Here is a 104,724-nt window from a genome sequence, read left to right as displayed (position 1 = left end):
GGCTGAACTTGTTTTGTTTCAGTGTTTGTATTATACAGCTGTATTTAACTGATTTGTGAACAGGCCTGACCTTTCTTTATTCTTTACCATTCTTTTTGTTCAGTATTGCTGTCCTTGTCGTTAGGTATGTTTTACTACTGTGCAAGTACATTAATAACAGTGAAATTTTTACACATACAGTACTTGGCCAGTAAAGCTGATTCTCACTGTGGTGCTTTCATGCAGCTGATGTATTTGTCTCTGTCTCACCTAAGTAGCAACGTGTGACTCTTTAAGGTTGTCCCTCAAATGTGAAGTTGTTCAATAACCCCTTTTAAAAATAACTCATGCTGTTCATCTGCCAATTGTTTTTACTGAGAAATATCCCAGCAGCATTGAATCACTTAGAAAACTTCTGCTGTACTTGTATCGTCAATGTTTTATGATTTTATAGGCAACGTATGGATGTTTTTATATACGTTCTTTCTCCTACATATTAGGGGTCCCCTAATATATATAAAGGCACTTACTATGAAGGCACTTTTTTGAATCAGCATCATAAACATTCATTATTAAAATCAACAATTTGGTTAACCATTTTGCTGAGGTCATTGAACTTAATATTCCATTTAAGAAAAAAGTTAGTAGTTTTTAGTTTAACAGGCTAATTTTCATGTTCTCAGAAACGTTTCAAGGATTAGACCATTTCTGTCTGCTAAGTGTTATCCATGACTTCATAACTACTCAATTAGACCAGTGGTTTTCAAACTGGGCTCAAACAGTAGTCCCAGTCAAAATGAGGGATAGAATATTTTAATTTTATGATTTTTTTTTTTTGGAAGGTGAAATAACAAGGGAAGGAATTGGGTTAGCCACTTTGGTTGATTGCAATTTATGATCTTAATTTCACCAATGAAGACTTTATTGACTTCAAACCTAAGCATAAAAAATTACTCACAAGGGATTCCTTAAGACAAAATCCTCTCAAACTGGGGATCTGTGATGTAATCTATTGTGGGGGTCCTTGGCATGAAAAAGTTTGGGAACCACTACTGTCATTCCGTCTAGAATCAGTAAAAATAACTTTTACTCAGGTTTGGAAACATGATCACATTTTTGATCCTGGTTTTCTTAAACTGTCTACCTTTTGTTTTCCAAATTGATTTCTATTGATTGCTTGCAAATCCCCGAGAGGCTTTCTCAGATCTTTTTTGATTCCTTTCCCACTCCTTCAGACCCGTGGACGTGCTGTTTCTCGTTGTTCCAAGGTAAAGATTTATATACAAAAGTGATAGAGAGTTTGCAATCAGGGGTCCTAGATTTTGGAATGACCTGCATGAGGAGACCAGGGCTGCAAACTCTGTGTTATCGATAAACCATTGTCAAAAGAATACTTTTTGATGATTGCATTTATGTTTTATGATATTTTATCTTGGTTTACTATCTTTGTGTTTTATTATATCTTTGGTTTTAACTGCTTTAATTAACTCTATTTTGTTTTTGTTTAAAATGTTATATTTTTATTGTAAAACATTTTGTAAAATGTGTTTTAAAATGTTCTATATAAATAAAGTTTCTTCTTCTTCTATCATCATCATCCTATTATTATTATTGTCTTGAAATAATCCCCACGTTTCAGTTAGGTAAAGACTGGTAACGGTGGCAGCACTAAAGCTTATTATTATTATTAGCCACAACGCTTTGCCTTGTGGTTGAAACTTACCCCCTGAGGGGGTGCATTAATACCACTTAACCAAATAAGGTTCCTTTTTCATTGTGTTTTTCTTCTACAGAGATGTTGTCTCTAGAATATTTTAACTTGAGAGGAAGAGCACAGAAACAGCTGTCAGCTCCAGGTCAGCTCCGGCTGTGGATTTGCACCCCCTCCATCCACTGTTCCCTTTGTATGGACACGCATTCATGCTTTATCTGTCTCTTCATCTTTTCTCTTCTTCTCTGTTTTATGCACACACAATCAAAGGCTGACTCAATGCAAAATATTATTGTAGCCAGAGGTTGCTGTCAGATACCAACAGAAGTGTATATGCATGTATATAGTTGTAGTTTTATGGGAATATACAAAGTGATAAGAAGTGATAACAGAAAACTGCAGGGACTATTGGTCTGTCAGACCACCTACCTCCTTCTGTGTACTGTGCATTTATCAGTCTGTGTGGCAGTGGTTAATCAGTGGGTTGAGGTTCCAGAGCTGCAGTGGCTCCACAGTCATTTTGGACCATTAGCAACTCTGAGGTGGGTTCATAATTCATCTGAGATTGTGTTTGCACAGCTGGTCACAAACCTCCACCCTCCTAACCCCAACTTCTACCACCATCCACCATATCCATTTCAAACACACAAATATTTGTAATCATCCTGGATGACTTGTGTTTGTAAAGTTAGATTTTGTGATTGATGCAGTAAGTGTGAGTTGGCCTATGAGGGCACCTAAAAACAAGCAAACCAGCCTCAAATAAAGGGTATTAAAATACAAATTTTACTTGGATGAATTTTAACTATTAGACACCATCTATGTACCAAAGAAAATAACTGCAATGATAATTTGTATCCTCACAAGACATCTGTGAAAAGCCTACAGTATCCTAAAGCAGTGTCCTTAAGGAACCCCTTTTCTATCATTGACTAAACTGATGATTCCTGACTAAGTGACATGTTTAATAGATATTTCATATTGTACACAACAACTGATAAATTGCACAGCTGACCCAAATGGTGAACGTGATAACGGCAGGAAGTTATTGTGAGTAGATTATTTCCTGTGAATACTTCATCAGGGACCAGTTATTTTTTGATATTCTTAGTATCTTTTTATACAATTCCCTGTCTGTATCATGTATGTTTTCATTTTTTAACAGCCATACATACTCAGTTGGATTCTTTTTTCATAAATTCTGTTTTTCTTTTTAAATTTCTATAGGCTATATCTTAAATAATAACCTAAACCTTTTAAGAAAACAAGTTCATTTAGTTTTCTTCACAGAAGCTTTGGTGACACCTAGTGGGGTTCAGGACCCTCATGTTCAAAACAGTGTTTGTCTTATCTTAATTTAAGTTTCCAAGACAGGAAAAATCCTGTCTTTCTATTACAGCAGCAATTCCTAAACTCATGGCTGTGTCCTGTCCTATCTCAGACCCCATATCTTAGGAAATCTTAACTAGAGCTGTAAACTTTATATATGCTTTCGATTGATGACTCTAGCTTATCTTGTTTTTTGTACCGTAGTTCCTAGAGAGACAGTTATTTCTATAACTTTTTTAAAGGATGAAAATACAAAATAAACTTTCTGATCATTCAGCTTTTATCATAATGTTCAGAAAGTTATTAGCTGCTACACATTAACTGGAGCACAGCATGAGAGCTTACCACTCTGTGGAAGCCCATGTCCACCAGTGACCAAGTTATAATTTTTTTAAATATATATTTTTATATTTCATCTCATACTTTCAATTTTTATCTTATAATTAGGACCCTTTTCCTCATAATTTCGACTTTTTGATCACATAATTACCATGGAGATATATATATATATATATATATATATATATATATTTTTTTTTTTTTTTATTTAATTGGCAGGAATGGGCTTCCATACCTCTGTCACCGTTTCACCTTTGCATGGCGGGTTATTTGAGCTCCCAGTGTTGACACCGTCGCGCTGCTGCTGCTGTGCAAACTTCATCATTGCTAAAAACAACGGTATGTAGCATTTCGTTAGCAAACTAATCCTTCACCAGTCCCGTCCTCTCGTTTATGTCAAGCTTTTTCGAGGAATAATGTTTGTGCACCGTGTTTCGCAGTGTGTTTGTAGCTGCCATGTATCATGTGAGCAGCACAGGTGTCCTCCATGCGGGTTGGATCACACTCCTTCCTCCTTCCTGTTGAGATGTTAAAGATCAGCTGTTTCACTTCTCCAAGGTAAGAATTTGTTGCCTGTGAGTTAACATGTGCCTCTGCTCTGTCAGCTCGTGACAATATTTGTAATCCTTGATGCTGCTGATGTTGTTGGCTGTTTCATGCTCTGTGCACACTTGTTTGCTGATTTCTGCTTTTATACTGCTGCCTCCCTGCTGTATGTTCAGCGGTGGTGTTATTTATGGTGAATTAATTTCTTGTTTGTTTTTTTTTTTTTACTGTGGTTGTTGTTTGGCAACTGTATGATGCTTTCATGCTGTTTACAGAGTGGTGAACCCCTTATACCCTGAGACCTCAAAAATCTTTGCTTCCTGCATTCTGGTGACTTTTAATGATTGAACGTAACAAAATAGTATGTACACTGCAACAGCATTAATTTTACTTTAAATTCTCAGTGAAGAATGCATAATAATTTGTCCCTCTAGTGTGAACTTGTGTTGATATCAGTTTTCTTTTATTTATTTTTTGCCATGAAACTTGAAACATTTCTTAAGAAAGGAATTTATCTTGGGAAGTCTAGTTTGCTGTAGCTGTATTGTTGTCTGGGTGGAAACAGTAGGCTTTCAAAATCGTGTACGACTCATACACGCTGTACAGTGTCAGAAACAGGTTGTGGTAATGGAAAAAGGAAAAACAAGTGTGAAAATTTGTTGGACATCTGGAGAAATGCAGGAGAACTGTGATCCCGGGAAGAAATGGGGAGAGGGCAGTGAAAAACAGTCTCACGTGGAAATGGGAGGGTTGGCAGGTATTCTGAATCCACATATGAGCGTATGCAGGACTCTGAATAGGATAAGTTGTTCTCAGAAGATATGTTTTGTGGCATATTTCCTTTTTTTGGGGGGGGTTACCTGCTGTCTCATAGCAAACCTGGGTTTTCTTTTCAGTCAGGTGTTTTTTTATGAATGTGGAATCAGATTTTTCTTGCACAAAATCCATTCACAGAATTATTTCCCCTAATAGTGGGTTCTGTGTGGCCTGTGTCACACACTGGATGACTATACACACTGCATATATTCAGCCTTTTCTTCTGTTACACTGCTGCTGCATTCAACCACATTCATCTCCATATTCATGTACTGATGGTGCTGCTCACCAGCATGTTGTAGCCTTCTTCTGATGTGAGTTTAAGCGTGCATGTTCTGAATTATTTGCTGCTTGTATGTTTTGGCTTGTTGCTGCACATTCGAGTTTATTATTGTTTTGCTGTGCTTTGCTGCTGCTGCTGCACTGCTCATCTGCACACACTGCTGTAACATTAACACTGATGTTAACACTTGTTGCTGCTGCTGCTCAGATTATGTTTCATCAGCAGACGCCTGTAGTCTTTGTGTACAAGTGCCCTTTAAGGTTATTTTAAAGTGCTACAGTGTATAAGTTTTTAACTTCTGTTGATGCATGAACAAATTGCAATATAAACATTTAAAAATCGCAATAATATCTTACTGTGACTTGTGTGTCCTGATAATATTGCACTGAGGAGCCTCTGGTGATTCCCACACCTGTTTTTTATTGTATTTTCATAATCATGCACCTCATGTGTAACTGTGCTGCCTCCTTGGCCAGGTCACTACTGATAGAGATTTTATCTTAACTCATGATACAAAATTAAATTGATTGTTTGAAAAATGATATTTGCTGATATCATAAAGTCTTGATGATATAAGATTTTGATTCATAATCTTAATCAATATCAGACAATATCACATCTAATTAACACATTCAGTTACTTTTATGCCAATTACCAAAAAATCATTCTAGCTATTTTGATAATTCATTAATTAATTTGATTATTTTTAAAGAAAAAAGTCATAATGCTCAGACTCCATGTTATTAAATATGACTGTTCTCTGTTTTTTGTTTTCGGTTACTCCTATATGACAGTAAACTAAATATCTTGTGGGCAAAACACCCAGCTTTGGAAAATGCTAGTCGACATTTTTCACCATTTTCTGACATTTGTAGATCAAACAACAACATCAACAATGAAAATAATCATTACTTGTAGCCTTAGTTTCAAGCCTAAAAGGCAGCAGCTGAGACTATGGTCTTAATTAACTGCTTTAGGTGCATGTTCTGGAACTGAGATGTCTTTGAAGCAAGAAAAAAATAGAAAACTGAGTGAAACTTAACCAAAATTATTCAGATATGAACAAGAACTTGTGATTACTCAGCAATGTGATGTGAATGTAATCACAAAGAGGTCTGCGGGTTCCTGGATTGGACCCTCAGGAGGAATCATCACAGGTCAGAAAACCTGACTCCCTTGTCTCATTAACAACATCAGTCTGTCCGCCTTCTTTCTCATTAAGCTCAGTAGGCTGGAGCGGCCTGTCACTGCTTATATTGTCTGGCTGACATTTTGTTTTTTAGCACGTCATTTTTTCTAGTTAACGCTGTGGAAATTGGATTGGACAGTGGTCAGGACTGGAAGCCCAGTTGTTGTCTTATGCTGGTGCCAGCACAGTCTCTTCCACCAAACACCACAGTACTAAACTCAGGCACTGTCTAGTTGTACCGACTGTTAACTCCGAGTCAGCATCATTCTTTCTTTCTCTCATTTATACACACACGTAGTTACAGGCACACACAGCAGAGTGCAAGTTTCATAAGAGTGTATTTCAATGGGAATTTCCCATCTATATCATACTTTCCAACGAGGCTAGTGGCTCTAAAATGGACACATAAAAAGATAAAAAGGATTCTGTATATTTAACCAAATTACATAAAAGCTTAAATGGATTTGTGATGAAACCCTGAGCTCAAAAACCATGTCTGTGAAATCCATCATGGTTTTCACAAGCTTTCCCTGGTGATTAGCATTGGCCGGAGCGTTGGCGTGCACTGCAAATCAAAACCATATCCATTCTGGCCTGACACGCTTGTGTGCTTGCAGAAAGTGTCTCAGTCACTAACCCCGTGATTTATAAACGTTTATCTCACCGCAGCGGCCAAATCAAAGGCCTGGGAAAAAGGAACAAATTAACAGAAAGGTATTTAGCTTTTCTAAGAGACCTAATTTTGAAAACCGCACTATTCATAAAGCCACGGTGCATAATTATGTTTTTATAGCTGTATAAACCATAATGTTACCTTGTAATTTCATGGTTACAGACGTAGCAATTTGGAGACCCCAGTTTTGCTTTGGCTTTGTTTGTTTGCGTTTTTGTGTAAGAAGTTGTGCATGTTTTTTAAATCTGAGCTCTAATTTTCACAGGATGTGGGATTTTTGTAGATGTCACATTTGTGTCTAAAAAGCGCATGAATGTGGAGAGGCAGGTGTGCAGTGGATGTTGGCAGGAGGTTTGATGACTCATAAGCCTGAAACTATTGATCATACACTGCTGGCTGTATAATGATCTGAGCTAGGGCTGCATTTAGACTGTGCCAAAGCAAAAGGTCTCAGTCTAACAAGCACCATAAATGCATGTCCTGCTGTTTGAGGGAGAAAAACTTCAGCCACTCTTATAACAGCTCTGCATGCTCTGACTGAGGCCTGTTGTGTACAGTTAAGATCTGACAATATGATGATATAGACTTGGTGGTTACTTTAGGTACACCTGTACAGTCTGATGCAGTTCAAAACAACTGTTCTCTCTTAACATCTTTGTTTACGACACACATGATGTTCAGTTTTCAGTGACATTGGAAAGTAGTTCTGGTAGATTCAAAAGAAGCTCAGGTAGATTCTACTGCAGAAAGAAAGTAGTTCCTAAATAAAAGTGCTCATAATAAGGTCTGTGGATTATTTTGAGCCACTGGTCATGATTTTTGGACAGTGACACTTTTTTTTGGTGCTTGAAGCAACAAGACTTGTGCCATTTAGTCCCATTATATTTGAGAGGAGGCAGAAATGTCTACAGCCAATATCTTCACAACTCACACCAAAACAGACAGATAGCACTACAGGCCAGAGAAAAAATGTGTATTTTTGATTTTTGGGTGAACTGTCCTTTTAAATGATAAAATATGCACACAACGCACAGCTCAGTATAATATACTTCAGTACAACACCACCATGAACATTGACCTCAATAAAGCTACAGTGTCAATGAAAATGCATAATAGTAGATTTTATGGCAGAAGGGATTTATGGGAATTTTAAGACCTGTGTGTGTGTTCCCTCACCCTCTGCTTTCCAGCTTGTAGGACAATGAAAAAAGGCTATATCCAGTGTTTGGTTTGTCCATTCTTCAGAGACATGGTGGCATGGAAGAGGTCCTGTGCCTCTATAGAGAGCAACAGCACATTCTGACGTAAAGAAAAGACAAATATTCTTATTTTCTTATACACTAATAAAAACATCGTATGAATATCATATTAAATTCCTGCCAATAAATCATCCTAAAAAATTACATACTGGTTCTTTAATTAGATTGCATGGATATGACTAACAGTATTAAAGCATCAATAATTGTCAATTAATCAGTTGCATAATCATTTCAGCTCTAGTCAAGTGTCTGTCTTATTGTGACTCAGCTCAAGTTAGGCCTGCGAAAATTGTCAATTAATCAGTTGGTTGATTTTAATGAAAATCATTCGGCAACTATTTTGATGACTGAGTAAACATTTGAAGTAACTTTTTTTCTACTATTGTCTGTTTAATTTCATTCTGAATAACTTAATATATTTGGGTTTTGGACTGTTGGTTGGATGGAACAAAACATTAAGAAGACACAATCTTGGACTTTGGTTCACTATTTATTATTTATTATTTTTTTTTATTATTTGATTGAGAAAAGAATTTACATTAATCATTAATTAAAATAAACATTTGCAGTTGTAGTATGACATGATGGTGTGTGTCTGTAGCCTGCTATGTCAATGTGGTGTTATATGATTTGTTGTTTTAAAGACACTTTTAGTATGTCCAACCTCATGTTACAGTGGAGATTCTGCAACAGATGAAAGGCAAAGACTTGTGAGCAAGAGGATGACTCACATGATGTGGCAGTTGTTTTCCACAGGTGCAGGTACATTTTTCTCAAACATAGAGTACATTACTGGAAAGGTGAATGAAAACAACAGCTCTTTTATTTTGTTGTATCTTTTTACCTTTCACGTGTCCAAATCTGAGTGACTTTCTTTGACATTTGCTGCATCAAAAGCCCTCTCTAAAGATCAATTTTGCCTGTAGTTAGTGAGATTGTGTGGATGTCATTTTTTATCCAAACTTTTGGCAGAAGTTTGAATTTAGTCTATTTCTCGGTCTGCTTCACAGACCGCAGGTGCTTTCACGCTTCAAACTTTTAAACTGATGCTGTTATCCAGACAAAGCATCACATAATCAGCACAACAACAGGACAAGCTTTTGTTCCCGCTTTGCCAAATTTAGAGCCAAACAATTAAGTATAAGTACATTTGCCAAGGCAATATTTCTTTTACAATATTCCCATGACCTCAGTATGATATTTTAAGAGCTGTGACAGACAGAGAAGGGGGAGTTTTATGGAAACTTTTGAGTGAAAAGCAGAGAGGTTCTGATTGTTTCAAGGTGACATGAGGTAATAGCTGAAAAGATGACTTTTAGGAAGGAAGCGACCGCTGTTCTGATCACAGTAGGACAGTTATTCCACCATCAGGGAGCCAAGAAGGAGCAGACACATTACAGCTGTGTAATAGTGGCATTAGACTCCAACAGTTCCCTGTTAGCCATAGGAGACCGATGCTCTAGTTTCAACTTGGCAGCCTGAGCTCTAACATAAATAATGGCCTTAAAGTGCAGTTCAATTGTTCTAATAATTTAGACAGTATACAGCAATTTTTTAAACAGGCATAATAGTAGAGTGCTAAAGGGCCTTCAAACCTGGGTAGGCGGTGTAGCTGCAGAGCAGAAGCATTCCTCAGATGGTTGATGCAACTGTCTGTGATATTAGACAATTTGTTTTCGTGGTACAGCAACAGACGCTGATCAGTAGAACACTGATGATCAGATGATCGCTCTGTCAGTCCACAAAAGTCAAGTGCGTGAGTGAGTGAAGGTGTGTGTTTGTGTTCCTGCCAGGTAGCTAAAAGGGGTTGAAACAATGGGAAGGAAAACAGACTCACAGAACATGACCAAACATTGTAGAAAGACAGACATGCGCACAACCATAGCTTTCTACCTACAAGGCTGAAATTTGCCCTGGAGGTCAAGTGTTGCATGGATGTATGCACGTACATGGCTCTTGTGAATTTGCACTTAGTCAAAGAAAAATGCTAAAATGCTCTGGCTCCACTCTTTCAAATGTGAATATTTGAAATTGAGGTGGCTGTTTTTCACTTTTTAAAGATACATTTTATAGATTAAACAATTAAGTGAGAAAATTATCGACCGATTAAGTATTAATAAAAATAATTGTTAGTTGCAGCCCTACAGTTTGTAACATTTGAGGGGCAACTAAGAGTTATTTTCTTTATCTATTAATTTACCTATTTATCTTCTCAATTAAATGTTTACTTAATAAAATGTCGGAAAATTGTGAAAAACACAATCCCAATTTCCCAGAGCCCAAGGTAATGTCTTCAGATGTCTCGTTTTGCGTGCATACTGGTCAAATACCCAGATATTCACTTCATATCACAAGAGAAAAACAGGAAATATTTACATTTGCAAAACAGGTACCAGACAAGGCTTGGCTTTCTGGCTTGTCGAATGGCTTAAATGATGAACTGATTATCAAAATAATTGTTGACTATACATCTGTCAGTAATTGTTTAATTGAATCATTTCAGTTCCTGTTTTGACACAGAAAGCAGGACTATAAACTAAATTGGTCAGTTTATGAATCACTTACAGACCTAAATTTATCTTATTGTAGTTTTCAATAAATGTCTATACACTGGCAATAATAACAACAACCAACTAGAAGTTCTAACTAGACGTTTAACCAACCAGTCAACCAACAGACCAGTACCTTTTAGCTGATCATACTGTAAATGAAAAGGACAAACATATTGTGAAAACAATAGATAGAAAAAAAACATGCACTGATGAATAAAACAGCAATTATTGTTTCATTTAAACTATCAAGGGAAATGTAATTTATTTTCATTTAGATAAGTCTAACCCCATACCAGCAAGTGTCATAATTTCAATTTGTAACACATTTGCAGCTGGCAGTAATGAGTACAGCAGGGGGCGCCAGTTCACTGGCTGTCTGGGCTGTGACTGCCTCACCCTGAATCTAAAGCTCACGTTTCCCTTCTATCATTACATGAGAGAGGTAGTCATAGCAGAAGTTTGTCACCAGTATCAGAATTTAAACTAAATTCAGATTTATTTTCAAACCACACCTGCATTAGAAAAACAGAAAAAAGAAAGCAAATTACTGTAGTTTTACATTGTACAGATACATACCAGCCAAACAAAGCTTGAATCAGTACTTGTATGCATGATTTTTAATAATTGTATAAGACTACATTGTATTCTTGCCATGTATATGAGCCTCTATCAGATGTCTCTCTGGGCTGTCACCAGCAGATCGTGTTAAAGCAGCTGTGGGAAAGCAGAGGTGAGCTTGAGAGGTCGTAAATCTTCCTCCACTCACAACAGTGTTGGCTCACTGACCAAGTGACACTACTTCAAAGAGAACCCCTGTCTTCAAATGAACTTGTTGCCTTCACTGATAAAGGTTTAGTTTGGCCAGCTGTTTCCACTGTGTGTGTGTGTGTGTGTGTGTCGGTGTGTGTCTCTCTCTGTAGACTGACATCAGTGGGCCACCAACCAGGAGCCATGACTGACACTTTTTTGGATGAAGTCTTTCAAGAGGTGTGTTTGTGTCATTTTGAAATGTTAATTGTAAAAGACCATACCAGTGTTTTTGCACATTGTAGTCCATTTGCTACAAATTATGTTTACTTTACATTACTTTTGGTCATTTTCCCAAGGCTGCTAGTGTTTTAGATCCGTTAATGTGTTTTTATATCTTCAAGGAGCCATTCATGTCCTTTTAAAATCTCAAAATCAACTTATTTGAGAGTAGAGCTGCAGCGATTGGTCAATTATTTGATTAGTTGTAGGGCAGGTTGCTATAGCTGAAAAACGTATCACGATAAAATATTTTATTTCAGTCTGACGATAATTATTTATGATATGTAATGATTTAATCAAGACCAGGAGAAAAAAGGTTGAATATAACCACTTTAATTTTAATTTAACAACTATATTTTTCAAGACACACAGATAATGAGTTGAATCTTAACACAGTAATGTAAAACACATGTAAATAGAATTGCACAAATAAATTAATAAAAATAAGGATAAATCTAAAAAAAAGCAAAAAAATGTACTGATTCCACCTTTTCTAATGTGGAAATTCTTTGTGATATATGAAAGGAAACGGAATATCTTAAGTCAGTCATCACTCTAGACTGTGGGGAAATGTGGTGGGCATTTTTGAGACATTTTATAGACAATAGTTTGATTGATTACATGCAGATTAATCAATAAGGAAAAGAATCATTGGTTGCAGCTTGAGAATTACTTATTTCTGGTTAACAGGTGTGCATTTATTGTTGTCAAAGTGAGTATCTCAGCTTGTTGATGCAGTTGTAAAAGCTGTTGTTTTTTTTTAAAAAAAGATACAGAACACTTTGGTCACCAGCAATACAAAGTATACGTGATCTGAAATAAATGAGCAAAACAGGCAAAATACTGCTTGATTCTTATGTCTCAGACATGAACCAAGTTTGGAATCTTGTTACAGAACAGAACAGTAAAATCTATAAAATCATATCATAAAATGTGGGGATTGGAGCACGTTTTTGTACCATTTTATTTCCAAGTGAGTCACACCCACTGGAAAAACAAAATAATATCTAAAAAAGGCTGCAGACACGAGGTCTGCCTCTGATTGGCTGCTGAAGAGAAAAGCTTTAGTTATAAAACATAGAGGGGTTCTGATCTAATTTGAGAATCTGAATCATTCTGAAATGTTCACGTTTTGAAACATGCATCTTCTCAAAATTTGTGGAGAAAAAAGATGCTTCTGGGCAACTTTTCCACAGGATGCAGTTGCTGAATAAAATGGATCACTTTGGTTTTAAATACTGTCAAACGAATTTGGAAAACCATTTTTCTTTCCAAAACATGTAATATTGCAGTTTTCTGGGAATAGGACTGTCTTCTGCATTCTTTGGGATTTTTGTTGTATTTGCAAACAGGTTTATTTGTTTTTTCAAACACCTATTTGACCACATATTGTAATTAATAAAAGCAGCGGTTTAAGGTTTTGTCTAAAGGGACATTCCACTTGAGCAAGTGTCTGACTTCCACTTGTTGTGAAAGCAGTCCAGACTGATCATGTGTTGGGGGGCCTACAGGGTGTTCAAGTATTCCAGCAGCAACGTCCTTCCAATATCTTCCTGGAATCACTCTTTCTTTATGGGATCTCTTTTTGTGCTAACTTTGATCTCTCTACTTCAACATCAGTCTTTCTCCCACCCACTCTCTTCTCACCGCTCTCCTCACTTTTCTTCCCTTTCTTCATCTCCCTCTTTCTTCCCATCTCTCGTGTTGGTTGTCTTTCCGTGTCAGAGACTAAGCAAACAGAGTCGTGTGTGAGCAGCCTCATAACTCCACGTTCCTGAGAGACTGGGAGCTCTCAGACGAGCGCAGCTGTGTCTTCATTTGTCGGCCATGTTCGGCATTCTCCAGATATCTCCAGGAGGCTCCTGGGCTTTTTCTGTGTTCTGGTTTGACCCTGTGCCCCTGTGGAAGAGAAGGCTGTGTGGAGGAGAAGCAAAGTAGGACACAATTTCAGGTACAGTTGTGAAGTAGAAAGACACGAGATGACATGAGATACGTGACTCAAAAAAAGTTTGATAGATATACAGACAGTAGGGCTAAGTGATATGGTTGAAATCTATCATATTTTTCCACCATTAAAATCCAGTATTGTTATTTTGGCCAATATTCTGTATTTAGGCTGTGTAAAATAAAATTTTTTACTGGTATTTTTGATACTTACAAGACAAAAACACATATTAAACAACTTGAATTAAGAAAAAAGATCAAATGTTCATAAAATGCTACTGATAAAACTAATTAATTGTAAAAAATAAAAATAATCAGCATTATGTTCTGTAAAAAGATATCTGACAACATATATGCTGATACCAGTATGGATTGATATGGTTGTGTTACGCCAGTATAGCTCTAATCAACATATAGGTATATTATAGCATCTTAAATATCAATCTCTAGTTTAAAAAAATAAACTAAATCACATGTAACTTAATTAGGGGTGCAACTATTATTACTAACTAATTTTTTAACACAATTATTACAATTTTCATAATCAATTATTAATTGATTGTTGATCATCTGATCAACAAAATGTCAGAGAATAGTGAAAAAAAACAAAAAACAAACCTTTTAATGTCTGGCTTTTGTACTGTTGGCCCAACAAAAAAGATGTTTAATTTAAAACTACAATATTTCTGCATTAAAATGTTGGAAAAACAACAGACATGTTTTATTAAGTTGTTTACTTATATTATCCCAAATGTTGCCAATGCACAGAAAACTGACTAACCTGTCAGCCATTGCTAGCTAGTTGTTATTACTGCTGGGAAAACACAGGATATTACAGATAGATCAGAGATTGAGGAAGGAAGTTGGCAAATGTGACTAAACCTAACATGAATAAAACTTTAATATTACCTTGTCAGTGAAAATGATTTCTGCCTGAGTCATGTCAGCTAGATTTTCATCAGGTATGGTGGTTGTTGAAAAGTGAAGAAAGCTATTCCCATTATCTCACGCTACCTTACAATGTCATCAGACTACATCTTTTGTTATTTTAAATGTGAGAGAGACCCCTAGTGGCTCAATTTGCATATTGTGTGATTAAGGGGCCAGTGTGTAGCACCGTCTTAGGTTGTGGTGCAACATGGAGGCCTCATTCTAAGGTGATGAAAAAATACTCTGCCAGTAGATCCCCCTAAATCTTACACTGGACCTCACGAGGGACCAAAAAACCCCACAATTATAGTTAATTTTCTTTCAGTCTACTAATTAATTAATCGACCAGTCATTTCAGCTCCTCATTAATTGAATTATTGGCCAACTCCAGATAAGGTTGTAGCCCAAAAAGCATGAGAGCAAGAGAGAGAAAGTAGAGAGACCGAGTGGTTGCAACAGTATGGAGCAAACAATAGTGGAAAAAGAAAGGGGTGAAAATGTGAGGCGATAGAGCCGAGAGCAGATGGTGTGTGAGAATGAGAGTGTGAAGACACGCTAGTCAGGAAAGTGGGAGACCTGTCCAGGCTGGTCTCCTGGCTAACACAGATATCAGCAGGAGGCCAGCATGTGTTTTCTTCTGCTTGGCTAAAGGAGGTTTGCACTCACCCTCCCTTTTCCTCCCTTACTTGCAGTCCCCTTGACCCCTCCACTACTCCTTCACCTTGTAGGCGTGAATCATCAGACAATCGCACATCTCTGTCCACACTCGTCTCCCCTGTCCTCTCTTCTATCTATCACTTCTTTTACTCTTTTACTCCTCAGTGGTCCAGAATGTCTCTCTGTGTCTGTCTTTGTCTCTCATCTGTTTCTTGGTGCATCTGGCAAACATGAGCTGTGGAAAGACAACAGACAAGTAATGGGAGAAGTGTGTGGGTGGGTGTGTGTGTGTGTTGTGCGGGGGCGGCTTTGCACATCTGCATGTGTGCACATATGCACAGATGACAAAGGCAACTGTGCGCCTTCGTCAACTGAATCCCATCTGAAAGTATTTTCATAAGAGCTTTTGGTTCTGTACCGACACTGAACCAACACCCACAAAACCACTGACACTCGAGTCGCTAAGCTGTCCAACACGGACTGCTGAAATCTCTCATTGTGCACCAATATGTCATAATATCATGAACATGCTCTGCATGTCAAAAGCTGCCAACGAGGCCTGGTGGTTTGATGGTCAGTTCTGTAATGTGATGATCACAGATTTGATCTCCATGACAGCAAGTGTATCCATCTGTCTGGGTCTCGACAACTGGACAGAATCATACAGGAATATGTGTATTGGTTTATTTGTCAGGGTACTGTAACAAGTCCAATGTAGCAGCCCTCATAATTCAAACACCATGTCTGGCTTACATTACTTTTTGCATGTTTTGTAACAAAAGCTTATCAGATACAATTTGGTACGATTTCCAGTAGCCACTTCCATTTTGAAACCAGATTTGTTAAGCTCAGATGCGAATGAATGTCTTTATCAAACCATTTATCTTTTCTCAATCTTTTCCCCCATATTTCATATGGTATGCTGCTTGTTTTCAGGTTGCAGGTACACATGCTGTGAGCGTTAATCTGGCTTCTCCTAAATCTGTTGTTTGTCGTCTCTGCTTTCTGAGCCAACAAAAGGGCATAAGACATCTTAGTTGTTTTACCTTTAAAGGCCTACTTTGTGGGATTTTCCCAACAATGTATAGGGTCATACAAAAATAACCCATGTCAGTCATCACCTATGACCCACCAGAGGTATGTGGCAGTGCCTACATCTGCAGAGACCCTGCCCTCCTCCTGTACCTTCTTATTTTTTCATTATTTTGCTGTGTTTGTGGTGCATTACATACCCAAAATGTGAAACTCATTAATCAACTTCCTTTCTGGTGTCTTTACAGACAGCAACTTAAAAATCCTCTGTATTCAACCTTTAAATTACATGCAAATGTTGAAAGGTAAAGGCAATAAAATTTGATAATGGATTTCAAATGATTTTCAATAAGTGGATTGGATGCCAGATAGGAATTTATAAAATTCTATCAAACCTTATTTCATTCCATATGCACCTTACCAAAAAATGCATCCAAATGGTGAAAAAATGGGTTTTGGTTACGTTAATTATCATTTACTGAAATAAGTCAGCATTGTTTCACTTCTTTTTTCTCACATTATTTGTAGACAAGTGTTGATTCCCCATAATTTCCCCCAGTTGTTAAATTGCTGCCAGCTATACCTGTTGCTGTACAGTGTATGGACATACATACCAACGTGCAATATGCTCATCTCAGTTTGTCATGTTATCATGCATTTTTGTGTAATAGAAAGTTTACAAATGTTCAGATATGTTCAATGTTTAGAGTTCTCTTTCAATGTTTGGGTAACCCTTGTACATAGAAAACCACAAGTACCATCAGACTCCCACCAGATTATCAAGATGTAGAGGTGGATTATCTGACAAGCTGTTACAAGTACGAACAGCTGAGGCCATCATGAAATCTGCATGAAAATTTGTCCTCCTCATCTGTCTATCTATGTATCTGTCTGTCTGTAAATTGTATGTTTAGTACATTAATGTGTGAGAATAACTTGTGAAACAGATTCTTTTTACAGATTCTTTTCTTAATTAATTATCAGAAATGACAAGAAAATTGCCCATCATACTTTCAACAGCAGGAAAGCATAAGATATTCAGTTTACTATCATAGTCAACAAAATACAGCAAATATTTACATTTTAAAAATGAAACCAGTGGATTAACTTGATTAATAGACTAAACATTTCAGCTGTAGACACAACATTTAAAACAGAATTTCCATCCAATATTCCTTCAGTGAGCTATACTTAAATCATCTTTGAAGTCAGACTTTGGGTTCATGAGACCTCAAAACAGGCATATTTCTCCCCAACAGAATGATATATCAAGTACAAGTGAATAAATGTCAGTAGAAGTAAGTATTGACAGATGACATTTGGAAACAAATATGATTCGAAAGGTACATTTTGAAATCGATTCCTTCGTGTGTAGTACTGTGTGAGACTGATATTTAGTGAGTTTTGCTTGTTAAACTCATGTCAGTGTGACTTTTGAGCTGAAGCAGATGAAGTGCCAGGTTGCATAAGACAGTGTTCAACTTCTCCACGTTGCATATTAACCTTCCACGGGCATGTGCTGCTAATGAATGGTGGGTTTGTGGTTCAGACCAGCCTGATGCCAAGTTGTGGATGTGCAGAGCCTGCCAGTGACCATCGCTTACACACTGTGAGTAATATGACGACCTGATGGTCTAATTTGCTAAGAAGAAACATCTGTCAAGCTAAAACATAGTCTGAAGTGTAAACAGATGAAAGTTGTATTGGTTTCTGTTGGAGGCAGTCTGGTGGTTTGTACTTTCAGCACACCTACAAAACAGCGCAAGCCACCGACCACATCTCTTCCATCTCTGGCCTCACTTTGCCTGAGGTTTCCCCTTGAAGTACCTTTGCTAGCACCTTGCAAGCCGCAAAACACTAACTGACTTGGGGAAGTGACAAATTGAGGGGTTTTGGCAGTCTGCTGGCGGTAAAACATGCCTGTTTACATGGGAGGATCCCACAGAACCACAGACATGTCTCCGACAGCCAATAAGAGAGCTGGAGAGGAGGGAATGAAGAGAGAGCTGCAGAGAGAATGAAGGAGGGAGAAAGTAACAGAGAGAGAGAGAGGAGGAAAGTGCATCAGAAAGTTTTTCTGCCAAGATATTAATGCACAGATATGTAGGCAGGTCAAAACCAAATGCTCACATGTACGTGTGCACATGAATTTGTCAGTAATATACAATGTTTTAACAATATGTGAATGGTAGACATTCATTATTCTCTTTTTGAGTCACGTTAGTGCCATGACTCAAGGGATGGCAATGTCTGTCTTTTGGTCGACTGAAATATCTGGGCAGGGTTTGTCACTGCTCCTCTGCATCTCATACAGGTGCACAAGACAAGACAGTATGAGATGCTGCCAGACAGCCTTTTTAACACATAGTTAAGTTTGTGAAAATAACATTTTGGTTTGACATGGGACACAAACTCCAGTGTCCTGAGTGAAAGTCCTGAGTTAGTTTTGAGTCATCCACCCACCCCACCTCTTCCATGTTTGGACTTCTCCCAAAGACATTAAAGACCGACTTCTTTCATTGCTTGTTGGACTTGACATTGAACAGTATATTAACTGTTAATGGTTAACCCAACTACACTAACTTAACGCTAAACAAGTTAAAGTATTACTGAAAGAAAAATACATTTTGAGTTTGTGTCCTTTGGTTTTCTACAAACTCTTTTAGTTCAGCGATGTAACCGTGTTTAAGGTAGCTACTAAACTAGCTAACAGAAGGCTACCTGCTGCCAGAGCCATGTTTAGTTAGTGTTGCTCCAGAGGGCCACTATTTTAATCGAAAGTTCAGGTATGTGGCACCTAAATGAGGCACTGTAATCTGTGTTGTGGTTTGGTCTGATAGGTATTGGTCGTATAGGTGCCAACATGGCACCGTGTTCTGATACCCAACTCTTCTCTTTTATATTACGTTGAAAGCTCCGTGCTTCTTAAACAGCCTCAGATGGGTTTACCATCTAATCACTTGAAAGCCTGGTGCGTCTCTATCAGCTGAGTTGCAGTGGGACAGTGACGTAACGTTGGTATTTGATGAGTTGGGGATGAGAATGGGCAATTCAAACTTTTTGGTTTTGAATGAAATGTCTCAACAACCACCCCTTTCTTTTCTGATGAAATACATACAAAACTGACATTCCCATCAACCTCAGCAGTACTTTGTGTTAATGCTAATTAGCATGCTAAGATGGTGGTAACCATAGCTTTGACACCAGTGCGACACCAGTGCATGTTCACGTTGTTATTGTGTATACTAACATGTTGATGGTCACATTTAGCTCAGAGCACTGCTGTATAAAATCCTTACGGAGCCACTAGCATGGCCGTAGACTTTTTGTTTTGTTGTTTTGTTTTACTGATTAAATCCATGTTGGATGCTGCTGGCACCTAAAATATTCCAAATTCAAACATCAAATGTGGCTTTTACACCAGACCTCTTCAATAAATTACTGAAAGCCATTGTCTTCAGCTAGTGTGTTGAGCTGCCTGTGGAGCGCGGCTCAGATTTCCTGGCCAAGACAAAACTTTAAGACGCTCTGACAGAAACGTCTGAGAGAGGAGAAACCCTATCCAGCACATGTCATTGTAATTCAGGAATATTATATGATTTAGAGGGTGGAGAGCACAGGGCTATGGAAACACAGAACTCAGTGGCAGGGCACACAAAGGACGTCTGTTCCTTCACAATGGAAACCTTGTTGGCATTTTCTTAGTGCCTTGGAGACAACTAAAGAATAAACAACAGTTTGCTGTCCCCTGTCTCTGACGTGATTGTATCTCTGACAGCCCTTCCCAAATGGAAAAAGGGTGGATTTAAAATCATCCGAGGCAAATCTCAGCAGCATTATTTGACTTATTCAGTCAACGACTGTATGGTTTTATTGTAAAATTGAGGGGTAAAATCCACAAAAATCACCACAAGTGTTGACTAAGCTGGAGTGCAGCTATAAAAGACAACAGAGCGGTTGAAACTCAAATCTGTTTATGTGCTATCTAAATGTAATTTTCAGCAGGTCACTGCTCTTTCTTTACTTCCCATCCATCTTCTTTCAGTAACAGAAATCCCTTCGTCCTACAGTAAGGTGTTCAGGTCAGCAAGAAGGATAATAGGCCCTTTGTATGTCCTCAAAGTTGAATCGTGCCTCCAAGTTAAGGAGCTGTACTACTGTCCATTATTGCTGTTGCATGAAAATTTAGTCCTTGAGATTTCATCTCGTTAGCCAAAGCTGTTTATTTAGTGAAAGTTGCTCTAATCAATATTTTGATAGTAACAATAACTCTAATGTGAAATGATGAAACCACAGAGAATATTCACCAATCTCTGCAAAATCTCTGCAGAGATGAGACGATCCAATTCAACATTGGTATCGGGGCCTGATATTGTGGTTAGGCAGCCGTGGGATATTGGACTCACATTACCAGTCTGCAGGTCCATGTTCCAGTCTAAATTCCTCAAAGACACGTTCTCTATTATAAACACTGCATTAAGGATGCAAATTGAAAGTCGAATAGCACTTTTCACATATACTCTGCATTATCAAGTAATACAGGGGAAAGTTCTTAAAAAGTTCTTAAAAAAAACAGATTATCCTCCTGCTCCAGCAGCTCTACACCTACACCTGGTGATAACATGTCACTGTTAGGTTTATAGTTTTTTCCACTGCCCCCAAAGTGGCCAAAAAATGCAAGTTTAATAAAAAAAATTGAGTAAATTATGACATTTGGTATCTTGTGAGCCATTTTCATGAGATTTGCAGATTCTCATATTTGCTCATATTCCATTTCTTCATCTACTTTGTATTCAGATAAACTAAATGGAACTAACATAATTGCTGTTGTTGAATTTATTTATTTTTGACAATAGGCTTAATCACTAAAATCATGCATTTTGATATCTGAGTGGCTATAATTACCAAAATAACTGAATGCTACTGCTTATTGTGTTTGAAAGTTCTGTTACAGTTGCAGTCTGCAGTAGTAAACATTCACTTCTCCACATTAATCCCTCTGCCAGAGGCAAGTGAACAGTTTCATTTGAGTAAAGCTCCATAGGAAATGAATTAGATGAGAAAATGTAAGAAGGATGCACATGACATTCTCCAGGCTGATTTGCTGGGAATCAGGTCTGTTTCTGAGATAAGATAATCCTTTATTAATCTCACAGCAGGGAAATTTGCAGTGTTACAGCAGCAAAAAAGAGGAGAGCACAGTGGGAAGAAGCATCAGCAGGAAGCAATAAATAAGTAAACAAGAAATATAAATGACAGGAAATCTAAAAAATAGAAACAATATATATAATTTAAACAAAAAACAGGCTCAACGTTTTAATTAACAACAGTTGTACATAGGAAATGCTGATATTGCACCATTGAAGTGATAGTACACCTGGGTGAAACACTGATATTGCACAGCATGAAATGAAATGAATGAATTTTAGGAATACTAATACAGTACAAGTCCACTGCTCCACCATCTGATTTATCATAATTCGACTAGTTCAAAACAATACAAGAGTAACACTTAAATACCTAAAACAGCTGCACAAGCCAAACCTGCGTTAGTGAAGGCAACATGTTCATTTGAAGACATGGGTTCTCTTTGAAGAATTGTCACTAAGCAAACAAAAAGTGAACTGAGGAGGATTTATGACTTCTGCAGCTCACCTCTGCTTCCCCATAGCTGCCTTTACACACTCCGCTGGTGACACCCCAGCAGGAAGGCCAGGAAGAGCTGCCACACATAAACCAAACACTTCTAAAGTAAATAGCAGGCAGTAACTTCATGGCATCGAAGACATAACTGAAAAATGCAACTTTATGATGGAAGAACATTGAACATGTGTCCTTTTGCAGTTTCCATTCTAAACTGATCATGACAATGTTTCAAAGTGTTCTGCATATTAATATTATCCAACATAATAGTTTTCCTTAAATAAAATTTATTTCCAGTTGGTTTTTCAGATACTTTGGGTTTGATCAAAAGGTTTCAGCATAGAAAACCTCAATAAGTCAGAGCACATAAAATCTTGCCTTGATTGCTGGCTGTTAGTTTTAAAGATTTAATGCAATCATACAGTGCAATAAAACTACTGTGCCAGCTCTTTTCTGAAAGCTCCCGAAAGCTGAAATATTTGTATCGTTACATTCACATTCACATTTTGTTAAGTAATGCAACATTGCTCATGCATCATAGCCTATAAAAAATATTCAATACAATATTCACTCTTGGATAATGCAGTGAGGTTAAAATCCATTAAATCCACTCAGCTATTTGCCTTTCTTGTGTTGTTAGTTGAAAATGTGTCTATTTATATCCTCTGCTGTCACCAAATAGACCAAAAAGGTTTAAGTATACGACCATGACATGTATTTCTCATGAAACAATTGTGTTTCTCTCCTTATTGAAGATCTTTTTCCATGACAGAGTGGTTTTACTTGGAGAGAACAGGCCCTGATTCAAAGGACTGGCCAGGGTTTAATCAATTTGCTGCCATCTTGATTAGCCAACGATCCACCAATCTGCCTGGCAATCAGCAGCAATTACCCTGGCCTGGAATAAAATCTCCTCTTCAACCTCCAATGTGCATTTTGTCCAACTTATCAGTCTGGTCCTTGCACCAATGGCAGGGGCTTGTTCGAGTTCCTGTGATTACCTTTGGCGTCATCTGAGCCGCTATCTTCTCTTCTGTGTAGAGAGGCCAAAAATGTGCAGGCATTGAAGGGGGACTAATGGGCCAAATCGTGAATGGTCCAGATGGCTGCGGAAGAAATTGGTCTAAGCTGACAGTTTATCCAGGCATCCGACAATTACAGCCTCCTACTGAAATAAAAGGCAACGTTTGGATAGTTCATTTAGATCTTAACAATAGAGAGGAAATGTCAAAACACATTCCCACACACAAATGGAACCATATGGCAGCCATCTAACCTATGCTGTTTCAAAACCTGCTATTCAGACTATGGAAAAAGTAACATCTGCAGTACTTTACAGCCTATTTCCACATTAAGTTTTAACTTAAACTCTTACAATCTGCTATGTATAGTAATATACCAGACATACAGTGTAGCAATGAGTATTCACTATTTGTTTAACTGGAGAATTCATCAAGATAGCAAAATGTTTGTGGCCTAAGCTTCATAAAAATGTTAAGTCAGTGGTGATTAATGACCTTGATCAATTTTTAGCTTGCAGGTAGCATTTTATTAAGTTCATTATTATGCTAGTGGGATAGTTTTTACATCTTAACTATTCAGCTCTTTAAAAATATCATATCTGACATACAACTAGTGTATTTGGGAAAGGTAAATACGTACTTAATTTGTTACCCTCCACTACAAGAAATAAAACTTTATACTCTGACTCTTGTTTGAAATTCTGCCTTAGTGGAAATTCAGACCGAAACCAGAATTCAAACTATCCAGGGGCTGTGCTGCTGGGGCGGTATGTTGCAAAAGTTCAACCTGTTTTGCAGGACAATAATGGTATATGAAAATACTGATACACTTGAGTATTGTGATATTATGTTTTGTAATACTATATTGATTCTCAAAAACACTGTTGATTTTCAATAATAGTTTAACTGCAAAGATCTTGTAATGTTTCTTCAGCCATTTGACTTATCTAGTCTTAAGCACATATTGTTCCTTTGCTCAGCTTGAACAAAACATAGTACTATAATGTTGGATCTTTCATGGAGTGTGATGAATACAAATGCAGATGACACTGTTCTGATTGCATGACAAATTTCCTAAAATTATGTTTAAAAAATTACAATATATTGCCTTCCTTTCAATATGACAGTATACATCACAATATATTTAATTGCAATCCCTGTATCGTGATGCGTATCATTTCTTTCAAGCCCGCTGTGTTGGTATCTCTGCTGCAGTGGTTTCATGTTTGAGGAGGCTGCATTTTTTCACAGATTGCTAATATCTGTCTGATCACAATTTTAGTCCTTTCTGTGTGAAGCATTTTCTCCTTGTGACCTTCATCAGGTTTCCTCCCAACAGATAAGTCAGTAGAATGAATGATATTTAAGTGCCCATAAGTCTGAGAGTGTGTGTGGTTTACCTTGGCAACAGACTGCATCTTTGGCATTTCCATGACTTATACCTATTGCATGCCAACAAAGGCTTTCATGGATAAATTCAGGCTACTTCTTGAGTTTGATGATTCAGATCATTTGTCAGATGGTCCTGAATTATCAGAGTCAAATTGCAAAATGGCCACTTGTTTTCCCTCTGCACAATATCCGGCGAACAATGCTGGATGCTTAGGAAAGTTTTCCAAGTCTTGACTTGCCTGAAACATAAACGTCTAAAACAAGTCTTGGACATACATCCAGCATCTTAAAGAAAACAGCAGCCACTAGCTTCGGTTCGTATTAGCACAGAATCCAAATGCACTTGCAGACACTTGAAACTTGCTTGAGATATATAAAACTTCACATTGGACACCATAGATTCTTGTAATGTAGTCAGAGGTGTTGTTACTTGAATTTGCAAGGAGAGACTGCATAGAGAACTATTTGTGGTATATTCAAGTGCTTGTGAGAAGTTTGGAAGAAGAAAAGTATTGAACTTGTATAAAAATCGTATAGCTTGGGTTGGAAAACTCCTCATTTGTTTGGTGTGGTCTAACTTAAACTTTTTATGCTCCGAGCTCTATTATAGGGGTAGAAATCAACAGCATCAATTTATCCTGTTACAGTAGTTCAGCTTGATGACTCCATGTGTGTGTGTGTGTATATATATTTATATATATATATATATATATATATATTACACAAAAGTGTGTGGTTTAAGGCTTTAGTGCTCTGAAACATAAAACTGGGCAGAAAGCTTTCATATCCCTCATTAGTTTGGTCCACTGGCAAGTGATAAAAGATCCTGAACATTCATTCTGAGTGTTTTCAATTCATAGAAAACAAAACAAATAAAGAGTGAATGAATAACAGATGGTTTGGTGTATAATGCAGAATCAATTCCCAAACATCTGCTGCAAATAAGCTGGGGAGACATGGAGAGAAATAATAATTATGCGTGAAACTTGAATATAGACGTGACTACAGCTTGATCAAAGCTCTGCTTTTCTTTTGCAACATAATGTTACAATGATGATTTAGTATTCTGAATAGAACATAAAACTCTTCACTTAGTTAATAATGAAGGAAGAACAATGCCATATTTCAAAGCATAAAGTGGGGAGTGGTTGTGTGTGTCCAGAGAAATGGCTGCACAAACATGATTCAAAATTTCAAAATACTGCAGAGCACAATGTGCAAGCACAAATAATTGGATGTTATGACTAATTCCTACAGGTATGACAGCCGGTGCACTCATAATTCAACATTTTAGGATATAATTCTGGGATACAGCACGCATGGTTAGACTTGCTAGAAGTTTTCGGTTCAAACTATGAAGCTGTATGAGTCACCACTGAATCAATCATGTGCCTTTTTGCACATCAGTGAAAAGAAAAACCCTTGTTGTGAGCCAAAATAATCCTTGGAACCAAATGTAAGTATCTAAGTAATGAAATTCATGGATAATTTGATTCCAAGTACATGCTGATCCATAGCAAAAAGTGATTTTCATGGATGAACAATGCAACAACTGCGTGAGATAATCCCCTCCCAAAGTGATCCCTCTATCTGCACTGTGAGCTCTTCAAATCCTGGTAAACGGGACCCAGAGCGAGATGAGCCCTAAGATAGAACGACAGATTTATTGCACCCCAGATGTGCCTGATTTACGACCATTGTTTAATCTCCAGATTCCAACCACATGAAGGTCTTATATTTGGAGCCTTAATTTATAGAGCTCAGAGAATGCAGGCTTAATGTTTTCTCTCTCTGTAGAAGATGAGCCAGCACTGTGACTCCTGCAGATAAACAGATGCTTGGATTAACATTGATCTTATAAACAGATGTGGGGAAAGGTTATCTCTTAAACAGTCTACATTAGTTTTAGTCAAATACAGAAACCGTGGATATAAACTCCACCAATATACACTGTAAAAAAATCATACAGGAATTTAATGGAATCAAGTAATCTTTTGTTATTAACTTAACATAAATATACAAGTTTTATTTATTCAAGTTATCTTTTCAAATCAAAAAAAAAAAAAAAAAAATCTAAGGCAGCCCAGACACTAACTTTTTTAAGTTAACATAACTGGTTGATTTTTATAGTGTGAAAGTGTTTTTACTAATTTGTTGTTGCATAATAAAAGGTCAGAATATAGCTGTAGTGCACAGTATAATCGCAGACTCAGTCACTTGATCTTCAAAAGTCGGCTTTTGACTTAAAGTCCCAGTTGAGTTTTTAAGTCAAATTCTATTTTGAGAGGAGATTTAGGACTCCAAGGGGAGCCCACTCCAAAGCTCTCACTCCAAAGCTTGATCTTAGAGCTGGTAGGAGGCAACACTGTCACACAACTAATTATACATCATAATAACTCTCCTATTTTCTTATTCCCACCCCTTGGCGTCATAGGCAAGTTCTCATTACCAGATCGGCTGAGCCGAGAGCCCCAGGCGACTGGTTTTTCCCAGCGAGCTGGGGTTCCTCTGTTGTGGTGGGAGGGTCGGCGGAGGCGACACGGGCAAATGTTGCTGTTTATTTCCATTCTGTCATGTGTGTGAATCTGATTACAGGTCGCTAAGTCAATATTTAGCTTCTGCGGACGGCATCATCGTCGGCCAGTTTATTTTTTCTGGGCCCTGCCACATCTGCTGCCAATGTCATGCGCGGTAGCAGACGTGTGCCGCTACCAGGAAGGAAAGCAAACAATGAGTCTGCAGTCCTGCTCGAGTGAGTCAGGCAAAAGAGTGGTGAGCATGAAACCATGATTTGCAGCTAGAAGGCAGACTGGTTCGAGGATGGTGGTGCTTGGAGCAGTTTGAGGGACGCCTTAATGGGTCTGACGAGGGGTCAGGGAAGTTCATGGTGAAACACTAATTTCTCACATCAGCCTCATTCATATTTGAAAGCAAAACAAACCACAAGTAGCCGGGCGAAAAGCAAAAACATGCTCATAGATGATTTAAAAGTATGTTATGTTAAGTGCACAGTTCCAGTTCAGTTGTTTGCAAGAGTGAAATCAATGTACTTAACTTTTAGATCTTTCATATATATAGACTTCGCAGAGACTGCAGAGACAGTAATTGCATTTCATGCATTTTTTGGTTTGATTCCCCGTGTCTGAGAATCCGGCATGGGGGCTGCCACTTTATTATGAGCCAAGAGGAACACTAGGTCGAGGCTTCTTTTCATCTGGCCCTCCGGCAAGAAGGATTTGATATTTATTAAAAATAGAGGAGTATATTTCTTCCAGTCGTGACTTCATTACCTCAGGTTATTCCAGTGAGGCGGACCACACACAGTCACTAGATCTGAAACACCTCCTCTGCTTGTTTGCATGACCTACTATTTGAATTTGAGGGTTCACAGAATTGTGGACTTTCTGTGCCAAAGATGTGCAAGTCAGGACTTCATTAGACTTGGAAGAGTTTCTCTGCTGGCTGTTACTTGAACTGTGTTGGCAGTCTTTTAGTATGTGTGGACTTGCTCTTTCAGCTGTATCTGCTGCATATTCTGCTTTTGCATTTATTGTAAATGTAAATAATTTAGCTGGTTTCACAGCTGTATTGTGAGTTTTACTGCTTGTTTAAGACATTAAGGACAGAATGTCTCAGCACGACCTTGGAGTCCTGCCATGTGTAAGGGGCCTACGCTGCTTTTTAGGTAGGCGACATACATTATACATACTGTGCAAAAAAAAAAAGAACAACTCCCCCCAACTGCCAGCGCCCCTCCACCCCTTAAAATTCACTTTCGTCTGCAAAACATCTGGAATTCATTGAGAGGAGGAGGTTTGGGGGAAATGAACTCCGACAAGAGTCTGTAGATTTGGGTACGGCCCCTGCTTTAGGTTCCCTCAGATGGTTAAGATAGGCCTGCAGACAAAAACTTACTGGTTTGTCTCACACAGACTATTACCTATCCCACCCTGAAAACAAAATAACACTTTGTTGTGATAGCAGTGGAACCAATTTTAGTATAAAGAATACTTTTAGTAAAGCATAGCAACATCAATACTTAAAGCATTAACAAAAACAACAAGATGTAGTAACTATAGACATCTGGACAGAACCACACTGTTAAAACATTAAAAACATACATTAATAATGTCAAAATCCAGGCACATAGTAGTTTAAAAACCATACATACAGGTGATAAATTAAAGGAGAAACCAACATTAAGACTGGATTGCACCAAAATTTAATCTAACAATAGTTGTAATCACAGTTCAGCAAAACTATGTTTAAAATGAATAAATCCAGGTTTGAAATTAAGCAGAGCTCTGTTGCACAATTAAAAAGTAATCTGTTTTGTCGGTCCAAGTTTATTTATGTAAACCAAAATTAAATGGAATCTAATCAATATGGAGATGCTTGCAGAAATAATGAATAAATTGGAGTACTCTGCGGGACCTAGTAAGTATAAAAGAAATGTTAAGTTATTTGCTACCTAGCTAAAAGGCTAAAAAAAGGTTTGCTATCTAGCTAAAAAGCCTACTGGTGATGGCTTGGCAGAGAAGCTTTAATTTCTCCTTTGAGAGAAACGAATTATAATTATCTGGAGTGAAATACTGTAAAGAAAAGACGCATCATGAAGCTGAGTTTACTTAAGCCTGTACTTTCATTTTAAAATTAATTGTATTACATTGCATTATTTTTAGAGCTTAAAGTTTTGCTGCAACAAAATCAAATTTAATTTAACTTTGGAGTGAAGACTAAACTGAGGTTTAAAGAGCTTTTAATGTTCCTTAATTTTGAGATAGTTTAAGCCATGATTTAATCGGGCTTAAATATTAATCCTTATCGGTGCAACACAGTCTAAATGTCTTAGTAAGGTGTTGAACCACCTTAGTAAGATGAAATAAACCATACAGTATACAGTATATGGACATAGAACACTTCAATATATCTTTTTGTTTCCTGCCTCCTGTCCCTTCCCCTAAAATGTGTTGAAAAAAGTTAACACAAATGTTTTCCGTAATGATGTTGTTTCGTATAAAATCCTCTGCATGTAACCCCATAGAAACTGGTTTGTACAGGAGAATTTGTTTCGGTAACTCATGACTTTACAACAGTTTTCCCATTAAAAATAATTGTGAACCTCAAAGAGACCTGTTGTGTTTTCCTATTAAATGAGTCATCATGTTAGTCAGAGTGACCAAAAACAAAACGCTGGAAAGCTGGCTGGCCCCCTCGCAGATGCTGATGGACATTTTTGTGTTTTGGGAAATGCAGAGCTACAGTGTAATGTCAGGCCAACAACAGCATGCAGTGGCAAAAAAAAAAAAAAACTGATTGCAGGAGTTGATGTGTAATCTTTGAACATATTCATGTGCTCATAAAAGTAATTTAAAAACTGTTATACACTGGGGAAACTTGCATTTTTGTGTGTCTGGCTCCACGGTCTAATCTTTTTACTACCACTTTACTTCATAATGCCTTCATAGAGCTGTGCTTTATAACCTTTTTCTCTGGTTTTAATAGATAGTTGGGTATTAATGAGAGCCTAACAAAATGTAACATCACTCTACTTTGTTTGATAAACACTGAAAGTCCTAACTCAAGAATTCAAGAAGAAAAACTCCTGTCTCCGTCTGGTGCACATTGTGTTGTCACTTGCTGGTTCTTCTGTTTCACAAAGAGCTCTTTTATTGGTTTTCGAATTAAACACTTGGTTGTGTCGAATATGAGTGATCATGCATATGTGTCAAAGGTTTGTACTCATAATTACCTCTCCTTTCTCTCCCACTCTCACTTGCACATTTTTTTCACCTTTGGTTTTCCAAAGAAACGTGCCAGCGCCAAATTCAGCAAAATGATGTTGTGAATCTTGAAGGTCCAACTTTCCTTTCATACCCGTAGAGTCCCAGCTTCAAAGTAAATGTCACCTTCTTCATCGCTGGTCTAGTTTTCTCCTCGTTGTGTTTCACTGCTTCAATATGAGAGACTCATGAGCCTAGAAATCCTTGTTAAAAGAAAATAAGCATGTAGCAGTGCCTGGAGCAAATAGTTTCACAGTAATGCATTGGTAGAAGCTGCATGTTGGCCTCTTTATGAACAGAATTACATCTGTTTTTTGTTGGTCTGAGACATTAATTATATCCCTCTGGAGTTGTCTACACAGTGTGTTGGTGTAATTGATAGTAAGACAAAAAACTGCACAAAATGCCCACTTTTTCTTTTATGTTCTCTCTTTGTTGTATTCTTCCTGAAGATTTATGCTGCGTTTTTGTGTATTTCTCATGTTATGTTTGATGAAAACGTTACTGGATATCAGCTATGAGTACACCTCTGTGGTGTGATATTCTTAAAGTGAGACTATGTAACTTTTGCCGAACTTGCTGTTGTGGCCACAAGTTGAAGTTATGGCATAGTGACACACTGATTTCCACTTCATTTCTTAAGATTATCTTGAGTTAGTTGTTCTATATCTACAATAATGGATTTTTTTGGCCACTCAGGGGAGCAGAAACAAGCTTTGATCACATCATTGATGCTATGATCACTATTTAAGTTGGGAAAATGCTAGCAACAGCTGCCTATTTACTTATCCAAAAAAAAATACAGAGAAATGTTAGCATTCATTTGGAATGTTTGGACCTAATAAATGTACGTCTAATATAAATTCTCCTTTTAACTCTGATTTTGGTCTCCACTGACTCCGGAGGATACATCAGGCTCTTCAGCTGCTAAATTCTCCTTTTTACTCACCAGCTAGCTGCTAACTTTACCAGGTAGAGGATTTATAAGAGCTTTTCGCCTGAAAATATCTATCAGCTGCAGCAGACGATAACTAACAAGAGAGATGAAAGTGAACCAAAACAGTAAAGTCGCAGGCTGGAAAATGAAAACAATGTGCTAAAAGATGCTAAAAAACTTCACAGAGCTGCAGGGAACTGCAGAGTTGGTTAATAATTATCAATTAGCTCACCACAATGAGTAACCCCTTTCACATATGTACACGTAGTCATGTGCAGGAACATCATCCAAGCCAATATTTAGGTGGTTACAATCTATAAGCTCACCATTAGATGCTAATGAATCCTACACTGATCCTTTAAATGATTAATTTCAAAACTGGATGTAGAAAAAAACCCAAAATGATAACCTTTTCTGGCTGTTGCTTGGCCACAGTACTATTGAATTGTCTTTGAGGTTTTTATTATTGTGACTGTTAATTGTATTTCGTATTTCATATTGGTCCCGCTTCTTCCCCTGTACCGTAAAACTTCTGAGGAAGTTATAAAAATAACTTTACAAAACACAAAACAAACTGGGAGGAATAACCACTGCTCACATTTAAGAACAGAAAAAAAGAAAGAAAAAAGTTGATATAATAGCAATAGAAGTGAAAAGACCTTTATTTTGCTTTTGGAAAAACTTCTTATGCTAGCTTTGATTTTAAGTATTCCCAGCTGGTCTCTTCTTTTTACTTTAGACCTCTCACAGCGGGTCTGCTGCAGTAACAAGGGTGCCGTGCTGTCCCGGAGTCCTAAAACTTTATCATACACAGAACAGAGGATCAGCGTGCCAGCATAGGCCACTAAGATCCCTCCTTTAATAACCTCAAATATGTGGCAATTCATATGGATGTGGTTCCCCCTATTTCTGATTGAAAACTACACCCTGACGCAGGAACCAAAACACTGATTCCATCAGCGCATGCAGGGCAGGGCGCCCTGCCAAAACACTGTACTGATTTGAGGCTTGTTCCTGGTCACCAGTGAGCTGCTCAGGTCCTCAAATCCTCTCTGAAAGATCCTTTCAGACGACGGCAGCAGAAGTCATTTTCACGTTAGGTCAAACTGTGCAATGCTGTCCTTTCGAGTTAATTTATTACTTTAAAGAAGTGAAGGTTAATGCGAATGGAAGGAATGCTTCGTCAGCAGAGTTTAACACGGTTTGGAAAGCACAGGTGAGACCCTCGAGGCCAAAATAGACACCGACTTTCATCCATGATGCTAAAACACAGATGCATTGGCAAAAAACCTTTCCCTTTCGATCATGTGTTCAGTCCACTGTAAATAATAAACTATTTGTTTTAACCTATAATAGTTAGTATCCAGGCTGCCAGTACTTCAGAAAACATGTTAAATAAACTTAAGATATTAAATTGAACCACCACCTCTTCAGTAGTCAACCCTTAGTCAGTCACACTAATCAACAGTTAAAACATTTCACATTTATTATAATTTTACTTTTAATTCACTAATTCAATACTAACTTTTATCATGGTTTGCAGTGTTTCCATTATGATCTGATCGATACAGCATTTTTGGGGCTGATACTGATTTTAGGAGGTGAAAAAAAAGATACAATATATTGGTTGATAATCTTTGTACAGAATAAAATATACCCAATATAGCAGATATACATAAATTAACATTTATTAACAGCAGTAATCCCACAAAAGTGGTTAACACATGTAACTAAGATATATAATGGAGGCAGGATATTTCTACATTTTAACAATTATCATAAAGTTTCACTGGTATTTTTTATTATTTTAGATAATTCTAATAAAAAAACATGAATAGAGCAAAATATATGTATATATTAAACCCGAATTAAGACAAAGGATCGAATATACATATAATACTGCATGTAAGACTAACAAATAAAACAATCTGCATTCTATTCTTATCGCAGATCCAACAACATATATACTGATACCAGTATAGATCGATATAGCTCTGATAGGCCAATAATTGGCTGATAATATCGGTTGACTGAGATATCAGCTGGGCTCTTGTTTTCATTATTGTGCAAACAAGCAACCATGACTTATCTAGACATGTGCAATAAGTTTTCATTATATGTTTTCTTCAAACTATATAAAAAAGAAGGGTCTCAGGGTAGTAAAACTTGTATCCTTCAAACCAAACCAAACCATTGCAGGCTGACAAAACATCTCCATCCTCATGTTGTTTAATGGTTTTAAGTTTTCTTCCAGCCAGATTGTAACTTTTAAACACTTTTCTTGTGTTTGCTTCTGTTTCTGAAAGCAGCTGTTGCCTGAAGTTGTGAAGCGCATGAGCACTCGTCAGCGTTCAGTAGCTCAAAGGGCGGAACTCTTCGGATTATCATCTAAGCCCTCAAACAAAGCTGATAGCTGTGTAAACAAACTTGCCTTTTTTCACACTTGTTCCGTCTATTTGTTCTACTTTTTGGCCATGATACTAAAAACAAACAGCTCGGGTGACTGCAGTTGCTCTGCTAAGGATTTGTGATTTATCTATCCATAAACTTTTGGCCCTACTCAAAAATAGTAAACAAGGAGCAATTTTAGCCTGGTTGTCAGCCAAGGCAAATGGTTATATTATGATAACAGGCCTATTTCCTGTAGTTAAGATTTTTGTTTAACATTAGGCCCTATTCTCGGCCTGCAACTGGCAGGGAGCAGTGGCCCAGTTTCGACACTCTTAACCTCTGCCTCAGCCATCCGACCAGATGTGGGTTCCCTTAAGCAAATTATTAGCGGTTCCTAGTACACACAGGTTCCCTACTAAGTGTTTCCAGCTCAGATTTGGCAGGACATAGAGGAGACATTCCAATGGAGCAACATCATATTTTCCCTTCAGCATAGCCATAGCAACTAATTATTTATTGTGAAAAAAAACATTTCTAAGCACATCTAATGTGTTTTGGTCACTCATTATTTTCTGGATCAGAATAAAAAGTAGTGTTTTTTCACACCGCCACAGTTTTGGAGGATAAATAGCGCGAATGCGTGGAAAAAGAAAGGGAGAAGAGGAGAGGGACGGCCCTGGGATTAGTCATGCTTGTGTTTGCTTTTGTGAAATGAAATGCCACACAAGAAACAACTGATTTTGGGGACAATCACCCATCCCATTGTGGTACACTTAATTTGATCCAGTAAACCAGCTCCAGACCCCTTTACATGACTCTGTACTGAATGAATGTTTTAACTGCTATCATCACTTTTAAGAGAAAACCATGAGCCAATAATCTAGTAATGCATATCCTGAAGGTTTTTTTTTCTGTATTTTCCAGAACAGTTTTTTATAATGTCATCCCCCTCACAAGTCCGTATAAATCACTGTATAAAAGTTCTCATGTTCTTCCTACAAAACGTGGACACTCCAGTGAGAACTGTTTTATAGATGATGTTTGATGGTGTGTAAATAATATGAACTGTAGTATTTTGTGGCCGTTTATACTGTATATGGCAGCGAGGGAATGATTTTTTCATTGTATAAACATGTACTGGCAATGAATTCCTCAAAAGAGAAAAATCTTGATTGCTCAAATTTTCAATCCTGGAAAAAGACAAAACTTTTACGCAATGTCAACCAAACTACCATACTACCGTTAAACAATTTGGTGTGTATGTAAGTTCCCAGAGACTACTTGTTTTGTCCAAGACCCAAAGATATTCATACCATCATAGAGGTTCTAAAAAAGCACGCATTTTTACTTGAACAATTTATCAGTGATCAGAATGGTTTCATATTCATTTTCTATTTGACTAATTGATCAATTAACTAATTGTACAATATTCAACACTAAATCTAACTTAAATGAAAGGAGTCTGTCTGTATGTTTGTCCTTTGATTTTCTTGAGAACTGTTCATCAGATTGATGTCTCCTTGTATTTCTGAGGACCCAAAGAAGTGTATTGTCAAGCACGAGGTCTTGAGATCTACGGGACATACAGGGTGTCCATAAAGTCTCTTGACAATTTAACAAATTTATTACAAAAGCAAATGAATAGACTAATCTGTGGAAATTATTGCAAAATGAAAAGTAGATATTGAAGTTTTTTTTTTTTGCTTCATTTAATACACCTCTATATGGGCACCATTAGTTGCACGAAGCACATCAAGACGGTACTCGATTTCTTGCCATGTTCGTTGTAGCATCACCTCATCAGTGGTGGCAATGGCATCAGTGATCTTTTGCTTCATGTGTGAAACATGAATGTGATTAAAAACTTTGATAACCACTGAGTACATAGAACAAATCTGATTAACATATCTCATCAATTTCTTTTGCAATAATTTTTTTAAGTTGTAAAGAGACTTTGTGGACACCCTGTATTTATTAGTAGTGTGTTACTATCACCAGAAGTACACACTGCGTAGTGTATTGAGAGGGAGGCATGTATTAACTGTCACACTGCCCAGTGGCATGCTGGGCAGGCCTACGGCTTGCTCTTTGTTACTTGCTACAGGAGTTTTAAGAACAGATGAAGGAAGAGAGACCATGTAGCAAAGTTGTAAGGTTGCCACTTTGCTTCACTATAGTTTTACACCTGGAGGAGATGCAACAGTATTGCATTTGAAGATCTCCCATCTTGGTGATACTCAGTGTACTCTGGATGCAGTACGCCTTCTTGCTCCAGGGAACAACAGCACCTCAAGTTGCACTGTTGTGGTATGCTGCAAGACTGCAAGCATTAATACCAGAGGCTAGGGCTGGGATTAGTCTCTACCATCATAACATTGTGAATTTCAGGTAGATTGTACCCTCCAAGTTGCCAGAGTTGGCACAGAGTTGTTGTCCAATTTCCATTTTTTTTAACTGTGGGAGAGAAAATAAAAAGAAGCTGTTGTTGCTGGACAAAGCACTACGTCTCCATGTCATGTTTAGTATTTTCTTAGTGAACATGACTAAATTAAAGACATGAAGTGACACAGGCACAGCACTAGTGTCTCTAAATCATAATGAAAATCCAGAAGTCTCAAAACATGTTTGCAAGGTAAAGGGGAGTCATGTGTTTTTTGCACCAGCTTGCAGCTTCTTGTCAAAGCTGACTTTGGTCTGATGTACTTTTGCCTTGCTTTTTATGAACTTCTTTGGATATATAAAAACTATTCATGAAGTTTGCATCTTACTGTAGGTATCTAACGGCTAATTTGTTCTCATGATGACGGGAACACAAACATTAATCAATGCCCCTGTTTCTTTAGACTAACTTCTCCTCATGTAGAAAGCCATGTTTTCTGCTGAAAGAGCACTTACTCTAGCTGACAAGTTAAACCTGCACTGTCTAAATCTGTCCGAGCCCACACCTTTTTAAAATGTGAGCGCTGGCAGGGAGGGCAGCCGACAGCTAAGGAAATATTTACAGTAAGAGAACACTCACACATGGTGGTTGTGTCTCTCTTGCCTGAATTGATGTTGGTCGAAGGTGGTTGGTCTCCAGAATGAACATAAACAATCAGCTGGAGCAGGAGCCCGCCTGGTGCGAACGCCAACCTCCTCAACACGTAAACACACATCTTTCAGCTTTGTGAGTAAGCGGTCATGTAAAAGTCATCACAGTTGGAGACATCAACAGGCAGAGACTTGGAAAGTTGTTTTTAAAAATTGTGATCTGTTTCAGAATATTGGCTAGCAGCTCTAAAGTGTAACTATGAAACATAAGGGAATAGATTGGTGTAATTTGATGAAATGAGCTGATAACTTTCAGATGTTTTTGGATTACTTCACCTTCATCAATCAGTAATGTTGCAATCAAATAATACAACATTAAACTGTCAGCATGTTTCATTTTGGCCATAACTGACTAATTGACAATAATGTTTCAGAGACCCTTTCCCTTAAAACCTGGGAGCGCCTGAAGATTCAGATTCTCAGAGGTGATTATCATATTTGTAACTATACTGAAAACATTCTGTTCCCATCTATTCTCAGCTATCACTGGGAATCAAACCTAAGTATTCTTGAACACCAAGTACCAAAACTAAGTATTGAAAGATGGCAAATGCTTGAGACTGTCCAGGGTTTAACATTGAGCTTTGTCAGCCTCATACCACTCTGGTTAGTATTAAAAATAATAATAATAATGAAAAATAATAGGACAATTATTATTTTACCTTAGTAAGGTTTAGAATGCAGCATTTGTAGAGGCAGTGGAATATTTTCACAGTGGGGATGGTATTAGTGCTTCTGCTCAAGTAATGGATGTAAATACTTCCACCTCTGGTCAGCATACACACAGCCTAAGTGCACCTGTGTACTATTGGCCTTCATCTTTAAGAAAGATGGAACTGTGGGTAGCTTTTCTGTCGCTGTTTATGTGTGTAGCATTGGCCCAGACTGAACAGCAGGTAGCAGCTACGAGTCAGGCTACAGACAGTTAAAACAGTCTAAAACCAGAGGTCTCCCAGTTGCATTTTGGAACAGTGGAAGTGGAAAACAAGGCGGTTGTTTGTCATTCTGCTGCTATACAGAATAACGGCATACCACTCGCCCGAAGACAGTTTACCTGCTCGAAGCAAGCGTTGATGTCGAGCTGCGCTGTCTTGTAGGAATTATACATGTATGTACAGTATACCATTAATTTCTTTTGTCAAGTTCATTTTGATAAGAAATGCAGTTGCTTTCTGGATTATGTTCACTTGTAATGTTTCTAGTTTCTGGTCAAGTCTCCATCCAAATTTAGTTTAACCAAATTTCTAGAAAATCATCAAAAGAAAATGCTAGATAAGTACGCATTTCCATCCACTACTATTATGTTTAATATTAGGGATTGAGCATACAGAAATAAACAATTGGTGGTGCTAATTCTCTAGTTGGCTGCTATAAATCATGTAAAGCTATAAAATTGCAGAGGAAAAGGGCACAATGACATGACACAATTAAAAGAGTGCATCAGACCTCAGACCTCAGCCACAGACAAAAACTTAAGATCTTTGGAACAATGAGGATTTGTTTAGCTATTTTTCGTCCCTCTTCAGTGGACGTTTACGTCTCATACTTAATTAAACCAGGACCATGAACTTTTCCTAACCTTTATGAAGTGTGTCTGAGAGACTATTCTTGTCCACTTATTCTCTGATTAGATTTCCTGATTTGAATAAATTAGGATGTGGGCAAAGTTCTTATACAGATGTTGCATCTGAGGAGTTTTTTTTCCAAATAAAAACATTTTATAATCCTCAGTGTGAGGTATAAAAAAAACATAATTTTGGCATCACTGTCAAGATGTGTTGGCACTACGACTTGGTTATCTTCATGTTCACAGACCATGTAATGCACATTTTCCGCAGGACTCTCAGGACTACATGTCTGTTGTCTGAACAGCTTCATAACTGTTGTACAGCACATGTCACTGAATCAACCAGATATCATTTGAGATCCTCAGCCAAGTTAGAGATGCTAATGCTATCTTTTGGCCAGGAAGACTCACAGAGCAAAAACTGGGGCTTCCTCTCACTAATTGCACTCTTTGCGATGACTTCCTGTGGGGACTCCACGAGGGATGTTTGGTCTTGACTCTTCAGATGACCCCAAACCAGAAACCTCAGCACTCATTCTTCTAGCTCATGAAATATGTTCTGGACTGAAACCACTCCCCAGTGGATCATTAATACAGTGCTGTGTCTGTGCTGCCAGCATTTGCTTTCAACCCCCATCTCGTACAGAGAAAACAGGCTGGGGTTAATAGAATATAATCACAGTACAGGAGAATTTGTTCAGCTTGTTCTGCTTAGCCTCCATGTTTGACCAAATGTTTGCGCTCTATTCATGTTGTTTGAATTATCCGATCGGCGTATATGCTTTTGTTTGCATAAATGTGTGTCAAACTAAAGAGTTTGTGTGTGTGTTGCACACTTTTCCTGGTTTCCAGCCCAGGTTTTCAGGCTTGCACAACTTTCTCCAACTCCTATCTAGGTTTTTTAACTGGCTGCAGGAAGACTCCCTGTGCAGTCAATCATCTGACTCCGGCTCCCTGCCCTCGTTTGCTCTGAGAACACAATGAAGCCCCAAAGCTCAAAGATAGATTTTCATAGTCAGGTTGTATTTACATTTGAAATTGTTCAGAGCACAGCTTGTCTCTGAGGCTGCCAGGAGTGTACACTGTTTAATCTGGAGACATCAGATAAATCACAGGCCGTCTGGACAACCCCGCCGGACCGTCCTTGCAGGATCAAAATCAAATCTATCAAATGGACGGCCCAGGACTCACTAATAAAAGCCTGTTTATGCTCCTGTATAAGAAAAAGTCACACCATTGTCACAGAAAAACGATAAATTATTGAAAGGTCAGAAAGTGAGAGAGAACACAACCTGATAAACAGCTTTTAAGCTGGACCTTTGATAATAATATTTTTTAATGTTTTTCTTTGGAAAATCAGAACTAGAGGAACTCAAGTGTCAGTGATACACATTTTAAGGTTACATGTACCTGCTAAAATTAAAGGGTCACTTTATCCTACAATATGTAGACATGTTTGATTCTTTTGGTGTCATTTGTCCAGATTTTGAAATATCCACTTCTGAGATTTGCCCAATGCAGTTGAAGTATGTCTTTTGTGTTGCTCACAGCGATGAATAATGACATCCAACAACAACTTTTTCCTGGCTACTCTGAGTAATCTACAGATAACACTGTGAGCAGTTTTCTGTGGAAAATTGCCTCATTCAGTTCATATTCATATTGGCTTTTCACAAATGAACCGGGAGCTGTGAACTTTACAGACTGACAGGTAACTCATCCTGCATCATCAGGTGCCACACGGGCAAATTAAATTCTGGTTACCAACAGCTGCGTTTTAATGTGTATATTTATATTCTGTGTCACAAATACCTCACGATTATGAGCATCATTACTATTATTAGACTGCAAATCAACTGTGTGTTATGATTAATGAGAATTAAGCAGAGCTGGATAGTGAAAAATGTCTATTACAACCTCCTACAGCCCAATGTGCCAAACTTCAATAACTGCAAAGTTCCTCTTAGTCATTTTTAATTGAAAATAATGTTCATGATGCTTTTGCTTCCTTTAATTTTTTGCTGGCTTCAAAATTAAAACTGCAGACATTAATTTTTTTTTCTAGGGGGATCTAAATCAAGAGAATAACAAGAAATTGGGAGAGATGGGATGAAGAAGAGACATCTTATTAAAAGCTGTAACAGAGACCCTCTTTTTCAAGTCTTGGTCCAGTTCTTTGGTCCTTAGGATTTCATTTGCAGGTTTTCACACCAACCCAGGTAATGGATTAGGTGTGAAAGTCCCTCCATGAATAAACAGTTCTTGGGATATCGGTCTTTTTTTGTAATTTGGATGAGCAGACCCTTTGGCAGCTGACTGGGTTGTTATAAGACTGACACCACTTTGGTTAAGTTAGTTCAAATCAAGTTAGTAGAATGATTGACCTTAGTCACCAAATGTGGCTGTTCTGAAAACACGTTTTTGGGCTTCAAAGCTTCAGTGACAATTATCCACAAATATCTGAAGCTTTGGAAATATTGCATAACATCTGAGGCTTCAGTGGAGGGAACCAACACAAGCTATCAAACTTTCCTCACATGTATTTACCTGTATACCTTACTATTGTAATTATGAGTCTAATGAGAGAGGAGGACGGCCGGGGAGACATCAGCCTATGGAGAGTCAAGCTTGCGCATTTGTGCATGTGGAACAGAAATGATCCTTTCCAAGGATGTCTATCTGTGCACTTGTGTCATGTGCACATGCCTGTTTTTTTATGTGCAAGAGTTTTGAAACTAAATTTATTAAATGGTCAAACTATTCATTTGTTTAAATTCCATCTTCACTGATAACATGATTTGTCGTCACTTGAAAAATCTCAAGTGAAGACAAATCATTATACACTTCTTTCCCTTAATCAAAGACTTGGAGTCTGGGACATGGAAAATGGTGATAACATATCAGTAACAGTTTTGACTAACAGACCAGACCACCTCTTAGTGTTCAGTGTAACCAGGACATAAATGAGCTCCAAACTAACACAAGTGTTGCTGGACGCTCCAACAATCCAACACAGAGCTTTATTTAGACTGTTGCAGGTGGATTTGATGATAACGTTTCTAAATCTAGTGCATTGTTTGAGTTACTACAGAGATAACTTGTCTTCTGTGAATTTGAGTGGTCTGTTTCTGGAATCACTTCAAGGTCTACTGACTGTGTACTTATCTGCAGCGTGGCATGCTGTTCCTGCCTGTGTAACCTCTTTTGAGAACTTTGAAGCTGCGTCATTGCAGGCAAATGATCTTCAGACTTCTAATATCCTGTAGTTTACCAAATTTAAATGTTTTAGCTGACAATGTCAGATAAAGTACCTTGGTGACTTTCAAAGTGTTCTAGTTTGAGGTTTACGTTCACCTTCAAATTTGGATCTTGTGGCAGTTTTCTGTGTATTGAGCCAGAGACGTCCTCATATTCACACCTCAAGTAGCGCTGACACTGACACTCAGAAAAATTAAAAAAAAGATAATTCAATCATACAAGAATAAAACAAAAAAAAATTTGGAAAATATTCTGTCTTCATACCTTTTATGCATCCAGAATCTTCCTGTTTTGACTGACAGTCAGTGGGAAGTGAAGTGAGCAGCAGCTTTAATACTGCAATAAGTTTTGTTTTTTGGCGAGTTTCTGACAGCACAGAGTGCAAAATAATCATCTTACATGCTCTGCTGCACAGTGTCTGATGCTTCTGACTGTCTGCAGTTTATTCAGCTGTGTATGCAAATAAATCAAGGCAATCCACGTTTGTTCTCCCATTTTGTCTTTTCTTCTGGGAAACTCACATTATTTACACGATCCTCAAAATGTATTATTAATAATTGCCATAAATTGATCCGTGAATTCCATATGTTTGTCTGAAACAGGCCTCTTTCAGGGTGCAACACATGCCCTTATGCCTTCATTTTGTTATTTTGCAAACACTTCTAGCAACAGATTTTTGAGTTTTTAGCTCATCTCAAACTCTTTTGAGTTGAGTTTTTAACTAAAAAAACATTGTCCGACTTAAAATATTTAGTTGAGATTATTTAGTTCAACTAGTTTAACTAAATAAATGTGTTTTAAAAATTGGTCAGAGTGAGTTGTGAACATTATTTGTCATTGTTTGGGTGCCTGAAAATTAAATTATTTTAATTAAAAATATTAAAATATTACCATCATTCACTTTAACTTTATTGAGTTTACTGAGTAATTTTTGAAATACAATTTTTTGGGGGGTTTCTCAAGTTTCAAATTTATCTAAAAGCAAAACATTAATAGTAAAACTTCTTCAAAACTCAAATCTAACTCGGTCAAATCTATTTAATTAAGTTGTCTTGCAATTTTGAGTGTACACAACTTTTTCATTTTTACAGTGATTGACTAATTTTGTATTCCACAACGAGAATAATCATTTGCAACGCTAATTTTCATTCTGCGTAGCCAGCAGGGAGGGTCATGACCTCAACATAAATGCAGAAAATTCAACTGTCTGATAGCCAGAAAGTAATGTATAATTATTTCATCAAATTGGTTTTAACATCAACATGTGATTTTTTCAATTTTTGATTAATCTGTCACCTATTTTCTCTGTTAATTGCTTGTCTAATAACTGTCAAAATAGTGAAAAATGTTGATTATTATTGCCTGCAGCCCAATTTGCCAAACTTTGATTAAGTTCCTCTTAATCATTTTAATCAAGGCCAGCGATAAATAATGTTCATGATACTTTCCCTCCCTTGATTTTTTTTTTAAATACTTTTTTTTAAATTCCGGCTTCAAAATTACAACTGTGTCAACATTAATTGTTTTCAGGAGGGATCTAGACCAAGAGAAATGAGGGAAAATAATCAGGAATAACCCTACAATGAATCAGCATCATTTTCTTTTCCCATTTCCTGATGTTCCATCTGTGTCATCATCATCAAAGAACACAGTTAATGTCCCTTATTTTCCATGACTGCAGCCTTAATCTCCAGGGATCATTTATTTTTCATGTGCTCCCATGACCTTCAAGCAAAGCAATCACATCATATCTCACATTAAAATAAAAAAAATGAGGGTTCTGATTTGATTAAAAACACTACTGCTTGCTGCTTGAACATTTAGGTGAAGTTTTTCAGTTATGAAAGTGGTAATATTATCAAGGCTTCAGGAAAGGCCTCTTATTTATCTAACCTCTCTTTCCTGGCCTGCTTTTTTCTCTCCCTTTCTGACATTGTGGAGATACTGAATAACCCAAGACCACCCGAGCCTTAACTCCCACTCACAGGTGGGAATCTAGTGTTTCAGCTTAAGTTAAAAGTGATTATTGTGTCTCGAAACAACCCTGTCTACACACTAGCATGTCAAATAAAGCTCTGAAGAGGGTGAAAATAGCCAGCGATGTAGCAGTGCGGCGGATCCTGAGGCCACAGCCGCCTGGCTACCCGCCTGCCGCTTGATGTTTAACAAGCCGGTCATTTAAACACTGCTAATAAAACATCTCCTGCTGGGGGGATAGGCTCTTCATAAACCCTCGCTTCACAATGTGGAGTGTACGTTTTTCTCTGCAGCCCTCCTCTCTCCTCCTCCTCTCCCCTGACCAGTGAAAACTCAAACAGGCACTTATGCAGGCGTCATGTTTTTAAGTATAATTGGAGTGATAAAAGTGAAACAGCCACCACATTATAGCTGCTGTAACTCATGTCCAGACTGGGGCAACATATAGGAGGATTTACATGCTGTGGTGCAAGAGACTTATGTACTCGCATTAAGAAGTAAAGAAAGCGTTTATTGGCTCATATTCTTAATCATTAATGGAAGTAGGGGTGTTGCAGTATACCAGTATTGACGGGAACCATGATATTTAAAATATGAAATATTGATATCACGTTAATAATACACACATGATAGCATGAATAATCCAGTGCCTCTTAACTTACTTTATGCTCTTAAATAATTTCTAACAATTTTTAATAATTTTTTAATTGTAAAGAGAGCAATAAGACAATGTTATAATACTTCATTTTAATGAATAGTTTGACATTTTTAGAAATATGCTCATTAGCTTTACTGCTGAGTTTGATAGGGAAGATTGATGCCATTAAATGTGCATTGAATAGAAAGCTGCAGCTAATTATCTTAGCTTGGCATGAAGACTGGAAACGTGGAGGAAATAGTTAGCCTGGCTCAGCACCTCTTAAGATCACTAAATAACATGTCATATCTTTTTTGTTTAACCCAGACAAAAATCAAGATGTAAAAACAACATGTTTTGGCTTTATTGGGCACAGGCACGGGTGTTTTGTTGTCACTGCGAGGTTGCCAGGCAATCAGCATAGACTCGACAGTGTCAATGAGCGCAGATCTCCTGCTGCTTGATATTTAACTGACACACATGAGAGAGGTGTTACTATCTCATCTACCCCTTGGCAAGAGACCTTATTAATGCATTACCCAAAACGTTGAAATTTATTTTGTCTGAATTTAATTTTGAGAAATATAGTCATGTGCTTAAATGTCTCTTTAATATACATGAATTGGAGTTTGTAGTGTTCTTTAACTGAACTGTTAAGATAAAAGACAAGTCCCCATGAACTGTCAAACCAGTACTAAATATAAACTTGAATTGATAACAGTAAACAAAGAAAACCGGGCATACTGTTGCTGACCGCTTGTTGAGCTGACAGAAAACCTGATGTGAATTACTGATGTGAGATCAATCAATGACTAAATTATTAGGAATTATCATCTGCAAAGCTGCAGATGATGTGTCGTGTCAACTGAAATCCTGCAATATTTCACACTGGCTTATAGTGCAGTCATTGTTATTTTTCCCAGAGCTGTCATGCAAGACAAACATGAGAAAAAAAGACATGAGAAAAGTAGAGAAGTAATCAGACAGATTTGGCAGAAGACTGATGACATTCCTGTGAGTTTCTGGGGTCCCGGCCTCATGGGGTCGACCTCCTCGAGGGACAGCAGGTCCTGGTCTCACATCCAATGCAGCGAGGGAGCTTTCTCTCCTTTATCACTTTCAGCTTGTAATATTTATCTAAACTTACTAAGCCTCCAAAACCCACACTGTAGAGGGGGATGTGTGACCCTGTTAATGATATTGTGTGATTATATAAATGCATAAAATTTGAGTGCTTTTGCATTATGTCAGCATCCTGGCTACAGACTTAAGGAAAATCGCTTAAATGGAGCAAGAGATTTGAGTTTGGATTTATTGTGTTAGTAACAGTAAATTACATGCTTTGGGGCCTCTAGCCTCCATATTAAATATAAGTAAGTAAAACGAGATAAATAGCAACAAGGAATGGTCCAAAGCTTCATAAAGTGGTGCTGTTTTTGCAGTAAATGTTAAGTTGCCCAGAAAGTTTTTAATTTAGACAGTTTAGACATGTAAATATATCTATAGCCAAGCTGACCTGTCCTTTCTTATCTGCACTCATTTTGTCATTCCGAGCTGTTTCTAACGTGTTGATGGCGCAAACAAACAACACACTTATTAAATGACTGGCTGTTTGCATCTCACTCATAGCACCTAGATATATGAGCCAGGGAGGGAGCACACTTGGGTTTGTCTGTTAAATGACTGGCTGTTTGCGTGTCACTCGTAGTACAATTCATTATCATGGTAAATATGACATGCTGTTTACAAGCCGGGACATATTTGTTCCATCCTGCCATGGTGGTTTGGATTTAATGCATTTTATCAAGTACTTCCTTGTTGCTATTCATAACTTATCTATTGCAGATACATATTGCTGTCCCATGAAGAAAAGCCGTCAGTGTCATTCTTGGCTCTTCTATCAATTAAGAAATACTCTTCAATTCTGACATTACTGATGCTATCACAGTATCTGTGCCAATCTCTTCAGGACCCGGCATTGTTTTTTTTTTTTTAGGAGACTAGAGCGCTGATTGGCTGCACCGCTTTTTGTGTGGACACAAATGGATAACTTCTAGCAGGCAAGATGGATTCTTGCATGATCTTGTGAATTCAGCTGCCTCGCAAGATAAGTATAATGGAGCCCATAAAAATGAAAATTCCCATCAAATTGTCTTTTTACGAAAAGAAAGTTACTATTCAGGATTTACTTAACAGCAGATATTAATGATCAGGGAACAAAAATGTCAGTAATCAGAAGCTGATTGCCCTTCACAGACAGCCAACTGGCCTGGAGAAAATTTCATGTAATGTTCTTGTTGAACCAAAATTGCTGATATCATTAGAGTGAGGCCTCAGTGGGCTGTAGGCTAAAAGCCCTCCAGGCAGAGAGAGGGGGAGGGAGAAATGCTTTATGGGGGAGGCATTCCTAATATTAGGTTTCCTTCCGTTCAGATGCCAAAGTTCTTCAGTCACTTCAAACCCAAAGTTTTTGGACAAAGGCTGGATTCAAATCCTGCACTGCACGACTCCATAATCAGCTGATACCTGGAAGCTCAGTTTTCATTTATTACTTACCTTTTCATATGTCATAATGCAGCAGAGTCCTAAAGTTAAAACTGTTGACACTTTACAGGAAGCTGCTTTAAAGATTAACATGAGATAAAAAATTTAGATAAATAGGGGCTTTGAAAATGCAGCTTTTTCTTTGATTGTTAGGTTCAGTAACCTGGGTACAGAAAGTGATGTTATTTGTTTATTTTTTTTAAAAAACCATGTGGGTATTTCAAAATGGCTATCGTGTTGCAGTGCAGTCTGAAGCCCCCATCTGCTTCTGGACCCCTACCATCATATAGCCAGTCTGCAGCTGCATCCTCTACACACGGACACACACACACACACACATACACACACACACACACACACACACACACACACACACACACACACACACACACACACACACACACACACACACACACACACACTGACCAGCTGTCACGAGCAGAAGTGAAGGTATCCCATTTCCCTTCAAATATTTGGCTCTTACTTAGAAATCCTGAATGTGAAATAATAGATGCAGCAAATTCTTCTATCTTCTCACCTCCTTAAAGGCATACTGGCAGCAGATAAAGGGGAATATTAGGCTTGAGCGGTATCGATTTTTTCATACTTTCATACCTTCTTGATATTTCACCGGGGTATATGGTATATGTCGGTATTTGTGTTTTAAAAGCCTTCTGTGGTTGAGACAGTGCTGTTGCAAGGCAGGAGTTGTTGGTGAAATTCTGCTTTCTGACACGTGATTAAATGGAATAATAAAAGCATGAGAGTAAAATTAAAAAAGCACTGTTACTGCTGGTCATTGCACTGTTTATCTATGCCTCTTGATTATTTTACTATTAAGCCTGTTCAGTTACATTGTTGGCAGCGTTGTTTCTTTTCTGTGGACTGCTGTTAGTGTCTTTCTATCAATCGTCTTTATTTGCACTTTTGTTTCCTAAGCTTAGTTTCTTCAGTGTAGCTAGGTGGCTAACTTTGTTTCAAGCATCAGAAGGTGAACACAACTAAGTTATGGACATGTGGTGCGGAGGCAAAGACCCTTTTAAAGCCGGCACAGGGATGTATGTCGGATGCACACCTGGCAGGGTGAGAGTTGATCTTGTCTACTCCCTTTGCTCATGATGGGAGCCAGAGTTTTCATGGCTGAGCGAGGCAGTTTGACGTGCCGTCAAAGCGACAAAGGGAAGCAGCGGTGACTACAGCGGTGAGCTGGTGAGAATGCTAACAGCATCATAGTTTGAAACATAGAACTCTTGACAAAGCTGCCGTATTTGACCATTTGAGAGTGAGAACGTGTTGTGATGTGCTTAGTCAGCTAATAAGAATAGAGAAGTTATTATTCTAGCATTTTTTCTCACTATAAAATATAATTTTTTACAGCACTAGACCACAAACTGTTTGCTTTCAAAGTTTGTGATTGCTCTGATCAATATTTAGTGCAGGGTAATAGGATATAAGTTGTTTTAAACCATAGCTGAAAGTCGTCCCCAACAAATGCGTTGTTTACTCCTGTTTGAGTAGTGTTTGTCAAAAACTGCAATAACCAACTGTTTTATGAAATTGCTGTCTTTAAAAACTAAAATAATTCTAGTGATGTTTTTGTAAAGGTTTGATCCTTCAGTAGGAAGAGCATACCACTGACATAGCTGAGAGAAAGTCGATCTAAAACATTGTTGGTTTTGGTCTTTTCATGGGATTTGCTTACAATAAGAAAAATCAAGAAAAACACCAATGTTGTCGTGTAAAAAAAATAGCACTGTCTAACTGTGTAAAAGTGAGTGTCTCAGACCCTGACTGTTAGTGATCCTCTGTATCTCCTCTGATCAATATGTAAAACCAACCTGCACTTCTGCCACCCTGGACTCATCCTCAATCTCTCTGTCTGTCTGATGGATGCAGGCAGCGGATCTCTCATGGAGGCTGCTCCATGCGGGCGTACAGCTGCTGGTAGACTGAAGTTACAGGTTGAAAGAGTCACGGGCTGCGGGAGAAGAAGCTACAGAATGCTTCTTTAGCGTTAAAAGAAGAGGTCTCGTTTGTGGTGTATTGAAGTTGCATAAGAAAAAAGAGAGGCAGACACTTTGATTTGAGTCTGTCAAATTCAGCTGAGGTGAAGAAAATCCAGCTGGTTTTACCACTGCCATACTGTCTCTTTTCCACGTATTACATTTGTTGTAACATGTTATTTCTAAAAGAGGTTTTGGGCTTATTCAACTAAAATGTCATAAATGGCTGTTCTTGGGTAAAAATGTCATCATGGTGTCACTCATGATACTCAGCCCTAGATATGGCCTTAAAAAAAATCATATTTCAGGGAATTTTGCAGTAAAAATATTCTTGACAAAATGACGAAATACTGAAAAATGCTTTTGGTTTAGAACTCATAACAGTTCTTGAACGCTTCTCGCAGAATTTTTGTCTCTCCTCGTACTCAGCCGGGTGCTTCTGTTTGAAGTTTTAAAAGGAGCTTGTTTGTATTCCCCCCCTTTGCTGTTACAGTCTTTTTCCACTTCTTACAGATTTCCTTGGTTTATTGTACATCTTATCTTTCTCAACCAAACCACTTCCACACTACTGAAGTTGCTCACACTTTTGGAACTAACTCCTCCACCATGTAGCCGGTCGCAACATTACTTTTGCTTTCAGCCATGCATGATGTTCCTGTGTGTACTGATGTGAAGTCAGTCATCATGAAAAACATAATGATGTATCGTGAATGATACGATATGTTGCACATTTAGTGCTCAGTACATAACCTCATATGAACTTAAATACTCAAGCTTCACACTCATATTTACCAATACATATGAATCTGATATCAATTAATACAAAATGCATTGACAGGATAAAGGATCTCACACGGGTCAGTGCAGGTTTCTTAAAAGATAGCATCTTATATGTAGCTTTAATGTTTTTATTCATCAATTCAGTTATGAAGAAAAATGCACCATTTTAAATGTCTGTGTTGTCACTTTGTGATTTTTGGTGAGAAGGTTTTATTGACACTTTAGATGGTATAGACACCATTTCACTGCATCTGTAGACAGACTTCATCATTATTCATTGACTTGATCCATTTTTCAAGGATTCAAAGGCTTTGTTGTCATGCAGAAATAAAAATGTTATCAGTGCAATGAAAATTTTAGTTTGCCACGTCTCTACCTGGTACCATCAAGTTTAAAATATACTAGAAACTAAGTTTAACATATTAAAAAGAAAATCTAAAAACAAAAAGACAAAGGTAGCAAAAAACAGTTTTGCTAAAAAACTATAAAACACTAAGACTTAACCAAAACAGCGTTCAGGAGAGAGATATCATTTTATAAGCTTGGACACTCATCATCATCATCATCTAGGACACAATTCCTCAAACAAACTTCAGCGTTTCAGGTAAAGTTCAATTCATCAGTCTGAAGAAAAAGCACAAGATGAAACTGCTTGCCAAAATGGGGGGAGCTTTCCCTTTGTGTGCCAAGAAACCACTTACTGGAGCTTAAAGGTAGTCGTGGTGTGCTGAGGAATCCTGGACCAGTTGGAGGATCCGCTCAAAGGTTCCTTTGGCTTTAAATTGCCAGTGGATATTTGAGAATGGTACAGTACTTAATCTAGTTTTCCTCTCCAGTATCCTATGCCAGGACAGCATCGGTACCGTCAGAGGTGCCGGAGGTGAAAGTGCAAGCTACATAATGGTGCAGCATTTGGTATTTTGGTGCCACAATGTCTGCATGTTGCTGTATGTGTGTGTGTGTGTGCTTTGTTTTCCTTGTAATTTAGCAGACATCTAAAGCAAATGGTGTTCTCATAGCTGCTCAGATTGTAATCACAGCATGGCGAACATGGTGAGGGCATTACTGTGAAACACTCATGTTTCAATGGCAACACACCAGATCACAAGAAGCCAAATATGTTGTCTTGTTGTCAAAGAACAGTATTATATGAACCTGCTCTGTAATCAGCAGCAATTTCATGTACTTTAAGTTGTACATTTTGTTTTTGTAGGCAATGCATATTTATCTGTGGGAGCTGGATTGGGCAACCACTAAATTTGGCTGCTCTAGGGACCCATTCTCAACACTGTGCTTTTGTTTTCATCGTGAGAACATTGTTGAAAAATCACATGTACAAAAAACTGAGCATACAATGCCAGTCATATGTTGTTCTTTTATTCATTAATTCTTTTTCATGTATTAAGAGTTGGACAGAAAACAGCCTCCCTCTTGCCTACACTGTTCAAAACAGGGTTCCAAGAGGGTTCTATCTGAAGGGCTGTGGTTCTACCCAGAACCAATTGCTTTTATAGAACTATTTTTTGAGGACAGGATTAGTCAAGGGTTCTTTGTAAGATTAAATGTTCTGTTCAGAACCCTTTTCATCCAAAGAACTTTTTTGGAAGAAAGAGTTCTTCAAGGATTGTTGAAATCTTAAGTTTCCCCCTGGGTGGTTTGCAATGTAAAAGGGTTCTTGGTGGAATCCCTTGGGTAGGTTCTAGATAAAACTCTGGGTGAAACCTCTCTTAGATGGTTCTAGGTCTAATTATTTATGTTGGGTTCTAGGTAGAACTCTCTGAAAGGGTACCAAGTGGAACCCTTGTTAAAAGTTCTACCATGCCTCCCATGCAGACAAGCCAAAGAACCCTATGGTTCTAGTTAGTGCATTTATTTCTGAGAGTGTATTGCAGTCACATAGTTGAACTGTTACTTTGTGAACTCTCACAGATACTCAGTTGGCTTCTTGTCTCAGAGGTCACAGGTTAGTTCATCACAAGGTTCTTTGTTTTGGGAAGCTTCTTGCTCTCTACGTGCACTATATCTTTTCAAAAAATGTGATGTAACTGCATGAAAAACTGATGCAACAGCAGAGTTTTGGAGTTGAACCTTGTGTTGGTCCCTGCTGTAGCTTACGTTCTCCCTAAACAGGCCCCTCAACTAATTTGATCCAAGCAAGAGAGAAAAGCAGACACAAATCCGCCTGTTAAAGTTGAACTGAGGAACGTTCACTGTAACTTTATGGACACAATTGTTTTTACACTTTTTAAAACAGAATCCAATTACTGGAATATCTTACCATAAAAAGCTGAGCTTGAATTTCTAGACAAGAAATATTACTGACTGTTTTAACTTTTAACTGCTTTTTATGGACGTAGCATGGAGTTATTAGAAAATATGGAACGCACTAACTCTCTGTGTGTCTCTGTGGAAGTGTAGGGGGAAAAAAAAGAAATGAAAGTCATTTAAATGTGTGCATGGTTTAGGTTTGGAATTTTCCTCACTATTACAGTGACAGCGACACATTTATGTTGGAATAGTTTCATGTTGACCAAAATGTGTACCGTGCCTATCTGAACATCAAAACCAGGCCTGGGAATCGATGCCAGAAGTTCCCTCGCAAATGAGTCCCATATGGTTTCAACCAAAACAACTCCTTGGCCTTGTCTGAATTTATACAAAACTGCTGTATCTTTGTGGACTACACAGTAGTTTGACTACATGCTTGTTTAAATGTGTTTGTTTTAGAGTTAACACTCCTTAGCAAAGTCATCTTTCAGTAAATATCCTTATATGCAAAACATTTTCCGCAGTAATTCTTAATTCTCTACGGAGTCTGGCAGTCTGACTTTGTGCTGTCTGTTTACCTTTGTTTCCCATCCCAAGGTATCAATGTTCATATCAGCCCTGCTTAAATAATGGCAACTGACTTTGCTATATGGAGTTATTATGTGGTTTACCAAACACTAATTTAGACGTTCTGTTGCAGTGTCCCACGTTCCTCAAAAAATGATAATTGACTGAGTTGTGCTAACTTTCTCAGGCTCATGTTTTATGCATCAGTGCTTGCTGCCTGTCTGCTTTTGTCATTGATACTGAGCAAGGCCTGCTGTGCTCTGCCTGGAATGGCAAGAAGGCTTGAGTTTCCTTCCAGCACATCCCCAGTCCATTACCCAGAGGGCTGTGCAGCTCATTCCATGGCCTTAACAAGACCTTGGAGGGCCTGCATTGGGTTGTGTATGGCTGTGCATTGGATGTTGTATCTGAGCAAAGTGAGAATTACAACACCAATTTCTCTCCCAACATACATATATGTAAATAGCACAAATTCAGAGATAACTCATTTGTTTTGATTGTTTTGTGTGTGAGTGGCAGTAGAAGAAAAAATATATAGATTCTTTACTTATGTAAAAGTAGCATTACCACAATGTGAAAACAGTACAAGTAAAAGTCATGTATTCAAAACTTTACTGATCAAATATCTGTAATTGAGGCTGATACTAACATACCACATATTAATCTAAATTCTGTCGTCTTATGTTTTTATGACATACAACTACAACGTTATGTGATGTGCAGTTAGAAACAGACACGCCGGCCCTGACGCACTGCTGCAAATTACAGCTGGACTGATGAAACATACTAGTCACCCTGCTCATGGTTAAAATGATTAATTAACACAAAAATGACAATTGCAACCACGAACCACAATGTTCTGAACAAACACATCACAAATATTAGCCAAAACTAACATTCAAAGACTAACATTTGTATTTTGGAATATAAAATAGCAGACTTAACAAACTCTCAGAAATACGTCATTGAAAGGAGCAGCATCTCTCAGCACTATCTGAAGAACATACGAATATCAAAAGCCAAAATCCTATAATAATAATAATAATAATAATAATAATAATAATTAATCACCATCAAGAGCTCAGGTGTCAGTATCAGAAGATATCCAAATTCAGGCATCGGAATTGGATCAGAATTGAAAAAAATGGTTGTTGCATCTCTGAAAAATAGGTAAGTATTTTCAGCAAAATGTACTTATCAACCATCAACATTAAAAGTGCTCATTAAAGAGAATGAATGGACCCTGTGTGTTATATTTTACCTTTTAAATCACTGGATTATTATCTCAAATGCTAGGAGCATTTTAATATTGTAGCTGGACTAGAGATAATTTTTACAACTTTATATGCTTTTTATATAAAGCTGTACATCATATTTCAAAAGATCGCCTTAAATTTTGTATACAAAATAGGGCTGTGTATTGGCAAGAATCCAGTGATACAATACAGGGGTTATGATTAAACATTGCGATATTTGCGATGCCGTAAGCAAGGTGATATATTACTATCTTTTTAGTAAAAAAAAAACACACCACAGTCTGCAAAAAATCTCAGTTTAAAAAATTAGCTTTTTATGCAGTCACAATAGTGAAGATAGATAACAACAGTGCTGTCTAGCAGTAGAGGGTTTAAACTCAAAAACAAAACAATGATGATGCCTTGTTTATGAGATACGGTTGATACAGTATAACAAAACATATCACAATAGTCAAGTGTATCAATATTTTCTTACACCCCAAATATAAAACTTTTATCTTTAAATGTAGAGAGTAAAAAGTACAATATTCCCTCTGAATTGTAGTGGATCAGAAGTATAAAGTAGCATTAAATGCAAATGCTGAAGTAAAGTATGTTGTAGATGTTAGCAAAGAGTGTATCTATACAGCTGAGCTTATACACGAGTACGAGTGCACAGGCGTGCCAGGCTTGGTAAAATTAGAACGTCATATTGAGTGTTGACAGAAATGCTGAGAGCAGGGCAGTGCTGCAGGAATTTTGGAGATGACATGGCCGATCTGTCATGAGGTGCAGCTGCTCCTGTCGGGTAGGGGAGGGGGTGGGTGGAGGATGTGTAAATCAGGTCTCGCTTGTCCCCAAACTCCAACCAGAGACTTGAGCAGAGCCTGATGGAAAAATCAGGCCACTTAGAAGGAATCCTCTGGACTCTCAAGGCCTCATCCTGGAGAGTTTGTCCTCTGGATGCCCTAAACATGTACAACCAGAAAAACTAACGTGAAACTGGAATGAGTTTAAGGCTGAATGGAGCATTACAATCAAGAAAAATAGCATCATGATGTGGCAAATTGGATAATGTTTTTGTAGATTTTTCTACACGAGTGCGCTGATGTTTAACATCTGTAGCTGAACAATTTTAAATACTCTCTTCTTAATTGTGTTCCAAGGTGGCTGCATGAGAAAAACACTGAGGAAAAAGTGTACTCTGCTGATTCTAACATTCCAAATGTTCCTCATGCCTAATCTTACTTTGATGTGAAAATGCAAATGCATGCGCACACACACAAAAACACTTCCTTAACACACACCATGTGGAAACCATGTTATCTCAAGTTCAAAGCTTAGCTTGGGTGTCTTTCTTCCTCCTCTGTGAAGAGGCTTACTCAACCCGAGAAAATGCTTTAATGATAAGACCTGAGTGTGCTGGATAGTTTGATATTAAAGATTCAAAGACCAGGCGTGCTGACCTTTTTAGTATAAAGTGAAAACGTCTGTGCAGTTTAGCCTAAGTAAAGCGACAGTTGTTTAAACTTGATAATATTCACTGGCCAAGTTTTTGGCAGGTAGAACATGAGATGGATGAATCTTCTAAACAATTTTTACTAGAAAAATGTAGCCAAAACATTCTCAAAATTATTTTTTTTTAATTCAATTCTAACCCCTTGAAAGCTGGTGGACCAAAAAGTTAGCGTCATGCCCTGTAAGTATCCATTCATCAAATCCAATCAAAGTCAAACACCATGAACTCTAGAGAAAGACAAAGAAAGAGTGAAAAGTGACTTTTTACCACTGTTGCACCTAGTTTTTTTTTTAGTTGAGAGCTTGTTTCATCAAGAGATTACACTGATTAAGTTTTGACAGTTATCAGCGTCTGCATACTTTAAAAAAAACAAAACAAAACCTGTCTGCTCCATGCCAGATTTGTCAAAACATGTTTGAGGTTTGAGGTTGAAGGGATCTAGACGTTACATTACAACACCTCCAGAAAGAACATTTGATGCCAGTTACAGATAATATCACTTTATGTTTTTTATCATGTGTTTGTGGTCCTGAGCTGCGCTGACAGACAAGGAAAGCATTTATGCTTAATGTGATCAGCAGAGCTTCTTACTTGACAGGAGAGTAAAGAAGGCAAAAAGGCAACAAGGACTAACATAGACTGAGAGATGGCCCTTCATACCAATCGGTCTTTGTACAGACTGACAAGTGTGCTGCGGCACCAGATTCAACAAGACAAATTTCCACAGGCCTGCATTTGTTGTACTTGACAAGTTGATGGATTGATCTGACCGGAGGAGCGGTGGAGCTCAAGGTAGATATCAGTCTAGATTTACATCATGGATTAACTCAGTGAAAACCATTCAACATTAAAATTGAAGGTTGTTGTCATTCAAGATCAGTTAAGTCCCAATCACCAGATGGAAAGGACTGCTAAACCTCTGCAAAAAACTTCTTTCTTCTTAAAACTTTTTTTTTTTTATATATAGAATCATAAAATCACTCATGACTAATATTTAGATCTTTTAAAGTGTCATTTAATAGTTGAGGAAATGGTACTCTTGTATTGATTATGTTTTAATTTCTTCACAGCATATTTGTAACATTGAAGAATGTGTGTATAATGGTTTTGTCATTTTGGAGAATGTTTCAATGTCCCTGACATGTACTTATTCTAAGTTGATGAGTGATCCTCCAAAATAGAGATTCCAGTTGAGATGGCTGTTAGGCCATGGTTTCACAAAATTTTTAGGGCAGCAAATTGGTTTATATTAGGGGGCAAAGAGTAAGTTTTAGTCACACAAAAACAGACCCGCTAATCATAAAATTAAATCTCTTTAATCTTAAATTAAAAACCTTGAAAAAGGTGTGAAAGTATTTTGTGCAGGTTCAGTGGTTCAGTTGCGGTCGGTGGAGTTCAAAACAGAGCCAGAAAGACTGAACATTGGACTTATTTTGTTAGGTGGCCAGAAACTCTAAATAAAATTAAAAAAGAAATCTCCATGTTTGCTGAATGTGCATGTAGTAAACTGGTTTCTATCGGACTGTATGGCTCAAAACCTCAAAAATGACATGAATTTATAAGTTACTTTTATTATCTTATGAAACCGTATAACTGGCTTCAATGCCTTTGTCAAGGTATCTTTGAAGAAACACACTGACAAATAGCAGGTCTGTTTGAAACATCAGTAATACCTTTATTAGCTGGGAGAGCAGCTGTGTTTGTATCCCTTTCTAATTTTACCAGCTTGGCTTTGGAGGGTCTGATATTTTTCGACCTTAAAGGTCATCTAAGACACCTAATGAACTGAAACTACCCTCTTATATTTACAGTTATTATCATGACTTCTACTACATGCCTGGTTTAGCCTTGCTACTGTGATATCAAAATACACAGAACCCAGTATTTCAATCCTTGAGTTCTACCTTTTGAAACTGCAGGCTTATCATTAGAGCTCTTGAGTTTTCTCAGGAATATGTCTGGAGGAGGTAGATAAAAGAAATCAGCAGGGGGAGAGTAAGGTCTTCAAGTTGACATTATCCAGCAATCTGTGCAAGGGACTTTCAGATAGTTCAATGCTGACTGATAAATCAGGCTCTGGTGTTCTCCTTTATCTTCATTCGGGGCGGACAGATTGCGACAGCAAGTATGTCTGGACAGGGAAGGCCAGAAGAAGGAGCAGATTGTTCAGCTGCTGTCGCAGATGGATCAGAGGTCTGCTGTGTGCTGGATGGATGAGTGTGTTTGCTGTGTGTTTGCACTGTCTATATGGGCCCAGACTGCCAGACTCCATACATAGAGACAGCCAGGGTGCACGGCTGGGTCCAGGAAATGACTGTGATTATGCCAAATGTCCCCCTGCCTCAGTGTCCCTTGCGGTGATGGATTTGGTATGTAATAGACTGAAGATGTGCCCTCACTGATGTGCTCACAAACATCAGCTCATGAGTCTCCATTGTAAAATCTTTATAATTAGACACACATTTCTTTGCTGTCTGTCTGTATATGAATTCTCTTCTATAGGTATGTATTAGATTGCGGTCAGCATGCACCCAATTGGAGAGTTACAGAGGCGTACCAGTTTGGAAGCTAATGCACTGCAATGGACAGGGTCAATTTGAGTGTGTGCCATATTCAGAATATTTCAGTCCCTCCAGGATTTTGTGGGCTTTTTTTCAGTTTGTTGTGGTCTAAAATGCCTGAGTCCACGGCAGGTTTTCTAAAAAATTGTGATGCATTTGGCAGTGTTTTCAGGTGTCTTTTGCCAAGTGACAAGTGGAAAAAAGAGCTGTGGTTATTATTATTATTGACTGATTGATTGACCAATTTGTTCCAGGGAGAATAAAACCCCACACTGTTCTGAGTAATGTTACCAAAAAGGCTCAGAATTACAAAAAAAAAAATCTAACAAATCATTTTGGAGCTCAAACTCAGACAAAACGGCACAAGTATTCATTTTAAATTAGAAATTATAAAAAGAGCACGGAGCATTGATAAATGTCAATGACAATGACAAACCTTGAGTTCTTTCCAGTAGTCGTGACAAAACAGGAAAAAAATAAAACAAAAAAGTAGCATTATAGCAAAACAATGAGTTAATTCCTTGAGAGGTACATGCATGAGGCTGTCTGATGGCAAAGTAAAGCTGTGAAAATAATTTACTATTCTTGTTTTGCTGCCCACTTCAAAAAATCCAAATTATCCCTTTAATATCTACTCTGGCCTTTTAGTTTGTATAAATGCGGGAACTTCTTTCTACAAAATATTTTCCAGCGAGGTTTGAGAGGTGACTGGGGTAGCAGGCACCCAAGGGTCATAAAAGGCAAGCCACTGCACATCCACACTCACATTCCTGCCAGCTCACAGGACAACCAGAGGCTAACAGTGTGAGGTAAGAGAAAATGGCAGCACGCAGGGTCGTAAACTTTTGGCCACCACAGCGGGACACACCCGCCCTTTAACACAAAGAGACATGGGGAGGAATCATAGGTGCACACCTGGACTGGAAATGTAAGTGCAGCAACAAAACCAAGCAGCAAAAAGAGGCAACTTCAAGGCATTGAAACTGATCCACATAATTCTCACACTGTAATCATTTTGAATTTGCTTAACTTAGATTTATGATCCATAAATGAGATGTATTTATTTTTGGGTACACTGATTTTATCCAGTTAAATGTGTATGATATTCTTTGAAGTGTAAAGCCACAGTTGTGTGACATTATTTAACAGGTAACATGTTTTGAACCCAAGTCCCACAATGCACTGGGTGAAACACCAGTGAAGCTGAGTTGTTTACCATAGATAAATAGAAAAATCAACATTTTAAACCTTTTTTTGTGAAAAAAAAAGTTGTTTGGCTCTTGCAAACTGAAGCTCTGACATGATCACTTTCCTTACATTTAGTGAAATGCACTTTATGCATTTCATTACTTCACAAAAAGGGATGATTTTCACATTATTTGTGGTGCCTACTAGTGCCCTCTGCGCTCCTGTTTCAGTTAACAAGCCAGGACAGTTCTCCTTCACAGTTTCCAACTTTCTGAGGAAGACTAAACACATTCCACTACTCCTAATTTAGCTTTTATGTGGTGTTTGATTTACTTTTAATGGTCTTAATGGTTATTTTAAGAGCTCACTGACTTAATTTTAAGACTTGGTTTTGCCCCCCAGACACGGGCAACAGTTCACTTTTTTGGCATAAAAGGTATTGACTCCTTAATCAAACAAGGCTGGATTTCACTGAGGCTGAATAATCAAACCATTTGCAAAAGCATTCATACCTTCTCCAAAGCTGAACAATGCTGTAAATTCATAAATTACAAAAATTATCTGTCTAAACTAACAGTGTTAGGTTATTACGATTATGTGGATTTGCTGATTGTGGTAAGGATTTTTAAAGAATACAGTGCCCAAATCCAATCCAATAGACTTAATGCTAAATTGTGCAAAATTCAGACCATTGATTTATGGCAATTTAAACTGATCATATTGCTGTCAGAATAAGTGGGTTTTCTCAGAGTTGACCTTTCCGAGTCATGGAAATTTGGTTGCAGTGAGTCTTAGTGGTTTATATTGAACAGGCCACACCCAGCGTTCGTGCATTACAGGAAGCTGGTTTGGGTTATTAAAAACAAAAAAAACAAACAAACAAAAACAAATGAGCATTCTTGTCAAGCTTTTTCCAAATATGTGATGTAAAGATTTGATGAAATTTATAAAATGGCTGAAAGTCTGTTTAATCTATCTTGAATCAAGGATCCAGAGGCTGCCTCTGTGTGACATGGTGCATAGGGCGTTGGGTAGAGTTGGGTAATATGTTAAAAATTTCCAGTGGGCCAGTGTCAACCCATCATCAATTATTTGCCATGTCCAAATACACAAATTAAATTCACAAAGTGTCAAAAAAGGAAATAGTCTTACACCTATTTTCCTTTTTAAACAGAAAAATTTAACCACCCTCTGAGCACTTTGCTCTCCTTTACAAAACTAAGATGAGCTTATAATTGCCTTGTTAACTCATCCCAAAACACACTTCATTCAAACGTGACAGAAAAACAAATAATATTCTGGCTCTACAGGCTTGTTTTCCTCTCACTCGCCTGCCGGCTCAGTGGGTGCGTACTGTGCAGCTGAATGAGAGTTTCTCTCTGATTAGAGGCTCTCACTCTGCAGGCCGTTAAATTAGCAAAATAACATGACAAAAATTGCCCAGAAAAATCACCCAAAAGAACCAAACGATGATGGATTATATTCATGTAATTACCCTAATATATTAGCCAAAATTTCCTTGGCCCCTGGTTGAAGTTTCCACTAAATTTACTTGAATTGTTTTTATTTAGCCAATTCTGCTAACTAACAGATAAACAAAAAACCCCAGAACCTTTTTGGTGTGGGTAGTAAGGCACACAGAAACTGCAATCAGACTTTTGGAGACTTGAGAAATGCTGATTGCAGCTAAATAACTATGATATATGAATGACTTGGCCAATAAATATTTGTAATAACTAAGCTTCATGCATCACCATCCTGAGCTTCCCTTTCCTGTGGATCAGTGTTAAATTAGCTGTGAATTCCACTTGACTTATTGCTTGTTTATACAACATAAACCAAACAAACATAAACCATCGTAGCAACGATTCTAATGAGAATCTCGAAGCGATCCAATGTGGGAAATGAAGTCATTCATTTTCTCAGCCTACAGATGTTTGGTAGAAACTCCCACATGTTATGTTTATGTTATGTTTATGTGAAGATGGACTCCTAAGAAAATGTTTCCTCTTGGTAGTTTTGTTTGTTTTATTGACGTCCTCTTTTTTTTTGGTTTGGACTGATGCCTTATTCTTGGTAATGGTCTTGCTGTGTGATTTGTGTGTTAGCAGTTGCTGTGAGCTGCCATGTTGAGTGCTGAGTAATGAGGCCAGTGACTGGGTTTCTTTTGTCAGTAGCTGCTGTGATTTGAGTTGAACACCACATCATACCACACAGTCACTGAGTGAGAGGAGTTAATGGATGTAGGAGAATCAGGTCATCCTTTGTGCGTGTGTGAGTGTGTATAAACTCCTGTGAACACTGTACACTTCCACAGAAACCTTCAAGGTGAGAGTATTACAGATTTAGTGTTATATCAGAGTGCAACCTGCGTAACGATGCACTCAGAGCTGCACATGTGGAAGAAGCCATAAATTGTGTCAATGGAGTCGTAACCTTGATGTAAACCGAGCAGAGGAAAAAAAAAAGTTGTGCAGACTTATTTTGCTCCTACCTGACACTGCTGAATTAGCTCAGCGCCCTGATGGATTACCTGCGGCTGACCCGGGGTGTTAGTTGTGATGAATCTGTCCAAAACCATCTGGGGCCCCACTAGAGTTATTGGCTTGCTGTTATCAGCTGAAAGCAGACACTGATGGGGTATTTTGTGGCAAAACATCAGCACCAGGATGGCTTTTGTTTAACATTTGCCAGTTTGGATCCTTACTCATGAGGAAAATGTTAGCAATGCCCGTCTTCTTGCAAAAAAAGGATAAAACTATGAGTGAATCCTGAGAGCATAAAAAAAATGTGCTCTAAAAGTCAGACAGAGTCATCATGATGTTTTGGTTTTGTGTGGGTCTTATCATGGAAAATTTATTGTGCAATTATTATGATGAACTTGTGGTTGTGAAATTATTTAATGTGGTAATTTCAGACATTGGCAATACCAGACTGACACACATGTGAGCGGACCAAATGCATCAGTTTAAACCTCTGTTTGCCAAGAACATTACATTTTGTGGAAGGAATTTTACATGATGTCTTTAAAAAATATCATAATATCCTCCCTGCAAAATTCTGATAGTGAGATGTTGTTATGTTTTTTTTTTATTTGGCTTTTCTAATGAGTCTAAGATGGACATTCTGTAGACAGAGAGGCATCAAATTGTAAGAGTTTTATCATTATCATTATCATTTATTGTTATAGACCCTATTCATCAGATGCTTGATAAGAAAAACATCAAATTCATAAGGACTGCTGTGACACATTAAGTTAATGAATGTGTCAACCTTTTCATGAAATGGTCAATATTTTCACTTAAGAATTTCACTCAAAATGATTAAGCTAATCGCTGGCAAATTAATTTTTGCATCAGTGTTGGATAAGGAAAATAATTTAAATGATTTCTAGACTGTAACAGCAGTCCTCAATGTTAGTTGAAACCATTTTCTTCCTCATACATGGCTGTGATATAACATAATAATAATATAACACAGCCTAATGAACGTGAACAGCAGCAAGGAGGAAGCAGATATACATTTAACATGAAGGTGATAAAGAAACATTTAGAGAATGAATTTTAAGTGACTAATACTAACAGATGGTTCTGACAAAATCTGAACAGGACGCTGCCGTCTTGCTGCTGCTGCTTAATATTCTTTAAACTTAATATTCTTCTGAATTATTGTCTTGCAAGCTTCTGTTAACCTTGAGAAATGATTTGGAGAAGCATGTGGCACATTAAAAACATCACTTGTGGCTTCAGGCCTCTATTTGACTGGTTCAGTTAAGATTTTAGACCTGACGATATTTGTTAAAGTTTTTTCAGAATCTGATATATGACCCGTTAGTGAACACTAACTTGTACTGGAGATTCTGGCTCAGATCAACTTTTTGCCCTTTGGTTCAATGACGTGTATTCCTAATCCTGATCTCCTCCTCCCTCAGCTCTCGCCAACACACTTGTCAGTCACTTTGATTCGTTGTCTTCATTGAAACACCAAGTAGCCTGAGGCCAAGGTGATTGGCATCCATAGGAAGGAAGCTAAAGGTGAAGGCAGGGAATCCTTGTCCTCAGGATGTTTTTTTTTCTTAGCACTTCTTGTCTTTACATGTTTAGTGTTCATGTTTTACTGCTTTTTGATACTGTTGTTGTGTTGCTATGACTCCCTTCAGATAACCACAACTCAGCTTGGCAGTGACCATGGCAAAAACTATGCAACCAAAAGTGTATTGATCGTCCTTTAGAAGCCTGCTCTGTGCAAATGGATGACAGTGAGGACACAATTTTACAGACAGGAGGAGCACATCATTATTATTATTATTGTTGTAATTTTAAAAACATCTATATTCTACAAATGTGGTTTCACAGTAACTGAAGCTTACATACAATTTAGACACAGATAAATTGATTCATTATGTGCATGCATACAGTAACAATACTATCCTATATTAGAACACAAAAAGTGCCCCTAAGGAAGGGACTCCATCTTAAAAAGTAAATACAATCAACATTAAGACACTAAAACTGTCAAAGGGCATGTATTTGAAAAATACTTTCTGAAAGCTGACACTTCAAAATGGCGCCTGGGTTTCTTCAAAGTACGCAACATGTGGATTGGTCACATCATTCTTATCCACAGTAATCCCCTCGGAGTCAAGAGTTCATGGAGGATTGATGCATCTCTGGTGCTATGTTAGACATGTGCTTTTTATTTGGTCACCAGGCAGCCGCTCTGCCTTATCAGCATAGCTGAACCAGCTGGGAATGCACTCCTGCACTACTTTGCTGGGGACATTGGCAATAGTGGCTGAAATGTTTTAAAACACACATCAGCTTAAGTTTCATAAATAAATTTACTTATCTTGATCATATTTGCAGTAGTACTCAAGGTCATCATGTGTGTTTTTCTTTTATAGCTAAATTTCTACCCAAAATTCCAAAACAGAATAACCTCAGAAGGTTTTTGTCTTATTCCACTGAAGAAACCAGTTTCTTATTTAAAGTTTCTCTGTTGTACTCCCACAAAATGTCCCCACAACCGAGACCATAGCTTTCAAACTAGAACTGGATATTGCTTATTGTTCAAATGCAAGCTTTGTGTGTACACACCCACGGTTTTTAGAGGTTGGAAACCAGTTGATTGAAAACAGAAAGTGAGTGTTGTATCAAAATCAAGTGAAGCAAGTCCATTTAATTTACTGTATATAGACCTGAGTTCCAAATCACAATTTTGCCTTTTTGCCTGTCCAGCAAGTGTCTTTGTCTGTTTTTGTTGTCGTAGTGTTGACACAGGCTATGATGATGTCTGAAATGATCAATTCTTTCCCATTAGTTTCTCTTAATTCTGCCTGTCTCCTAGAAATTATGTTTGTACAATACTAAATTGTTTTCATAATCATATTGTGGTGAAATGCAATCGCTGTCTGGATTATGTTCAGAGACAACATTTCTCTGAGTGAATGAAACACTACATTTATGTACCACGCTGGAGTCGCAGGGAGGTGGTCGGGGGTGGATGGCAGTCATACAAACTGCAGGACTGTGACACCAGAATCCAGGGCTTGCCTCCAGACTCCTGTCTGTGGTTAAATTTAGGCAACAAAAGCGTTTTGGGTCTGTATTAGTGCCAGTGCCTAAAGGTAGTAACCATTAAAAAAACAGAATAATGCTGTAAACACTAAGAGTGGATAGAGTATTGCAAGATTGCCTATTTTGGTGGGGAATAGAAACTAAATATGTTGCCACTAACAACATTTTTGTGACTTGCCAGGTAGGCGACATTAATTAACAACATTTAGTCATTAAGGTAAGAGAAAATTTGATTTGGTCGGGTTACGTTTCCCTCATGTATAAATAGTTGTTTATAAAGGTAACTTTGGGAGGCATGGTTTCTTAATTTGACCAATCTTAATGGTTCTTGAGGTATGAAGGAAACTCCAGACTAAGGCTGCAACGGTATGGATTTTTTCTGACAGCGGTGACAACATATTTCTGCAGGATGGTGGTTTACTGTGTTACTAATTACGGTTTACTTTACTGTTAAGCCAACATGAGTGCTGTACATTTACGTTGTTGCATCCCTTTCAGAAGCTTTGTGATCCAACCTTGAGCTGCAGCTTCTTTTTGGACACAGGTTCTATTCTTTAGGTGGCAACAGTTTTTGCCTTATCTTGGTAGGAAGTTGTTCTTGCCATGGTGTTTTTGTTGTCCTTGGAGATCGCCTTAAATCAAACAGACTGGGAAATTAATTCCTTGGAATTTATATTAATAACATTTGAATTCTGTGGCAACTTGTGGTTTTTGTTAACTATTGAGGTAGTTATTTGTTTATTACAAACGAGCCACAACTGTTTCCTTTAATAACATGAAGCACATTTCTTTCTGATATAAGATGATTGGATATCTTTTTTAAATCAACGAAATGGGGAAAATATTGAAGCTTCAGTGAATAGACAGAAGTGAAAAATAGGTCACATATTATTACTTTAATTGTGAGTTAAGCTGCTTTTCATTAGCTATCCACAGATCTTATGAGTTATTATTATTTGGACCGGCCTCAGTCTTTTTGAAATACCACAGTGATCTTTCATTGAGAATTAGATTTGATAGGAGTCCAGTGCCAGCAGGATTGTGGTGAGTTCATTTCCTCCATGTGCAGCGTGGGAGGAGGAGGAGCAGGAGGAGGAGAGGGGGTGCTTCGGGGGGGCTGCAGAGGGGCAGTGGTCTTGGAGGAGTTAAGAATGACACGCAATTAATCAGCCCCGGCGGACGACCGATATCACTTCACTGTGGAAGCTGGAATAGAGGCCCGTCTGTAGTGAACAGCTGCGGGAGGAAGCCGGCCCTTTGCCTTTCTTAGACATGTGGACGGAGGGAGGAAGAGAGAGAGTGAAGTAGTGAGAGTGTGTGTATATATGTGTGTGTGTGAGGCCACTTACAGATGGGGTGGAGGAGGGGAGAAGGAGACGAAGAGGAAGAGAAAAAAAAATGAAGGTTTTAACAGCCTACCCACATCTGTTTATTTAGAAAAGAAACCATTGTGTCATTCAGTTATTCTAACAACCTACACCAGGGCCAATGTTAGTCCCACAATGACGGCTTTTTAAATACACAGTTTACACTCCTATGAAGTGGCCTCATAACTGCGTCGGAGCCTCAGGAACGTGCCAAATGGGGGAGCATGCTAGGGTTTCACATTCCCTGCCGCACTACTTGACGTCTCTATAGCAGACTGTGATGCGAGAGGTTGGCCGGGGTAGATCTAGTGGGGGCCATTTGTCTTGGTCTTGTGTGCTTTTTCTGGGTCTAATCTCTTAAATTGGTACTCGAGGTTTGGAGGCCTGCCAGAAGACCGCAGGGGGTTCTGGGACACAAGTTTGAAAGCAGTGGAGAGATGGTATTCTGCTGTGTGCTCTGTTGTTTACATATCCTATCAACTGTATACTCAAAGGCTGTGTAGTATAAATGTCACAGATACACAGACAAGTCCAGTAAAGTGTGCTTCTTTTATTCATTTCTAATATAGTCTCTTCAATTACAAAATCATAAAAGAGCCCTGCTGCCAGACAAGAATATTGATAAGTATGATTTCATTAGTGTGTAATAACCTGAAAATGAGAATTGCTGTGTTTTCTTTAGCTTAGCATGAGCCATTTATGGAGCCACAGAGGTTGCAGGTCTTTCTTCATGGAGGTCACCTTACATCCAACACACTGGTCCTTTAAGGTCTTTTTTTTTAAAAACATCTAATACCAAGATGTTTAAGACTTTCTACAGTATCAGGGCAGAGCAACTACAATGTGGTTAAAGTTAGGGAATGATTTATGCAAATAAAGTATTGTCATGGTTGGGGTTTGGCAAATAAAGCAGTTGCAGCAAGCTGAGTAAATCTCTTTATAATGATGTATGAAATGACAGTGGAAAACAATGTGACACTCACCAATCTCATCAGGATGCTGTTTTTAGTCAAAAAGCGCTAAAACAGCATTAAACTGCTGATACACGATTAAAGAAGCAAGATGTTTCCAGCATGAAAACCAAAAACCAGAGTGAAAAGAGAATGACTATTGTACTTACATTCATCATGTGGTCAGAAAACAAATGAATGCTAATGTAGTTTCATAAGTGCTGGATGTATAAATAAGCAACTGTTTTGCCATATGAGCTTAAAAGGTGATGATATGTAAGAGTTGTGTTTACAACTTTTTTCTGCTTCCTGTTATTGGAGGCTCGAGTTTATGGAATAATAACAGTTTCCGTTACTTTGGTACAGTGGTGTAAGCCTTAGCGTGCTCACAATCACAATGTAAACATGCTGATGTTTAGCATTTAAATTGTTTATGATGCTCACCATCTTAGTTTAGTGTGTTAGCATGCTAATAAAGTAAAGTTGATGATGGCAGGTAAGTACCATATGTATTGGATGAACAGAAATTTTGACCAGATAATGGAGCTAACTTTAATTGTGGGTCTGTGAAAGGAAACAAATGCTGGTCACCTACATGAAGTCAGTTGTGCTACATGCACACCCAACGCTCCAACCTCCAAACCCTTATGTTCTGCCTTGTTAAATCTAAGGCAAAACTTCTTGCAAGGGCACTGAATTTTAGCCTAAATCATGACCTGCCAAATCATCTAGTATGAACAAAATTTGTGGGTTACCGGGGCTGCCGTAAAGACATACCTAACATCACATGAAAACACAGGAAAAAAAAATATCATGTAGGGCTGAGTTTTAAAAAAACTAAAACTTTTGCAGTACCAATACTATCAAGTTTCAAGAAAGTTGCCAAGAATTTTAAGTTAAATGTTTTATCATATCTTTATTCTTGCTTAATTATTTTATTTATGAGATAGTTCTAGATGTAAATAAGAATTTACCTACTTTTTTATTTTATTTAGGCAAAGTTCTATTAAGGCGACATTAACACACAGAAAAGTTGTGAAATGAATTTTGTTTAATGGGAAAAGCCTTTTGTAGAATATATGTTTATATTTGGATACTGCATTGGCAGCAGTATTGAAATATTTCATATGGTACCCAGGCATACCATTAATATGCCATTAGTCAGGAAAATGACTAAACCACTTCAGGTTCTTGTAAATTGTCTGACAAAGTAGCCAAAAAGAAACTTTCCACTTTGCCTAGTTTGCATTAATTAACAGTGGACTGTCATAAGTCTCTGTCACCCTCTATAATGAAGCTGAGCCTTTCATCAGCAGCAGATCAGGAATGCTGAGCACTTGTGGTCAAAGTGATTATGAGTATGTTTGCTTTGTTGTGTTTTTATATTGTTAAATTCTTCCTTGCTGCGTTCCATGTTTGGGAGATTAAGGTCATATGTCTTTGTCGGGGGGGTTAGGCCTTTATTGGTTGGTCCATATGTGCTGGTGTTTGTGTGCAGTGATATGAAAGGCCTTCGGGTCTGTCTAAACAGCTTCTCATACGGGCTGATGGCTGAGCAGCATGTGTTGCAACAGCTGCTCATGTGATATGTGGTGTGTAAAGATTCATAGAGGTCTGTCAGGGTAAACACTGCACAAGTTACCTGGTTGTAATTGTTGCTCTTAAGGCACATGCTCCACCCCAAAATGGACTGTTAGTTTACCATGAGGACAGAGATGAGTACCTCTTAAGGTGGGCGCTTGAATATTTTTGGGTTGTGGGCAAAACAAGACATTGGAGGACTTCACCTTTGGGCTTTGGGAAACATTGATAAATATTTTTCACTATTTTCTGACAATTTATTGGCAAACAACTACTGATTGATTCATCAAGAGAATAATCGACAATTAATCAACTACAGAATTACATAAGATTTGAAATAACACAAACCCCCATTACTTTTTAATATAATTTTTTTAGGGCACCCCAAAATATTCTTTCATCTTATTGCTGAAATATTGACTCCTGTTTTTTCTTCTATACCACATTCATATATTTCGTAGTTTTAAGTAAAACTTTTGTAAGTTGTTGAATTGTTATATTGATCCAGAAGTTATTTCAGTGATCAGTTTTCTGGATAAAATGGTACCGTTTATTAGGTTTTACTAAGAGCAAATTACTGACAAACAAACTATGACTGGCTGCTCCCGACCAAACTGGCCAAACTTGTGATGACTGTTTTGTCAGAGTTTGTTTCCTCTTTTGATGGTGAATCAAACATGTAGATCAGATCATGTTGGATCCTGTAGAAATTACAGTGCAGTGGACTGTGCTAAAAGGGTCAGCAGGATCAGTGCCTCTTTGACATGATGGATGACTTTAATCTTACTGATTAAAGGAACATGCGGCCCATAACACTTCATTTAACATTTTACCCATTTAGCAGGATTTTGAAGTGGGGATCCAAACACTCTGTATGGTTACTTTTAAGTACAACAGGAGAGGAAGTTTGATTCTCTTACTCCCTAAAACCATGGATTTGTATCACTGGTTTTTGTGTTTATTCCCTGAAAGCTGCGTTATATCAATGTTTTTCATTGTTGTAAAAAAGGAACAGTTGTGTTGTTTTGTTGTTCAGTACTGCAGGGGATTTTCCCCTTAGTAGTGTCCCATATTTCTAGGGATTCATGTATTGCAGCTAAAGCACTCTAGAAATGGTAAAAAATAGGGTTTTATTTATGGCTTTCTGTCATTGTCTGTACAGTTGTAATCACTTGTGCGTCACAATTCCAAACTGAACAAATCAACACAAATCCCTGGAAGAGGACGGACGAAACAGAGGCAAGTTAATAGGCAGACACGCGGAAGGAAATGAATCCTTAATCTTTTTTGGTTCTGTTCCAAATAACTTATCACTTGCCATTATCGCTTCTCTGAAATCTCAAAGAGGAAGCAATTTGAATGGATAGTTCCTGCCAACTCATTTCCTGTATCCTGATATTTCCTTTTCCAGACGGTGCAGTGTAGGCCCACGGCCGCTGACCAGCTCTGCTGGGATTCTGCACACTCACTTATTGATGAAATCCTCACAACATATGCAACTCTCTTTACACTTCAACAACAAGAGTCCTGTGATTATTCTTGAGTTAAAAATTTTAAAAATGTGGAATCAAAATTTTCAGAATATGCAAAATAGGGCATCAGAAATGTCTTTAATGTCATTAATGTGGTTTTCTTGTAGAGAAATGATTAAGAATTGGAAACCATAATCTTGATTTCAAACCTTACTTCAAAGCTGTATTTCAACTACCAGATTTTTTCCTTTTCCTCTGCTCCACTGCACTGTGCTTTTAGAACAGCAGATATGAAGGGATAGTGCTCTTGATTCATCTGCACTTCGTCAATTGACCCCAGCTTGATTTTGCAGGCTGACATAACTGAATGACTTTAAAAATTGATTGATGGTAGCTCAACCATATAAAAATGCTGGACTTGTGCAGGACATCCCATGTCACATGGCAATCAGTAGTCTGCAGTGTTTTCACATCAACTTTTTGTTCTGGCTCAGTTCAAGTTTCATTGAGGTCACACCAAAAAAGCGGATATGGACAGATGTGTCAGATCATAAACTCTGGTTGTGAAAAAACCAAACAATCCTGTAAATTACTTGTAATAGCTTTAGTTAACATTTTTGTCCTCAGACCTTCATCAAGTAAAATACCAAAATGTAATTTAAAAAGGGAGTGCAAGTGCAAGATAGTGTTTTGAATGGATTGGCTAGTTCATATGAGGATTTTCACACATCAATTTTACAAACACATTTTAAAAGCTTGTCATTGTTTGTGCAAAAATGAAACTGTGAAACGTAAAATTAACAAAATGTTTAACAAAACATTGGATAGATTACATAACACCTATTGGCAATGCTTGGGCCATATTCCGGTCGACTGGACTTAATATCCTGGTACGATGTTCTTCACAAACTGTTACTGAACCTGGAAAGCTCTCAGTGTTCTGAACACCAGCAGGGGATGGTTTTAATATCATTATGTTTGTCCCTTAATTGGACTGTTGCGGCAAGAACTGAAGTTTAATTGAGCCCTCAAAGTAACGACACTCTGCTCTCAGTGCGGCACATCTGGTTTAAACGTACAGCTGTTGGCAAACACAAAAGTGTTGGATGGTTTGATCAGCTTTTTTTTCCACCTGTGAGTGTTTAGGCTGAAAGATTTTTTTATGTGGCTGATGAGTTTTTAAAGAGGCATTTTGTCCTAGAAGTCTTGACTTAATCCGTTTTTAAAAATATGCAAATTATTATGCACTCTGCTGCTTTATTAACACTATTATAAAATGATGAATGAATGAATGCTTCACTTGAATGGTGTTGCCTCTGTTTCATATTACAGTTGCGCTAAAAGCACTTGAAACAATGAAGATGGTGGTGTTTGGGGATCTTTTGTTGAAGCAGCACACAGTGTTTCCATTCTTTGTGCTGGAGGGAAGCAGGAGAGGACTCCTGAGGTATTGAGTTCCCTGTATCCATCATTTTCGACGAGTTAGGACCTTGGAGTAGCGCCAGCAGTGTCTGCGCTAGCCAGCCGTAACTGACATTGAGTGCATTGTTTGCAGTGGGAAGCTCACGGCTGTGGCCTAAAGGTACATTCCTGAGATCAGAATGCTGTTTGAAACACAAACAGCCTTTGTGCCCTCACTGCTCTCCTTCCCTGACTCCCTCATCCACATCAAGCCTCAAGAACTGAACTGCCTCCTCTCGCTCATGTGTCAACATGTGGGCTATCATTTTACTCACACACACACACACACACACACACACACACACACACTTGTGTCATTTTGATGATGATGTCCGGGCAGATATCTAATCTCTTGAAAAAAAAAGCTGTAAAGTCAAAGCTGTTTCTAAAACAAACAAGGTATTTAGATTTTTGCAGACCTTTTTGATGGTCAGTCAAAGAAAAAGTATCAGAAAAATAAAAACATACGTTACAATACATTCAGGGCTGCTTCAAGAGTCAAAATTTTGACTTTCCTCTGCAGCAACCAGGTCTGTGATTTTGTTTTTTCATATTATATTTATTGTGTTTTCATTGTGACAGATTAACATTGGAAACACTGATTAGGATCGGCAATTGTATATAGACCTTAAGTTCAACATGTCTCCATGAATGTGGACGTTCATATGAGATTAATTGTAGGGTTGACAGAATGAATAATTTCGATAATTTTTTAAAGAAGAATTGCAAAAACATCACTGATTTCAGCATCTCAAACAGGAAGATTTGTTGGTTTTCTTTAACAGTAATGTGAATAACTTTGAGTTTTTTGGCATTTGATCAAACAAAACAAACACATTTCAGTACAGTATGGCTGGCACTTCACACTTCACTCATGATTTTCTGACATTTTATACACCAATATTGCAATATTCTGGCTTGTTGATATAGTGATGTCATACTGTTATAGCAGCAACAACAGGTGTGGCTGAAAGTGAAAGTAGCATCACTGCTAGGTCCACAATGGAAGAGTTAGTTCCAAAAAGGGAAGCGACTTTAGTAATGTGGAAGTGGTTTGGTTACAAAAGATCAGATGTACAACAAAGAAGTTCAAGAAGATTATGACGACAAAAGGAGATAATATAGACAATAACAAACCATTTTCACCACCTAACCAACCAAAAATATTTTTCAGTTTTTTGTCTCATCATCAAGAAAATTGTTATCGCAGAGAGTCATATTGCCCAGCCAATTTTGCCTCAGATATCCCCATTTAACAAGATTGCTGTGGCTTCCCTTTCTGTCTGCACACATTAATTAACTACTGTCCAATGCAACATTTCATGTTATTTATCTGTTGATTAGTTAATACCGAGATGAAAAAAATCACTAACTGATGCAAAGCAGTTTGAGAAAAAGTTGGCAAAGCTAAAAAAAGTGCTTACTCAATTTCAAAAACTCCTGCAGTCCACTTAAAATCACAGGGTGATGATGGGTTGAAGTCACTCAGGTTTAACGGACATCAGTATGACTCCTCCAGGCAGGATTAATATCAGATCACATGTTAAGGCAAGACACTGCAGAGAAAAGTGCCTGTGCTCTGATTCACCGGCTTAACATTTGACAGCGTATGATGTAGTACAATAATATGAGGGAGGTTAGCCTTAATGAGTGATTATATTAAATGATGTTCACTGAGTGCCCTGTTACTGCACAATTAATTTGTACTCAACTGCTCTGCTGAGGAAGAGTTAATAGGATGTGGATGATTAAATTATCAGTGAGGATGCTGCTCAGATCATTAGCACTGCAGGCATGAAGTTGTGGAGTACAATTTATTATTATACAGTAGTGCAGTCAGTGTCATTATCAGTTATCTACAGGATATATACTGTATAAAAAAAGGTGTTAATTAGGGTGTCATTGTGGCTGAAACGCATACACCACATACTGTGATTGTGATGGCCCCAGTTTCTGGCTGGGAACCTCTATAGATTGCTGCCCCCCCTCTATCTCCCCGTGTTTTCTGTCGAAGACAAAAAAATGCCAAGATAATAGTGTGTGTGTGTGTGTGTGTGTGTGTGTGTGTGTGTGTGTGTGTGTGTGTGTGTGTGTCTTAAGACACTTATTTATATACCTCCTTACCTCCAGCTTTGTTTGTTTACATTGCTTATGTGTACAGTTGTGTATATTGTATACGTATTTTTTACACATTTTCCCTTTTTTTGCTGTTTCTGTTTGTCTTATTGCTCTGTGTATTTCTATTATTGAATGGGAGCAACTGTAACGTAGCACATTTTCCCTCCAGGGATCAAGTAAAGTATTTCTGATATTGAATTTCTATGATAATAAACAGGGAAGATTGATCATCTATGTGAAATCAACTCCCTAACACATTTTTCTGTGAATGGAAGAGCAACACTTTATCCAACTCTTCAAATAAAAAAAATATATACATGAGACACGTCATAAGCCATTTAAATAAACCTGTAGCCTTTATTATCCCACCTATCATAAGGCAAAAAGTAATGGGATTGTAGTGTAACTTAAAATTATGACCCAAATATGGTAATTTGACAAATATCAACAATATATTTTTATGGTAACCTTGTTTTTTCCCTTAAAAGGTTCTGTGAGCATGAAAATGTTTATGAAATAAGTCCATTAAGTTAAATAAGATAAAAAAAAAGAATCCTTTATTAATCCCACAACGGGGAAATCTGTAGTATCACAGCAGCCACGGGGGCAGCAAAAAAAAAAAAAAATCCATCCATTGTTCGTAGCCGCTTATCCTTGACGGGTCGAAAACAATCAAAAATAAGTTAACATCCAAAACAAACAACAGGAACGATACCAACAAGAAACGGATACAACAGCTGGATAAACACCACCATCGCATAGTTTGAATTGTTACACCTGAGTGAAATAATGTTATGCAAGATATGGGAAATGCTTTCTCCACTAAATCTGCACGTTGATCCCACCTCACCTTGGAGTATTTCTCAAGACCATCATCTTCCTCCCACCCAGAACTCCCGCCCATCGCTACGTAAAACCCACAACAAGTGGCCAACCAATGAGGAGCACCTCGCTAATGTGTTTAGAGGGGGCTAAGGAGCAGAAAGACAAATGCTCAAAGGGGAGAGAGTAGAGGACCACTTCGCGACCCACAAGGGTTGTTGTTTTTCTCCATGCACTATTTGTTTGCACTCCCGTGCGCACAAGGACTGCTAAATGACCCAGCGCGGTACTCCACACGGCTCTCGGGACTCGTCCGGCTTCGCTTTCTGGTGGAGATCCGCTAGCAGAGAGGGGATCGCTGCGATGGAATGAGCCGCTGCAGAAACTCTCCGAAACTTGTGGAGAAGTTTTCCTCTGGCGTCTCTCTTTGCTCCTGCGAGTTTGTGTTTTATCATGTATGGATAGCGGGAGGTTCGCTGAAGACTCCGGCTCAGATGGATCAGCGCTGACGGGTTTTTGGAGCCGGGATTACACCGCGCAGTGCCAGCCTGTTGAACGCCCACACACGGGCCTCTCACACACCATCTGCCTCGGAATAAATCTGACTCTCCAGTGAAGACGCTCTCCATGGAAGTTTCACATATGACTCTGCTGTGAGCTTTTCTTGCAGCCTGAACGATGGCAAGCTCCTGCGCACTGGCACGGAGCGTCTGCAGGGCTGTTTGGCCTCTCGGCTGCGTTTTGCTTTTGTTTTTTGGCTGCTTCTCCGTGGCCTCGCCGTCCCACGGTCGGCGGCTGATCTGCTGGCAAGCCATCATGAACTGCCAAGCCGAGCCCGAGTGCAATTACGCGTACGACCACTACACCCGCGCCTGTGGCCCGGTACTGACCGGGGAGAGGAAGAAGTGTCCGAGCCACTGCATTTCCTCTCTCGTCCAGCTCAACCTCACCAAAGCCGGCCCGGCGCTGGAGGACTGCAGCTGCGCACACGACCCGGTGTGCACCGGCACCAAGCGGGCCATCGAGCCGTGCCTGCCCAGGACTACCAGCACCGGCTGCACGGAGGCTCGGCGCCAGTGCGAGAGGGACCAGCAGTGCAGCTCCGCCATGCACGACTACCTGAACCACTGCGGGAAACTTTTCAGCGGGGCGATCTGCACCAACGCCTGCAGGAATGTGATCGCCAACATGCGTAAAATCCCAAAGGGTCAGCAGCTGGACACATGTATGTGTGACGGGACGGAGAGGGCCATCTGTGAGTTTGTCAAGAACAGCATGAAGGCGCTCTGCTTCGATTCTCCGGTCACGGACGAGGGCAGTGGCGACTACGGCCCGGATCCAGATGACGAAGACTACACCGAAATAGAGTTGGAAAGGGTGCAGGTGGGCCGAGGAGACGCCTCTGTCTTAGCAGCCCACTGTGTTTTGACCCTGTTGGCATCCATTTTGGCTCTATTGCCCCTCATTTAGTCCCCGGGTTCATAATCTGCCCCGACTATTGTCCGGATAAAAGGCAATCTAAACTTTTGTCACTCATTGACCTGCTCTTATTGTGAAAGGTTAGACCCTCAGAGACTTAAAGGAGAGGGTGATCTGGCGCAGGCCTTGTTTGTTTGATTTAAAGGGACAGTTCACCTCAAAATTAAAATTACATATTTTTATCCTTACCTGTAGAGCTCTCTATCCATCTAGATAGTTTTGTGGAGTTGCCGAGTTCTTTGGAAATCTGCCTTCATTATCATCATTTATTCAAAGGTAGAGTCAGTCTGAGGTGTTGGTAAACACACCAGAGAGATGCCAGGCCTTCAAATAACAAGTTTTTGGGTTGGTAAAGCATCCTAAGCACAGTAGAATGAGAATAATAAGTAAGTACAGGCAGAGTGCAGAATCTCTGCAGATGCAGCCACCTCCACGCACTTCTAGTTGGGCATAAGTGATGATTGAAAGGAATTATGTTTATAACAGGAACACTTAAAACTAAAATCATCATGAAAGCTTGGAGGTAGTTGTAAAGGAAGAATCCATGGCTAAAACAACGTAAAATTCTCTACCTAAAAATAATATAATGGAACTAGATGGCATTTGAAAAACCCAGCAATGTCTCTTTCTAGAAATCATGACCTGGTTACTCAAGATAATCCTCAGAGCTTGTTGTGAGCAGTTTAATGTAGGAACTACTTTCTGCAGTAGAATCTGTCAGACCTGCTCTCTTTTTGCTAGAAAAAAGTAGTCCCTACATGAAACTGCTTACAATAAGGAGTGTGGATTATCTTGAGTAGCCGGGTCACAATTTCTGGAAGAGACATTGTTGGTGAGTTTTTTATGAATTTATGTTTTATGCCCTTTGAGAAGCACAAGAAGAATGCCGTCTAGTTCCATTACACTGGAGAGAAGGCAGACATCTGTACGCCCAATATCTTCAAAACTCAGCAGCTTACAACTAAACTGTCAAGATGAATGAATAACACTCTGGGTAAGAGGAAAAATATCTCTTTCTGATTTTGAGGTGAACTGTCCCTTTTAAGAGTTTTAAATGCTGAAGGATCTCACACATCAGGATATTTTCTATGCAAATGAGACCAGAAAAATATTTTGAAACTGCCTGAGCTGCTCTCTTATCAAACCACACCACTTCTCGCCTCTCCAAATGCTTTGCTTATCTGATAAGCTAAATTAGATTCTCTCAGTCACAGACTCTGATAGTAAACTCATCACAATAGAGACATGGTTGGCTTGTTTTGGTAACAATGCAACGTTAAATCAGTACATGCTGTGCACTGCCAATCTTTTTGTTTTTTTAAAAAAAGATATGAACTATTTTTATATGACACTGTTGCCATTTATTTGGCACCAGGTTATCTGATTTACAAGTATTTAATGCTGGAATCTATGGACTTGTAAATAGACAAGGAGTTAAAGTGAAACAGTAATTTATTACATGCCACCTACTAGTTACATCCAAATGTTCATCATGTGAATAAAAGACTGAGAATTCCAGCTTTAAAGGGAAGTTATTTTGACTGTATTGTCTTCAAAGATAATGTGCATTGTATATATGTGTATAGCCTATATAGATTTTTTTTCAGAGAATCCTCTATGTTTGAGGCTATGAGATGATTTATTCACTGTGTACCCTAGAGAGAGAAATGTCTAAATCCACTGTATGATTGCCTTATTGATATACTTTTATAGAAGGCATAAAGGAAACTTGAAGATTTCATTCCTGACTGGGTTACTTTGTTGATTTTGCCACATCACCACCTTATTTCAGACAGATATTAAAAGGTCTGAACGAGTTTGAAACCTGTAATAATACATGTTTTGTCGCTCAGTTGGTTTTGGTTTTGTAAACAATATGAACAGCTGTTTTGCTATAATAAGCATGGTGGAAAATAAATGTTGGATTAGTTATTACAATCTAAGATAGTGGTAATATGTGCTAAAACTGTTATACTAATAGAAAAGCATCAGTTTATGCACTCTTTTAACATTTTCTCAGATGATCCTGTCCCCTCTTTAAATTGCATCAGTTTGTATGTATCTAATTAATTTAGGCAAGAAAATGATGTAAATCTGTATGAGTCTTTACACACACACTTAAGATGTGCATGAAAGCTACTTTGAGAGTAAAGGTGATACATGTTTGCTATGCTCTTTATTTAGCCTTTTCAGTAATAATATTTAACGAAAAATATGTAAATCTGATTACTGAGTGAATCTTAACTTTACACAAACTAATTATTAGTTCTGAAAAGCCTGTTAAACTTTGCAAAAAAAAAACTTAGGTCAGATGTGCATGAAATGAGCCACGTTAAGGTAAAAGCAACTTATTTTGATGCATAATAGAATGATTCAAAGTACTGTATGTTGGCTGTGCTCCATAGTTATCCTTTACAGTACTAATTACGGGGGCTATTTAACAAAAAATATGTAAATCTAATTAGTATCTGAATCCTTTCTGAGTCTCCTTTACACACCTATTTTTAGTTACTAAAACAGTCAGATGTGTATGATAATAAGCCACTTAATGGTCAAAGCAGCTTTTGATCCATAACAGACTGTTTTAAAATGCAACATGTTGACTGCGCTCCTTAGTTTGCTTTTACAGTAGTGATTAAGGGATTTTTCTTAGTTCATAATAGTCTATACTATATACAAATCCTGTTGCTTGTGAAAACAAATTCACTCATATAAAGGAGCATTTTTGTATTGAAGCGTGTGTGACATAATTATGGTATTTTACTATTCACTTCTATTTCTGTCACTGCTGTAGCCTACAGTAAACTGTATGGGCTCATTTAAAATGCAGGCCAGCTTCCACTGTTGACTGATAGCCTAATGACCTGCAATGTCTTGATTTAGCTGTCTGTTGTCAAAAGCAACTGGCACCATAAATCAACAAAACACCCTCTCCCCCCTCTCCACCACCAACACTCTCTGTGTTCAGCTATTAGAATTCACAATCTCTGCATGTTAAAGACATAATCTGTATTAACAAAAAAAAAAAAGTAAATATACATCTTTACAAATATTTTATTTTGGTATAGATTTCTAGTAATAGAGTGAAAATCAGGACTTTTGCTATTTACTCAATTTAGAATGATGAAAAATAAATAAATAATCCAGTTTTTTATAAACATTACTGATGTAAACAAACCTTTAACAGCACTAAACACATTCAAAATTCACCTGTTGTTAAATTTGATTATAGATCATTCATTTAATTGACTGGAATTACAAGATACAAGATGCATTTAATTAGGAATGTATTTAAATAATTTATCAAGTCATGTTGTGTCAGTTTTCTAAAAAAAAAAAATTACAGGAATGTTATGAATATTATTTTCATTATATATTGTAGATCATGCGACCCCTCTCCTTGGTCGGCTTCAGGGGCTTTAAATCAGTGATTTGCTGCAAAATGTTTTATTAGAGGGGGGACAAGGGCCCTCCAGCTGAATGGATGGAGGAGAAGTCGAGTGGCATCTTTGTCATGGAAATGTTAAGCACATAATAGTTGGGTAGCACAATAGGGAGGCACTTCATTCTTTCAGGCTGGCTTGACACCTCTGGAGAGCCGAGCGGCGGGGAAGCATGTGGGAACGATCTGCTGCCGCTTGGGTCTCAAGCCTCCACTGCAAGAAAAGAAGAAGAAAACACATGACAGGCCCTGAAGAGGGATGTTTTTTGTTAAATTATCATTTATACCTGAATTAAAAAAAATAAAAAATCAGTCCCTTTTTACCTCAAGAAATGACAAAAAATGTATTCAAACTTCTTACAAAAAGATACAAAAACATTTCTCATTTCTCATGTTTTAAGTGTTAAACATTACAGTAAAAAGTTACAGTAAACCAAAACTCTGTGCTGAAAAATCCCAAAATTCTCTCCATAAATGTGGCTCCTAAATAAAATACCTTGTCAGTTTCTTGCAGTGTTGGTATGTGGTCTGCCGTGCATGAAGCTTTCCAGCAGGAGAATAGCTCTGCAGCCCAGCCGCTTCTCCCCTCCTTCTCCTCCTCCTCCCTCTTCTTGTCTTTCTCTTTTGCCTCTCGCATTTGTTCAGGCAGTTTCAGCACGGAGAAAAAGCGCAGCGTGCGTTGATTAGGCTATAATAATGCACCGTGTGTGAATGGATGAATGAGGTGCAAAAAATCTCACAAATCTGGCCTGCGTGTCATAAAATAGAAATGGTGTACAAAGAGTGCTTGGTTATGTTTGTTGGTGCAGAGCTCACAAGGCAAATGTTAGTTTTTTTGAGGTTTTAAAGGATAAAGTAGATTTTTCTCAAAGTTTTATTCAAAATAAATGTATGAAGCAGTGACAAAAATGATTTTTGACAACATGCAGCCGTCCTGTCTTTCTCCACATACACAGTGGTGTGTGTGTGTGTGTGTGTGTGTGTGTGTGTGTGTGTGTGTGTGTGTGTGTGTGTGTTATGTGTGTGTTAGTGGGGGTGGTTCTGGGTTTAATTTACAAACTGTGGCTGTTTGTGTTCCAGCTCTTTGAGCGTGTGTAAGGTATCTCTGCCATCAACTTTGCTTCAGTGAGCTCAGTTCACTTCCAAGCTCTGTTTCTTTCTTTCTTCGGCCTCTGAACAAAACGGCCCACACTTCACCCCATGCAGATCACTTCACCCCTTCACCCCAAGCATATCACAGCACAATGTTTACAAAGGTGCAGCTCTCCTCACCACTAACGCTGGAGGTTCACTGTAGACTTGGTTGTAAGGGAATCTGCAATAATCCTTACAGTATTTTTTTTTAATTAATTAATTAATTTATTTTTTACAAAATTCATCCTCTCTTCCTTTTTTCTTTCTCTTTCCCTTCCTTCCACTACATTTATTCAACAGTGTTAGTTGTTTCTGGAATTTAAGTTGCCATATGTAGTTACATGACTTCCTTATTACGCTTCGGGATATTTGGCAACATGGAATATTTGACCTTAGGCCTACTTTTCCTTGCAGTGTTTTCAGTTAAGTTCTGGCATCAGCTAGGGTGCTGTTTTTTCCATGCAGAGGTAAATGGAAAACCTATATGGAACCTATTCAGCTGGAACTTGTTTCACTTAAAAAAAATCCTCAATCATAACAAAAAAACTCCAAAAAGCTTCAGTGTTTCGCTGTGTTCTCCAAGGACTTGAGGTTGGAACATGTATGTTGTTTAGTCTTTGTAAACAAGATATGTAAGGAGTTAAAAGTTTTTGTATTTGACTACTTTCCAACAATTTTCTGAATATACATAATACACATTATGTTCAACACTTCCACAAATTCCTGACTTTGATTTTGATAAAACCTACACTGTATTCTTCATACTCCACCTTCTCAGGCCCTGAAGTGCACTGTAAAAAGTATACAGTAATTTAGTGGAATTAACTAATTTTTTTTTGTTAAAAAGTTTAAGTTTTGTTAACTCAAAGCTGTTACAAGGAGTTTTTAACTGGTTATGAAATTTAATTTAATACTGATGCCTCTATATGACCTACATTGGCAAACAAGACCAGTTGTTCTTAATGGTTACCACAGGGTCAGACTCCATGAAATCAGATAAAACAGCCTGTGTTTACATTTTCCCAGACAAAGTTACAGTCAGAAGTACATAAGCCAGTTAAAAAGAAGCAGGAGGGTTTTTCTTGACATAATTTTATTTTCAATGTTATATTTTGAGGTTATTATGCAGGAAACACTACCACTTTTATCCACAAGGGCCTCCAAAATAAACACAATATGAAAGTTCTTTGTAGTAGCTTTAACGTAAATACACAAGTTTTATTTATTCAAGTTAATTAAACCTAAAATTTCTTATGTTTATTTTCATAACACTTCAGAATTCAAAAACAAGTCTTTTGACTTTAAATTTCTAAAGAAACATGATCAGCATATTAGCTGACTTCCCAGCATACACACTAGCATTATACGTTAAAACTCCTCTGAGACTATTCTTTTCATAGTGTGAAAAAAACACATGGTGAAAACTTGCCGTGTGTCTCTTTTACACTTTAAGATAAGTCATGGTTGTTTGTTTTCACAATAATGAAAACGCTGCAAGTCTTGATGATGATTTAGTGTTGAATTAGTTGATAATTAATAAACTGTAATAAATCAGAAATGGTATAACTGGTCAAAGGTGTGAGTTGTGGCTCTGTAAACTGTAATAGTTTACTTAGAAAAAGTTGGGAAACTGATTGCCTCAAAATTTCCAAGTAAAGTAGATCCTTAATTTTAACTTGCTAAAGCATAAAATAACTGTTTAGGCAACTCATGTCAGTCAGTAAAACTGAGAATAGTTAACTCCGAATCATTAAGTAAACTGACTATAAAATGTCTGTTCATACAACATTTACTGTAATTTATCATAAAATGCCATAAGAGATTAAGGAAACATGCTAAGCTGAAATACTCGCTTCATCAACAACGTTACAGCTGCACTGTCCTTTGGAATTCCTCTTCTGGGACAGAAAAATTGTTTTAGTTTGCACATTTAATGTTAATTAGAGTTTAAAATTTATGCAGAATGTTACCTCAACTTGTCCTTTCATGTTAATTCAACATAAAACCTGAAGGCAGTCTGGACGCTAACTTTTTCAAGTTAAAGCAAATAGTTTATTTTTGCAGTGCAAACACCTTACTCCTGATGTGTGCTGACCATATTTCTCACAGCCATTTGTTTTGGCCTTGGCTCCATACGAGCTTGTGCAGAAAGTGATGTAGAAATGGTTGGACAGTTGGAATGGCTGAGATGGAGGAGGAGGCACTGAGATGGAAAGTTCATTTGAAAGGATTTGGAAATAATCCCCTAAAGTTACCACAGGGTATTCGATGGAATGGGCTCCACCTCGACTCCCCTCTGTGTTCCTGCCATAGCTTAGGCACACATTTGTTACTTAAAAGGTAGTTATAAAAAGAGGTGTGTTGCTGTTAGTTGTTTCCTCGTGATTTCCACTTGGATTCTGTTTTGGTATTGTGAGTTATTTCAGTTCTCCAGATGATGCTCTCCTCCTCCTCGCCCTCGCTCTGGGGTTCGCTCTCTGAATTCATGCCATTGGAAAGGAGACGCCAGTGACACGGCGAAGCAAAGATCATTGATTTTGCATCTCTCTCATTAGCTGCTTGGCCGATGCCAGGAGACTTTCAAGAAACTCTTGTTGTTTTTCTCCCTTCTATTTCAGCTGCCACTTTGATTTCATCATGCAAGACCTCTGCTGAGTTCACAACCCTTTGAAATGAGAAAAAGGCCTGTAATCCACTTACTCAAGCTGCGGCCCGACTCCTCGGGTCCTGAGAGAAAACCTGCGGCACTAATCCCACTGTCACCAAGAGAACGCTTTGCTACCTGACTGTTTGTGGCAGCCATTTGATATATTCGCTGTTTAAAATGTTGCTGTTGAGTGTATCACAAAGGGGGTCACAAATTGTTGCACACTGGTTTTGTTAGTTGCTCTGCAGTGCTTATATAGCCAATGTAGTGCTGGAAAAATCAAAAAGAAGAAAAAAACCCCAAACCCATAGTAGTTTAGCTACAGAAGAATAGAAAACCACTGGTTTGCTTAGGAGAAAGGATTCCCATACAGATTCTCAGATGAAACTTTCATGATTCCTGCAGAGAAACTGGCTCATTGTGGCAATAAACAGAATGCTGTGAGAATGAACTGAAAAGAAATGAAAATGGAAGTAATGACTGTGGTTGTTACAGAAATATAGGTAAAAGAAAAAAAAATGGTAATGAGACTACCAAATATACAACACTGCAGTCTAAAACTATGAAGAACCCAATACATGTGTCACATTACCAGTAACTTAAAAATTGTGTAGACTATACACCACAAATCAGAAACGGTCACTGAGGAAATAGAGAATTTAATAGTTGCACCACCAGACAGATTTTTTTTTTTTTTTTTTTCTGCAAAAACTGTCTCTTGGGAGTAAGGGGTAGTGCGGAAAGAAGAATATCCCAAAAATGTAACTGTAGCTGTAAATGGAACATAAACAACTAAGTCCTTTAACCATATCGATTATTTCATTAGCAAAAGAGGAAGTAAGCTGATGAGCATCGAAGTTTGCACAGGGAGGAGGTCATTGTGGCTGGATGGGTCAGCAAAACATCAGATTGGAAAGTTAGAATCTTTAAATGTATGGGATTTTGAGAATTGTCCTTAATAATATTTAGTTTTTCTAAATACACATTATACATGTTAAAACATAGTTGCTGAAAATATGTGAAGAGACTGAGAACTATGTAGCACTGAATTCTGAAGTTAGACTGTTAGACTGTTGTTCATAATTTCTGTGTTCAGGATTTTTTGAATGGACCTGAAACATGGCTCGGTGACGTGCCAGAGCCATGGTCCCCCAACACTATATAAGCTCCACAAGTGAACACATGACTGACACCACCACCCCCCTTTCCTCACCCTCTCTAACAGTCAGTCACAAATGTACCTGAAGCAACTCTCTCAGTCCAAATCAGCTCCCTTCAGTTCCAACAACCCGACACAACAACAAAAACAAAATACTGTCCAGTCACCATGAATTGGCTCCGGTGGCTCAAACATATCTGGACATGTCCACTAAGGCTGCCACATGGAGCATCCGTGTTTCAGGTCATTTTCAGGTTGTGGTGGTGTTTGACACTGAGACAGTAGAATGGACACACCCCCAGCGTTTCAGAGCAGAGAAAACCTACTTTTAGATTCCTTTTTTTTAATCGTTCAAATTTGGCTGGGTGGTTAACACACGTTTCTGTGGCGTGACAAACTTAGAAAACATTTATTTTTGCATTACAGTATCTTTAAATGAACAACAGTCACAATCCCTTTCGATCGCACATGTGCTTACACTCACGAGCAAGTATCTTGGGCATCGGCCAGAACATTGATGTGACACAGGAGAGGCTGAATATGATTAACCAGCATCATGCTGATAGAGGAGGTGAGTAAAGTCAGGCTTGTGTTGTGGTGGGTGCTAATTGCAGACTCTATATCTAAGCTAACATTAGTTAGTGTTGCATGCTGTTGAGGTTGTTTAGGAGAGGAAGAGAGGCAAGATGTTAGGAAGTGCACATAAACGCCACATCCTTTTGGTTTGCCCAGACAAACTGTTGACACATATATGTCTGATAGGATAAAATGATGAAGTGATGACATTATATGTTGAAAAGGTGAAAGATCAACTCTACTGTGACATCATAATTTTCTGCAAAAATACTTGAAACTCTGCATCAATCCTCTGTACTCCTCTGTAAAATAGCCTCTAAGTGAACACAGCATGTTTCTCACTGGAAATTATTCTCTGAAATCACATGTCAATATAGTGATTAGGTCCATTTTGCCAAAAAAATACACTTAATGACTTTTATTAAATTCTTCATATACGAGTCTGAACAGACTTGGATATAAACTGCAACTTGACTGGTTGGCGGAGGCATACAACCGCAAGGCAGTAATTCTAGTTTATTGTAACCATGATGACAAAGCTTGCCAAATGTTAATGAAACTTGACTGAATGATCTTTTCCTAAACACAGCCAAGTCATTTTGTGCCTAAATCTAACCAAACCTTTAAACCATAGTGCTGCCACATCATAGAACAGATTTAATTTTCAGCATCGAAGGAACACAGTGATAATGTTGTCCTGTCAATACGGACATCAAATCACAAAATGCTTCTGTGTGTCATTTTAGAAGGCCTGTACAAACAACATATTTTGTCGTTTAATTTGGAAAATTTCTTGCAATAGTGAGTTACTGTTGACCTAAAAGTCTTATGATATGATATTTGATATGATTATTGTCTTGTTCTGAGGGTAGAAATGTATGTAGAAGTTCATATAATGATCAGCCTAAAAAAAACTGCTGTATTTCTGTCTGACATCGTTGGATGCAAAAATAAATGAACTGTTCAAAGTACATGTTTGTGTACAAACAGCTGAGATAGAATGGCATATGGGTAGATGTCTGAGCACTTGGCAATGTTTTGTTGAGTAATTGTTATTGATCAGCCCTATGAACTCTGCGCAGATATATAATGGAGTCCTGCAGTAAGTTCTACTTTACAGCCTCTTTAATTGAAGTTTACGTGCTCTGTCTGTCCGGCTAGAGTGAAGCTGCGCCCTCCGTCAGCCTGTAACAGGGAGCGGGTCCAGCTGCTCTGCGGGCTCGGGGGGGACATTCCCAGCATGTTCACACATCACTGGAGGAGCCGGAGTGTTTGCCTTCACTTTGACCACAACACAAACAACCTCACCCACAAATAAACAAAACACGAGGCAGGGGCCAGAAGTGCAGCCGGACGCAGTCCAAGAGGAGCTGAGACGACGAGGCAGGGCCGCCTCTGTTTGGTTTGCTTGTGTTTGTGTTTAAATGTGTGTGTACATGTTGGTGCGTATGCAAATGCTTGCATGTGCAACTGGAAATGAGTGTCTGTTTGGGAAGGATAGCAGCTGATTGTTGTTTTTTGAAGTGTTTTTGGTCACACATTATATAACAGTGCACAAATAGGACGTAACAAACCGTACAAAAGACATAAATTTGTTCTTAGACAGTATTAGACCCTTTATTAGACCCTTATTAAACCCTTTATTAGCGGGTAATTAGGGATGCATTGCAGCAGAAATGTACTGTAAACTAAAGTGAAATCACATATCTGCTACTTCCACATTTAAAAACAATGTGTGAACCAAATCTATAAAGTAAAGGGCAAAATGGTAGAGGAATATTTTGTATATGGGTGACTGCACAGACTTATTGTAATACTATAGGCAGATGTGGCATCAGTCTTGAAATGTTCCAATGTGTCCCCATTTACCCTCTAATAAGGTTTCATAAGGGTCTAATAGTGGGGTATAATACACTTTAGTCTACAGTACAGTTCTGTTGTAATCTGTCCCGAACTACACTCAAATAAAAAAGTTTCATAAGAGTCTTATAAAGTGCCTAATAGTGGCTAATATTATTTCTAGTTTAGTACAATACAAATTGCATCTTGATGTGACTTATTAGTGTACTGTCAAATAAAGTGCACCTTTCTTAAAGATAGATGCACCAAAGCTGTTTAGCCACTCAACACTTTTTCCCCAACATGATCACCCATAACCAACCTTTACCTCTAAAAACCTCTTCTAGCTGTGCACTTTTGAGAGGCCTCCACAATTCAAGGAATTAGAAGAGAGGGGCAGAGGAAAGAGGGGGGAGGGGCAGGGACGAGAGGACAGAGAAAGAGACAGAGAGAGGAAAACACAAAACTTGCTGACACGGGGCATAACTTAATTTCCACGGTAGGGGGACAGCTGTGCAGTGTAATCTGCCATGGCAGCCCATTCAAACTTCAATGGCAGGCTTGACCCGCCAAGGAAAACTCCAACTACAGCCAGCCCCTTCTCAGTGAAGGAGGTGGTGACCGGGCCACCATTTATGGGCTTGTCTTAAAGAAACATACCCCTCTTGCTTGTTATTGATGACACCCCCAGTCCCGAGACACACACGCATGCACACACACACACACACACACACAAACACACACATTCAGAACAGTGGGATTCTTGGCTGCCATAATATTTCAGGAGGCCACATGAAGTTTTAGGAAGATCATATTGCAGTTGTCTTCATACAGAGCAATTTCAGCTTCCCAATGATCATCACCAGTTGTGGCAAAAGTGGATTTATTTCCAGATATTCTGTCTCTGTGGAAGATTGTCTTTGCATCATTTCCTTACCACCTCGCTGCAAGCTTCCTGACAGTATTAAAATTGTGTTTGCACACAGCAAAAATGTCTTCTCTCAATATTTTTAGTGTCCTTAATGCTATCATGTGCACTGTGACCAAAAGAAAGTGACAAGAAAAACCTCATCCAGACCACAAAAAGACACTGTTGTCTGGTAAAAAAGGTAATCACAATATGATGTCATGTAGCAACAAATTGCAGTGATCAATCGAGTATGTGCAAATGCCAAGTACTTCTTGATGGTATAATTTTAATGTTCAGGTGCTAAATAATTTCTGCTATGATTTTGTAAATAAACAGAATTTATGTTTATAATCAGCGCTCTCACCAAAATACATTGTTTTGTCTTTGAGGTTAATCATCAAACATTTGTAATGCCAAATTTTTAATATTTTAAATCCTGCATTGGTTACATCCATGTTTCTATGGATGTGTGTATTGTGTTGAAAACAAAACAGGCACCCACTGGTAAAAACAACACTGTTTTACAACTACTGATGGGAAAACTTCACTTGGTACCTTTAAAGGCGCAGTTACAGATTCCAGAGAAAGATAGTTGATTGTTGAGTCTCAACTATCTTCCTGACCTGTGATTGCCAAAGTCTCCAGTCACAGACTAGATTTTCTTAAAAAACAGAGCCAAGAGGAGCAGAAGTCTAGTTTTCTTCCAGATCATTTGAATTACACTATCACTAAAGGCAAACCACGCAGGTTTTTCTGCGACCATACCTTCTTATTTTCTTACTATTTTGCTGTGCTTGGGATGTTTTACCAACTCAAAACATCAGTACCAGCACAGTAAAGCTGTCAAATGTAGTCAATGGACCAATTAGTCAATCAAAAGAAAACTAACTGGAAACAATTTCATAATCAGTTAATACTTTGAGTGATTTTTTCTAGCAAAAATTCGAAACATTTTCAAGTTCTTGCCTCTTAAATGTGAGAATATCAATTATTTTCTTAATAGATTTGTTGTTTGATGTATAAAATGTTAGGAAATGGTGAAAATGGTTAATTAGTGTTTCCTTAAAGTCCAGTTTAACATCTTCAAATGTCTTGTTTTGTCCGTAACCCAAATATATTCAGTTTACTGACATAGGAGTAAAGAAACCAAAAGAAATTCACATGTAAGAAGCTTAAACCAGAGAATTTTTGCCAATTTTTCTTTAAATATTCCCTCTAACTAACTGATTAATCAATTATGAAAATTTATTTAATAATAGATCAATTATTGATCGAGCTCTACACTTTTCTTTTTATTTATTTTTTTATAGACACAACAATACATGGAGAAAAAAATGTCAGATTACGTTAGTTGCAGCTATATAGTATGCACAAGCACACACACACACACACACACCATGTGGTCACACACTTGTTGCAACAGTTTGCTGCAAGATGGGAAAATGGCAAATTCATGCAAATAATAATTCAGAACATTTATTTGTATGAGATTGGAAATGCACTGAACAGGTGTGTTAGGGCCAAGTGCATTTTTTGTTTCAGTAAAAAAAAAAAAGTGATATCATTAAATGTGCCTTTCTTTCAGTGACACTTACAAGTGTTGACAAGGCGACTGTTTAAAACTACTAAAAAGTGTCGCATTAATTTTAATGGGTGTGGCCTGGTAGTAAAAGGGGCTTTTACGCTGATCTTTGCACTCTCAGATTCAAGGTAACATGGATTATTTCTCAGCCTTTGAGTTAAGCTACCAGCAAAGTCAACACAGCACCACAAAATATATAAACAGGAAATGTGCTTTCACCCTGACATGAATAATGAGGCCATAGCTTGGGAGTTGTGGGGAGTTAATAGTTTGGCAGTGGAAGTCAATAGGGGCCGGGGTCTCACTCCATTAAGCTGACCCCCAGGGCCACGTATTCATCCCTCACACATTCATTTCCTCTTTTATGCTCCCTCTCTTTTCACAGCGGAGGGCAGGCAGCAGTACGGGCTCATGCAGAACAGCCTCTGTACAGACTGTAGGTCATAAATATGTTGGGTCGGTGTGCGAGTTGATGCGGCTTTGTTAACTCAAACACAAATGGGAGCCTTCAAAGACTGATGAAAAGGCAGGCGTGGGACAGAGAGGAAGTTGAGGGACGTACTGATCACAACACTGACTCCAAGTTTTATCCCTCGAGGCAGCGTTAACACACAGCTGAGTTTAGTTTCAGTCAGTCTCTATAAGCTATTCAGTGTATTCATAAATCTTAACAGGACTATGGGTTCAATATTCATAGGGAGCACCTATGAAAACATTTAAAACATGTTATAACAGTCTAACCTTCTATTGTTATATAATGTAAAAAAATCATACAGAAATTTAGTGGAATCAACTAATCTTTTCTCATTAATGTAACATAAATATACACGTTTTATTTCTTCAAGTTAAAGGAGTTTTTAATGGGAGTAGAGAGATCGTATAGAGAGTATAGGATATTTCTATAAAGTTATTCTTAATGCGTGCAACTGGGTTGGATCCTCCTTGATCAGACAAAATGAGCCGGTATTTACATTTTCCCAGGCAAAATCACAGTGAGACATACGTTAGCCAGTTAAAAGGGAGCCAGAGGAGATTTTGTATTTCCATAATTTTATTTTTGACATTTTATTATGTGGGTTTGGCTTGCTATTGTTCACAGGGCCATCCAAAACCAACTAAATTTTAAAGCTTCTTGTAGTGGCTTTAATTAAACTCACATTTTCTTTCTAACTTGAAAACTTTTGCCTTGAAGTGATGCATTGAATGAATGAACTCTTCTCAGTAGATTTCCCAGCATGCAATATTTGAGAGCTAAAATTCTCCTGAGACCCTTCTGTTTGAACTCTGTTCCTTCTTCCTCCTTTTAAGAGTAGCCCACGTGTGCTTTTTACTCTCCATACTGAGAAAATGTGAAGGGAAATCAGATTTGTTTGTAATGTTGAACAGCTGTTGGTTTAACTTAATATCTTAAGCTTATTAAACATATTTTCTCACGTAGCTTACATCTGAATTAATGTAAACTTAATTTGACTTAAATGTATTTATTTCTTTGAATTATTACAAAATTCAACTTATCTTTTTTTCATACTCAGTCAAATTAAAATTTGAAGGCAGCCTGAACACAGTTAAACAAATAGTTTATTTTTACAGTCTGAGTATTACAATGACATTTATCCCACAATTAGTCTTTATATTTCCCAGTGATTATATTTCATTTATGTGCTCAACAGATTAGTAAATGATCCAGCTCAGTGTGTCATTGAAAACGCGGGTTTAAACCTCTTTTTATCCCGTTGTGCTCCCTGCAGTGGCATTTGTAAACATCTTCAAGTGAAATCCCAAGAGCAAATACATTTGAAAGCCTTGAGCAGGCTGCACTTCACCTCTCAGCTGAAAGAGGTTCAGGGCAGAGGACGACGTTGCTGTTTGAAGTCCAACAAGTGGCAGAAAAAGAAGTGCTGAGTGTAACTTGGAACAGGAAGCAATTACTTGATTTAAAGGGACATTTTCAAAGTAAACAGAAGTGTTTTCTTGCTGTTTTTGTTTTGTTTTTGTTGGTCATACTTCTTAATGTCGCAATTTGTTTTCTCCACAGTGATTACTAAACAAAAACACCTTTTCATTTCCTCTAAAACAATAAATAACCCTAAAAATAAGAGGAGAACATTTGTGCCGTACCTCTCTTCCAAAAATAATTCAAAGTTTTCAGCCTTTTGATTCAAGTTGTGTCCATACAAAGGCACGAAACATGATGAATCTGTAATAAACTCCACTGACATGAGCTAAACACTTCATGAATAATCCTAGTTGGGCTGCAAAGGCACTGCACACAATGGTCCAGTTTACCAAAGCAAGTGAGAGCAGGGCTGGTGATTCAGGGTCATTAATAAAGCCCTCTTTGTGCTGCAGTTCATGATGGAGCAGGAAGGTTTTCAGATGTCTCTGCATTGTTTTAGGATGACAGATTGAACCCACAAAGTGAAAAAAAAAATGAAGCAGAGAGATTTTTCTGTCATTTCTATTCATCTGTGGTTGTTTTGGAGCAACATACGCCACGGTCAACGAACAGCACTGATGTTTTTTAGCTGGAAACAGTAGAAGTAATGGGAAGAGATGTTAAAATATAAAGATCATCGAACATGGTGGCATCGGGATAAAAAAAACTGAATGTGTGCCCTCAGTTTCCACATTTAACAGCTTATTACTCTCTGACAAAAATGTGTCAACAAGCCAGCCTAAACATTTAAGATCTGCAAGGAAAAACTTGATAATTATTAAAATAATGATGAAGAGGATGAACAGGATAAGGATAATAATCACGCTGCAAAAATCCAGAACTTTTCTACCGCTGCTCATTTCCTGGATCATATTTAGGCTCCTCCCCCCCCTCACATGGAAATCCAGCTTAGCAGCTCTCTAGTAAAGATGGAAAGCTGAGCGAGTCTTTTCCTGAGCTGCTCATATGTCATGTTAAAGACACTGCAGGAACAGCACAGGAAGGCAGGGCGGACAACAGGGAGTTAGTAATGTCTGGAGCAAGAAACAGAGAAGTTGTGTGTGTGTGTGTGTGTTTTTTGGGGGGGAGGGTAATGGAGGAATAGCAGGAGTGAAAGTGAACAGGCCTAAATTTTGGCATGGAAATGGGAGTGTTTGTGTCAGCAAAAGTGGGACAGAAGGCAACACAGAAAGAATGAGGGCGAGACTCCGAGACGTTAAAAAGGAAAATGGCTATTCATGTGTGCTGTTTTCCAGTGTTGTGCAAAGTATTAGCGCCTGAATATGTTTCCAAATGGACGTGTACCCAGTCAGCTGTGGACATTACTGACACTTAGTTGGCTATCTCTGTTTATACTTTCTTGAATCCACATGGGGGGCATGTTCCACGCATGTGCAGATGGTACTCTGTAGATTGTAGCGTAATGGCCTCAGACGAGCTGCGGACAAATCCATGTGGTCACAATAATTTGGAGGTAGGTGCAAAACCTACATGGACACCTTCTAATCATGAAATTTAAGCCATGCAGACCCTAGTGTGCTTGCAGATGCATGAAAGTATTTTGGCTTATATGGTCAGTCTTATCTATGTCCTCTTTTCAGTTGGCAAACAACAGAACTGCACATCACAGCCAGCATCGTCAACACTGTCTGACAAAATCAACATTGAGCACAGGGGGATGAAAGCAGTTGTGTGATTAAATTAAATTGCATGATCACTAGGGCTGCCCCCTAATAGATGACTAAACTGTTTGGCCACCAGGAATACAGTACCATACTGAGGTGATGTACAGGACTCTGACTCCAGGGACAATGAAGACACAGCAGGTTCAGGCAGGGACAGGAGGTGTGAAGCAGTCAAGGAGTGAGGTTGTGACTTAGGGAGTTAATTTATAAGTATCCATCATAACTATTCATCATCCAGAGCATTGACGAGTCCACCAAAATATGTTTTTGTGAAGCTTGTTCTTGTGTTTTGAACAACAGGGCTTGTGTGAGGTTATACTCTGTTGAAATAAATGAACAAGCTGTTCAGTCTTCTTGTTGTTCTGACATGTTCAGTATCAGTATCACTTTTGCTTTTAGCAATTAATGGGCAGCTCGATTCATGCCTCAAAGGCGTTTATTTTAATAATTAAATTAATATCATAAATGTGTGATGACTAGTCGAATGTTAGCTTTAAGTAATGACTACTAGTTGAATGGAAAATCATTACTTGGGGGCACCCTAATGATCAGAGAGAAGACAGAAATCTGTCCTGTTTGCCTCACAGCCCTCGCCTGTGACTTAAAAGGCTGCAGACACAGCTGGATACTAGATACCAAGTGTCAGCCTGTTTGACCTCAGTTCAGTGCCCTCCTGCTCTCTGTAATTATCTTTGCTGCTGATAAGTTTGATTGAATTGACATTTAAAATGTGAGAGCACAGAGAAAGAGAGCGAGATGACACAAAGTACTTTTTAACTTCACTGTCACAGCTGTCAGAGGGCAGCTTACGGCATCATTTTGAAAAAGCTAATTTATGGCTATGCAAACCAGTGGTTTAGATTCATACACTGCAGTCTGTTTTAGAAAAGCTCAGTTATTTGGAGAGAAAATGCTGTTTTAGTCAGCAGGGAGGTCTAAAATGCGGAGAAAATTATGCCTTTCTAAATTTAACTGGCTTATTTTGGCACCTAAGATATAGTTGTTTAGTTTTACTTAACTGGTTATCATGAGAGTTTTTAAGAAAAATTTTGAAGGAATTGTTTGACATTTTGTAAAATAATGAGCTAAGTTAATGTGCCGAGCCATGAAATAGTCATACACACAAAAAACACAAAGCTGTCATTTTCCACTGTGATTCTTATGGATAAAACAAGACATCTAATGTGTTAGTAATCTTTGGAGGTGATGGTAGATTTTGCTGCGTTGCTACCTGTTTACATTTTCAGTTGTTATGCTAAGTTAAGTCTCCTGGCTGTAACTTCAGTTGATTCTACTTGTGAGAGCAGAATCAATCTTCTTATCTAACTTTCAGCAAGAAAGCAAATAAGACCATTTCCTAAAATGTCAAACTATTCCTTTAAATCTTCATACAGGATTCTACAAATAAATACAAAACACTTTAGATAAAAAAAAAAAAATAAGATCCAAATTTAACAGGTGAAATAAGTTTGTGATTACTCGGGCTACCTGCCATGTATCACACCTTTTCCAGCTTATCTCTACAGAGCGCTATCCTGAAAATAAACATGCCTTTAAGCAATACTGTATATATATTGTGCCTGCTGGTTCAGATATGTGCATGTCACATTTATTGCGCATGCTGCAGAGCTGATAATTTCTTTTTCAGCCTCTGGGACAGAGTTTTATAAATGATGAAATTGGCATGGATTTTCAAACCTTTTTAATGATTAAATGGGATTATAGAGTCTTTGCAGGACTGAGGCCCCTGGTGTGGCTCAGTCAGGCAGCAGCAGACAGTTCAGGGCTGGCGGCAGTCAAACAGGTAAACCTCTGGAGCCAGCTGCTTCCACTCAGCCCTCAATCCCCCCTCTGACTCAACCTCAACACACACACACACACACACACACACACACACACACACACACACACACACACACACACACACACACACACAGAAAAAAATGTTTGAAAACTTAGATTCAGCTCTGAAGGCACAGAAAAACTAAAAGTTTTGTGGCAGTAATAGTTTGATTTTTTAGGAGGGGGAATTCATGTTAAATGAGGAAATTGATACCACTGTCTTGTCTGCATGCCCATTAAATATGAAGCAGGAGACTTTAAGCTTAACTTAGCATAAAGACTGGAAATACGCCCAAATTGCCAGACTTTGTTGGTAAGAGTTAGAAAATCAGCCTACTAGCACACTAAGTAACCCACAGGGCTGCACAGTTTAGTAAAAACGTCATCTTGGGATTATTTTGACTGAAATTGCGATTGTTATATGCATACAATTAGTGGAAATGATCAGTATTGCATTACAATTTTCATATTCACTGAAAAAATGATTAAAATTATGTTGATATGATGTTTATTGAGGTCTGTACCAAACAAACATATTTTCTTTCATCTGTAGAACAAGATTTTTAGACCGGGTCATTAATGCAGCACCACAGTACCACATTACAAGGCTCTTTTCTCATACAGTTTTTCTTTTTCAAAAAATTGCTGTTTGTTTCTGGTTCTGTGATTTGAATATTGCACTTGGCAGTATTGCGATTTTAATACAATTGCGATTAATTGTGCAGTTCTATTAAATTGTTGTATTTTGTTTGTTCAAACTAAACAAAAAACGATGTGTTAAATATAAAGTTGTGCTTCCAGGAGGTTATGACTTTAGCTATGTCTAAAAAATCCATACTGACATGCTACTAAGTAGGATAAAACAGTATATGAGATTTGTTAGTATGTCTGATACTTTGGTATTAAACCAGTAGTACAGTATACAAACATTAGACACTATGCCAAAATAAATATCCCATAATGGAATGCAGTAGCGACAACAACAACAACATAACATATAAAACCAGATGGAGACCAAACCAGCTCTGCTGTAATGTTAATAATGCTTCAATTAAATGTAAATAAAGTTTTAGTTTGCTAGACGTAATATTGTTAAAAATTAGGTCTGCGTTGGCATGGGTTACCATGGTTACGTTTCTCCAGCCAGTAAGGAGGCTCTCAGGAAGTGATGTGATTCACACTAAACAGTGTGTCCAAAAAGATACATGCTACTCTTTATTTACACCTAAGTATGTTTAATAGTAGTATATATTTTGGGTATGTCGTACATAGTATGCAGTTTTGGATGCAGTGATTTCCTGAAGTCTTGTTGTCATCAGTCAACCAGCTGAGACTCTAGGAAGTCTACCAAATGCCTATTGTAGATTTTTTTTTTTTTAATTTTAAGCAGAGCCAGGCTAACTGTTTTCCCATTTCCAGTCTTTATACTAAGCTAAGCTAACTGTCCATTGGCTGTAGTTTCATATTTAATGCACAGACAGACAGGGTGTGGTATCAGTCTTCTCATCTAGCTCTTGGCAAGAAAGCAAATAAAATTTCCAAACTGTTCCTTTAAAAGTGCAAAATATAGGAAAATGAATATGAACACAACAGTGATAGATATGAAATTCCTTTAGCTGATCAGATAGTCCAGTAGACAATAAAACATAATCCGTAAACTGTTTCAAATAGACCAGATCTGCAGCAGTCATGCCATGCACTCATGTTTTTGAAAACTGCCAGGCTTGTCTGAATGTTTCAGATAAGGTGATAAGATGTCCCTGAAGTACTCCAGAGAAACATAAACATTTCGGTCTTTCCCTCTCATATTTAGAATAGAAAGATGCCATCTCTGCTCTTCATTCCCACAGTGCAGACTCAAATACGTTCTCGTCCTCTTCACAAGAGCCTGTGGTCATCTGCAACAAACATACCAATTTCAACACTTGTGTTGAGTTTGCGGTCGGCTCCAGAAATCAATTTAGCAGGCAGAGTCCAAGATGGCAACAGAGCAGAGAATTATAGACTTCTGTCTGACTTTGAGCTGTGAAATTATTTACTGACACAGTCAAACATAAAACCCTGAAACTGGATTTGTAGAGAGAAGGAAGTAAATATTTAGATTAGTGTCTGACCTACAGCTGCACCTCAGGCAGCAGGCAAAGGGATAACATCAGTCATGCTGCAAAGCCAGATTTCTCACTATTTGAACTGATCAGTCAGTACAAAGTCAGGACAGTGTTGTGGTATATGTTTTACAACAACAGTGGGGTTTATGAAGCAGGCAATCAGTTCCAGATTTACAAAACCAAACACTGCAAATATTGTTTGTTTATTTGCTAAATGAAAATGGCACCGTCTGGTGCAGAGATATACGACTCCCCTCCCTTCAAATTATTAGCTGTGAAGTGCGAGCAAAACACGAGTTGAGAAAGTCTTGTTGTTTGTGTGTCTCACTTTCTGTGCTTTTCTTCACTCATTTGTTTGGCACCTCCCTGCTGGCAGCCAAGCTGAATAAATTAATCATCCCGTGTCTGATGATACACACAAGTTTCTCTGTTTTTTCCCCCTGCTTCTTAGCTGAAACTAAAAAGGGGCTGCCATTAGATATTCTCTTCTCGTTGGACGATCTTTGCCTGAAGCGACAAATTGTCATGGCTTAGAGAAGAACTGACTCATTCCTCCGCGCCCGTTTCGTTTTACAACCACCCCTGAATGGCGTATCAGCTTCCAGTGGGTCCTTGGCGTTTGTTTGGAGAAAAGGAAACAACAGCTGTTGCTTTCACAGGATTTTCTAACCCGGGGTCCTTGGAAAGAAGAAAAAAATCTCCCTTTTTTTAAAAAAAGCAAAGAAGCGAAAAGTGCCTTTGCCAAGGAAACAGCTCCAAATCACACCAGTAGACCCCTCTCTCTGTTTCTGACACCTACACACTTTCTACCTCTTTATTTCTGTCTCTGTCTTTATTTCTCAACACACACAGTCTTTTCTTTCTCTCAGATGGAGGTTGGGGGAGGAACAGGAGAGAAGCTCACAGGTTCAGCTCCTTCTTTCACCTGTCTCATTATTAGCGGCGATGAAGGACACAGTCAGAATTCCCTCCAATAATTCTGTCTGTGAGCCGCCTGTCCTGCCCCGCGTCCACCTGTTGACAGAGCTGCTAAATGAGTCCCAGGCAGGAATGTTAATCAAAGAATCTGACATGTTGCTGGAGATTTGGCCTTCAGCCTCTCAGCGGGCCTCTTGTACAGGTGGTTTTGTCTCTGTGGAGCAGATCTAATATCAGGACTGCGGTGCCATTCAAAACCCCCTGGTTGTGTCTGCTAGTTTTAGCTGATGTTGTTCTTTTCTCTGCAAGTTTTGTCTGTTTTTAGGTCTTAAGGAATTGCATACAAGAGTTTGTATGTAACGCCTCTTTCAGACATGCGCTTTTTCTATGTAAATGTGTTGGAAATTTAAAAGTTACAATGGCGCCCTAACTTTGGGTGGGACCGTGACATTTCAGTGACACTTTCAGCCTGGTGAAGGTCTGAATTGAATGCTGGTGGATTAATGTAAAGACTACAGTGGCACAAAAAACACGCAGAGATTAAATATGTCTTGCTTACCTGGTTAAAATGACCAGATAATAAATAATGTAAGTAGATAAATAAGCATAATCTCTTATGTTTGAGTGAGCCAAGTATGCGTCATTGAAAATTCTTCTTATCTCAAATAAATCTCTAAATAGAATTTAGAATATGAGGTTGGTAAAGAGACAAAAAAAACATCCAATAACAGCCAGACCAGCTGTCTGCCTCCTTATGTTTTCAGCTTTCAGCAATAAATCAATACCCAGAAAAACCAACCAACCAAGTCCTCTAAATTAAGTGATGAAATATGTTGGTGGTTCATGCTCTCTAGAAGAGCAAAGAGTGACCATTTCCCACCTTGTTTGAATGTTTTACAGGTGTTATCTGGTAATTCACAAGACAAAAAGTAAAGATCAAAGAAAAGTCATAAAAATGAAACTTTTTTTTTTTTTTTGCATCCCTTCAGATTGGCATTGTGACCACTTGTGGGGTCCTGACCCTCAGTAGCACTGCTTTCAAATGACACATAATTTCTGATCTGATGCCTCCATTGGCAGGATGACACAATATGTCTATGCCTTCCAAAAAGCATTAAAAATCCCTTTTTAAAAATAACTCTGTTCTGTTGCCACGATGTGACAACACTATGGCTTAGATTGGTTAGGTTCAGGCACACAAAAATGATAATAAACTCTGTGAAAAAGAATAAACTTTTAGCACATAAAACAGCAACCCTTACAAAGGTGATGCAGTAAGCATACAGTTGGGATATATTACTTCGTCGTAACATTTCACCTTGAATTTTGACCTTCTTGTTCTCGCCATGATGGATGCATCACAGTCTGTAGCAAGAAATGTAAGGTTATAAAAAGAGAGCTTTAGAGCACAGCATCAGTAAGTAATACATTTTTGCCACTCTTGGGACATACGAAATCTTGCTGGCATACTAAATGGTGTGGTAATTGGTTTTGATTATAAAACAATCTTGGTCATGGTTAAAAAACACACTGACTGTTGATTGGAAATGAAATGACAGTGATCTCCTGTAGTTTATTTTATTGAGCCTCCTATCTAACTCAGACTCATCTCTCTGCAGACGTTGTTGCTCTGTAATAACGTCACCTGACTTCCTCCCTTCTTTCTATCATAACTTCCAAGTCTGCTCTAAGGCTTTTTCATTTAGACCTAAACAAATGTTGTTTTGGGGAACTATAAAATCTTTTTCTCCCTTTTTCCAATGGAACTTCAGCAACTTAAAACTGAAGAAAATATGGCCTTTAAAACTCCCTCTTATCTCTCACATTTTAGCTGTTGTCTTGTTCTTCAGCAGGGTATTTTCTGTGCCAGTTTTCAGGAAATTACATAAAAGTGTCTTTGTTCATTATGTGTTTAAATCATTGTTTTCTGGTTCTACAAAAACACTGTTGAGGATCTTGAGAGAATTGGAAGATTTATCTAGCCTACAAGTTTGCCGCCATCCGCACTATAATTTTGGTCTTGACTTGAGCTTTTGTCTGGTGTTTGGTTTTAACACCTCTCTGAGATCTTTTGTTTTCTATGCATCTTGCATCCAAGCCACAGAAGCAAGCTGGCACCGTTAATCTGTCATTTCTTTTCATCCCCCATAAATCAGCGGGAAAAAAAAAACATTTTACATGTAATCAAAGTCAGTAGATTCTGCTTACTTACCCATCCCTGAAATATGATTCCCTGATTCATGGTTGTGCGGTTTTGCTAAGAGAGACGTGTGATGAGCTGATGCTTTTTTTTTTTTTTTTGTCTTGACCTGATTTTCATACAGTATCTAGGATGACAATGTTTTTTCCTGTGCCAGTTGATAAGACAGTGTGGCAGGAAGTGGTGAAAGCTGCAGCTGAGGGATGGGATTGTGTGATGAAGTTAGTGGGACAAATTCATGATGTAGCTGAAAGAGCCTCGAGGCAGAGGAGATCATCATCAAACAAAACACAAACTAATTGCAGGGCATTATAGTGCAGGTTCAGCGGCTCATCTGTTTGATGTGTGTGTGTGTGTGTGTGTGTGCTCTGGACTCATTTTTGGGGAAAACCACAATGTTTAATCTTGACATTAGTACTTCTTTAGCAGGCGTGAAGCCAAGCTGTGTATGTTTGGTGGTGGTTAACCAGCCGAAGAAAAGATCCTAATGAGATACCTGTGTACACTCATCAGCTGGGCTCAGTCGAAACATCTGTTCAGCCTGAGCAACAAAACACATCTTAATGATATTGAAAAATATACACTTTTACTGCTGTGTAAAGAAAATTCTGTCTTTAAATATAGGAGACGTTTTCTTGAAATTAAGCCCATATTCATTGATGCCATGTGTATTTTTGTTAAGTGATTTTCAAGTTGAACTGGCTGCATTTTTAGCCTCATAAAATCTTTGTGAATTGTATTTCCATTTCATTCTTTGCCATTTTCTTGGCGTCATAAAGTCACCATTTCCTTTTTCTTTGAACGACTGTTAACACTACAGCTGAGACAATTAGTCGATTGTTTGACTGAAACAATTTTAATGTTTAATTGCTGACCTCATTTTTCAAGCGACTACACTGTAAAATAATCTATTTGTTTCAACTTTAAAAAAGTTAGTTTTGATGCTGGATGATAGTGTTAATTTGGCTGAATTTGAAAAGACAAGTTGAGGTAATTTTGCAATAATAAACTGAACTAGTAACTCTTAAGTCTGAACTTTACAAACAAATTTGATTTCCCTTTACATTTTCTCGGTTTGAAAAATCATCCCTTCATTTCATACAAAGAACTGTACTATACGCACATCCTTCATTATCGTTCAGGTTGTTTTTATCATTGTGAACAGTACTTTCTTCTTTAAAAATTACTCAAACCAATTATTTGATCATGAAAATATTTGCTGATTAATTTAATAATTGATTGATAATCAGTTAACTGCAACTCTAAAATCAAGTAATCATAACTTTTCTTAAACTATATTAGAGAGACAGAGCAAGTTTTCTTCAAACTATAAAACAAGGTTCTTCGGAGTTTTAACTTAGAAACAATGCATGCTGGGAAGTCTGCTTATATGCTGATCAGCTTAATATAATAAGCTGATTGATCTCTGTAGAGTACATTCATTCAACTCGTTATATCAGATCAAAAGACTTTAAATTAGAAGAACCTGCTGTTTATGAGTTCTGAAGTGTTGACTTGAATAACAAACTTTGTTAAGTTGCTAAGGAGAAAAGATTAATTGATTCTAGTAAATTCCTATATGATATTTTACTTTATATGTCAGATTCGTTGGTTGCAGCTTCTCTGATGTGAGGAGTTGCTGTTTTTCTTTATCTTTTGTGATTCTAAATTTCATATCCTTTTGTTTTTGGACAAAACAACTAATTCGAAGACATCACCTTGGGGACTGGGAAATTGTGTACACTGGACACCAGATAGTGCAAATGATTAATCAAGAGAATAATTGGAAAATTAATCATCAATGAAAATAATTATTAATTAGGGCCATAATTCATCATTTTTAATTGCTTTAGTTGCCTCCCATTTATGTAGGAATACACTGCAGCAGTTTCTCATACGTCTTGGAAACCCCTGGTGTGACTGGATCCAGACTATTTAGCACCAGATGATGCTAAACCTGAGCTAATGAGGACAATATTTCTCTCTAATCTAGTGTGTCTTCAGTTTAATAGATCTGAGATGTTCCTAGAAGGGCATATTTAAATTCTCACTCACTCCGTTTGAGTGTAAATGGGCCAGCTGGCTGCTCTCAGCTGTTCTGCTCACTTCACTCTCTCTGTTGGTCGTGGTAAGGTGGAGACATGCTGCGTTTGCTGAGAGATGAGGTGTGCAGCCAGTCGCCATTTGGCTCCAGCAGAACTCTTCCCAGTGTTGATCTTTTGCGTGTCAGGGCTCAGTTTGTGTTCTGAGATGGAGAGGAAGTTGAACAAAGTTTGACAGAAGTGCCCTAAGTTTGTCATTGCAGATCTCCTCCTTCATAAACCCCACTTCATGCCACCAGTGTTGTCCGACCTCAGTGTTTACCGAAAGTGAAATTACCGAGCTCATCCACAGGGTTTGTTATGTTGTCATCACAGCTTCCTTCAAACCACTGAAAAGCAATCTTTTCATGAAGACATTTTGTTATGATAAGCTGGTCTCCTGGCATTTGAAGGATTTGTTTTTTTTTCGGGCTGCATTGACTGCATAATGAAAATGTTTATGGTGATGCGTGAACAGAAACAAAGTTACTCCATTGTTGTTTTAATGGATCTGCCCTTTAATCCTTTATTATTACTTTACTGTCAGCAGAAAAGTGATTGTTAACTGTTACTCTTATTTGATTTTTTCAATTTAAAGCATTTTCCAATTGTAGATGGCACATTTGATGATTCCAAGTTCAGAAATGGTCTTTTTTTTCCAGTGAGTTTAATATCTATATGTTTTGGACTGTGGGCCAGACATAAGACATTTGGTGACATCACTTTGGCCTCTTGGAAACTAAACATGAGAAACTTTTGTAGACCAAACATTGATTAACTGAAAATAGTAAGCAGGTTAATCGATAGGGAATGGCAATGTTGGTCTTAGTGCTGACCTGAATGATTCAAAGTGTCAAAGCTTCTATTGTTATCGTGATAATCTGTGTCATAGACAGTCTTCAAATGCTTTATTTTTTAAATTTGACAAGTTATTTATTTATTTTAAGAGATGGAACATTGCATCGGCTGCACTGAAAAGGAAGCAAAAGTCAAAGCGTGTTTGGTGTTTAATGAGTCAAATTCTGTGCACATAAAAGCAGGTGTGTGTACATGATACAGGTAAACACTTCATCAGATATAATGAGAATGTTAGCATTGTCACTGTAAGAATTTAGCTCATATTGCCACATTACAAGCTCACAGAGCCATAAGCACAACTGTATACTGTTTGTTGATTTGTCACTTTTATCATTCAGAACACAGACCTTTGCACATTGACATGAAAACTGATTGCTGGGGCAATGATTATTTCCATTAAGGATGAATTTGGCTTTGTTTATTTTTTTCAATATGTTGTTTATTGTATCTTACAAAATAATTAGAAAATGTCCATCACTATTTCTCTGAGACAAATGAGATGTCTTCAACTTGCTTGTTTTGTTTGAAACCCAAAGATATTAAATTAACAGTGATATAAAACAAAGAAAAGCAGCAAATTCTCACATCACAGTGGAGCAAATGAATGCTTGACATTTTTACTTGATAGATGACTCAAAAGACGAACTTCATCTTCAGCCTCCTCTTTGTGCCAGAAACAAAACCTGACACAACAAATGCCACCTTTTGGTTTTAGGTAGGGAAACATCCTCCTGATACTCGTCCTGCCCCCCCGCCCCCTTTAGCACCTCTGAGAGCTCGCAGGATCTGATGCTGTTAAACAAACAAACCTCAAAGAGAAGAGCAAAGGTCACACAGCCACATTTGACCCTTTGCTTCCACAATCTTAGCCCCTGTTAGATTACACCTTTTGTTGTTTAATTAATCTTTTCCTTAATGTAGTATTTTGCGTGTGTTTTGCAGCCATTCAGAAACTATTAATCATTTGAAACGTGTATTTCAGTGAAGCCTCGGGTTTGAGCCAGTACATGCAGCGTAATGTGGGTTAAAATCATGTAAGAGCCTTCACTCAGCACTCACTATTATCTAATGAGCTGCTTTTGTGTGCTCTTTGTCACTCCCAGTTCATCAACAAAGGAACGTGTGTTAGTGGCACTCAGAGGAATTAAGTCCAATCAAACAAAGTGACCACAATGTGAAACCTTCTGATCTCCTTTCAAATCCCTGCTTGACTGAGCTCTGCTCAACACCAGCCAAAGTAAACTACCTCTCTTCATGCACCTTGAATGCAAGCAACACTAAAGAGATGTAGCAGCCCTCCCAGATCCCTGTAAAGCTCTTTGATTGTGAAGCACTTTTACTGGATACTGTACTGTAAAAGATACGTGATTATCCAAAGCTGCCGCATAAAAGAGAGAAAAGGGTTTGCTGCAGGTCACCTTGGTGGTTTGTTAGTGCAGATTAGGCTGCACATAGTCTGTAATCAGGTGCATTTTGGTACCTGTCGCAGTGCAACACTTCAACACTTGCTCATTTTGGTCCTAACAGGGTGTGTGCTCTCTCTTTGTCTCCTTTTTATGCACACAGTTGTCTTGTTGCACACAGGTAATAATAAAGAGGAAGTGAGGGTAAACAACAAGTTATGACAATGATTTCCAGCAGATCATTTAGTGGATGCGGTTACTTGGAAGAGATACAGTTACTGTACTTCTCCATCAAGATAGAAAAAGTCAATTGAAAATTAATAAATTCTAAAGTATTAGTTTTTAGTGGAGTGCATCAAGCAGCGCCTGAAACCACACATCTAATGCTATAATTTTTGTAACTTTTCAAAATCGACAAACCAACAGTTAGGTTTGCTTGAAATGTTGATCATCCAGGTGTAGTAAGGTGAGAATGTTGGCAGGGTTTAAAGTTCTTGTTATACACCGTTTTTCCCCGTACACCTGGCCAATTCAATCACGAGATAAGCTCAGCTGTCAATCATGATGTGAAACCTTCTTTTTATAGCATCAGATAACTAATTAAAAACCAAACTGATCAGAAAAATTAACACTTGAACACACATCAGCATCACATCTACCGAATATGAGAAAAATGCATTTGTACTTTGATGGGTTTATTTGGCCTATGTCCCATCTGCAATATTTATTTATTATTTATATTTTGTGGATGTGCGTACTCTGCAGTGGCTTAGACCTGGATTCATGACCCTCCTGAGCTGGACTGTGATGTCATTTGGATGCTGCTCAGTGAACTGTCTTATGGAAATATTTACAGATTTGAGTGTCAGTGAACAGTGACTTCCACAAGCTGTGACAGCAGTCTTGTATAAATCAGGGATCATTGCAGGTGGAGTGTGTTCAGTGAAA

General features: G+C 38.1%; 1 protein-coding gene and 1 long non-coding RNA gene across 2 annotated transcripts; both read left to right on the top strand.

Moving 5' to 3' along the window:
• The first annotated feature begins 3,639 nt into the window (after positions 1–3,639).
• LOC146320401 (uncharacterized) lies at positions 3,640–83,192 on the top strand. The gene is made up of 3 exons (XR_014771503.1): positions 3,640–3,697; positions 3,799–3,916; positions 82,651–83,192. It is a non-coding gene; the product is annotated as an uncharacterized LOC146320401 (long non-coding RNA).
• Positions 74,102–75,937, top strand: gas1a (growth arrest-specific 1a). Its single transcript, XM_084728639.1, has one exon. It carries the CDS (start codon positions 74,656–74,658, stop codon positions 75,445–75,447), a length of 792 nt encoding a protein of 263 aa, XP_084584765.1. The 5' UTR covers positions 74,102–74,655; the 3' UTR covers positions 75,448–75,937.
• Positions 83,193–104,724: the final 21,532 nt, after the last annotated feature.

The sequence above is a fragment of the Lutjanus erythropterus genome, chromosome 10 (assembly GCF_056507025.1).
Source record: "Lutjanus erythropterus isolate fLutEry1 chromosome 10, fLutEry1.hap2, whole genome shotgun sequence".
NCBI lineage: Eukaryota > Metazoa > Chordata > Actinopteri > Lutjaniformes > Lutjanidae > Lutjanus > Lutjanus erythropterus.
This window is presented reverse-complemented; position numbering and strand designations above follow the sequence as displayed.

Coding starts and splice junctions, on each gene's coding strand:
- gas1a (XM_084728639.1), top strand. CDS start 74,656: ATGGCAAGCTCCTGCGCACTGGCACGGAGCGTCTGCAGGGCTGTTTGG.